Source organism: Gracilinanus agilis, chromosome 1 (genome assembly GCF_016433145.1).
Source record: "Gracilinanus agilis isolate LMUSP501 chromosome 1, AgileGrace, whole genome shotgun sequence".
Lineage (NCBI taxonomy): Eukaryota > Metazoa > Chordata > Mammalia > Didelphimorphia > Didelphidae > Gracilinanus > Gracilinanus agilis.
The window spans coordinates 184,199,030-184,343,208 of NC_058130.1; the positions used below are offsets into that span (position 1 = coordinate 184,199,030).

At 37.0% G+C, this 144,179-nt stretch overlaps 3 protein-coding genes across 5 annotated transcripts in view; 2 read left to right on the plus strand and 1 right to left on the minus strand.

The window, feature by feature from the left end:
• The first annotated feature begins 9,460 nt into the window (after positions 1-9,460).
• RRN3 (RRN3 homolog, RNA polymerase I transcription factor) lies at positions 9,461-45,935 on the plus strand. Of its 2 annotated transcripts, XM_044659210.1 has the most exons (18): positions 9,461-9,564; positions 10,743-10,848; positions 12,586-12,642; positions 15,835-15,924; positions 16,030-16,159; positions 20,736-20,795; positions 21,446-21,509; positions 24,190-24,259; positions 25,082-25,180; positions 29,692-29,790; positions 30,820-30,958; positions 32,579-32,709; positions 32,834-32,964; positions 34,184-34,368; positions 38,827-38,935; positions 40,213-40,365; positions 43,911-43,998; positions 45,624-45,935. In XM_044659210.1, exons 1-18 carry the CDS (start codon positions 9,461-9,463, stop codon positions 45,783-45,785), a joined length of 1,977 nt encoding a protein of 658 aa, XP_044515145.1. In that variant the 3' UTR covers positions 45,786-45,935. The 2 variants fall into 2 exon arrangements, with proteins under 2 accessions (XP_044515145.1, XP_044515153.1); XM_044659218.1 differs by lacking the exon at positions 15,835-15,924.
• A 4,873-nt stretch (positions 45,936-50,808) lies between these two features.
• Positions 50,809-71,462, plus strand: NTAN1 (N-terminal asparagine amidase). 2 transcript variants are annotated; one of them, XM_044659229.1, is made up of 10 exons: positions 50,809-51,062; positions 56,513-56,615; positions 56,692-56,757; positions 57,116-57,224; positions 59,437-59,510; positions 64,040-64,093; positions 65,421-65,474; positions 68,349-68,446; positions 70,497-70,610; positions 71,116-71,462. In XM_044659229.1, the coding sequence occupies exons 1-10, from the start codon at positions 50,982-50,984 to the stop codon at positions 71,293-71,295; spliced, it is 933 nt and encodes a 310-aa protein (XP_044515164.1). In that variant the 5' UTR covers positions 50,809-50,981; the 3' UTR covers positions 71,296-71,462. The 2 variants fall into 2 exon arrangements, with proteins under 2 accessions (XP_044515164.1, XP_044515173.1); XM_044659238.1 differs by having other exon boundaries at positions 50,809-51,038.
• Positions 71,463-74,431: 2,969 nt separating this feature from the next.
• Positions 74,432-144,179, minus strand: part of PDXDC1 (pyridoxal dependent decarboxylase domain containing 1) — a 78,618-nt gene continuing 8,870 nt past the window's right edge. The window contains exons 2-23 of the mRNA XM_044659249.1: positions 120,511-120,584; positions 120,116-120,181; positions 113,711-113,791; positions 112,748-112,894; positions 111,072-111,261; positions 107,933-108,001; positions 106,065-106,143; positions 101,687-101,771; positions 101,104-101,152; positions 100,827-100,928; positions 99,959-100,084; positions 87,106-87,156; positions 84,689-84,752; positions 84,094-84,188; positions 83,032-83,137; positions 80,364-80,535; positions 79,699-79,817; positions 79,226-79,347; positions 78,353-78,445; positions 78,178-78,274; positions 77,179-77,283; positions 74,432-76,434 (exon numbers count right to left, since the gene is read on the minus strand). Coding sequence (XP_044515184.1) covers positions 76,160-76,434; positions 77,179-77,283; positions 78,178-78,274; positions 78,353-78,445; positions 79,226-79,347; positions 79,699-79,817; positions 80,364-80,535; positions 83,032-83,137; positions 84,094-84,188; positions 84,689-84,752; positions 87,106-87,156; positions 99,959-100,084; positions 100,827-100,928; positions 101,104-101,152; positions 101,687-101,771; positions 106,065-106,143; positions 107,933-108,001; positions 111,072-111,261; positions 112,748-112,894; positions 113,711-113,791; positions 120,116-120,181; positions 120,511-120,584 — 2,367 coding nt within the window. The 3' untranslated portion in view covers positions 74,432-76,159. The remainder of the gene's footprint in view (positions 76,435-77,178; positions 77,284-78,177; positions 78,275-78,352; positions 78,446-79,225; positions 79,348-79,698; positions 79,818-80,363; positions 80,536-83,031; positions 83,138-84,093; positions 84,189-84,688; positions 84,753-87,105; positions 87,157-99,958; positions 100,085-100,826; positions 100,929-101,103; positions 101,153-101,686; positions 101,772-106,064; positions 106,144-107,932; positions 108,002-111,071; positions 111,262-112,747; positions 112,895-113,710; positions 113,792-120,115; positions 120,182-120,510; positions 120,585-144,179) is intronic.

Genomic DNA, 144,179 nt, shown 5'->3' on the forward strand with positions numbered 1-144,179 from the left:
TGATGACTATGTTATGACATTTCTTTCTGAGTTCAAATCTGGCCTCAGATATTAGCTGTGTGATCCTGGGCAAGTCACTTAACCCTGTTTGTCTCTGTTTCCTCATCTATAAAATGAGTTGGAGAAGGAAATGACAAACCATTCTATTATCTTTGCCAAGAAAACCCAAAATGAGATCATGAAGAGTTGGATACATCTAAAAAATGACTGACTGAACCTATTCCTATTCCTTTTATCTAGTGTGGTATTTCTGTCTTCATAAACTTTGTTCACAGGGGCAGCTGAATGGCTCAGTGGATTGAGAGCAGTCCCAGATATGGGAGGTCCTGGGTTCAAATCTGGCCTCAGACACTAACTGTGTGACCCTGGACAAGTCACTTAACCCATATTGCCTAGCCCTTACTACTCTTCTGACTTGGAACCAAAACACAATATTGATTCCAAGATGGAAGGTAAGGGTTATAATAAAAAATAAAAATAAATCTTATTCACTCTTTACATAGTCAGTCAATGAGCACGTATTAAGCACCTACTATGTGCTACTGTGTTAAGCACTGATGCTATAAAGGCAAAATATTCTCCCTGTATTGAAGAAACTAGTCTAATAGGAGAGTCAACATATAAACATCCATGTACCAACAAGCTCTGTTCAAAAGAAATTGGAAATTCTTCTTTTTTTCTCTGCTTGTTTGTGGTTGAAGAGATTTACAGAAAACAATTACTCCACCATTTTGCTGATCATGTTTCCCTACAATATCCACTCCCCCCATATCCACTTAATCCTATTGTTTTATTTCTCTTCCATTTCTAGGTTTACAGGGGCAGCATGGTACAGTAGAAACTGCTTGGATTTTAGAATCCCATGTTTCAGAGACCTTGGATTCAAATTTGTGTTTTACTACTTACTGCCAGGAACCTGGATTCAAATTTGTGTTTTACTACTTACTGCCAGGAACCTGGAACAGTATAATTTATTTGGACCTCAGTTTCCTCATCTTCCTTCCTTCCTTGCTTGCTTGCTTGCTTCCTTCCTTCCTTCCTCCCTCCCTCCCTTCCTTTTATTTCTTTCTCTTTATAATACTAACCTTCTGTCTTAGAATCAATACTAAGTATTGGCTCCAAGGCAGAAGAACAGAAAAGACAAGGCAATTGGTGTTAAGTGACTTGCCCAAGGCCACACAGCTAGGAAATGTCCGAGGCCAGATTTGAACCCAGGACTTCCTGTCTCCAAGCCTGGTACTTCATCTATTGAACCACTGAACTTCTAAAATGTTTGGCTGGAAAAATCCACTAATTTAGGGCATCACATTTTCAATTTGGACTCTAGAATGCAATCTTGGAAAATTGGAGACAAAGAAGTTCATATGTTTTCTGTGTTGCCTAGGAAATAATTTAGAAAATTAGATTTTTTTTTTAAATGTAAAGGGCAGCGAAGCATAGAATCTAACTACATTATAAAAATATAAGAAATTCCTTCATGGATCCTTGGTCAATCCAGGTAAGGCTCTGACTAGGACGAAAAGAGTTTGTGAAATGCTTATGAAGTTCATATTTGTCCTATCGTGTATCTTCATACTCAGGTCAGATTTTTGTCTTGTAGGTTTTTAAGAAACCTTGCTTGGATGTAAAATAGCTTTCATATTTTGATTCTAAAATGAAGGCCATAAAAGGATGTTTAGGTTTGGAAAGTTACAGAGATGTTGAGTAGGCACTCTCATTTTGGGTCCCTTTTCCAGAACCAGTAGTAGTATTGATTTGATTAAGTGACTTGATTAAGTGACTCCTAGAGCAAGAGCTAGAAAGTAGAGTGGAGGGAGGGTGTTACTCAGATGATGAATTTGAGCAAATTAATTGTAGATAATTATAAAAAACCAGTTTGAAATTTAGTATAAATATTACTATGAAAGGAATAAATATTTCTGCTCAAACGATAATGTTCTAATTTCCTATATATCCTTTTTCTTTCTCTCCAGTCCTTTCTTTTCTGAGATTTGTTTTTCTATTTCTTAATTTTTTTTTCTTTAGTGTGCTCATTCCTGGACCATACAATCTTTTTGAAATTTTTCATTCTTTTCCTACCAGAAGAGCTAGTTCTTTTCCTCATATTAATAATACTTTATATCTATCTCTATGGCACTTTTAAAAGTGAATTCATATGAATGACCATTTAATTATTTTTTTTTAAATTAAGTTTTCCTAGAAAAAACCCACACGGTACACAGTCAAAGTTCACAGATTTCCACAATTCTCTTTCCTGCTCCCCTCTGTACACCAAAATGTCCATATGTATTGACCAAGTCTATAATAAAAAAATAATAATGTTCTTTACATTTTATCTTGAAAACTCACTTTATAATGATGATTAAAAACTTCTGGGGGCAGCTGGGTGGCCCAATGGTTTGAGAGCCAGGCCTAGAGACAGGAGGTCCTATGTTCAAAACTGGCCTCAAACACTTCCTAGTTGTGTGACCCTGGGCAAGTCACTTAGCCCCCCATTGCCTGGCCCTTACCACTATTCTGCCTTGGAATCAATATTGATTCTAAGACGTAAGGTATGGGTTTTAAAAAAAATTCTAAGCGTAAGCCCCTATGGATCTCATCTAATTCTCTTTTTTCCTACTTACATTTCTTTTATGGGGTATTAATGTTCACCATAAATACCTAGCAGCTATAAGTTCCATTGTTCTTTGGCAATCTTTGACATACATTTCGTCCACTAGGGTAATTAGATAAACTCTTTTTGGTGCTATGGGATGCTAGAGAGGTAATAAGGAGAACAGTTGTAATAATTTAAATGGGTTTGACAAATAAACATTTTTAAAAATTGTGGCTGCAATATATAATTAAATATTAAGTCATGAGACTGTTAGCTTTAGTAGCTTTATTACAGCAAAATAGTGATAGTAAGAGAGGGAAATGTAGGAAGGAGATAAGGAATTTTCTAGCCTACCACTCCAAGTCTGCTCTGAAGAAATCTAGCTCACTCCCCTAACAAAGTTCCAAGCTCAGTCAGAAGAGCAGGAGAGTTTTTGCTGTCATGTTAGCTAATCTGCTAGGTGTGAGGTGGTACCTCAGGGACTCCAGGATCTTGATTGATTAACTTAAAATAGACAAAGAGATTTTAAATTCTCTTTCACACAATAAACATTGAAATTTAGGATTGAGACTTTAGTTTTAATTTTGCTTTCATATATAAGCTATGTATATGTATATGTATATAAGGCATTGTCTAACTCTAGAAAGATGTAGCTCAAGACATGGCCAGATGTGATCTGTGATCTGATCTACCTTTGCAGAGAGTAGGAGAATTGTGCTGGCACTGCCCAGTAACTTAGTTGTGGGGAGAGGCAAACAATAGCCAGGATTTTAGCAGCTGGCTGATTTCCTCCATTCTCCAAGAGGAGTATTGGACTAGAATTATAGCTCTCTGCCATCTCTCAAATACTGCTTGGCTAGAGGTACAAGGAAACCTGTTTCCCTAATTGCTGGGGGATGGAGGGGAGAGTTGCCCATGGCCTTTAGTTTATACTCACCAGCTTAGTCCTTTTCCATAAAACAATGAATTCACAGAAGACCATTCCAAATAACCAATAATGAGTAAGTCCATTTATCTAAAGCAAAACATCAAACAGAAATTGGAGAGGTTTTACTGATTAGAATATACCAAAAAACCCAAATGCATAATTGAGCTCTTCAGCTGGTTGTGAGATCAGATGTCAGCTAACCAGAAAGAGAACATCTCATCCAGGGAAGGTCCTCTCTCAGAAGTCTCTAGAATTGCAAGCTCAGGAGGTCAAAGACATGGTGGGACCAACCTTCCATGTGTGTCTGCAACTTTGACAGCTTCAGTTCACTATTCAAATGCTTTTCTTGACTGCCTCCCTGGAATTCTTTTCTCTAAATATCTCTCCTTCCAAGTCTCAGCAACTAACTCAAATAAGTTCCTTACTGCAGATAGCCTCTCGTTCAGCATTTTCTCAGCCAATCAGGTATTGTATCTCCCTCCACATACACAGCATGAGGTTGTCTTTTAGAGTATTTCCTAATTCTGCTATTCATAATTAGCCAGTTCCATGGAATCTTAGAGTTAGAAATGTCCTCAAGAAGTTATAATATCTCACATTAACATATCAGAGAAGCAGTGTGATATAATTGGAAGAATTGGAGTCAGGTTATCTGTATTTATTGAATGTTCCTGTGGTGATGATTCTTCTTGGTGAGGTTCCCAAGGGCATCAGAAGTTTCCAATTTATCAGACACTGGAAAGTTGTATGACCCTATGTAAAACCTTGAGTGAAACTCTGCAAAAAGGATGAAGGGAAATAAGAGATCTGTATGTGTATGCACAAGTCTGGTGTCCCCTTCTTTCTCTTGACTTTGAGAATTAAACATCCTGCCATCCATGTAGCACATGATATGAGGAATAGGATTGTTGGGTGATTGCATCTTGAGGCCAAAAATTAGTCTGTTTGTGACTAGGACCAAAAGAGAAAGAATTCCCCTGAAAGAAAAAGGTTCCCCTGAAGGCAAAATTTTGAGATCAGTGCTGCTTAGGAGAATCATACCGCTGGAATGAAGTCTAGACTGTCTTGACTGAAATTGGCAGCTATTTAGGATTCTGGAGGTGATTGAAGAAGGGAGATCTGTTTTTCACTCTATTCTCCACCCCTTTCCCCTGATTCTCTGATCTTGAAAAGGGATCCTAGACATGCGATCTATTCCTTTGGTCATTACATGACTGAGTATGGGTGTTTAGGGATTGTTCCCCTGAACTCTGAAAGAGCTAGGAGTCTAAATAGGAGTATTTAGAAGATAGTTAGAATTGGATGGCTTCATGTAGAAACCCAACATTCCCCCCCACCTTTTATTTTTGCTAGGTTGAATAAACTTTATAGCCCTTATGTGGTGAGAACCTATGTCCTGTGGATATGTGGGAGTGTTGACTGAGAGGAGATTCCACATTCAGGAAGGGAGAACACTTCTAGCCCTAAATATCAAATTTATGATATTTTGAGCTCTATTTTTTTTTTATCATTCCCTAGCTAAAGTATGAACTAACCTACCTGCAGCTTACCTGCAGGCTGTGGAAGTGGGGGAATGGCCTAGGACTAGGTTTTGGTAGATCCAGGGCAGCTAGGTGGTGTGATAGTCTAAGTCTGAATCAGGAAGACATCTTTCCGAGTTTGAATCTGGCTTAAGATACTAGCTGTGTGACCCTGGGCAAGTTACTTAACCCTGTTTGCCTCAGTTACCTCATCTGTAAAGTGAGCTGTGTAATGTAGAAGATGGCAGGATGTGTGGAGATCTCTTTATCATCTCTGATAATCTGATGACAGTTTAGTTGATAAGGAAATAAGGACAGGACAAGGGAAATGTCTTTTACTTCATGCTTCCAGCTCTGGCTCCAGGAGCATGGAGTTTATTATATATGTTTCAAGACTCATTTCACACAAAAGAACCTCCCCCCCGAAACTTTGCAGATGCGCAGAAGTTAAAACACAAAACATTGGCTTCAGAATAGACCAAGGCCAAGGCTGAATTTTGACTAGGTTCTTATCAGAAAGCCAAGTTGGGGAGTATCTTGGCCTTGGCTATAACAGGCAGCAGCATTCCTTACTGTGTTAAAAGTGTTAACCCTTTAAATTCAGGTTTGATAGGAACATAAAGCTTTTCAATAAGGTCACAATACATTTCAACAAGAAATCACAAGGACCACAAAAGGGGTCAAAAGAGGAGTCTCAGATGTTCATCTGTTTAAGACTCTGTTTCTCTTATTGGCCTCCCACAAGGATGGAATTCCTGCAAAATACAGGGTCATCTTCTACATTACAGCTGGAGAAGGAAAGGGCAAAACCAGTCCAATAGCTCTGCCAAGAAAGCCCCAAATGGGGTCTCAAAAGTCAGACATGACTGAAAAATGACCAAACAACAAATAGCAGACTGAGCTCCCTCTTATAGCAAAAGAAGATACTATATTGTTTATCCATTTCCAAGAGGACTAATGACATAATGGGATAATGTCTTGACTTGTGTGTGAATTGGATTTAAATAAGGCAGAGTTGCACAAAACCATCAGCCTCACTCTCTTTTCCACAGGCATCAAAGTCAAGTGGCAAGACAAAAGTCAGGACTACAGATGAGGCTCCAGGATGCAATGGATAACCTTGGTATCTTCAATGTCTGACCAAGCCATAGGTACTCCACAGTGTCTGCTTCATTACTGAAGTGTGCCAATGGTCGGTGTTATATCTATAAACTATTACATATGTTTGAATCCAAGCTAACTATATGACCGTTGGCAAGTCACACCTCTCTCTGAGCCTTTTTCTTCATTTGGAAAATGGGGACAATATTTACACAGACATTCTAGATTAGTGTCTAGAGAATTAGACTTGAAGTTAGTAGGACTTTGAGTCTTGATTCCAACACACATAGGTAGCCAGGACAAATTATTTAACATCTCTCCTAGTGCTTCCAGAAAACTGCCCAAGATTATAAATTGCAAAACAGTTGCTGATGTGCATTAGCAGAGAGATTACTCACTGGAAAGCTCCCAGGATTTCTTCAAGTCCTAGCTAAAAGCCCAACCTTTTTGAGCAGAACCAGGTGAACAATTTATATAATAAAAACAATGTTATTGTTGTTTGTCCTTCATTTTCCAAGAGGATCAATGACATCATAGGGGTGATGTCTTGACTTGTGCATAAATTAGATTTAAGTGAGATAGGATTTCATACTCACCTCACTCTCTCTTTCAGAATTGTCAAAGACCAGTAGCAAGACAAAAGTCAGAATGACTGGTGATGGCCCAGGATGAAGTGGAAGAATATAGGATCTTTGATGTCTGAAGGCCAATAACAATACTATAAAGATAAACAACTTTGAAAGTCCTAATAACTAATCAACACAAAATTCCAAAGTTCCAAAGTCCTCATAATAAAACATACTGCCTACTTCGTTAGAGAGGTGATGGATTCAAGAATAAAGATTGAAGCATATACGCATACATATTTGTAATGATTTGGGTTTTTTTTGTGTTTGCTTTCTCATTGAGTGGGAGAGAGGACTTTTGAGGAAAAAAATTGGGATCTGAAAAGAAAATTCATATTAAAAAATCCATCTTGTAAAGGAAGTCTTTCCCGATTCCACTTAATTCTAGTGTTTCCCCTCTGGTGATTATCTTCAGTTTATCCTCTATATTTTGTTTGTACATAGTTGTTTGCCTGTTGTCTCCATCATTAAACTGTGAGATGCCTGGGAGATTCCCTCCCCCCCCCACCACTTGTCTCTTTTTTGGTATCCTCAGTGCTTAGCACAGTTTGGCACATATTAGGTATTTCATAAATGTTTATTGACTGTCAAAAAATCATGCATGAGAGCATTTTAAACCTGTACATTAATGTGGATTGTAATCTACTAATTACTTCTGCATAAATTATTCCATTCAATCCTAACACACTTGAGAAGCAGATTTGGGCAGTTATTTTTATTTTCACTTTACAAATGAAAAAAACTGAGACTGAGTAAGATTAAGCTCAAAGCTAAACAGCTAAGGAATACAGCTAAGACTGGGTTCTTTTGATACAGAAAGATATAAATGTTTTTGTACACTTTAAAAATCATTTTGAGGTTCAAACCCAGTAGTGGTTTGTCTTTCAGAAATATGTTTTCTTATTGGTCCAGTACCTTTTCTCCAAGTGAGCTTACTATTTTTACTGAGTATGATGCTCATAGTGAAGGGAAGGCTCAGTATATATGGAGTCTAGTCCACTGTGAGCATGCAACCATTGAAAGATAAATTTTATAAATAAGATGCTGGCAGGGTCCATAGACATCACCTGGGCCAATGATTCTAAAGTTGGTCCAGGTTCTCCTAGTGATCCCTCTGACTCAGGGGGTCTGGAAGGTCAAAACACAGCACAATAATGCTAAAGTATTTTATTTCTTGAATAATTAGATATAACAATCATGAACAAAAGCTTTTAGGGGGGTTTTCAATAAAATTTTAAAGGTCTTGATGTGATAAAAATTTGAAAACCACTAATTCCTACCAATATTTTCTCTTACAGATAAGACTCAAAAGGTCTATTTATTCCAAAGGGCAAAGGAGAGATCTCCTGGGTAGGAAAGTACAACTTTGCCAACCTCTTCCTATCTCCTTTCCCTTGAGAGCATTATGCCCAAAGCCCTATCAAGAATTTCACACTCATGGGATCCCAAATTGCTATGGAACAAAAAAAATTGTAAATAATTGAGGTTGAGACCTTTCTAATTGATGCCTGTGTCTCCAAATAATGTAATTCTCCCTCAAATGTCCCAGCTCAGGACAACCCTGATGGTGCCTTAGTTTCTACATCAGAATATCCGCAGTGACATTTAGGATTAATGTTTTTCAACATTTATTGATTTGTGTTTACATCACCTTTATTTCCAAACGTGTCCCTCCTTTTCCTTTACCCTCTTTCCTGCCCCTGTAGCTCAGATTTATTTATTTATTTTTTAAACCCTTACCTTTTGTGGTTTTAAAAGACTACTTTATTACAAATACGAATAATAAGGAAATAGGTTTTGAGTAATAAGACATGTATAACCAGTGGAATTGCTTCTCAGCTCCGGGAAGGAGGAGGGAAGAAAGGAGGGAGAGAACATGAATTATGTAACCATGGAAAAATTATTCTAGAAAAATGAATTAAATAATGTGGAAAAATACATAATTGGGAATTATATAACAAAATAAATAAAAACGTAATAGAAAAAAACATAAGATCAAGGCGAGCAGGCAATGTTCTACATCCGTCTACATCGCTGCAAAGATGGGAAGGATGTACATTTTTACCAAGTCATCTCTAAGTCCAAGCTTGGACATTAAAATTACACAATGTTCAATTTCGGGTTGTTTCTTTTTTTTGGGGTGGGGAGGGGAGGGGAGGCGAGGAAGGAGTTTCCAACCATCGTGCATTGGGCAAATCACTTAAGCATTCTGTGCCTAAATTTCCTCATCTGAGAAGAGAGCACTTGCTGACTTGTGAGGTTTCTTCCCGCTTTAGATCTACGTAGTTTTTCTGGTTCTGCGGTCTTGACTGAGTTCACAGAAGTTAATTACTGTGAGTCGCACCTAGGAGTGAAGAGAAGCTTTCATCAAGCCCCCTCCCTCCGCTCCCCCGCATCTCGGAGCAGAGCTCTCGCCCCCGCCTTCGGCCAACCAACCGACCCATTCGGAGAGCCCAACCAGAAAGGGAAGGGTGGGGGGGACGCGCCGCAGGGAACTGGCCCAGCCTAGGCGAACAGGACTCTCTAGGCAAGAAAGATCACGTTGTCTCGGAGGCTCTCCCTCGTGGCTTTTCTGACTGGCTGAGAGCACGTGGAAGGGGAGGGGTTTAACAAGTCAAGTTCCGAGTTCGGCCCATGAAGAACCAAGCACCACTTCCGGGGCAAAGAATCATCGCGCTCAGCTGTTCCCATGGCGGCCCAGCTGCTTCACACGCGGCTTCCTAGGGACGGGACCGCTGCCGCCGCCGCATCTGTCCCGGGCACCGCAGTCAAGGCTGGGGCTCCGCGGACGGGGTAAGGGGCTGGGGGGGCCTTGGTCTCTCCCGCCTAGAGGGCTGACTCGTTAGCCGTGGGCCGGGGGCGTCGGGGATGGGGGTTGGGAGCTGGGAGGGTTCCGTGTACGGCGCGGGGCCGAGCCTGAAGGGACTTAGGGGTGAAATGGGAGCCCTGACCCGGTGAGGTCTCGGGGTTGGGGAGGGAACCCCGAGCGCTGGGGCTTCGGCCTCTTCGGCACTTCAGGAGAGTTTCCCCAGCCTTCCGCGGCGCGGGGGAGGGAGTCTCAACCGAGTTGTGGCGTCTTTTCTGGCGACTCGGATTTGTTCTTCCTCTAGCATCCGAAAAGGCCAGTGATCCCTCTTGGATTAAAAGGCATTGATAAAGTCCCTCCTGTCTGCCGGTCACTGTGTTGGACACTGGGGATACAAAGATAAAAATGAAATAGACCTTGTTCTGTCTTCGAACTTAAGCGTTTTCCTGGGGAGGTAGCATTGTAAAGGGATTACACAGTCCACGATGTTTTATAAACAATGTTTCAATTTGATCTCCGTGTATGAAAATGCAAAATATTTTAATGTGTAGATTAGTCGTGCCGTGGTATTTAATATGCATAGTGTTGAAGCCAGAAGCGCACCGGTGTTTTGTAATAGAACTTAATGTTTGAACAGTTTCACTGAAGATGTCATAGCTAATCTACAAAATATATGTGTGTGTGTGTTTATATGTTGTCCTCCGAGATATTTCAGAGTCGAGACCTGATCCTGGCTCTTCTGGCTTCAAGGCTCTCTCTTCTTTATCCATTTGGCCATAAGAGTTTCATCGAATCATTTTCCAATGCTTATTATAGTTCTGTTTGTGTCTCAGTCCCTTACAAAATTGTGTAAACTCCTTAATGCCTGGGACTCTGTATCGGTTTGTATCCCTTAAGTCTTTAGCAGTAAGGATGTTGAAGGAATGTTAATAGATGTCTGCACAAAAAATGCAACAGGCTTTTTTTTTCTTTTAAAAGAATGTATTCTTTACTAAAAGAATTCAATTAAAATTTTTTGAATGACTTCCATTTTCCTTTAAGACGATACTTCTAGTTTAATTTTTTTAAATGTTAGGTTTTATTTATTGAGGATGCTTTGGCTTTTTAATGGGCTGCATTGTTCTCTAATTCAATGCTTTAATGTCTCTTGGACTTTGCTTTGTAGAATTTCAGATATGCTTACCTTAGAGAAGGAATTCCTCAGTTCTCCACCAAGAAAGACTGTCCGGTTTGGTGGGACTTTGACAGACATCTTACTAAAATACAAAAAGGTAAAAGAGGTAGTAGTTGTATTTTAATTTGGGTTGCTTTCAAGTTATTTTGGCTACAAATCAGCAACTTTCTTGGTAGTTTCATCTTTAGTTTTCATTCTGTCTAATGTAATATTTATGTTACAGATAAATTATGACATCAATTTTTTATTTCCTTGGAAATTTTTTTAATATCAAGATAATACATAGTAAGAGGGAATGTGGCAAAATTGGAACACCAATGCATTGCTGGTGGAGTTGTCAACTGATCGAACCATTCTGGAGGGCGATTTGGAATTATGCCCAAAGGTCTATAAAAGAATGCATGCCCTTCGATCCAGTAATGTCACTACTAGGTCTGTGTCCCAAAGAGATTTTTAAAAAATGGGAAAGGACCTGTTTGCACGAAATATTTATAGCTGCTCTTTTTGTGGTATCAAAGAACTGGAAACTAAAGGGATGTCCTTCAATTGGGGAATGGCTGACAAAATTGTGGTATATGATTGTGATGGACTACTATGGTGCTATGAGGAATGATGAACAAGATGATTTCAGAAAGAGCTAGAAAGATCTATGTGAAGAGTGAGTGAAATAAATAAAACCAGGAAAACATTGTACATAGTAACAGCAATATTGGGAAACTATCAAATATGATAGACTTTGCTACTAATAGCAATACAATGATCCAGATCAAGTTCTGAGTGACTTATGACAAAGAATGTTATTTACCTCCAGAGAAAGAACTGTTGGAATAGGAATACAGATGAAAACATGATTTATCTCTTCTTTATTTGGGTTTATGTTTTGGGGTTAAGATTATTCACTTACAAGAATGAATAATATGGAAACATGGTCTTGCAGGATAATACATATATAACTCAGATTGAATTGCTTTGTCAGGCCCAGGAGCGGGGAGGAAAAAAGAGAGGGAGATAATTTGGATCATATAACTTTGGAAAACTTGTGTGGAAATTTGTTATTAAAAGAAAGATAATACATAGTAACTATTAAGTTAGGGAACAGACCAATTCTTTGCCTGAATTAAGTTCCTTATTAATTAATGCAAACAAAGTCTTCATTGATTTTATCAGAGGTTTTGTAAATCTAGATTTCAGGGCATCTGTAAACTTGATTGGGGGAAAAAATTAAATATTTATTTTCATTAACCTTCAGGTTCTGTTGTAATCATATGTATTTTATTTTATCCACTTAAAAACATTTTGAGAATAGGTCCATAGTCTATTCTAAGATGTTTATGACACAAAAATGCTAAGAATCCAAACTTTAGCAAATCTTTAGATGAAAACAAATTCTGTGAATCACCTTTGTTTTGGCTAAGTTTAAAAAAAAGTTACTTGAAAGCGATCTATTCTTAACAGAAAGGAAAAGCAATGGAAAAGTTCTAGGCAGGAGTATGAGATAGGAAAGTGCAATAATTTTCTGCCTCCTGAATTAGACTATCACATAGTGATTTTCTTGTAAATTTTGGAAACTTTCAGAATTTAAAACAGTCGTTCAAATAAAAGTTTAAAAGTCAAAGATATCGTCTGTGTGTCTAACTTAAATATTGTGTCTGCCATATTTTGAAAGGGAACAATCAGTTCTCCACTTCAGTCATCATAGGACATTGAATTGACTATAATATTTTTATAAACCAGCCAATTCTGAGAATGGTATGAATGTTGCTGTGTATTAAATCAGATTCTTTGATAAGGAAACTACAAATGTAAACCTTTTCTCCCTTTTTTTCTTTTTAAGGGTGATACAAGTGACTTTGAGTTGTTGAAGCACCAGTTGTCAGATCCAGACATAAAGGTGAAGTATTGTATTTTATGTTTTGAAACCCATACTTTCTGACTTAGAGCTCTGTATCAGAAGAGCTAGGCAGTTGTGCTTAAGTAACTTGCCCAGGAAGTATCAGCGATCACATTTGAACCTATGTCCTCCTGACTTCAGACCTGGCACTCTCTCTGAGCCACCTAGTTGTTCCAAGGTAAAGTATTTTGTAAGAAACCTCATTGAGCCTGGAGTTACTGACCAATAAACCTTTTCTTTGGTCTCTTTCAATTCCATTTGGATCTATAGACTGCTGTGGGAGTAATCTTAATTCACAACTCTAATCATCTTGTTCCCTTGCTAAATAAACATTTTTTATTGCCTTTTGAATAATCCAAATTTATTCAAGTTCTTTAGTGGTCTTGAGTTTGAACCTTTTTTTTAAAAACAATAATCGCTTACATTTACATAGTATGTTAAGGTTTGCAAAACATTTTATTTCCTTCCATCTTCTTCATACATTCAATGCACCAGCCAAATGTGCCTTGTACTTTAGCCAAATCCAAGTGGTTCAGATTCCCCAAACTTGTTTTTCTTTTTCCTGCTTGGATGTCTCCCCCCCCCCCCCGGGCACTTTCTATGTTTGAAATGCATTTATGTCCTATCTCCATATTTTAAACTCTGTCCAATCCTTTAGGATCTAGTTCCAATACAGTTTTCTTCATGAAGTCTTCTCTGACTTTCTGCTGATGGAATTTTAGACTTCTGTTATGAATCTCTTCTAACTTAAAAAAAATTATGACATTTAATATTTAGGTCTGATAGATATTTTGAGATTATTGTGGTACATAGTATAAGTTTTTTATTTCAAAAACATTTCTGAGAAGCCACTTTGCAGTTTTCTAGTTCTTGTTAAATTGGGAGTTCTTCCCATTATGTTTTCAAGTTCATTCACTGAGTGTAATTATTACTGATTTTTGTCTACATCTGGGTTATTCCACTGATCTGCTTTTTAGTTTTGAAGACAATGACTTTATTGGGTAATTTTTGGTCTAGAAATTGTTTCTTTTTTGTTACCTTTGAGATTTTCAACCATTTGTTCTCCAAATTAGTTTTGTTATGTTTTTATCTTATGCTATAAATTAGCCCTTTGGTAGTATGATTGCCATGGTATTAAATCTCTAAATTAATTTAATATCATTTTTTATATTGGCCTGGTACAGCCCTAAGCACTAAATAACTCTAGTTAAAATTAAAACGTTTTTGTACAAACAAAGCCAATTGAGTTAAAAAGAGAAGAGAAGCAGGGAAATGGAGAAAAAAAATCTTGTGGCAAGTTTCTCAAATATATCTCATTTCTAGGATTTTTATTGATAATTAAATTTATAAAAGCAAATTCCTCAACTGATAAATGGTCAGAAGGTATGAAAAGGCAGTTTTCAACGGAAAAAATCCAAGATCTCATTAAGCATATGAAAAAATTTCTCCAAATATCTAATAACTAGAGAAATGCAAATTAAAACAACTAGCAATTCTAAAAAACAGTTTTCAGAGAAAATAAACTCTGAGGGCAAAGCCTTGCACAGTACTTTGTGAATGGTAAATAATTAGTTCTTATTAAAATTTTAATATTTTTGATAATTAGGAAAGTTGTGTCCATTTTTTAAAAGTACTAAAATAGTCTTCGGTATGAGGTTAGGGTTTGTTTTGAGGCTTTTGAGTTCTTTTTTTTTTTAATAGAACATTAACTTCAAGTAAATGAAGTAATAATAAAGATGGACTTATGGATACAGTTCACATACAGGACAATTAACCTCACAAAGAATCTTTTTACCAAATAGCCTCCATAATTCCATTTAGCTATGTGCCCAATGTGTAGTCCTAAGGTTACTTTGAACCTTAGAAGGCATGGTCAAATAATGATGCATTATTAAGCTCTATATTTTGACAATACCTAATAACTTTTCAAACCTTCACATACCTATCTCCTCCCTTCCCCTTTCATATGGTGTTAACATTAGAAATAAGAAATATCAAATGGAGGAGGAATATATTAGAGAGATTGATTAATTTGCAATCATAGGACCAGCAATCCTAATTTTCTAATACAAGTATAATCTTAGACATCATAATTAAATCTTTATTTGATTCAACATTCTGAACGTCGGAGATAGCTGGATGGCTCAGTGGATTGAGAGCCAGGCGTAGAGGCGGGTTCAAATCTAGCCTCAGACATTTCCTTGCTCTGTGACCCTGAGCAAATTACTTAACTCCCATTGCCTAGCCCTTACCATTCTTCTGCCTTGGAACCACTACACAGTATTGATTCTAAGATGGAAGGTAAGGGTTTTTAAAAAAAATCCGAACATTACTTAAATCATTAATAATGTATTCATTATATATAAATTTAGAAGGTAAGAAAATTGAACTATATTTGTAGCTACAATATTTTAGTACAGGTTCTTCAAATATATTGTTTTTTTGGGGGAAATTTTATCTATTCTGTTTTCTTAGAATATGCTTCTATTTCTAAAAGTGAACCACAAAAATTTATTTGTAAAACTGGTTCTAATAATGTTTTGTGAACAAATGTGAATTCAGAGAAAAATGTAGGTAGGTTGCTTTTTTGAAATTTTATTTGAGATTGCAGCAACTTTGTGTTACATATTGTAAGCAGTTAAATATTAAATGAGTTAAAATGTGATACTTTTGTCATTTAATTATGGACAAAGTAAATGGAATGAACGACTAATCTACTTTTGTCTTGGAAGTTAAAGCTTGTTCATACTGGTTTTTTTGTTGAAAAACATACTTTCTGTTTCTCTTTTCCCTCATTTGGCTATGTTGCTCATTATTGAAATAAATTAAAGATCTGTACAGTTCCTAAATGGCTGATTTCTTTGCTGTTGAATTTTCTGATTTCAGTTTTTTAAAGAATCAGTGACTGAGAGGACTGTTAAAAATTATGTAAATTCAAATTTAGGAAAAATAGCTGTAAAGAGATGCTTACTTGAGAATCTTCCTTACCCTTTTTATAATTAAATTGAAAATATGTCATTTCTCTTTGTCATTCTCTAAATTTAGTCAAAGTTTGTTTCTAACTTTTGAATATGTAACTATGCTTTTACTTGACTCTTCATTGTTATGCTATTTTGTACTTATTTAAGAATTTAAGGTTTTGGAAATATTTTTCTTAATTATAGAGAGAGATTTTTATTTGTTGAATTTCAGGATGCCCAGATCATTAACTGGCTGTTAGAGTTTCGAAATTCAGTCACATACTTGACAAAGGACTTTGAACAGCTTATCAGCATTTTATTAGTAAGTACTATCTAGATACTGACTTCAGCAACTAGAAATTTGATTTTTAAAAGAGATGTGAATCTTGAATGAAATAAATGCCATGTTCCTTCTTTCTCTAACTAGAAATTGCCATGGCTAAAAAGGAGCCAAGAAGTGTTGGAGGAATATTTGGCTTTTCTTGGCAATCTTGTTTCAGCACAGACTGTCTTTCTAAGACCTTGCCTCAGCATGATTGTTTCTCATTTTATACCTTGTAAGTATATACTCTCTCCTTACCCCAATTTTCCTTTATACCTTGTTATTTCTTATAAAACTGTCTTAGGATAAACTTTTAAAATATTACGCACATCTTTAAAACAAATAGCCACTGAATATTCAGTTTTTGTGGAGATTGCTTCCTTAAAGGTCAAGAATATCTGTCTTAAATAATTTCTCAAATATGTTTTAGATGTGAGTCATTGGACAAGTCATCCTCTTATCTGCTCTGTGTGTATATATATATGTATATATATACACACACACACACACACATATATGTTGTATGCTCCTAATTATTTTCATTATTTGTCTTCCCCCATTGCAACATTGAGTTTGAGGACAAGGATTTGTATCCTATATTTTCTTTGTATCTCCACCTCTTAGTTCAGTACCGATCACATAGTTAGCACTTAATAAATACTTATTGATTAACTTCTCAGTGCCCCAGGCAGCTTTCTAAGACTATCAGTTACAGTTACTGTATTAATGGAGGACATTTTTACATTAAGAATTCTTTACACTGATGAAATCACAAAATAACATCCTCTTCCTTCACCATCACTTTGTTTCTCCCTCCCCCCAAAAAAACATGTTGGATCCATTACAGTGAAATGTTGTAAGTTGTTAATTTTTTTTAATAGTAAAACCCTCATCTTCTGTTTTAGATTTAGTACTGTGTATTGGTTCCAAGGCAGAGAGGAGTGCTGAGGACTAAGCAGTGCGGGGTTGAGTGACTTGCTCAGGGTTCACAGCTAGGAAATGTCTGAGGCTAGATTTAAAGTAGAACTTCCCTCCTCTAGGCCTAGTTTCTCAATCTACTGAGCCACATAGCTGTCCTCAAGCTGTCTAAATTTGTTATATTCACATACCGTAACTTGTTTTGTTCTTTTAGTCAGTAGCATTTACTTTATTTCAAATTCTTTACCTCAAAAAAAGGCTGAAATGAATTAATATTTTGGAATATTTGAGACCTTTAGTCATTGACCTTTTTAGTGGTATATGCCTGGCAGTAGGAGCTCTAATTGTGGGAATATGGGCCTGTAGTCACTTTTTAAAATTAGTTCCAGAATGCTTTTCAGAATATCAATTTTCCCTTTTTGGCTGGAGAAATATCAACATCATCGATAGTATACAAATATTGGATATTTGCTAAAGTTTTTGGAGTAGCTCAGAGGTTATTGAAATCCAAATGACTGAGAACTTCTATTTGCTATAAGAAAATTTATCAAGGAAATAAAGGTGTCAGGTTAAAGTTTCTTGGATATCTTTTTAAAGATACTTGAACCTTTCAAATTATTACTAAAAAGTCCTAAATTTTAACTATAATAATAAAGTATAGTCAAATTCATGGTACTATAAAATTGTATATCTTATATATACATATACTCTGTAGAGGACTTTTTATAATTAGAGAGAGAGAATGTTTATGCCCATTTTTAAGACAACATAATTTTAGTTAAATTATTTTAAAGGTATATAGATATATGTTTTTGCTTTCATGGTGTGATTTCTGATGATTAAATTTTTCATATCGGAAAATGTGATTTGTTTTTTGATGAAAATTTCCCAAAATGAATTTCAGTGAAAGGAAACTAATTGATCTTTTCACAACTAGTAATTAAAATATGGTGGAAATAATTTTAGTAAAATAATAAGAGTATGAGAAGGAAATATTTGAAATCAAAGAAGTTTAAACTAGATATTAGTAAATTTATGACTTTCTTTACATTTTGAATTAGCATTTTTTTACCTAATGAAGTATAATGTATTATTAATTATATAATATATGTAAATAATGCATATTCTTATACATAATTTTTGCAAGGCTTTGTCAGTAGTAACTGTAAGGTAAATTTGAATTATTAGAAATGTGTTATGTCTGTAACTGCAAATATTTGGTATTTTATATAATGTGTAACTTGCATTTTGCAAGATGTTTTTTCTTCTCTCTCTCTTTCTCTCTCTCTTGCCCCTCCCTCCTCCCTCCCTCTCTTTATCTCTCCCTGTTTCAATTATAGAGTAGAGAATAGTTTAGTTTGAGAGACTATTTGGAGAGACTTTTTCTCCCAGAAGGATCTCGGGGTGGTGGTGGAATGTTGTTATAAGGAGTTTTATTGGGTTCATTCTGTCTCATTAAGAGCAGAAGTTTTATCTATATCACACTGTGTCTCCTTTAAGGGACAGAGCAGACAGATTTTGCTGCCAGCTCTTTAAGAGACCTATGATAAGAGAGGATTCTGTGAGTTCTGGAGCTGGATCATTTCTCTCAGACCAAGAAGATCTGTTGGTTATTTGAGAAAGTTACTTTCAGAGCTGAGATACACCTGAGAAAGAGTGTTATACTGAGAGCATTTCTCCCGAAGGGAGAATCAGCTGCCAGAGGGTGCTCTGTCCACTCTCTCTGCTAAGATGTTCTGACAGCCAAGAGATTCTAATGGCTATATCTGACAGTTGGCTTCAGGCAATTTTTTTTTTCATAGATTATTTTGAGGAGTTTATTATAAATTTAAGGTTCATTATTTTAGCACAGGTTAGTAAGACAGAATTTAAATTTTAGATAATGAGTGTAGTTTAAGGAGACCTATTTAGGTAAGAAGAGCCTGCAAAGAAAGTAGGTAGATTTGGGTGTTTTGTTTTGTTTTTTTCAGAAATTTTAGAAGAAGGTTTAAGAGATTTCCTATCCTATTCCTAATTCCTGTCTCCTGTCCCTGCCTCTCCTCATAGAGATGAATAAGGATTGTATTCAATTGTTTCCAGCTTTCCATCCGCCATCTACAAATTAGTTTAACCCTGATAGCTTTAGTTTACTATAACAGCTTTTGCATTACCAACCATTTATCAATACCTATTATCAATATATTATCAGTTTAATTATAGTCATAACAGCTTGAGTTTCAACATACCAGCTATTAGTTGGCTATAACAGTATGCAATAAAGGTAGTTTCCAGTTTGTGAAAAAGTTTGCTTCTAATTTACTTATTTGAACAACCTAATTTTTCCCATGGAAATAGTGCCTTATGTCTTGGTTAGATTTATGCTTATGCTTTATGTTTATGATCATAAGACTATGATGAGTAACAAATGTCATAATGTAGCCATAATAAAGGATTAATCTGCATTCTCTGTCCTGGGGCTCAGGAGTTGTAGCAAGAATAAGAAGAAACATTCCCTCCCCCATTTATTGAGTCCAGGGCTGACCCTAGTTACATTTTTGAATTTAAGTAAATTTTGCTATTTCCCACTTTTTTCTGTAACTTTCTCCATGTAGCATTATCTTAATTTCCCTAAGCATTCTTTCTTTGGGAAGGTCATATAGGGTAGGTGCTGCCCCTTAAAGATTTCACGTTCCAGAATTATTTAACTCTTTTTCTCAATTATAATTCCTATTCTCAGTTTAGATGAGGTTGACTAGACATTAAGAAATTAGTTTTATTAAACTAATTCACATTGAAGTGTGGATTGTCAGCCAACATATCTCTAATTAGCTGTCAGTCTAACTGAGATAAATATTTAAGTAGTATAGGAGAAAAGATTTTTGATTAAGTTTCCTACTGGTAGCCCTTTATAAGTGTCTGACATTTGCAATTCATAGGAGGATTTGCAAAGAGCAAAAAAAAATTCAGGTTATGGTTATTAAGCATCTACTATGAGCAAAACACTGTGCTTAATCACTTAAAGATATGGAAATAAATAATGATAGACCCTCCAAAGATTTTACAGTCTTATAGTCTTTATTTGGAATTAGATGATGGATAGGGTGGCCACCAGTGAGGTATTTGGGGTTAATTTGGGGCTTGACTCACCTTTCACATGTTCTCCCTTCTTTTAAACCAAAAAGATTCATTTACAACCTCATTTTGGGGGCAGGTGAATGGCACAATGTATAGAACTTCAGGTCTGGAGTCAGGTGGACCTGGATTCAAATGTAGCCTTTGTGATCCTGGGCTAGTCAAATAACTGTTTGCCTACCTCTGGCCCTTTTAAGAGTTGTGATTAAGACAGAAAGTAAGGATTAAAAACAAACAAAAAAACTAACCCTTTTTTTTGTGTGGTAATAACTCATGTTAGTAATGACATGTAATGATATGTAGTAGACAGATATAGATAAGCAGCTCTTTGTAAATGGAGATGTCTTACATATTAGGATCTACTATTATTTGTGTATTGTTGTTAATTATGCTTTATAATAAACTACAAAGTAGTTTACTTAAGAAAAAAAACCCCTACCTTCTGTCTTAAAATCAATACTGTATATTGGTTGTAAGGCAGAAGAATGGGCCTAGGCAGTGGAGGTTAAATGACTTGTCCAGGGTCACACAGCTAGAAAATGTCTGAGGCCAGAGTAGCTTACTCTTTAAAGGGTTCTTAATCTACTATTCTAAGAAAATATCCATATCTATATCCAAGTGCTAGATTTTTAAAAAATCCTATTTTAAAAATAGAAATAAAATATTTAAAAAAAATAATTTTAGATTTTCTCCTTATTTTGCATCATAAAATTTTGTCTAAGCAGCAATGCCAAGGCAATAGGAAAAATAACAGACCAATTCTTAATTTTTTTTCTTAACAGCTCGGGTAATCATTAAGGAGGGTGATGCTACTATTTCAGATTCAGATGACGAAGATGATAGTAAGTCCTAAAATAACAACTAAAGCAAAAAAATCCAAAAAGTCTTATAGACTGAGTCATGTGAGGGTAAATGGTATTAGAAATTCAAAGGTTTGATTTATTCCTGGAAGTAAAGTATAGACTTTGATGTTCTCTCTGATAGGATCTTATGTTCTTTTTAACTTATGCTTTGAATTAGCGGTCCTAAATGCATTATTAGTAAGGTAACTGGGATTTATTTGCAGTATTGCTCATGGAAAATTGGTTGTATTTATGTACATATAATTTCCCTGTTGAAATAGTTTATAGAATACCTGTTTGACTTGATTCTATAGTAGCTTGGAACTCATAATTTTAGTTTCTTGCTACATAGATCATTTCTTACCCATTTTATCTGGGACTGGGATAATAAAAAATGATTCTTGACTTTTCCAGGCCTCATTTTTCTCATTTGTAAAAAATCAGGGAGTTGGACTGGGACCTTTGAAGACCATTCCAGTTCTAGTATTTTAATGTTGTGATTCTGTAGTTCTGGCAAGACCTTGTAATGTATATATTTTCCTCATATTTAATTTCTGTCCGTATACATCAGATTGTAAATTCCTTGAGGGAAGCAACTGTCTTTTGTCCTTTTTTGAACTGAGCTACTATTTTCTTCTCACTCTTTGTAGATCTTCCTGCAAATTTTGACACATGTCATAGAGCCTTACAATTAATAGCAAGATATGTCCCCTCGTGAGTATATTTTCTTTTTTCATTGAAAAAAACTATAGTATTTTATTCTTTTATTCTTTCAGTAAAAAATTGTAATATCTAGTAATTGAGACAAAGCTTGCTTTAAGACTTTGTATATTTCATTGAAAATAGTTTTATATAAAGTCAATTGGCGTATGTTCTAATTTTGCTTTCTTTTTTTTTGTTTCACTTAATATAAAAAATGTAGTGTTTCATGTTCCTCAATCTAAACTAGTTTACTTTAGTAATGTGAAATTTGAAAGAGTATGTAGCATAAGGATGCAATTTGACCATTTAAGAAAAAAATCTTTTTAGTATTTTTTAGAAATTGCATAAATTTCCATCTGAAAATTTCATAATATTCATCTATTTCTATTTATTTTCAGCAAACAATATCAGATTAAATATTTATATTTTTACTCTGATAAATAAGTTAGTGTTGGTGAACTTTTAGAGATTGCATGCCCAAGTTGCACCTTTAGGCCATCTGTGAGCCCCCTACATTACTCCAGAGGGCAAAGGGAAGAAATGCTCATGTTGGGCTATTGGGCAGAGCGGGAAAGGCATGCAAAAAATGTCCTCAGATGTGGGGGACAAGGGGAATGGAGCAGTCTCCTCCAGCATGCTGGGGGAAGCATGCCACATCTTCTCCAACATGGATATAAGTAATGGGCTAAAATAGTTTTATACTTTTCTATAGTATTTCATGTTTATTAATTCTATTATTATTATTTAACTTTATTTTGACTTGAAGCATTAATTAAATTTATTGAGGAAAATGAAGTAAGTCTCTTAAGACCTAGAGGATTCTCCTCTTAATTTAGTTGACTCTAGTTATCATGCTTTCTATTTTTAAGGCAAGGCGGCACACATTTATTAAGTAGTAGATACTGTGCTAATTACTGGGGATACAAATAGAAATAAAAAGAAAGTTAGACCCTGCCTTTAAGGAGCCTACATTTTAATGGAGAAAGAAAATATTCAAAAGAGAGAAGAAAAGCTTGTATGTGGGGTAGGGGAGGTTGATGGTTGGCTGGTGTGGGTCCCTACCCCAAATGAAGGCTCCACCCCTACCCCCCAGTAGGAACTTTTATGATGGGAAAAAGGGACCAACCAACCAGAGAGATATTCCAGAGTTAGAATATTGCTATCTAGTGGGATGTGCCAGACTGAAGAGACTCCAGCACTGGGAAATGTTCCAGTATGAGGGATAGCTGAGTCTTAGTAGCAAAGGCTAAGAGAGTAATAATCAGGGCTCTTTTTCATTATGAACCTCTTAAGAAAGGTAAAATAGATTAAAACCCTAAATAAAACTATACAATATGAATTGAGTGCATTTTAGATAAAAGAATATAAATTACTCCATCCTATTCTGTTTTTCCATCAGTATATAAAGCATTATTCTTATAGTTGCAGTCAGTGTATATGCTAATTTTATCTTGGTTTAATTCCTCTAAGACCAGAAAGTTTTTTTCTACAAAGTTGTAAAACCTATTTCCTTCTTATTTTTATTTTTAATTTTTGTATTTTTTTTGAATATTTTCCCTTAGTTACATGTTTCATATTCTTTCCCTCTCCCCCAAACTCCCCAACCCCTTTTAGCCGACGCACAATTCCACTGGGTTGTTACATGTATCATTGATTAAGACCTAATTCCATATTATTGATAGTTGGACTAGAGTTATCGTTTAGTATCTGCATCCCCAATAATATCCCCATCAGCCCATCTGTTCAAGCAATTGTTTTTCTTCTGTGTTTCTACTCCCATGGTTCTTCCTCTGAATGTGGCTAGTTTTCTTTCTTATATAAGCCCCTCAGCATTGCTCTGGATCCTTGCATTGCTGCTAGTAGAGAAGTCCCTTATGTTTGATTGTACCACAGTATATCAGTCTCTGTGTACAATGTTCTCCTGGATCTGCTCCTTTCACTTTGCACCAATTCCTGGACGTCATTCCATTTCACATGGAATTCCTCCAGTTCTTTATTCCTTTGAGCACGATAGTATTCCATCACCAACAGATACCATAATTTGTTCAGCCATTTCCCAATCGAAGGACATTCCCTCATTTTCCAATTTTTTAGCTACTACAAAGAGCGTGGCTATAAATATTTTTGAACAAGTCTTTTTCCTTATTATCTCTTTGGAGTATAAACCAAGCAGTACTATGGCTGGATCAAAAGGCAGATAGTCTTTTAAAGCCCTTTGGGCATAGTTCCCATATGTTGGATCAATTCACAACTCTACCAGCAATGCTTTAATGTCCCAACTTTGCCACATCCCCTCCAACATTCACCACTTTCCTTTGCTTTCATATTAGCTAATCTGCTATGTTTGAGGTGGTACTTCAGAGTTGTTTTGATTTGCATTTCTCTAATTACAAGAGATTTAGAACACTTTCATGTGTTCGTTGATAGTTTTTACTTCTTTATCTGAAAATTGCTTATTCATGTCCGTTGCCCATTTATCAATTAGGGAGTGGCTTGATTTTTTTACAATTGATTCCTTCTTATTTTTATAAAGCAATTATATAGTTGGGGGCAAAATTTTATATTTGAAGGGGCAATTATATACTCATCTCTGTATTCTCTGGAATTAAGACTAGAAATTCTAGCTTATGGAGGTTGAAATTTATGATCATTTGAAAAATTTTACTAATCCTAACTGATTATTTTCTTACAGTACACCATGGTTTCTCATGCCAATTCTTGTGGAAAAATTTCCTTTTATTCGAAAATCAGAAAGAATTTTGGTAAGAATCTTTTGGATGGCAATATGGTGGGGAAACTCAACATCTTGTGAAATTTTTAGGTCTTCATGTTTTGTTTGCATAAAACTAGTTATGCTATAGTATTAATCTTAGCCTAAAGCTCCTACATTCTTTTCCTAGCATCTTCTTGACTAAAGATAAAACTTCTAATCCTCATATTCCTTATTTATTCATAAATCAGGGTCAATATCTTTCAGATATTTTTAGAGGGCTAAAGTTTATACAGATAGGAATTATTAAAAGCTATTGTATATGAGCAACAAGAAGAATATTTACTAATTACTTCTTTGATAGCATTGTATTAAGGGTCTAAGGGAGATGATAGATATGGGTAAGATAGCCTCAGTCCTCAAGGAACTTAAAGTATACTAGGGGGATGAAACCAGAGATCAAAGTTTAGTGAAAACTAGAGAATTATAGGCTAAAATGATAGAGCATGGTATATTGTAAAAGACCTTGACTGCCAGGTAGCAAAATTTGAACATAATTTGATAGACAATAGATAATAGAGATTTTTTATATGAAAGTGACACAACTTTGTTATCTGGTGTAGGAAAATCCTAATAAGACTGCAAATATTTTTCTCTGAAATAAGGGGATTAGTAAGGCATTTATATTTTGCCTTTAGTGGTCTTTTATAAGCTTCTTCATGTGTCCTCCTACTGTATTTACAAGAATGTTAACTACATTTTCATAATTCTACTTCTTAAATCTTGGAAATACATGGGAACATTGTTTCTTTTATTAGATTGTTGTGAAATGGAGATTTACTCATTTAGCCTTCTTAATGCTTCTATTTTTTAGGAGTGCTATATCCATAATCTACTAAGGATTAGTGTATATTTTCCAACCTTGCGACCTGAAATTTTGGAACTTGTCATTGAAAAGTTACTCAAGATAGATGTGAGTATTTGGATGATCTGTTGTTAGGGAAAAAGAAACTGTCAGAGTCTGATTGCAGATCAAAGCATGCTGCCTTCCACTTTATTTCCTTCATAGGGTTTAGTCTTCTGTCAAGGCATGAGCAATATGGAAATATGTATTGCATGAAAGCACTGGTGTAACCTATGTCAGACAATTTTATCTGGAGTAGGGAGTGAGGCGGGGCACTCTGAGTTGTAAAACATCAGAGAACAATTGTCAAAAATTGTTTCTACATGTAATTGAGAAAAAAAATTAGGAGCAGCCAAGTGGCTCAGTGAATAGAGAGCCAGGGCTAGAAACAGGAAATCTTGGGTTGAAATCTGGTCTCAAACACTTCCTATAGTTGTGTGATCTTGGGCAAGTCACTTATCCCTAATTATCACTCTTCTACGTTGAAACTTGGGCTTAGTATCAATTCTAAGGTGTAAGGAAAGGTCTTAAAAATACATAAAATTTAGTTGGTAGCAATCTTAACATTTCTCAGATGGTGGTGTAGTAATTCTACTCATTGGAAACAAAGGGTTGATTACTAACTATTTGCCCAACCAAGAACATTTTAGTGCCATGTGCCACAGATGTTGTACTCTCCTTCAGGATGAAAGAGACTTTAGTTTCTTGATGATTGAGCAATAATTGCAGTGTTTGGCAGGTCCTGCCAAGTCACAAAAGCTTCAGATAAGGGCCTGGTGACAGGCTAGGTGTTTTTTGTCCAAAAAGCATCCTAGCAAAGCTGAAGACACAACACCAGGTGTGTCCTTCAGTTTCATCACCTTTGTGTCAAGTAGATGGCTCAGAGGATAGAGAAGTAGGCATGGAGTCAGGGGGTCTTGGGTTCATATTTGTCTTTAGATACTTAATAGTTGTGTGACCCTGGGCAAGTCACTTAACCTCATTTGCCTAGCCTTGCCCTTTTGTCTTAGAGTTGTTAGAAAATAAGGGTTTAAGAAAAAATTTCATCACCTTGTAGCTAATCAAGAGAACAGCTGTTTTCAGAGGAAGAATGCTTGTTCTGTAAGAATTGGAAAACAAGAGCTAATAAGGTTTAATGGTTAGATGACTGGGTGCAGTTTTGGAAGCCACTTAATTCTCAGTGCTTCAGGCAGTTTTCTAAAAATGTTAAAAAATCTGCATTGGTAGAGGACATGTTATGAAGGGTTCTTTCTGTGTATGAAGTCATGGTTCTGAAAAAAAAAGTGGCAACAACTAAAGAATTCAGAGAAATGTAGAAAGACTAGTATTAACTCTTGTAGGGTGAGGAATGCAACCAAAGGAAGATTACGCTAAAGAATGTATTCAAATGAAAACAATGTAAATGAAACCCACAACAAATCAGGTCATAGACAATGTCTTTTTTTTTTTTTAAACCTTTACCTTCTGTTTTAGAATCAATACCATGTATTGGTTCCAAGGCAGAAGAGAGGTAAGGGCTAGGCAATGGGGGTTAAGTGACTTGCCCAGCATCTCATAACTAGGAATTGTCTGAGGTCAGATATTTGAACGTAGGAACTCCTGTCTCTAGGACTGGCTTTCAATCCACTGAGCTACCCAGCTGCCCCTACAATGTGTCTTTTTAAACAGCTAAGCTACAAAAATGAAAATTGTCACTGCTGTACATTATAGCTCCTCTATTAGACACTCTGGGAAGAAGGGAGAGAGATTGCTAAGAAGTGACTAATAGGCCATAGCAAAATGTAATAGTGACCCAAAATACCATCTACTGAGACTGTGTACATTGATGAAAGCAGATCCTTCAGATATCTAGGTGGCACAGTATAGACTAGGAGTGTTAGACCAAGAGTTAAGAACCTGAGTTCAAATCCAACCTCAGTAATTAATTCTTGTGACCCTAAGCTAGAAATTTAACCTGTTTGCTGCTGATTCCTCATCTATAAAATAGGGATAACAATAGCACTTATCTCCTAGGGATTTCTACTACTATGATTTATTTTATGGGAACTCAGTTACTGCTAATTAAATTAAACTGAACTAAATTTGAACCGAATTTATTCATTAGAAATTTAAAATTTCAAGCTGAAATTCAAATACAAAATGAGGTAACTTCTAGAAATGCTGTTAATATGAAAGTGGGATTTTAGGTAGAACTTAAAGGAATCCATGGAAGCCGAGAGGCAGAAATGAAGAGGGTGAAATTTTCAGTTATGAGGGATAGTCAGTACAAATGCCTATGTTTGGGAGATGTCATGTTGTAGCAACAGCAGGGAGGTTTGTGTCATGGATTGAAGAGTACTTGGAGTATAAGGTATAGGAAGACTGGTGGAATGGGGGGTGGAGATGTTATAAGAATGACTGGATGCTAGAGGATTTTATGTTTGATCTTGGAGGTGATGGGTAGCAACTAGAATTTCTTGAGTAGGGAAAAGGCTTGACATAAGATCACTTTTATAGTTGAGTAGAGGATAGATTGGGGTGAAGAGAGATTTGTGACTGGCAGGCCAAGCCTTTAGAAGGCTATTGCATAAGTACAAGCTTGAAGTGTTGAGGGCTTGGGCCAGACTGGTAGCACTTTCAGATGTGATTTGAAAGTGGAATTGACAGGCAGGCCTTGTCAGTAGTTTGGGTATGGGAGATAGAAGAATGAATAGTTGAAGATGACCCCTAGATTTCTAACCCAGGTAAATGGGATTATGGTGGTACTCTTGACAGTAATAGGGAAATTCAGAAGAGGAAAGGGTTTGGGAGGAAAGATAATGAGTTCACTTTTAGACATTTTGCATTTTAGATGCTTGTGGCACATCCATTTTAAGGTATCTTTTAGGCAGTTGGAGATAGGAGACTAGAGATTGAGAGAGGTTTGAGCTGGACAAATAGATCAAGTGGTAGTTGAATCCATGGGAACTGATGAGATGACCAAGTGAAATCATATAGAGCTGGGGTCGGCAACGTATGGCTCTTGAGCCATATCTGGCTCTTTTGAGGGCCAGATATGGCTCTTTCTCTAGGAGCCATAAAGTCAATTTTTTTTTTTTCAGGCACTGTTACAGGAGCGCACTGTGAGCACTGTACGGCTCTCACGAAATTACATTTTAAAAAATGTGGCATTTATGGCTCTCATGGCCAAAAAGGTTGCCAACCCCTGATATAGAGGAAGAAGAGAAGAAAAGAGGGCCCAGGACAGAGCCCTGTGGGAGGGGAATACTCATGGTTAGCAGTCATGATTTGGATGAAGATCTAGCAAAGGAGGCAAAAAAGGTGGTCAGATAGGAGAACCTGGAGGGGAGTAGTGTCTTAAATACCTAGAAAAAAGAATATCAGGGAGAAGAGGATGATCAGAATGTCAAAAAACTGCAGAAAGATCAAGAGGGATGAGGATTAAAAAATTTGTTTAAAATTTGGCACTTAAAAGATTATCACTTACTTTAAAGAGAGAAGTTTTGACCGAAGGAGGTCAGAAACCAGACTGTAGAGAATTAAGAATTACTAAGGAAAAGTAAATGGAGGCACCTGCTGTAGATGACTTTCTCAAGGAGCTTAGCTCCAAAGGAGAAAAGATAGGATCCAGTAGCCAAGTAACTTTTGGAGATGGATGGATCACAGTTGGGTTTTTTGAGGATAGACAGTTGGGAAGCAGCCAGTAGACAAAATGAAATTAAAGGTAAATGAGAGGATCAGGATGAATGAGGATGCTGTCTGCTAGAGAAGACAGGATGGTGTTGGGAATTTACTTCTGAGCTACTTATTGATTAGCTGTTATTTTCTGTGCTACTTATATACCTTTAACAAAATTAGTATTCAAGATTAATTTTTTGGGTATATTTTAAAAGGTAGTTTTTAAATGTATTTGGGAAGGAAGAAATTATATAGATAGTAGGATATACATTCATTGAAAGGATATTTGGAAGGAATATGTAAATAGTTTTCTAAGTATAAATAACAGTATCAGGGATCTTTTCAGTAACTTAAAATTCATATAAGTTTCAGCATTTGACTTAATTATTTCACAATCCTATTTGAATTAGGATCTAACTTTGTTAGCTTTATCATAATTGGGTAACAGTAAATATAAAATATTTATAGAAATATTTGTGATAGAGTGTGATATTCAGCTGATAGCAGAAATGATTATTTATATTATAAATTTCCTACTGGAGGTAACTAGGTGCCTTAATATAGAGAACCAGGCTTGGAGACAGGAAGACTTGGGTTCAAATCTGACCTCCTAGCTGTGACCTTGGGCAAGTCACTTAATCCTCATTGCCTAGCCCTTACCCACTCTTCTGCCTTGGAACTGATACTGATATTGATTTTAAGACAGAGGGTAAAGTTTTAAAAAATAAATTTCCTGTTGACCCAGATCACTATATAGATTTGGACTCTTAAGTGTATGTAATGTGAATGCCATAAAGTGTATAAATATATACATATGTATTACCCTAAGTACTTCAATATGTCTTAGAAATAGCTCTTGTGTTGAAATATAGCAATATTTTAGAACACCTATGTATTTTGTTTTTCTTTCATTTGTAATATAGGTGAGTGCATCACGACAAGATATTGAAGATGCAGAGGATGCGAGGGAAACGGCTATTCAAAGTGATGAGACAGATACAGTAGAAAGACTATTTAATATGGTCAGTCTGTATTACCAAAATGAAAGTTAAATACAAACTGCCAGATGAGAATATTTCTATAGATTCTCAAAGTGTTGGTAGAAGAAACAGCTAGTTAATCTGCTGACTTAAAACAGTATAGTGTCTTTTATGAGCATGTGATTTTTCATTATGTATAAATATAGCTTTGGCTAGGTTACTGCTTTTGCTAGCCATACTTGTCTGTTAACAGAACAGCAGTTTTTTCTTTTAATTTGAATATATTTGTTTTGAAACCAGTAACAGTTTATGGTAGACCAGGTTGCAAAGCACATAAAAATTACTTTTATTATTTCATGTTATTTAGAGGTAATTTATTTGGTTTGAAAACTCTTATCCATTGCTGACTACAACTTCTTCCATATCTTAGTTTTCATGAATTAGTATGTCTAAAATATTTTTTACTGGGTGGTCTATTTTCTATTGACAAGCCTCTCAGAACCTAATTAATCTGACCCTCAAATGCTATACCTTGCATGAGTGTGTGTTCAATTTTTTTCACCTTGAACTGTTAGAGCTCACATCCTACTGGCATAACTTTTGAGAACCTGTTACAATTAAATTAATAACTCCAGGTTCTTAGTTTCCATAGAGTTTGTTAATATTTGAATAAAGGAAGCAGATAAGAGATTAAAGCCTATTTTCTAATCTAAATCTGACTACCTGTTGCTCCTCCCGCATACCTTTCAGTCAGCCTCCAGTACCTATTGTCCAGGAAATTGAGAGACCACGCCCCCTCGCATCCCTTCCTTTATCCTCTCTTAGTGCCTGCATGCATCATCTGTGCGTTTGTGTGATGTCCAGTCATGCAGCATAAGCATACAGATGGGATGAACTGGGAAGTCCACAACCCTGGGGGAGTGGGGATTCCCTTTACATTCCCAAGATCATCTCTCTACCATCATAAGGCAGTGGAGTAGGACTACTTCTACTTTATACATTATTTAACTTAGCATTGGGTTTTTTCATTTTTGATTTTTGTGGAAAACTTAATTGCTTTCCATTTTACAGGATGAAGATGAAGAACCTAAAAATGAAACAAAAGATATTTCTGGAAAGAATGATCAAATGGCGCATCCAGTAGCTGAGCGTTTAGATATTCTTTTATCCTTGCTCTTTTCCTACATAAAAGATGTCTGCTATAAAAACGGTAATAAGAAAAAACTAACCTAGTGTAAAGGGGGGCAGTAATGTAAGGGTTTAAAATTAAAGAGTTGGACTAAATTATTTAAGAGTATGGTTGCCAGGAATTAATTACTTAATTCCAAAATGATTTTTTTATGGTAATTTATTTACAAAAGGAGAGAATGAAAATAAGAAAATCAGAGAGAAGATAGGGTAAGATATCTAACCCAATACACTATTTTGCTCCAGCCCCTGGTTCAAACCAGGCAGGACTAATTAGTCCTCAGCCTGAGGGGCCTCATCCTTGAGCCGAGGGCCTGGTGATGAATAAAGCAAGGGCTTCGGCCACAAACCCGCTCTGAATGGGGGAGGCCTCTCCTGAGGCCAGTACCTTCAGAAAATCTAGGAAGGAGTCAGTCTTTTTCACTCACCCACATGATAGTTCAAAAGGAGAGATTTAAGAACAGTCTCACCAAGTCCAGGATCTCAGATCTATGAAGCAGATTCTTCATCAGACTCCAACTCGAACTCGGAACTCTGAAGCACGAAGAGGACCCCATAGGAAGTTGTAACTCCTTTTTAAAGATGCTTCTTTGCAGCACTTCCTGTGCCTTCTTCCACTTTTACGTGGATCAATTATAGTCTATAGTTTTGCTTAGGACTGCCCAGGGGGCAGTCAGTAGTTTCTGATTTGTCACCCACTTTTGCACATGTGGGTCACAGACCTCCCCCATTCAAATGTAAGTGGGGTGTATACGCTTCTGGTGATGAAATCTGAAAATGGGCAGGGGAGAGTTAATCCCATCTTCACACTAGTAACATGTATGAATTGAAGTTGGACATTTTTATCTAGAGATCTGGATTATTTTAAAAGCTGCTTGATTTTTCATGACAGTATTACTAGCCAGCTGTGATGAATTTATCATGGAAAACCCTAAACTGTAAATGTTACTTAGTTCTGTCATTGTTTACTAAAATTTTAAATCAGAGTAAACCTTCATATGGATAAAATAGCTGTTAATACTGTATTTTAGTCAAAGGTCCTTTTCTTCATTTCTTCATATAATCATAATTTGGGTTGGTGGTTTTTAGTGTGATTAATGTTGGTAATTTTTTCCTAATTTGTACTCATATAGATCCAACATAATCATAGTGATTAAAAAAAAAAACCTTTACTTTCTGTCTTATCAACTCTAAGGTAAAAGGGCAAGAGGTTAAAATGACTTGTCCAGGATCACACAACTAGTAAGTATCTGAGGCTAGATTTGAACCCATGCCCTTCTGAATCCAGGCCTGGCTCTCTATACACTGAGCCACCTACCCATTCCCATAATATTTTTTCATATACATTTTTCTAGAGTTTTAAAAATACATTGTTTCAGTATTCATTAGTAATATTGATACATAGTTCTGAATATTATTTTTTAGATAGAATAAATACTGATAGGTGAAAATAAACCCGCATTATTAGACATGATTGTTGTGAGTTACAGGTAATCCATCTTCTTGTTGGTTGTAGTCTAATGGATAAGGATGTGTTTTTTTAATATTAAAAATTTATGTATTTTCCTTTTTCAAATTTTTTATTCTCAGTTTTTCTTTTTAATTCTCTTTGGAAGGCTGAAAAATTATTTTTACTTTATAGGTGAGATTGATATTAACAAAACAAAGGATTTGTATCGAGACTTATTAGGGATCTTTGACAAGCTGGTGTTACCAACCCATGCCTCCTGTCATATACAGTTTTTTATGTTTTACCTCTGTAGCTTTAAATTGGTAAGTAGAAACACCATTTTAAAATATAACTTTTTTCTTCTAACAAAAGAATTTACTGAAAATGAAGAAATAATTTAAAATTTTCCTCTTGATGATAGTAACTAGATAAACCATTTCTTCATAGGGATTTGCAGAAGCGTTTTTGGAACATCTTTGGAAAAAATTGCAGAATCCAAATAATCCTGCCATTCTCAGGCAAGCTGCTGGCAATTATATTGGTAGCCTCTTGGCAAGAGCTAAATTTATTCCCATCATGTAAGTAATTCTATGCATACATTTTAATATTATGCTTTTTAAACACCAAGATCACTGATTCAGAGATTTGGGAATAGTCTGTATATAACTAATAATTCAACTCATGAACTCTAATGAATTCACTAAGAGAGAGGATTTAGAGAAAGAAGAGCCAAGTGCCAAGGAGAAAGCCTTGGAATTCTTCTGATTTGGGGTCGGACATGAATGATGATCTACAAAGGAGACCTGAGAAAGTGTAGGTCAACCAGTAGGACAGAGAGTGGTGTCCTAAATGCTAAGAAAGGAGTAAGTGCCCAAAGAAGGACCATGTCAGAAGCTGTGGAGAAGTCAGATTGGATAAGAATGGAGAAAAGATCATTGTTAAACGGGACCTTGAAAGATGGTCTTTTTACTTTAGTTGAGTCAAAAGCCAGCTTGGCATTCAGAATTATGGTCCAAGTAAGGAAGGGGAGTCAGATAATAAAAGTACATGACTGAATCTCAATGGGAAGAGAGGTGTAAAGGAGGAGGGGTTTGAAAGCACAGGATAGAGAAGTGCACCATATGATTGGAGTCCCCCCCAGGGGTCTTATGAAGATAGAATGGGGTTAGTTATCTATCGAATACTAAAGATATGACCAATGTCCCCGTATGTAAATTTTGGGGAATTGAGACCCCAGAGGACTTACTGAACTCATATCTGGATCAGTTTCTTTACTTTATCCCAGAATGATGCTTAGTTCTTAGTTGGACTTAGTGTCTGATGTTCTGGCCTTGAAGGCAAGAGAATTGTGGTATGAGTCCAGCGATTGAGGGCTAAGCCATTGTTGCTTTTTTTCTCACATGGGTTGTTGAAGTTGTGCTCTTAAACATGACAGGAAGTTTAGACTCTAGTAATAGAGGGCTAAAACATAGTTTCAGTGCTCACAATAGAGGAGTAGTGGACTCTAGGAGGAGGGAGACTTAGTCCCTAGTCCGAGGGAGAGACTGAGACAAGGCCAGCTACTCTCAGGGAAGAATAGTCAGCTCATTTCCTTGGGTGGCAGTACTTAGACCTCTGCCTCCTGCTTTTCTGGCTCTTTGGTGTCCATGGATAGGACTTGAAAGCTGCCAACTTTATCATATTTCATGTTAATAGGTGGTTATGAAGTGCCTGGTATTGGGAGTGCCTGGTATTGGGCTTATTTAGAATTCTTTTATAAAGTAAAATTTGTTAAATTGAAATTTTTCTTTTCTCTAGTACTGTAAAAGCCTGCCTAGACCTTTTGGTTAACTGGTTGCATATCTACCTTGATAACCAGGACACAGGAACAAAAGCTTTCTGTGATGTTGCTCTTCATGGACCATTTTATTCAGCATGTCAGGCCGTGTTTTACACTTTTATTTTTCGACATAAGCAGCTTTTAGATGGAAACTTAAGGAAAGGTAAGTATATTTGGAAACACGGAATTTACTTTGCATTTACTGTGTCCTTTTTGTTATTGTTTTCATTTGAAATTTGCTGTTATTTTCAGAAGTCTAGTCCAATTTTGTCTTCAAGTATAATGAAAATTTAATGTTATTTTTGATATTGTTTTAGTTTTAGTGACTTCTATAATTGTTTCTAATTTAAATAACCTAAAGGAAGTACTAGCTGTTAGGTGTAATTTAGTGATTCCCAAAGTGGGCGCTACTGGCCCCAGGTGGGTGCTGCAGTGATCCAGGGTGGGCGGTGATGGCCACACTTTTTTTGTATTACATTCTATTCTGAGTTCAATAAATAGTTTCATAATTTCCAAGGGGCGCTAAGTAATATTTTTTTCTGGAAAGGGGGCGGTAGGCCAAAAAAATTTGGGAACCACTGATGTAATTGAAGACAACTTCTAGTATAATTACATTTTGTAATGATAATTTAATAGATATAGTCTGATTATGTTTATCCATGTGTCTGTGACTTTAGTGATTTTAAAGCATGTTTTCCTGTAATCAGGAGAAAAAAGAATTTTATATGTGTGGAGGGCAAAACATATAGATGATGACTAGCAATAAGAGTATTTGTCTATTTTCCTGAGTATTTGAACATTCTTTACTTAAAAAAAGTACTTTTTCTGCCCTGAGATGTTCCCTAATTTACCTGTTATCACATCAGATTCTGTGTAACATTGCAACATAATTGGACAAATGTTTGAAGGGAATCTGCTTTTTTTTTTTTTTTTTTTACTTTGAACCCTTAACTTCTGTGCATTGACCCATTGGTAAGGGTAGGCAATGGGGGTCAAGTGACTTGCCCAGGGTCACACAGCTGGGAAGTGTCTGAGGCCGGATTTGAACCTAGGACCTCCCGTCTCTAGGCCTGGTTCTCAATCCACTGAGCTACCCAGCTGCCCCCTAAAGGGAATCTGCTTTTTAAAAGAGGTGTGTAGCATAGCAGCCAGTTTAGAAAGGGTTCCAAAACCTTTGGTTTGTTTAAAAAATTTTTTTAATTAAACACATTTTATTGATGTAAATGCTGATGATGAATAGCTAGAATTTATAAAGTGCCTACTATGTGCCAGGCACTGTGCTAAGTGCTTTATAAATATCTCTTTAATCCTCACAACAACACAAGAAGGGTAGGTGCTATTATTCCAATTTTACAGTTGAGGATACCAAGGCAAACAGATTAAGTGAGTTGCCCAAGGTCACACTTTTTATATCTCTAATATTTCCCAATGTGTGTCTTCCTTTCCAGAGTTCATTCTCTTGTAATAACGAATAAAACTTGTTAACAACACACACAGACACACACACACACACTTCATCCTTTTTTTTGTTGTTTTTGTATTAAAAATTATTTTCCTAATTACATGTAATAATTTTCAACATACATTTTCTAAAATTGTAAGATCCAAACTATCTCCCTCTTGCCCCCCTCCCCCCCCCATGTAATTTGATCTGGGCCTCACATGTTTTTTCTTTTCTTTTTTTTTAACCCATACCTTCCGTCTTAGAATCAATAATGAGTATTAATTCTAAAGAAGAAGAGTTGTAGGGGCTAGGCAGAGGGGGTTAAATGACTTGCCCAGGGTCATATAGCTAGGAAGTGTCTGAGGTCATATTTGAACCCAGGACCTCCCCTCTGAGCCTGACTCTCAATCCACTGAGGCAGCTGCCTCCCTCATATGTATTTTCATGCAAAACACACTTCCATGTTGGTCATTGTTATAAAAGCACACTCATACAAAACCAAAACCCCAAATTAAAAGTGAATGTAATAGGGGCAGCTGGGTCAGTGGATTGAGAGCCAGGCCTAGGGACGGGAGGTCCTAGGTTCAAATCTGGCCTCAGACACTTCCCAGCCGTGTGACCCTGGGCAAGTCACTTGACCCCCATTGCCTACCCTTACCACTCTTCTGCCTTGGAGCCAATACACAGTATTGACTCCAAGACAGAAGGTAAGGGTTTAAAAAAAAAAAAAGTGAATGCAGTGATGTGAAAGATAGTATGCTTTGATCTGCATCCTATTCTTAACAGTTCTTTCTCTGGGGGGGGGAATAGCATTCCCTGTCATGTCATTCAGTATTTAGTATAAGTATTCAGTGTAAGTATTGCTGAGCCAATTCTTTCACAGGTGATCATTGTACAATGTTCTCCTGGTTCTGCTTATTTCTCTCTTCATCAGTTCATGTAGATTTTTCCAGCTTTTTCTGAAATTTTGCTTATCATTTCTTATAGCACAATAGTATTACATCATCAGCATATGCCAAAATTTCTTTAGCCATTCCCCAACTAATGGACATTCCCCCCAAATTCCAATTTTGCTCCCACAAAAAGAGCTGTTTAAATATTTTTGTACAAGTGGGTCTTTTCTCCTTTTTTATGACCTCTTTGGGGTACAGACCAGTAGTGTTATTATAGGGTCAAAAGGTATGGACAATTTTATGGTCTTTTTGGCATAATTCCAAATTGCCCTCCAGAATGGTTGGATCAGTTCATAACTCCACCAAACAATACATTAGTGTCCAGTTTTGCCACATCCCTTCCTATCACTTTACTGTCGTATTGGCCAATTTGATAGGTGTGAGGTAGTACCTCAGCCTTGTTTTAATTTGCATTTCTCTAATCAAAAGTGATTTAGAACATTTTTCCATACGATTATTAATAGCTTTGATTTCTTCACTAGGATTGCATTTTTAATGATTCAATAAATCACTTGAATAGAGAATGACTTTTTTTGCAGTTCAGGTAATTTTCAGCATGTTGTTGGTTCTCATAATCTCTTATATTTTTCATTTTGTACCATTTAAATTCTGTGACACAAAATTATGGTTTATAAAACTGTGTCAACCTTACCTTGAGGCATTGTGGTATAATGAATAGAGAAGAGTTAACAAAATAGTCAAGCCTCAACTTTGACACATTCTTGGCTGTGTGACTCTGGGCAAGTCATTTAATGTCCTCATATAACTAATACTTATATGTTGCAAAGCAGGTGCCAGTCTGCATTGGCGAGGGAGTTTTCTCATTGCCAATTAGGTGTACCAGTGAAATCAGAGGTGCAATTAAGAAAAAAAATAACGCCTTACATTTGTATAGCACTTTACAATTTCCAGGGTACTTTCACATACAGTATCTTCATTTGATAATGAGACTGTAATTATATCTAATAGGACAAGCACAAAAAAGAGGCTATTATTTTGTGGTTAGCCAAGTGGTGCAGTGGATAGAATACCAGGCCTGGAGTCAGAAAGGCTTATATCTTCCTGAGTTCAGATTTGGCCCCAGACACTAGCGATGTGATCCTGGGTGAATCACTTAACCCCGTTTGCCTCAGTTTCTTTTTCTGACAAATGAGCTGGAGAAGAAAATGGCAAGCCACTTCAACATCTTTGCCAAGAAAACCCTAAATAGGTTTACAAAGGGTCAGATGCAATTGAAAAACAACTGAGGAAATTATTTTATGGTCTTTCTAAAGCAATGATGATGATGAACCTTTTAGAGAGCAAGTACCCAAACTGCAAACCCCACCCCTTTACATGTAAGCCCCCCACCTTTCCCCAGATAGGCTTATGGAGCTCTCATGGAGAGGGGGAGGGGAGCAGCCCCCTCTGGCATGCTCTGGTATGCATGTCATAGGTTGACCAATGTGACTCTAAATTATAAATGAAAATTTAAAAATAGAAATAGACTTTTCTTTTTTCTTTTTTACCCTTACTGTTTTAGTAACAGCTAAGACAGAAGAGCAAGGACTAGGCAAACATGGTTGAATGAGACTTGCCTAGGGTTACATGGCTAGGATGAGTCTAAGACTATATTTGAATCCAGGTCCTTCAGGACCTCTATATCCACTGTCCTACCTGTTTGCTCCTCAGAAACAGACTTTCAAAATATCTTTATGAGTAAGAAAATTAAACATTTTGCTTATGTATAATCCATCTATGTAAAAATGAATTAAAAACAGTTAAAATTCTCATATAAGAAAGAAAAACATTATCAGTGGCTTTGGTCTTTTTTTAAAAAGCCCAAACTTGTCCATTTTACTTAAGTGTGAAAAATTATTTTGACAATTTGACAAAAATCTTGGAAGTTTTTTTAAGCTATTATATCAATTTGAGGGTTTTCTAGACTTTTAATGTCAGTTAAGCAGATGCATATTTATAGATCTGGAACTATCCTTAGAAGTCATCTAGTTCAAATTTCATTTTATAGCTGAGGTAAATGAGGCCCATGGAGTTTTAATCATCCAGGAGCCAAAACTTAGGTCTTCGTACTCTAGATCTATCTCTTCTTATAACTTTTTTTTTGTGCCAGTACCTGACATTTAATCCTTAGTCTTCAGAAATAAAATGAACATTTATTTCTAGCTTTGAATTTTGTATCTGTTCTTACAACTGTTAATTGAGCTTTTTTTTTTTTTAAACAAAGGATTGGCATATCTACAGAGTTTAAATTTTGAGCGCATAGTTATGTCTCAGCTGAATCCCTTAAAGATTTGCCTCCCTTCTGTTGTTAACTTATTTGCTGCCATTACAAGGTAAGTTGTTTGGACATTATTTTAAAAATTGGGGGTATTTAGATTTAATTTTTTGTTATTTGAGATCTTATTTTTAAGGTTTAAATTTTTTTTCCTGATTATATATAAAAACAATTTTTAACATTCATTAAAAAATTTTTTTTGAGTTTGAAATTCTCTCCCTTCCCCTCCTCATCCTTGAGAAGGCAAGCAATTTTATATTGGTTATATATGTGTACTCATGTAAAACATTTCTACATTAGTCACATTGTGAAAGAAATTACAAACCTTCTCACGCCCACCAAAAACAAAAAACCCCAAAGTTTTAAAAAAAGTAAGCTTCAATCTGCATTCTAGTTCTTTTCTCTGGAACATTTTCCATCATAACTCCTTTGGCTTGGATCATCGTATTGTGAGAATAACTTAAGTCATTCACAGTTGATCATTTTACAGTATTGCTATTATTATAGTATATACAGTTTTCTTCTGGTTCTTCTCACTTTACTTTTCATCAGTTCATGTAAGTTTTTCCAGGCTTTCTCTGAAAGCATCTTGCGTGCCATTTTTTATATAGTACAATAGTATTCTATCACAATCATATATAATTTTCATTTTAGATCAGCTCGCCAGTCATTTGATATCTACCATATTCTAGACACAGAGGGAACAAAATTCCATATACTAAAATAGTTACTTTCCACTGAGAGGATACAATGTGCACAAATAAATAAGACTAATAACTTGGATGAATTAAGAAAGACTTCTGTCCTAGGGTTGTTGGGAAGATGAGATAATTTGAAAATGTTTGACATAGGACTTGGCACATACTAAGTGCTATATAAATGTTAGATTTTATAATCAAAGGTTTCAGGAAGTGGAAAGGGAACAAATACTGTTATGTGCCATGTACGTAACATTATCTCATGTAATCTTCACTGTAATCCTGGGATGTGGTTACTAACCTATCTCTGTATATATTATAGAAACTCAAGGAATTAAGATTTTGTTACTAGTTTTACATTCCAAACCAATTAAACCTTATAATAGTTCAGATTATATGAAAAATACATTTAACTTTTCTTCTTTTTTTAACTTACATATATGAAGTGAGCACTTAAGTATAAAGGAAAATTTAAATTTATACATGTTTTCAAATGAATTTTTCTCGTTGTACTATATTTTAGTATACTATAGCATTATGCGGTAAATAAAACTCAATTTTCTACTATCCTTTGAACTCTAAAGGACAGATAGAATAATTCTCTTATGCTAACAAATATATTTGTAACTTTCTGAAGGAAATACCAGTTAGTGTTTTGTTACACTATTATTGAGAGGAACAACCGACAAATGCTTCCAGTTCTTAGAAATACTACAGGAGGTGGCTCAGTACAGACTTGTACCAATCCACTTGACACATTCTTTCCTTTTGATCCTTGTGTTCTCAAGAGGTAAGCTCTTGTTTTAAAATTTGAAGTTTAAGTGGAATAAATGCTTGTAATTTTTGGGACAAAATTCATCTTTTAAAGTTTATATTTTTAAAAAATGTTTAATGCTTTTCTATTTTAAACCTTGAATGCAGAGGCTGTGAGTATTGATGTGAATATGAATTTATTTATATGAAGCTTTCACTGTTTATAAAGTGCTTTCTTAATAACCCTCCTGATAAAAACTATTCTCCTTTTACAATTAAGGAAACTGAAGTTTAAAGAGATTATTTTTCTGCAGGGCTATAACTAGTGCACAACTAGTTAATGTCAAAAGTTCAAACTTAAATTTAAGTAAGCTGCCTGGTGCCTAAATCAAATTCTTACTCTTCTTTTTTCATTCTTCTTGTTTTGTGCCACTGGTACCTCACCAAGAATTTTTGCACATAGTAGACACTTCAGAGATATCTGTTTAATCTTAATTTCTTAGGCTTTGTTTCTTCTAATAAGTAAATTTGAAATAAATTCCTCAAAACTATTAACTGACTTTTTTTTTTTAAACCCTTGTACTTCAGTGTATTGTCTCATAGGTGGAAGATTGGTAAGGGTGGGCAATGGGGGTCAAGTGACTTGCCCAGGGTCACATAGCTGGGAAATGGCTGAGGCCGGGTTTGAACCCAAGACCTCCTGTCTCTAGGCCTGACTCTCACTCCACTGAGCTACCCAGCTGCCCCTATTAACTGACTTTTAAAGAAATTATTGCATCCTTGTTTCAGAGTACTTTTAGAATTCATTTACTTACTTTGGCCAGATCTAGTCATTTAAAAATTCTTACCTTTGGGCTTTAGGGAATCACTTGCCTTCAGATTTGTTTATTCTCTTTAATGCTCACTCGAGGAGATTGGGATATGTGGGTTCCTGCTGCCACTGTTGAAAATATCTCCTGAACCAGATGGTTATTGAATTTTATATGACCCGAGATAATTTTCTGTGAGCCTCCCTATGGTAGAAAAGGATGAGTCTTATGTAGTAAATGTTCCACAGTAAGTTCTTATGTTGGTCATTAACCATACCATATGTGGGTACATATCCTTTTTTTTTTTTTAATTTAGTAGTAAGTGCCCTGGATTTGGATGTAAACAACCTGTCTTTTAACATTTTGAATCCTTTCGCTTGTTGAGTTACATGACCTCCCTTAACTTCAGTTTCCTCATTAAAAAGAGACTATGCCTTCAGTTTTGAAGGTCAAATGACATGATGCATTTGAAAGCACTTTGGAAATTGTAATAAGTTCTGATTAAATTTTCTTAAGTTAGTTTATTTTTCCTTTTCCTATTTGTAAGTACTCTAGGAAAATTTACATTTTACTTTAAGAATGATGTTATTTAGGGGCAGCTGGGTAGCTCATTGTATAGATAGCCAGGCCTAGAGACAGGAGATCCTAGGTTCAAATCTGGCCCTCAGACACTTAACTGTGTGACCCTGGGCAAGTCACTTGACTTCCATTCCCAGCCCTTACTGCTCCTCTGCCTTGGAGCCAGTACACAATATTGATTCTAAGATGGAAGGTAGGGATTTAAAAAAAAAAAAAAAAGATGTTATTTTTAGTACCTTCCTATGAAGCACTTGATAGCTATATAGAAAAAATAACCAAGGTTTTTCTACCTTAAGTGTATTTTTCATCTTAATCAGAGCCTTTAAAAAAAAAAAAAACCTTTACTTTTTGTTTTACAGTTGACTCTAAGACAGAGGAAGGACAGGGCTAGGCAACTGGGGCTAAGTGACTTGCCTGGGGTCACATAAATACAAAGTGTCTGAGATCAAATTCGAATCCAGGTCCTACTGACTCCAGGCTTGAAGCTCTATCCACTATACTATCTACCTGCCCCTAGAACCTAGTGTAGTTAAAAAAAAAAATCCTTAGAAAAACAGTTGTCTTCCTTTAAATACTATTCATTTTACTGAATACCTCTTTTGCTTGTTCATTTCTGTATAGGACAAATAGGGTTCAGATATTCTGATTCTAATAAACCATTGCTAGCTGTAACGTCTTTTTTATATATGAAAAACAGCATATACTTTCTATGAGCTCCTTATTATTATCTAACTTATATCTTGGAATCCTTTCTTGGGTTCTGGGACTCCAAACCTTAGATGAATGAATTCTTCTTAATTTCATTTTTTTTTTTTTAATTTTAAACCCTTAACTTCTGTGTATTGACTTATAGGTGGAAGAGTGGTAAGGGTGGGCAATGGGGGTCAAGTGACTTGCCCAGGCTCACACAGCTGGGAAATGTCTGAGGCCGGGTTTGAACCTAGGACCTCCCGTCTCTAGGCCTGGCTCTCAATCCACTGAACTACCCAGCTGCCCCTCTTAATTTCATTTTCTATCTAATAAGAGGCTCTATTATGTAAAACACATACACATTACTTAATAATTTTCCTAACAGAACCTAAAGAAGTAATAGCAGCACAAAAAAAGCTGTAACAACATTCAGCTTTTTTCCTCTTTGTATCTAAACTCAAAAGTATTGAGACAATTTAACTTGAAAACGAGAAGCATTTTTTGAATGATAGGAGTACATTGTTCTTTTCCATTGCTAGAAAATGTTAAATGTAATCTTGAAAGTTTGAAATCTCATTCATTATGTTTATTAATTTTTATGGATATATTTTGTTTTTATGTCGCCTAAATTAGTCCCAGCATTCCTTCTGTTTCCCAGAGAGCCTATTTAAGATAATAAATGAGGGGGGGAAATGGCAAAATTCATCAATACATCAGTGGCTAAAAAATATGTGTAATTGTTTCACACCTGTAGATTTCCTACCTCTGAAGATGAGTGGGGTTAATGTGTCTACTCTTACCTCTTTTTTTGGGCTGTGCGACTTTTTCTGTGTAATTTTGCAATATTTACTCTTGGTTGTTTGTGGGGGGTTGTTCTATTTATAATTGTATATATTGTTTTCTTGTCTCTGCTTATCACATTCATTAACATTTTTTTTTAGCCATTCCCCAATTGATAGGCATCTACTTTGCTTTCCAGTTCTTTGCTGTCACTAAAAATACTAATATTTTACAATATATGAAACTTTTCTTTCTGTCTATGACCTCTTTGGCATATATTCCTAAACGTGGAAACTCCTGGACAAAGGGCATAGGTATTTTAGTCAATTTCTTAGCATAATTCCAAATCACTTTTCTAGCAAGGTTGGATCAATTCAATAATGTCTATCAATAGTAAGTTAAATATTTTTGTTTTTTCATAGCCCTTTCAACATTGACTGTTCCTATCTTTAACAACTTGTTGAGAATGAGGTGAAATCTCAAAATTGTTTGTTTTCATTTCTCATTATTAGTGGTTTGGAGCGGTTTTTCTTATGATTGTGGTTTGCAGTTCTTTTGAGAAGTGTTTTTTCATGTTCATGACCATTTTTCCTTTGAGAGTATGGTTCTTGGTCTTACATATTTGTGCTTCTCCTTCATACATCCTGGATAACAGACCCTGTATCAGAGATACTTGACACAAATATTTTGAAATATTTAAATCACTAATAATTTTTGTTAATAGGTCCAAAAAAATCATTGATCCTATTTATCAGTCATGGGAAGATTTGAGTGCTGAAGAGCTGCAGGAGTTTAAGAAACCTGTTGAAAAGGTAATATTCTGATTTACCATTTACTTGTAATTATCAATATTTATAGTCTTAAGTATATGATAAACTAGCAATTATTAACAAATTATTTTATTGGGCATTTTGCATTTTAAGTTTATTGCTGTTTTTACAAAATCCTTTGATGGAAATTTGTTATCAGAATTTGATGTATTGAACCTGTTTTTATCCACTGATTGTGAGGAAATGGAAGGTTATAAATAAGATGTGAACACAAATACATTTCTTATAGTTTTTATTATTGTAAAAATCGCCTAACTTCCCTTTGTAGTCCAGTTATGCTAATGTTGACATTTGTGCCAGCAGTTAGGTAAATTAATCCTTTGGTCATTTAGAAATAATCTAATGAAGGGATAAATCAATAGGCAGTCCTAAAACGTATTATCACAGAAGTTGATCATCCTATAAAGTCATTCTTCTGTATTTTCATAGCTTTAACTTTCCTGCCTTTTCTTAGAGCCTTCATTTACATTAGGAACCTGAGTCAATATACTTCAAAGAATCTGAGATCTTGTTAATATAAATATTTCTTCCATTGGTGCTAATTAAAATCTGACCCTGTTGTCCAGTTTCTCTTTCTCTTCCCATTCCTCTTCTAGACTTTTTAAATTTCCCATTTATTAGAGCAGCAGTCAGGTTTTCCATTTGTTATTCCTTGATCCTCTCCATACATTTGACCCACCTTCTTTTCTCATCATATGCTTCCTTGATGACATGCCTTATGCCACTGCTACTGCATAAGTTATCCTTGGAAATATGCTACAGCCTACTTGTTCCTACCATATGTCTTTTTCTATCGAGTCATTTACAACTTTGATTCAAAACCATATGTTCTCTTCTGGAGAATGTTTTCAAAAGAAGAGGTTTTTTACACTTGGGATTGTTAAAAGCATTATGCAGTCTCCCAGACACAATCCAATCTTGTTTTCTTCCTCCTGTTAAATACTAGACTCTTAACTTCAGCGCTTGTCTCAGACATATGTACTTATGTAGAATATAATAGGGCCATCTACCTGTATGTCATGATCTGGACAATAGGCATTTTTCATTCATTTAGTTTTTCCTATAAAGCATTAAATCCATGTCTTCTGACCAATATATTTGTAGTATTGTGAGCTTGAAAGAACCCATGAAACAAAATATATTATTATCTCTCTTTATGCATCTTCTTGTTGTAAAAGACTATATTTTGGGAAATTTGAATTTTGACTTTGGTTTCTTTTAGGGTCTTTTTGACTTGGTCATTTAATTAGCTTTAAAAAAAAAGGTTAAAACTTCTTTTCTGTCTTCAAATCAATACCAATATTGGTTCTAAGGCAGAACAGCAGTAAGGGATTGGTGATTGGGGTTAATTGACTTGCTCAGGGTCACACAGCTAGGAAATGTTTGAGGCCAGAGTTGAACTGAAGACCTATCTCCAGGTCTGAGTCTATCCACCAAGCCATTTAATTACCTTTTAATGAGAGAAATTTCTAAATTACTTGTATGTTTTCTCCTTTTTCTATAGTGATTGCTTAGTATTAAATTCCTTAGGTTGCTTTTAAAAAAATTATAACTTTTTTTGGAGAGATATTTAAAGTTTTATTTGTGTTTTCTCCTTTTTTATACAGGGAACAATAGAAGATGAAGATGATGACTTTTTAAAGGGTGAAGTGCCACAGAATGACAGTTTGGTTGGAATTACACCAAGTTCTTTTGAGTCAAGTTTTCGGAGCCCATCAAGCAGTGTAGGGTCCCCACAGGTCACATATATATTGGACCAGCCTCTCTGACAAGAATGAATGAATGACTGAAGAGACTTTTCCCCCTAAAAAACCAAACAAAACACAAACTTGAATACCAAGTTTCATAGGTTATGGAAATTGAACTTAATTCAAACCACTGACATACCTCAGGTATCCTGGTTTCAAGTTAAATTTTAAATGTTTTCCAGACTGATGAATTTTTTTAGTATAAGTTATAGAAAAAGTTAAATGAATATCATGTGCAATATTTTATAATATAGTTTATTATTGTAATTTTGCAGACACTTTTCATTTGATGTATAAAACTTTTATATGTTACATATTTTATAATGTAATTATTACGAAAGTTCTACTGCAGATATAATCCCATTTTATTTAATAGCATTTTAACATAGACTTCTGCTTTTGATGCCATTTTCATATCTCGGTGATGGCCTCACAGTTCCAGTGTTTTGTTGATGTGGTTTCAACAAAACATTCTATGTAACGGATTCTTTCATAAGTCATTATTCATATGTCAGGTCAGTCTGTGTAAAAAGAACATTTTTGCTTTGGTCCAGTATTTATTTACTGAGATCCATTATGCTTGGGTCTTAGTTTAGTGGAAATAATAGGGAAAGAGGGAGGTTGTTGAAAATATTCTGGGATAGTAAAAGCAGGAGAAGGGGTCAGAGGATACCGCTGGATTTAGTCTTGTGGGTTGAGGAGAGAATGGTAGAGCTAGCAGAATTTTCTTGCTTTATTTAAAGCAAACAATCAGGTTAAAAAAATTCACTCTACAGAAATGGTATTAGTAGGTCTCCATTTGGATGAAATTAAGATTTACAAAACTAGTTTTGATATCTTTTCAAATCTGTTAACATGGAGGTTTACCTGTATGTTTTTCAGGACTGTTATTTTTGAAACAGTACTGCTGATTTAGAATAGTGTTAGAACTAACTAGTTTTGGATAAACATATGGCAGTGATATATGTACACATAGTGATATTCAGTATCTAAAATTGAAAGAAAAATATTTCCATGTCGCTAATTTAACCTCTTAAGTTATGAAGATTTGTTAGAACAAAAATGAGATGATTATTTGAATTGTTATAGATCATATTTTTAGAGGTTATTATCAACTGACCATACCATGTCTTCCTTGTAATGCTGTCTTTGGAGTTGGTGCTGATGGAACAATTTAGAGATGAAAGCATTTTACAAAAAAGAACCTTTTGGGCTATACCTAAATTCCCACTGATATGAGACAGTTCAGCCTTCCTGTGAATTCTGTAGGGTAATAATTAGTGTCTTTCTAATACTTATGTATTTTATCTTAGTTTCTTTTGAGATATTTTTTTCCTTGTGAGGATATAAAAATATTACATCTGTTTTTCTGTTGTTTAATTTGTCAATGAAACAAATGATTTCTTTGCTCATAAAATTTTACAGTTTACTAGTTTTTTTTAATACCTTTTCAAATATATTAATATGGCATTTAGCCTAAAGGAAGAAATCCAGTGCTTTGGTGACATGTGCATATGAAAAGGAGAATTTCATATCTTGAATTGTGGATGGCCACTGTTCTCTTCAAAGAAGGGGTGCCCGAATAGAATTATATCTGCCTCTCTAAATATTGCTAGTCTAGGTGAAAATATTTTTTGTTCAAGCTGGATTCTTAGTCACTATCTCTTAACAGAGAGTACTTGAAGCTATAGCTGAAGGCTTGACTTCCTTTCTACTAAATGTCAGTTATATAAACACCATCACAGCTAGTAAATAAAAAATAAAGCCATTTATCCAAGCCAATAGCAAATAAAAATCCAAAATTAGTTTAGAATGCGCTGGATGCGGGGAGATGGGGAGGGGGCCAAGAAACAGAAGGGGAAAGGGAGAAAGTGACATTTCTTGTTTTTTTTTCCTGAAAGTCTCAAACTTTTTTTCTCTAAACAACCAGGACCTCTGTTCTAGGTTCTCACCACCTTTACCTCTCTCTCTGGTGTATGGATCATAGAGTAATTATCCTTTCCTTCTCTTCCAATGAGATGAGCCTTTTGCAAAAAGGCTTGAGCCCCAGGTTACACTGGAAAAAGGGGGTTTAGTGTGTGCAGAGGCAGAAAGGATAAGGTAAGTTTATAGGACTATAGCTTTACTGCTGGAAAGGAACCTTGGAACATCTAGTCCAACTCATTATACAGACAAATTGATGCACATTTTGACTTGCCCAAGTTTGCAGATATGAAGTGACAGGTAGAATTTGACCCCAAATCCTCTGACCTGAGCCAGTATTCTACAGTATCTTGCTGATTTATTCTCTTAAATAGAGATTGATAAGTATTTGAAGGAGGAATAAAGTATAATAAAGCTGGTAAATGAGATCGAGGTCAAACTGTGGAGGGTAGAATCCATCAGCCTGTAAACAAAGTTTTAACAGCTCATCCCCTGCCACCCAAGATCCCATTGGAAGAAGCAGACAACTAAAGGAAGCTCCTCATCAATCCAAGGCTGTAGCATGCCCAGATCCTTCTAGGCTCTTCCCTTCCCAACATTGAAAGACTCCCTTTCCAGGCTTGTGGTATCAAAGTAGGCATGGCCACTCAGGGCTTCAAAGAATTGGGAGTTGTGAACTACAAACCTCCTGGTGATATGGCAGACTACCACAAGGCCTGACATCTGTCTTGCTGCTAACCCTCCAGTTAAAAATGTGAACTCCTTCGAAGGAGGTTTGTTGGAATAAAAATGGAAAAAAAATTCAAGCACTATACCGTGGTTGACAAATGATGGCTTCTTAATAAATGCCCATTTTACTCTGTTCACTGAATGTCAGGCTGAGTAGCCTTATGTTGGGTAAGCTTCTGAAAAATTTTGAGGAAAAGAATGACAGGTTAGAGGAGCTGTGTAGTATTAGGGGAAGGACTGAGTTCAAATCTTGGCTCTACTTACTAATGTGACCAGGGCAAACCACTAACACTGTCAGTTTTAATATCTCCCCGAGATACAGATGAACTCTGAGGTCCCTTCCAATTTTAAATCTAACAAGAAGGTTATTCTCTATTCTGTCACTGTTTTGGTCAAAGAAGGGACCAGTTTATGTTAATGCAACAAGGGTGATGGCAATGGCAGTAAGAAAAAGAAGGAATTGAATGAGAGGGTTGTTTCAAAGATATAATTATCAGGACTTGGCAATCTGATATTGGGATTGGCAAAGTTTATAACCCAGAAGGTAGGGGGTGGGGTGGGGAGGGAGCATGGAAAAAAGCAGTGGGTAGGCAGGCAGCAAACAAAAAGACAGCACCAGCCCACTAGAGCTTACCTTCTAACAGGAACACTACAAAAGGGAGCTGAAAAGGGAGGAGGGGAGGAGAAAGTGCCTCTTCCTGGAGGCATAGTGGAGATGTTCTCAAAGAAGCACAGCCAGAAACAGGAACTGGATGGGCCCCAGAAAGAAATAAGAATGGGCCAGGAAAAGGCATTTAATTTGGACCTGGAGAACCCTAGTTCAAACCCTGGCTTTGTTGCTTAATACTTTTTATTATGTCCCCTTGGGCAAGCCACTTAGCCTCAGTTTTCTTATTTGTAAAATAAGGGTGCTATGCAATGTACTATATAAATATCAGGTGTATTATCCATCTCAGCTAAAGTGCATGTGTATGTGTCTCAGGACAGTTATAGGGTTGTGTGTATGTGACCCAAGCTATTGCTATTCGAGCACATAATACCTCACAGCTATATGTGTTCTTCTTAGGACATTGCTAGACAAATGGGTAGGGATGTGCTTTTGTGAAATGCAGGAGAGTACCACACAGGAAGTGTGTATGATCCAAAGCATTGAGCTACTGATTTATTTGACTTAGAGGAAATACCACCACCCAGGAAACCACCTTAAGTATGTATGTGTAAGACCAAAGATGCCACCACAGGAGTGTGGTGGGGTAGGAAGGAATGGGAGAGTTATTGGTACTGGAAAATTAGAGAAGTGACACAGTGAAGCAGTATGATATATTTAAAAGGTGGATTTTGAGTCAATAGGACCTAAAGTTGAAACAACTCTGCCACTCCCATACCTCAGTTTCCTCAACAGCAAAATGAAAGGATTGTCCTTTCAGGCCCTTTCCTTCTCTAAACCTATAATCTTAGGATACTGAGCTCACAGGGCCTCTCAAAGCAAGTCTCAAAAGTGCAAATGTTTCTGTGCCTATAATCTAAAATTTCTTCTAGCCTAAAATTTCATCCACTACTGTTGGTCATCCATAGAAAGGAAGAAGGGGCAAAAACATTTTTTTTTCAGGGGAGGGAAATATTTCAATTCCAGGTGTGTTTGAGGGAACAGCAGGCCCTCTGGGTGGAGTCATCCCAGTAGACAGGGTTGGGTTTAGGTTGGCATTAGGATCAGCCTGGAAGATCCATTTTAATGGAATGACTGGGGAGAGGCAGAGATTGTGTGTGGGTCCTTTCTATCTTACCCATCACCACAATCATAGCGTTTGTACAGCACTTCAAAGCACTCTACAAATCTCACTTGATCCTTACTACTGCTCTAGGAGAGAGGTACTATTATTACACCCATGTTACAGAAGAAGAAACAGGTTAGAAAGGCAACACTGTTCCAGGGTCCCAGCTAAAAGTGACTGTGAAGAGGCTGAATTTGAACTTGTCTTCTCGACTCCCTCCAAGTCCATGTCTCACCACCTACCTGTCCCTATACACAGTATTAAAAAATGATTGGATTGCATTCTATACACAGACTGTGGGGAGAGAGGGAAGCTGCCTTTAAGTAACGGGGGCGGGAAGCCAGATTACAGATTCCTTGGGTGGGCGATCCAGACGCGTGTTGGGGTGTGGGAAGAGAGGCTCGGCAAATCAGGAAGTATCTGGGCTGCCCGTGGACCCGCCCCTTCTCCCTTCTCTTTCTTCCACCTCTACTACTTCAGGTGGGAGATCCAGGCACGTGCTAAGGAGACAGGGGCGGAGAACAAGGGAAATAGAGACTCGGCGAATCAGGAGGCACCAAGAGCGGTCCTTGGGCCCTGGTCGACCCCCCCTCCTCCCTCATACCCTCTCCCACCTTGACTACATTTCCCGGCGACCTGTGGGGCGAAGAGCGGCCATCCGTCCGGGGCCTAGAACGCGACGGGGGCGGAGCCAGAATCGAGGCCTGGGCCCCCCCCTGCTTCCCCATTCTGGGGCGGGGCCGGAGAGAAGGCACCTCCTACCGCCTCCGCCTCCCCGGCGGCCGCCGCCGCGATGCCGCTCTTCGTCGAGGGGCGGCGAGTCCGGCTGCCGCAGTCCGTCAGGGAAATCGTACGGGCCCATCCGCCCCTGGAGGTGAGCGGGGCCGGGGCCCAGGAGAGTGGGGCCGGGATCCGGGGCGAGACACGGCACAATGTGACGGGCAAGGGAACCCTGGCGGCCTCCCTGCTCGAGCCACCGCCCTCTCGGTCCGGCTGGACGAAACTGCGGGCGAGGGTCGCGAGGCGCTTCTCTGACTTCCGGGGCCGCCCAAAGTCTCGTCTCGGAATGTCCGAGACGGAGGCTCCCCTCAGTGCCCGTAGCGATGGGAGCGTCCGCAGCCCGGTCCAGTCCCGCCCCACCCTCCCCCCCACCGGCCCCGCTTTGACTGATTGGTTCATTTCATTAAACTATAAATCTGGGGCGGATTCGGTACTGGGACTGGTCAGCGCCTATGAAGGGACCCTGTGATGACTTCCTAGGGCGTAGTGGTGATAACAATAATAATGATTACGTTTATAGAGTTTGAAGGTTTTCAAAGCGTATTAAAGACGCGATTTTCATAGAACCTCGAAAGGTAGGTACTATTATTAACCTCATTTTACAGATGAGGAAACAGAGGCACAGAAGTTAAGTAACTTGTCCAGGATAATACAACTTGTAAGTATCTGTATCAAGATTGAAACTTCCTGAGTCTATCTCCAGAACTCTATGCACTGCCCCACTCAGTCTCTTCTATCAGTATTGTTATAATTTTTATTATTGTTATGGCTTACATTCATATAGTAGTTTTAAGGTTTGCAAAATAACCTTACAGATATTGTTTCATTGGATACTCCCCAACATCTTTGTGAACTATGTGCTGTTTTCACTCCATTTTGCAGCTGAGGGAACTGAGGCCTGAGGTCACACCATTCATCAGTGTCTAAAATGGGATTAGAACTTTGGTGTCCCAGATTCCAGAGTCCAGTGCTCATTATCAGATGTGGGTTGAACTGATGATTATTGCTTTGACCTAAAAAAAATTCCACAGTTGTAGGCAAAGTGCCAAGCATTAAGATCAAAGTTCAGATTCACCCTCAGACACTTACTAATTGGGCAAGACACTTAACCTCTATTTGCTTCAGTTTCCTCATCTGAAAATGGGGATTATGAAAGCACCTAACCCCAACTCTCCCCTGGGGTTGTTAAGATCAAATGAGATAATAATTATAAAACACTTAGCACAGTGCTTGGCACATAATAAATGTTAGCTATTATTATTAGCTATTCTCAAGGCAACAGAGAATGCCCAAATTAAGGGAATTGTAGAATAGGAATTCTAGATAATTGGCACAGTAGTTTGCCCATAGTAAGTGCTATATCTCCAGAGAATAAAGGATTATTACCAAGAGTCTGGCTTCCTAGTAGCAAGTCTCTGATGTCAAGGCCTTTGGGGATCTAGGAATGTTAAAGGTAGGAAGGACCTTAGAAAACATCAGATCTATACTCCTTACTTTATTGAGGAGAGACCTTCAATCCAGGAGATGAAAAGTGCCTAAAGTCAGCCAGTAAGTGATAAAGGTAGAATTAGAAATGAGAATTACCCTGACTCCAAGATCTCGTATCCCTTCACCATGCTGCTTCCTTTTTTTTGAAGGTATTATTGAGCATGACATTGCAGCCCAGATCTGTGTTAGAATCCTTTGTTTAGAATTCTTAAAAAACAAACAAACAAACCCTTATCTTCTGTCTTAGTAACAGTTCTAAGACCAGGAGCAGCCAGGGCTAGGGGTTAAGTAGTTTGCTTAGGGTCACATAGCTTAGAAGTGTCTAAGGTTGGATTTGAACCCAGATCCTCACATCTCCAGTCCTGCTATTCTATTTAATGTGCCACCTACCTCCTTACCTCTAAGTTTGGAACCAGGTTTTCTACAAGAGTCTTGAATTCTAGGCTGAGTTTAGATTTTATTTCCTAGGTCAGTGATGGTGAACCTTCTAGAGACCTCGTGCCATACCCTCACCACCTTACCCCACACAGAGGAGGGAGATAGTGCTCCCATTGGGCTGCTGAATGGAGGGGTGGGTAAAGTGAGGAATGTCCTCAGCAAGTGGAGAGAGGGGGAGGGGTAGTGGCCCGAGTGCTCTGCTCCCCTCCAGCTCTACTGCCTGTGAGCTGCCTACCTTACTCTCCTGTGTACTCCCATTGGGCTGCTGGGCAGAGGGGTGGGGGATGGGAAAAATGTCATCAGGCACAGTGGAGAAGGGGAGGGGAGCAGCTCTGCCCAAGTCCTTCTGCCTTTTTAGTAATGATAATGAACTCTTGGAGGCAGGGGAGAAGATGGTACATGCACCCACAGAGAGTTCTCTGTGTGTCATCCTTGGCACCTGTGCCATAGGTTCATCATCACTGTCCTAGGGCAATGGGGAGCCATGTAAAGTTATTTTTTTTCAATTAATTAATTAATTGATTGATTTTTTTTAAACCCTTGTACTTCGGTGTATTGTCTCATAGGTGGAAGAGTGGTAAGGGTGGGCAATGGGGGTCAAGTTACTTGCCCAGGGTCACACAGCTGGGAAGTGGCTGAGGCCGGGTTTGAACCTAGGACCTCCTGTCTCTAGGCCTGACTCTCACTCCACTGAGCTACCCAGCTGCCCCAATTGATTTGTTTTTAACTTCTGTGTATTGGCTCATAGGTGGAAGAGTGGTAAGGGTGGGCAATGGGGGTCAAGTGACTTGCCCAGGGTCACACAGTTGGGAAGTGTCTGAGCCCGGCTTTGAACCTCCTGTCTCTAGGCCTGACTCTCAATCCACAGAGCTATCCAGCTGCCTCTCCCACCCCTCATGTAAAGTTTTTGAGGAGAAAGTTGAACACTAAAGTGGTGTTTCAGGTGAATAACATTGTAGCAAAGTGCAGAACAGATTACAGTGAATAGAGAGTGGGGAACTGGTTGGAAAACTATTACAGTAAACGGGTATAAAATGATAAAGGCCTGAAACCTGGAGTGGAATAACCAAAATCCATAGGACAGATCTAAGAGGCATGAGGGAATAGTTGACTGAAGAAAGAATTAACCCAACTTGGTGACTAATTGAATACAGAGCTAGGATGGGAAGTGAGAGTTTTAAGGATGGATACTTGAGATGGGGAATGCTAAGAAAGAATGGCAAAATGGAGAAATGAATAGAAACCAATTTGGGGATGAAGGGAAAAAAATCAACAAGTATAAATTTGTGTGTCTATATATATATTGTTGAGTATCAGTTACAGTTAAAAGAATAGTATTGATGTTATTTAGAAAGTGAGAAAGTACAATATACTCATTTCAGATGTAAAATGTTCTGAATGCTTTACAGTACAGTTCTGCATGATTGTTGCAAAGGTAATGGAAAGGTAATATAGAATTTTTTCACTACTGGTTTGTTTGAAAGTCTGATATTTGCTTTCATCTTTTTTCTTTCTTTTGGGAATCAGCGAAAGGTTTGTTAGAAGAGTTTAAAAGGGTTATCTCCCCTTAGGGATAGAGGTGAGAGGGAAGGCGAATTTTGTAGGTTTAACTATGCCTCCACTTCTCCCATCCTTTTCTCTGGTCATATAGAAGAGTCGTAAAAAGTAAGTTCTTCAGTTTGTATTTAGAAAATCTCTGCTTTGGATATTAAAAGATTGTTTGGTAAATTTTAGTAACCAGAATAAGTGGGGAAAGAATCTAGTGATAGACTGGGAAAAATAGGCAGCAGCAGTAATATTTCAGTGACTTTTTATAAAAACTATTCTCTTACTGATGTAGTTTTCTTGAGAAATTGACTTTAGAATCAATTTACTAAATTGAGGGTTTGGAGAATTTTAATTACTGCTTGGATTATAAAGAATGGAGGCTTATTATAAGATAACACTGTAGAGTTAATCAAAGTGGTCTTTATATTGATTGCATTTCCTTTTATTTTATTGTTTATATAAAACCATCAAGGAAGACCCGTCAAGGCAAAAAGTACATAAGTCTTTTGTTTGTTTGTTTAAACTTTACCTTCTCTCTTACAATTGATTCTGAGTATTGGTTCCAAGGCAGAAGAATAGTAAGTTTAGGCAATTAGGGTTAAGTGACTTCTGTCTCCAGGGCTAGTTCTCTATCCACTGGGCTACCTAAGCTGCCTAGTGCTTGTCTGAAGTAAAAAAAAAAAATGTTCTAAATGGCATTTTATTGTATCCTTCTTTGAAATCTTGTTTTTGCTATGGAAAGTGTGATCAATGGGAAAGAAAAATTTGATAACTTTTGCTTCTAATAATTTTGTTTAAATTTGTCACTTTTGATAGGGGAGTGATTCATTTGGCTTCAATACATAATTTCAAGGGAATAATAAAATCTTAAAAATTATAAGGAGGCAGCTAGGTGACTCAGTGGATAGAGAGGCAGGCCCAGAGACTTGGGGTGGGGTAGGGATGGGGGTTCCTGGGTTCAAATTTAGCCTCAGACACTTCTTAGCTGTGTGACTCTGGGTAAGCCACTTAACACATTCATTGCCTAGCTTTTATTGCTCTTCTGCCTTAAGAACCTATACATAATATTGATTCTAAGACAGACAGTAATGGTTTAAAAAAAATTATAGTATATTTTGCTAAATTTAGTTACCCAATATTAACAAAGCCTCTTAAATACACCATTCTAACCTCCTTAAAAATATATCAAAGTGGGGGTGCTGCTTGATCGCTCTGTGGATAGAGAGCCAGACCTGAAAACAAGATCCTGGGTTCAAATCTAGATTCAGACACTTCCTAGCTGTGTGACCCTGGATAAGTTACTTAGCCCCCATTGCCTAACCCTTACCAGTCTGTTGCCTTAGAACCAATACATAGTATTGATTAGGATCAGGAGTAAGTGTTTACAAAAAAAAAACAAAACCCAAATTATTCATGGGAATCTCTACCCACCTATTCCTCTACCTCATATAATCCAATTTCTTTGTAATAATTCCACTAAAATAAAATCTCTCATGAAGTGCTACTGTACTCAGCACTGGAGGAAATACAGAATTTGGAATCCCTTTCCTTATGGAATTTAGCTTGAGTTTTGAAATTATAAAGTCTTATGAAAAAATTCATACTGTAATAAGGAAGAATGATAGCACTGGGTTTTCACTGCATATTTTTCTAAGAAATATTTAGTTTTATTTAAATGAGATAATTTTTAAATTGTTCTAACCTTATAGCTCTAATACCTTTTTATTGCATATATTCCTCCAAACATTTATCCATTTACTACAGATAGGTTTGTGTCTATTTCCATTTAGAGCAGTGATTCCCAAAGTGGGCACTACCACCTCCTGGTGGGTGCTGCAGCGATCCAGGGAAGCGGTGATGGCCACAGGTGCATTTATCTTTCCTAATAATTGCTATTAAAATTAAAAAAAATTAATTTCCGGGGGTGCTAAGTAATATTTTTTCTGGAAAGGGGGTGGTAGGCCAAAAAAGTTTGGGAACCATTGATTTTGAGTGTACTGTGGCTCTCATCATCTCTCTTACCATTTAACCCCCTCTACTTTACATAACTTTTCTTTTTCATTTAAACAGGAAAGAGCCAAGCTTCTCAGAGGTCAGTCTGTTCAACTCGTGGGACCCCAGGGCCTTCTCTATGTCCAGCAAAGAGAGCTTGCAGTGACTTCCCCACAGGATGGTATGTTAGGAAGCAGTGAATTGGACAATGGTGTAAAATGCTGCTGGATATTTGATTTTATTTCTTGTTTAAACAGGCTCTATTTCCATTCTGGGTTCTGATGATGCAACTACTTGTCACATTGTAGTCCTGAGACACACAGGTATGAAAGAGATAAAGGAAACAGTTACTTGTATGCCAGGCTTTTTTTTGAGGAGGAAGGAGTATTGTTTTTAAATTGACTTTCTTCATTTCCTACTCAGAACTTGTTCTTAGTTATATACTTCCCTTGTTCTAGTCTACAGATTAAGCCTGATCTCAGCAAGTGCTAGAATCGGTTTCCCAGGACCATACATTTTTTGGATAGGTTTTTGCATGTCTTTTGGCAACATGATAAAAAATGACGTACAAAAGAATTGAGCTAGAGTAGGCTTGTTAATTCTTGCTTTCTTACCTCATGCACTTGTGTGAGTTCACTGATTTCTTCTCAGAATACCATGAATTAGTTCTTGTATTTTCAGGTAATGGTGCTACCTGCCTGACACATTGTGATGGGTCAGACACCAAAACTGAAGTCCCTCTGATCATGAATTCTTTAAAATCTTTATCCAACCATACCCAGAATGGAAGGTGAGTTTCTCTAGAATAATTTTTGCACATTTTAGAGGGCTGTTGCTATCTGCAAAATAGGATCTTTGGTGACATTAGAGAAAGTTATTTCCTTGGTAAAAAACAAAAAACAGGTAGCTGCATAGTAAATGGTTGCTGGTCCCAAAGAGCTCTCATACACACAGACATATATCTACCTGCTTGGGGCGTTCAGGGGAGACTAGTATCTTGGTATGAGGGCTTGTGGGCCCTATTTTCAGGCCTGCTTTCCTCCTTTTGTGTCCATCTTCCCCCTCCTCTCACCTGTGGCTCCAAGCAGCCCCCGTGAACCTTCTTGGCAGATGGGTTAAACCAGATGGAGGGCCTCAGACCCACTGCTGAGTTTGGGGGAGTGTCTGCCCTACACATCTGAAGACGTCCCCAGCTCATAGGAAGAGTTTTCCCAAAGCGGCGAAAAGGCAGTGGAAGCAGACACGGGGGGATGCTTAGAGTGTGGTTAGGCACTGAAGATGCCAAGGCCATCCACTGCTTCCCAGCCATCACCAGGCTTGACTTTTGCTACTGGACTTTGATGTCCCTGAAGGAATGAGGCTGATGACTTTGTGCAGCTCTGCCTCACTTAAATACAATTTATGCATGTGTCAAAAGACATCCCTGATGATGTAATTTTATTTCTCTTCAAGTATAAAGGTCAGCAACCAACCAACATAGCCAATTATCAGTATATCAAAGGGTCACAGGATCCTAGACATGAAACTGAAAAGAAGACCTTGGAGATCATTTAGTCCAGTGCCCACATTTACAGATGTGGAATCTGAGACCAAGAAAAGCGAGTGACTTTCCCAAGGTTATTGAGGGAGGACATGGAACAGCTGGGATTTGAACCCGGCTCCCATTTTGACACAAAGACTTGTGTCAAAATGTTATATGATGCACAGGTCAAGACAGTTTGACTTTGTAATTATCCTTTGTGACTTTGTAACTGGCTTCTGATGATTGTCACGTCATAGTCCTGAGATACACAGGTATGAAAGAGAGAAAGGAAACAGCTGCTTATGTGCCAGGCTTTATTTTGGAGGGTGACGGCAGTATTATTTCTAAATGGATTTTCTTCATTTCCTGCTCAGAACTTGCCCTTAGTAACACAAATACATGCACATATACAGTTCAGACTGCCCACGAAGAGGCCCACAAGGGATACTTTGCATTAACTATTTCAGCCTGATGTGACCAACTGAATTGTTTACCCTTGTTATGTTCAAATTACATTTTGCTGGAGTTCTCCTGGACGTCATGCGGGTTTGATTTCCTTAGGTGGTTCTAATTTTTTATTCTGCTACTCACTACATACCATAAATGAACCTTTTTGATAGTCTTCTCTGAAGATATATAGTTAACTGAGGTCACTTAAAAAATTGAGTCAGACAGGGATTGTTTAATTTTTTTCCTTCATAATCACTCAGCATAGTGCCTGGCACATAGTAGGTACTTACTAAATGTATATTGATTTTAAAAGAAAGAACCACAATTATGATATCCACAGAAATGATTTAACATTAAATGACCATGGAATGCCAATTCCTTAATAGAACTTATAAAAGAGAGAGGTCTCTAGGGGGCAGCTGTGTGACATTGGGCAAGTCACTTGACCCCCATTGCCCCCCCTTACCACTCTTCCACCTAGGAGCCAATACACAGAAGTTAAGGGTTTAAAAAAAAAAAAGAGAGAGAGGTCTGGGGGCAACCAGGTGCCTCAGTGGATAGAGAGCCAGACCAGAGGGGGAGGTCCTGGGTTCAGATGTGGCCTCAGACACTTCCTAGCTGTGTGACCCTGGGCAAGTCACTTAACCTGCATTGGCTAGCCCTTACCACTCTTCTGCCTTAGAACCAGTACACAGTATTAATTCTACGATAGATATAAATGTTAAAAAAAAAAGATAGAGGTGTGACCAAGATCTGAAATCATTAATGATTTTATACCAAGGTGTTTTAAAAAATCCTTGAGTATTATACTACTTTGGATGGCCAATATGGCATTACATAATTTTTAATTTTGTGTAGTGCTCTAAGTTTGTAGGCTGTAATTGTTTTGTTGGAAACTCAAAATGTCAATCCAGTTTAATATTAAAATGTTAAAAGAACAGAGTATAGAGTGGGTTTTGGATGACACAGAAAAACTGCTACCTTGTGGATGTATTTTAACTGTTCTTTATCATTGTTCCATTTTTGTTAGGTTAGAAGTACATCTAGTTGGCGGTTTCAATGACGATAGGCAGTTGTCACAAAAACTTACAAATCAGCTTCTTAGTAAGTGCATATTTTTTCTTTTCTTTTCTTTTTTTTTTCTTCTTGGGCAAGAGGGTAGGAATGGAGGAGGGGAAGCATTTTTTTTTTCTTATGATCTGTGCCAGAGCTCTGAATTTTGTCTGCGGGAGGGGGGGGATGTCTAAACATCTCACCAAGAATGACCCCATGGTTGGTATTGCCAAATTGCTATTTTAAAGTTGTAGTTTGCCTGTCTATGAATAGGACAGAGAGAGTTATCTTAGGAGAAAATTTTGAACCAGTATTATCTAAAACAGTCTGTTTTTGAATGAATTAAAACAGAATCACCTTCCAGACCTTAAAATTAAATGCTAGTTAAAAGTAGGATTGCTTGATATTGAATTGGAAGAAATAATCATTTATCTTTAGTTAGGTGGCCCAGTGGCTAGCACACTGGGCCTGGATCCAGGAGACCTGAGTTTAAATATAGCCTGAGACACTTACTAGATGTGTGACCTTGGGCAAGTCACTTAACCTTTGTTAAGGTCTAAAATGGGGCAAGAACAGGGTTGTTGTGTGACAATATTTGTAAAGCACATAGTAGGTACTGCTTAAATCCTTACTTCCTTCCTCTCTCCCTCTTTCTCTTTTTCCTTTCCTTCTTTCCTTTTTTTCTATCCTTCCCTCCCTTTCTTCCTTTCTTTCCATTTTCTCCTCATTTTCCCCTTCTTTCCCTCCTTTCTCCATACTGAATGAAAAGATTTAGTTTCAAGTATCCTAGATGTCTTTTTACTCATTATCTTCTATGAGAGGAGTAGCTTCCCATCTAGCACTAAGAGTTCTATCTCTGCCTGAGGAAAGGGAGGGAGGGAGACAATTTGAATCATATAACTTCAGAAAACTTTTGTGGAAAATTGTTACTACATGCAATTGGTAAAATAAAGTATCTTTCCTCCCCCTTCTTAGAGTTGGTAAGCAATTCGATCTGGGTACATGTATTATTATGCAAAATTTATTTACATATTGTTCATTTTTGTAAGAGACTAAAAGCCCAAATTAAACTAAAGTGAAAAATCATAGCTTTCATTTGCTTTCTGATTCTAACAGTTCTTTCTCTGGAGGTGAATAGCATTCTTTGTCATAAGTACCTCAGAATAGTCCTAGATCATTGTATTGCTGGGAGTAGCTAAATCTATCACTGTTGATCATTCCACACTAGTGCTGTTTTTGTGTACAATGTTCTCCTGGTTCTGATTATTTCACTCTGCATCAGTTCATGTAGGTTTTTCCAGCCTTTTCTGAAATCTTTCTGTTCATCATTTCTTACAACACAATAGGATTCCATCTCCATCATACACCACAATTTGTTCAGCCATTCCCCAATTGATGGGCATCCCCATAATTTCCAATTCTTTTCCATCACAAAAAGAGCTACTATAAATATTTTTGTACGAGTAGGTTCCCCCCACCTTTTAAAAAATCTCTTTGGTCTACAGAACTAGTTGTGGTATTACAGGATCAAATGGTATGCACAATTTTATGACTCTTTGGGCATAATTCCAGATTGCCCTCCAGAATGGTTCACTTTATAACTCCACCAATAATGCATCAGTGTCCCAATCTTGGCACATTGTCTCCAACATTTATAATTTTCTGTCATATTGGCCAATCTGATATGTATGAGATGGTACCTCAGAATTGTTTTAATTTGCATTTCTCCAATCAAGGGTGATTTGGAGCATTGTTTCATATGATTATTGATAGCTTTGATTTCTTCATCTGAAAACTGCTTATTTGTATCCTTTGACCATTTGTCAATTGGGGAATGGCTTTTATTCTTATATATTTTCTTAATTCTCTATATATTTGAGAAATAAAACCTTTCTGAGACATTTTTTATTTTAATTTTTTGTCTTAAAATTTTTATTAAATTAATTAATTTAAATTATCTTTCCATGGTTATATAATTCATGTTCTTTCTCTGCCCACTTCCCATCCCCCTCCTGTAGCCAATGCACAATTCCACAGGGTTTTACATGTATCATTGGTCAAGACCTATTACCATATTATTGATAATTACATTAGGATGATCGTTTAGAATCTACATCCCCAATCATATCCCCATCGACCCATGTGATCAAGCAGTTGTTTTTCTTCTGCATTTATGGCTCCCACAGTTCTTTCTATGGATGCGGATAGCATTATTTCTCATAAATCCCTCAGAATTGTCCTGGGTCGTTGCATTGATGCTAGTAGAGAAGTCCATTACATTTGAGTTTACCACAGTGTATCTCTCTCTGTTTACAATGTTCTCCTGGTTCTGCTCCTTTCACTCTGCATCAATTCCTGGAGGTCTTTCCAGTTCACATGGAATTCCTCCAGTTCTTTATTCCTTTGAGCACAATAGTATTCTATCACCAACAGATACCACCATTTGTTTAACCATTCCCCAATTGAAGGACATTCCCTCATTTTCCAATTTTTTGCCGCCATAGAGCGCAGCTATAAATATTTTTGTACAACTCTTTTTCTTTATTATTTCTTTGGGGTATAAACCAAGCAGTGATATGGCTGGATCAAAAGGCAGATAGTCTTTTAGCGCCCTTTGAGCATAGTTCCAAATTGCCATCCAGAATGGTTGGATTAATTCACAACTCCACCAGCAATACATTAATGTCCCAGTTTTGCCACAATCCCCTCCAACATTCACCACTTTCCTTTGCTGTCATTTTAGCTAATCTGCTAGGTTTGAGGCGAATAACCTCAGAGTAGTTTTGATGTGCATTTCCTCTAATTATTAGAGATTTAGAACACTTTTTCACGTTTTTGTTGATGGTTTTGATTTCTTTATCTGAAAATTGCCTATTCATGTCCTTTGACCATTTATCAATTGGGGAATGGCTTGATTTTTTGTACAATTGATTTAGCTCCTTGTATATTTGAGTAATTAGACCTTTGCCAGAGTGTTTTGTCATAAAAATTTTTTCCCCAGTTTGTTGCTTCCCTTCTAATTTTTGGTAACATTGATTTTGTCTGTACGAAAACTTTTTAATTTAATGTAATCAAAATTATTTATTTTACATTTTGTAATTTTTTTCTAACTCTTGCTTGGTTTTAAAGTCTTTCCTTTCCCAAAGATCTGACAAGTATACTATTCTGTATTCGCCTAATTTACTTATAGTTTCCTTCTTTATAGTCATTCACCCATTCTGAATTTATCTTGGTGTAGGGTGTGAGATGTTGATCTAAACCTAATCTCTCCCATACTGTTTTCCAATTTTCCCAGCAGTTTTTATCAAATAGTGGATTTTTGTCTCAAAAGTTGGGCTCTTTGGGTTTATCGAAGACTGTCTTGCTGATGTCACTTATCTATTCCACTGATCCTCCCTTCTGTCTCTTAGCCAATACCATACCGTTTTTTTTTTGTTTTGTTTTTTTTAATCCCTACCTTCCATGTTGGAGTCAATACTGTGTATTGGCTCTAGGGCAGAAGAATGGTAAGAACTAGGCAATGGGGGTCAAGTGACTTGCCCAGGGTCACCCAGCTGGGAAGTATCTGAGGCCGGATTTGAACCTAGGACCTCCTGTCTCTAGACTTGGCTCTTAATCCACTGAGCTACCCAGCTGCCCCTACCATACCGTTTTGATGACTGCAGCTTTATAGTACAGTTTAATATCTGGTACTGCTAGGTCACCTTCCTTCACATTTTTTTTTCATTATTTCCCTTGATATTCTTGATTTTTTGTTCTTCCACATGAACTTTGTTATAGTTTTTTCTAATTCAGTAAAAAAGTTTCTTGGTAGTTTGATAGGTATGGCACTGAATAAGTAAAATAGTTTGGATAGGATTGTCATTTTTATTATGTTAGCTCGTCCTACCCATGAGCACTCAATGTTTTTCCAATTGTTTAGATCTAGTTTTATTTGTGTGGAAAGTGTTTTGTAGTTGTGTTTGTATAATTCCTGTGTTTGTTTTGGTAGATAGATACTGCTTATTATTTTTAGGAAGGCATTTTTTATAAAAAACTTTTTTCCTGATTTTTGTTTCCTTTCTAATCTTGGTTACAATGGTCTTTGTACAAACTTTTTTTAGTATTGTCAAAATTATTCATCTTACATTTACATTTTATAATGTTTTTGATCTCATATTTGGTCATACATTTTTCCCTTCTCCATAGGTCTGCCAGGTATACTAATCTGTGTTGCCCTTATTTACTTATGGTATCACCCTTTATGTCTAAATCATATACCCATTTTGACCTTATAAGTATAGGATGTGAGATAATTGGTCTGTACCTCGTTTCTGCCATACAGTTTTCTAGTTTTTCAAGCAGTTTTTGTCAAATGGGGTTTATTTTTTACACACTGAATAATTGCTGTGATTTTGTGGCTGGGAATAGGCTGTTTTCTCACTGGTGACAACAGTCTGCTTGAGTAATGGTCTCAGACAGACAGTAGGATAATTCATAAAAGAAAAGGAGTAGAAGTAATTCAGTGGCCCCAGTCAGGCTGCTCTTTTGCTCAATGCTGGTCTGAGTCTTTTTAATTTCTTTCAAAATTTCAATTTTAGGTGAATTTGACAGACAGGAAGATGACATTCACTTAGTGACTCTCTGTGTGACCGGTAAGTCCATGGGTGCCCCCAGTACAATGTATTGGTGCCTAGTAAAGTGGCTTCCAGTAAATGTTGGTTGAGGGTGATGATGCTGATGAAGACACAGTTTTCTTATGGTGTTTCTCAAAGAAAGATCTGGAGATTGGCTTATCCCCAGAATGCTGTGATAGCTCTGCTTGCTGTTCTATCTGTGCAGCTGGTCTTGATAGCAGCCATACTGGTATTTCTAAAATTCTGACCTAACTTTATCACCCCCTCCTCATAAATTCAGAGATTCCTATTGCTTCTAGAATGAAAAACCAAATTGTCAGTCTGAAATTGAAAGCTGTTCACAGTATGACTCCCTTTTCTGTCTTATTTAATTTCCCACACTCTCCATTCCAGTGTAACTGGCCTGCTAGCCATTCCTTGTGCTTGACATTCCATCTCTGTTTTCTGATGAGTGCACCTCCCTCATGTCTGGAATGAATCCTTATTTTCCTCTTGCCAAGTAGAATCCCTTGCTTTTTTTCTTTTTTTTAAACCCTTAACCTTCTGTCTTGGAGTCAATACACAGTCAATACACAATACAAGGCAGAAGAGTGGTAAGGGTAGGCAATGGGGGTCAAGTGACTTGCCCAGGGTCACACAGCTGGGAAGTGTCCGAGGCCAGATTTGAACCCAGGACCTCCCATCTCTGGGCCTGGTTCTCAATCCACTGAGCTACCCAGCTGCCCCCCACTTGCTTTTCTTTTAGAGCACAGTTCAGAGGCCTCCTTCTCTAGGACACTTTTCCTAATGCCCCAGTAATTAGTACTCTCCTTCACTTGTAATTACTTTGTGTGGAATTTTTATTTTCTTGCCTGTGTACAAGTTGTATCCTTCAAGTAGAAAGCAAGCTGCTTGAGGCAGAAAGTTCATGATTTTTGTCTTTGTATACCAATACCTCACTGTGCCAGAAGTCATCATTTATTCTGTCATATATCAAATATCCTGACTAAGCAGGGAACCATGAAAGCACAAATTCTAAGTATGTTCTTCCAGTTTTCACCTTTGAAAGATGGGGTGGGAGGTAGCTAGGTGACTTTGGATTGAGAGCCAGGCCTAGAGATGGGTGGTCCTGGGTTCAAATCTGGTCTCAGATACTTTCTAGCTGTGTGACCCTGGGCAAGTCACTTAATCCCAGTTGTCTAGCCTTTACCACTCTTCTGCCTTGGAACTGATATTTTGTATCAATTCTAAGACAAAAGATGAGGGCTTAATTAAAAAAAGAAAGATGGGATGCCCTTTTTATCATATGATGTTATATTTTTCAAAGTTATAATTTACTTTGGTTGCTGTTTCTTTTTTCAAACAGAATTAAATGATCGAGAGGAAAATGAAAATCACTTTCCAGTAATCTGTGGGATTGGTAAGTATACTAGTATGTACCTAAGCAACTAAGAAGAGATACTCAAAAACACTTTGTAAACTCTCTACAAATAGAGGGTGATGTCGTGCCAGACTTTTCAAGATAGAGGTCGGGGTTAGGCACGGGAGGCCAAGAGTAAAACCTGCCTAGCCAATAGGTGCGGCTGAACTCGGGTTTGCTGCCTGCTGTGTTCTCTATTCTGCTCTGGGCCCCAGAGATTATTTCCTCACCATGATGGAGGTCTTGCTCTTGTTTCTTAAAAGTCTGGGGGGTTATTGATGCAGAATTCACATTATTTGGCTCCTATATTCTTGCTATGTGAATAGCCTTACCTTGTTTTCTGGGCATATGTGTTGTTAATGATGTTTTAAATCACACCTTACATGCAAATTATTGTTGGTCACGTTATAACCTACTTAAATCATTATATCATTCTTTTGCCTTTTGAGTTACTTAAAACATTTTTTCTGCTATTTTTCATGATTCTCAGACAAATAACATCCCTGGGAGAATTAGGAAGACAAAAACTTTTTTTTTTTAACCCTTACCTTCCATCTTGGAGTCAATACTGTATATTGGTTCCAAGGCAGAAGAGTGGTAAGGGTAGGCAATGGGGGTTAAATGACTTGTCCAGGGTCACATAGCTAGGAAGTATCTGAGTTCAGATTTGAACCCAGAACTTCTTGTCTAGGCCTGGCTCACCACCCACTGAGCCACCTAGCCATGCCCCCCCCCCTTTTTTTTTTTTACTAAAACTTTATTAATGGAATGTTTGTATAAAAGTTGGAAGCTTCAAAGGTATCTTTTATTTTTTCCTCATCCTCAGCAGTTGTCAGGTTAGTACTGATATTATCTCCACGTGGCTAATCTGTCCCCTCCGTGCAGGCCCTCATAACTGCCTGACTCGTCGCCCGGCTGCGCTCTCTACTTTCCCCAAGCGAGCCTTCCTGCAGCCACCAAAATAATCTCCCTGGCCGGCTCCCGCCAGGCCACTTTCCCCGCTGTCTCTGGGAGATCGCGGTTACCCCGCAAGCTGGCCCTGCAGGGCCTTCCCAGGCCGGCTCCACCTTCCCGGTCTAGCTCTGTCCACGGGCTCCTCCTCCTCCTCCTCCTCTTCCTCGCCACGTGTCCTTTTTCTTTCTTGTCACAAAGCATTATTTGAGAAAGAGAAAGAGGAAGAAGACATCATGGAGAAAAACTGATCAATGCATCGAAAAGAAATGAGAGCCTGGCATGATGGCAGTGTTCCACCCCCAGGAGCCCCGACCTCTGCAGGGAGAGCCGGGCAGGGCGGGGGAGCAGAGGAAAGCGAGCTCTTCTGCCTCTTCTTGGAAGCCGAGGGTGCCCGCCATTTTGGAACATCCTGTTTGGATTATCTTGTGCTTTATAGCTATCTATTTTGATCTATTTGTCTGTCTGTCTCTACGTACCCTCACCTTCTATCTTAGAATCAATACTGGGCGTTGGTTCCAACAAGGGTGATGAGGGCTAGGCAATGGGGGTCAAGTGACTTGCCCAGGGTCACACAGCTGGGAAGTGGCTGAGGCTGGGTTTGAACCTAGGACCTCCTGTCTCTAGGCCTGGCTCTCCATCCACTGAGCTACCCAGCTGCCCTAATGTCTTCATTTATCAGTGAGGAAATTGAGGCCCAAGGAGGCTAGTTAAGTGATTTGTTTTGTCATATCAGTCATGGAGATCAGAAGTGAGATTTCAACCCAGGTTCTCCGCCATGGGAGGCAGCGAGGTGGCATGGATAGAGCGCTGGGCTTAGAGTCAGGAAGACTCGCCTTCCTAAGTTCTAATCCAGCTTCAGACACTTACCGGCTGGGTGACCCTGGGCAAGTCACTTCACTCTGTTTGCCTCTGTTTCCTCCTCTGTACAATGAACTGGAGAAGGACGTGGCAAACCACTGATTGTCTCTGCCAAGAAAACCCCAGATGGGGTCACAAAGAGTCGGGCACCTCAGAGCGAGCGCCCCCTCCTGGGCTGCTTCCTGGCCCGGGAACCTGGGACAAAGCGCACAAAGCGCCTGCCCTTTCTTGTCCCGGCTTCCTCCAGTGTAAAACGAGAATCCCGATGGCAGCCGCCTCCCTCCGAGGGCCCTTCCCTCGAGCGCCCTCTCGCTCCTGTGGTGCCCCCACGCACGGCGCCCAGCCCTTGCCTGGTCCTACAATGGAGGGGGCAAGAGCCAGGCCGGCGCTGGAGCGACAGGCCCAGCGGCACGGCTAGGCTAGGACGTGGCCCGACGTCAGGCCTGGCCCTCCTCGGCTCGGGCTTCCTTTGGCTCCTCAGCAGGGTCTCGGCGTCCTCTGCCTGCGGGCGAGGGCAGGGACGCGTTTCTGTGCTCTTCTGAGGCTCCCAGCCCGCAGCCTGTAACCCAGAGAGGGTCCGGCGGTGCCCGTGATCGCCCAGCCGGGCCGAGAACCGAAGAGGGGCGCCGGCGTGGGCCGGGCTCGCATTCCCCAGCATGGCCGTGGAGACCACGAGTGGGCCGCGCCTGGGAGGACAGGGATGGAGGCTCGCAACCGTCACCCTGTTGGAGCGGAGGAGGGAGGCCGCCTGAGGGAGGCCGCGGGCAGGCAGCGCACAGACGACGAGTGGGGAGCTTCGGTGTGCCTTGTCAGAGGACCCCCCAGGCCCGCGAGGCCGGCGTCTGACTCGGGCCGATCCTTTCAGAAATGTTAGAGGATCACGATGGCCGCCTTATATTTCCCTGCAAAACGGCAGTTCTTAGTCTTCCCCGTGAGGCAGATTGTCAGTTCTTTGCTTTATTTTCTAAGTCCTGGATTTTCTTTGTGGAGGTAGATATTAAAATATTAAAACGCCCCTTGTCGTTCGTTTCCTTTTAATCCCCAAATGTCTTCTTGTCGCAGCTATCAATATTAAAACTGCGGAGATTTTCAGAGCCTCATTTCCAGAGAGAGGCCCCGAGGAAGAACTGCGCTCTGCTCGCTCTCTGACTGGAGGACCAGTGAGTGGGAAAAGTGTGATTTTTTTTTTTATATTAAGGATTTACATTTTAAAAATACATTTTGGTTTCATGTGTTACCCTGGAGCCCAGGACTCCGAGATGTATTGAGCCACAGGTATTTGGAGACATTTAAAACCCTGGAAATGAGAACATGCTGACGTGTTTTCTAGCCTCGTAAAGTGGTGAAGTGTATCAGGACACAGAAGAAAGGAGATGCCGAGGGCCGCACACTGAGCACTTCCACCCAACATGAGTTTCTCTCTCTGTGACCCCAAAAGGATAAATAGAGGGTATAAACGTGGTGCAAAGCCCACAGAGCTCTGAACATGAGCTTTCTCTCTCTCTAAGCACAACTTCCTCACCTCCTGCATCCTCGGGGGAGCAGAGGGGGACGCAGGAAGCTTTTTGCCCTTTTACATCTAGGGACTGGGCTTCCCCAGAGGGAAGGTGAATTACCATTAAGTGCCTTTAAGAGACCTAATAAGTGCTCTGAGGGAGGGCCGTGGCGAGGCGCAGGGTTCCATATTCAATTAGAACTAGTACTTACTCTTCTGGACTTTGCGTTTCAATCTAACAGCTAAGAAATCGGATATATACTGGATGCAAGTTAGAGCACTAGTGAGCCTGAGCAGGTTCAATCTTCCTGGAGGCCAGTTACTTCTCCTTGATTCTGTGGTTGCTGCTAGCCAGCCATTGCATTTTTGTTTTTCAAACCCTTATTCACTGTCCCAGTAACAACTCCTGGACGAAAGGCAAGGGCCAAGCAATTAGGGTTAAGTGATCTGCCCAGAGTCACATAACTAGGAAGTGTCTAAAAACAGATTTGAACCCAGGATCTCCAATCTCTAGGCCTGGCTCTCTATCAATCTACTGTGCTATCAGGCTGCTCTCCCCACTCCCCTTCCCCGGCCCCCTTGTATCTTCAAGGTTTATCAATGAGGTTGAAACTGCATTAATAGCAAGTCCTAAAATATATTTCAGGTTCTTTTTGGGTTTTGTTCTTAATTTTTTTAATCCTGAATTTAACAACAAAATAAAAGGAATGTTTCCATACACATAGAACAGAAAAAGGATTGTACACAAAACTAATTGTGTTCATCTTGCTTTTCTTTTTATGTATAGTTATAATAAATTCAACAAAGAACTTTCAAAGCTGTCATGATTGTCTCTGCTTCTGTTATCTTTTGTACATTTAAAAACTGCCTCAATGACTCACTTTTCTTTTTTCTCTCTTTTTTTGGGAGGAGGGGCAAATACTCACCTCATGCTCCCTTCTCTCAATTGCTCCCCCCTCCACTGAAAACTCAGGTACTTGGGGGGGGATGATATTAATATTGCTGATGCATCCAACATAGTGCAAATCAATCCAAAAGCAACAATTTGCTGCTACAAACCGTTCAGAGATGATGGCAGTTAGAACTTCTCACCTTCCTTTCCCCAATTCATTATTTGGTAAAAGCTTTTTTAGTTCCTTTTGGGCCAACTGCTGTTAATAGTTAAGCAAAGCATTTCTCTAGACAAAATCACAAATGTTGTCCCATTCTTAGTAAATCTTTAGAGCCTTCTCTCCCCTCCCCTCCTCCCCACTCCACAAGCATTTACGATTGTGTCTTCTCACTGTGCTTTTTCCTGGGAATTCAAAAACAGAAAAGGCGAACATTCTCCGCCCTCAAGTTGTGTACATCTAACCGAGATCTTATGTCCAACTCTGGGAGTAGTGGGTAGAAATTTGGGCTTGATGTCAGGAAGGTCATAATTAAAGCTTTGCAAAAGTAAAATTAGACGGGCAGTGAAAAAAATACCCCTTTCCAGGTAACTCGCCATTTCCTGGTTTTCCTTTCATTAGAGGTTCTCAAACGCTGCCTGACTGCTTGCGGGGGGGGGGGGGTGTCGTTTTGTTCTAGGAAGGATTCCATTTCTGGTATATATTGTACTAAGAGGGCTTCTCAAAGCCCCATCCAAATACTAGGATTCTGTCATTTCACTTATGAGCGGTGTGTTGTGTCTTAAAAGATGAAATTTTATGCTTCTCTCTTGACATTTTTATTAGATGATTAATATTTATGATGCAAAGACAGAACAACTTCATATTGGACCTTATTTCTGGATGCCCTTCCCTCATGTGGATTTTTGGCTTCAGCAAGATGATAAACAGCTATTAGAGGTGAGATATGCTACAGTAGAGAGAACCCTAACTTAGTGAGAGCTGCATCTCGGTCTTGGTTTTTCTTCTGGCCAGTTGTGTGGTCTTGGTCAATTCTCTTCACCTCTTTGCACTTGTTTCTCATCTGGAAAATGAGGGGATTGAACTGGGTGCTCTCCAAATCCCTCCCCCTTCACTCCTGACATTTTGCCTAAATACTTTTTCCTTAAGAATTATAATTAAGTTTTCAGGTGGGCCTGGAATAGACCCTACGTAGTTTCCTTCTTTAGTAACAAATGATGTTTGGTACCAGAAGTGAAATCCTCTTTTGAGAATGATTGCACGAGAAGTCTGTGTTTATGCTGTGCCTATCACTGTGGACCCCATGCTTCAAGTTTCTCTGTTATCACAAAAATTTGGTTTTCTATTGTTTGGAGGACACCTGCCTATTTTAACTTATATTGCTGTCAGAATAAGGAAATATAGCAAGGCTTATCTTTCCTCTCATAATTATCTTATTTTTCAGAATCTTTCCACTTCGCCTCTTGCCGAGCCACCCCACTTTGTTCCGAACATCAGATCTACCTTGATGTTTTTAAAAAAATATCCATTTCCAGGTAACTCGCTGTTTCCTGGAAATAGGGCTCTACTCTACAAAAAAAATGAAGGAGGATTATGGGAAAAGATTTCTTCACCAGGAAGCTAAATGTAGGCATTAACAACTAAACTAAAGGCCTAATAACTGTAACCCTGGCAAAGGCAACTGGCTCTGAGTGGAGAGAATGTGCATTTTGAAATCTGCCGATGTGAAGTCTGATGTCTCATTCCTCAATGTCCTTTAAGCGATTTCCAAATAAACCTTATTTTGGCAGAGTTATTTGTTCATATTATTGCTTTATGAAAAAACTGTAAATGGTCCAGTTTTTTAGAATTTTTTTTTAAAAAGTAACCATTTTTCTTTTACCAGGTCTATATTTGTGTCTCCTCTTGTTTCTTTCCTATTCTAGAAAAACTGCTTTTCAGAATTTTTTATTCTATTTCCATAGCAGACAAGATAAAAAATTGAACTTGGCAGAAATATCTCAAATACCATGATATCTCAAATACTATTGTATTAATTAGCCCTATTGTATTATGCTAATCTTAAATACAATTGTATAACGTGGTGCTACTTAAAATGAGAGAAAAATGTCTAAGTAATGGAGGGAGATGAGAGGCCCAGGATTTATGCTCTTTCCAGATTTTCTCCATTCCATCCTATAGGCCAGTGGTTTCCCAAACTTTTTTGGCCTATCGCCCCCTTTCCAGAAAAAATATTACTTAGCGCCTCTGGAAATTAATTTTTAAGAAATTTTAATAGCAATTAATAGGAAAGATAAATGTACCTGTGGCCATCACTGCCATCCTGGATCGGTGCAGCACCCACTTTGGGAATCACTTCTATAGGCCAAAGGCATGCATAGAGCATTTTAAAGCTTTGTTAAAATGAACTTAATGTCACAACTAGCCATCATACAAGTTAAGAGTTTTAGAATCTTTTTGCTCTACTGAAGTTAGAATTCATTTTTAAAAAAAGTATTAAGTACCTACTATATGTCAGACACTAGCATTACACACACGAGAAGTAGTGCTTACCTTTAAAGAACTTACATTCTATGGTTGTTGTGCAACACCGACATTCTGATTTTGGAGGCAGTGCCGGGCTAGCACGGTGTTGGCAAACCCTTTAGAGACGGCACGCCCAAAGGGCACCTTTAAGCCACCCATGAGCTCCCTCTGCCCCCCCACCCCCAAACAGTGGTGGAAATGCTCGCCTTGGGCAGCTGGACAGAGGGCGGGGCATGTGGACATGGCCCTTGGGCTCGGTGGAGAGGGGGAGGGGAGCGGCCCCCTCGGTGCGGCTGGGGTACGTGTGCCACACCCTGGCCAGTGCAGGCTGCTAACTAGACAGCTGGTCATTGTTCAAGCCGTACCTCTGACACATATGTGCCAGGCTCCCTGGCCGGTGACTTAGGCAGCTAATGCTCTTAAGGTGCAGAGGAGATGCTGACTTGCATTAGGAGGTTCCTATCTGCATGTAAACAGGAAGCATGCCAGGGAAGTGGAAGGAGAAAGCTCTGGCTAGAGAGCTGAGAAGGGGCATCCTCACATAGGGAAGGGTTCAGAGAGAACCACAAAGAATGCCACTTGGTTGGAAGGAATGGGCCACTCAAAAATGGCCTCAGACGCTTACTAGTTGTGACCCTGGGTAAGTCACTTAACCCTGTTTGCCTCGGTTGTCTTATCTGTAAAATGAGTTGAAAACGGAAATGGCAAACTACTCTAGTATCTGTGCCAAAAAAACCCCAAATGGGTTCACTGAAGAACAACATTCAATCAATCAACATTTATTTAAAAAACAACAACAAAGAAATAGGCCAGTGGAGAGCGTTTAAAGGGGAATAATGTGAACTAAGGGGAGTAAAGGGTAGGTCGGAATCAAATGACAGACTTCCTTAAATAGTGTTTGTCAGAATTCATCCTTTAGGCAGAGGGAGTTACTTAAGATTCTGAAGTCAGGGAATGACTAGATCCAGTCTGTGCTGAGGAAATCCCTTTGGTGTTATCTGAAGAATGGACGGATCCAGAAGGGAAGAGACTAGCAGTTAGCAGACAGTAATCTAGGTAAGAGGATGAAAACATGAAGGCTAAACAGGAGTCGGCCATTGACTGGATGTTGGGGGTGGGCAGAGAAAGAGCAGACGCTGATGGGGTCCTCAACAAAAACAGGTAAATTGGGAGGAACCGAGGTTTTAAGGGGAACGATGATGAAATCAATATTGGACAGTTGAGTTCCTGGAAATCTAGGAGAGCTCCCGAGATCACTACCGAGATTACAAACAGAAAAAGAGCCCAACACAGTCTGAGGGGGCAGGAAACAGACGGATTTGGAAGCGGAAGTCAGAAAAACCAGAAGTTTCCAAGATGGGAAAAGAGAATAGTTGATGGTGTCAAGCTGAAGAAGGAATCTTTTGTGCCCGCTGAGATCCAAGATGATAGGGATGGAGCAGGTTTCCCAGGGCCACCTTCCACACTTCCTTGGGTGTCCCAGGAGGCATCGTCGCCAACTGTGGTGATAGTGCCGGTGCTAGGAACCTAGATGCCCGTCTCTGCCTGAGCAGGCTTCCTCCAGCTGGGCTGGGTGACCCAGTGATGGTCCGTTTAGAAGGGGAAGGCAGAGCTCCAAGGGAAGGTGCATCCATCCAGCAGCAGGAGTCACACCAGAGTCAAAATGGCACGTGCACCCCTGTATTTTGAAGATAAGGCCCGAGTCACAGAAAACCAGAAAGGTGGGATGAAAGCTTTAGCTATCACAGGGCCCATTTCCAAGGAGGATGCTGACTCGCTTAGGATTGCATCTGCATCGCCCAAGTCTGCTACAGCTTGTTGGTAAAAATGCCTGATTAAAGTATCACCTGTGGGGAAAAAAAAAGCTAATGAAGGCTGAAGGATGAAATAAGGGAAATGAGAATCTCTATTTGTTATAGCATCAGGTTTTTTTCCCCAGGAAGAGTAGGGCTGCCATCTATTGGATTTCAGGGTCCCTTCCAGTTTCCTTTGAGCCTGTGATGGAAGAATTACCGAAAGAGATTTGAGAAGGTGGCTTCGTAGTAGACCCAGCTGTGACTTTCTCTGGCATTCAGCACTGAGTAGGAATGGAGAAGGTGAATGGATGGTGGGGGGAACCAACTGGCAGAGTATAATGGAAGGAAGGGGACAAGAGATTAAAAATGAAGTGCAAATTTAGTCAACTAGAGTCAAGACTGAGGAAACACATAAAGGAGGAATAGAAGTAGTCATGCTTATTTACTTCATAGTAAGGTTTATTGTATATGAATTGAACTCATTTGTAACAATTTCAAGAACCTTTATTGAATCCAACATTCAAATAGTATCTAAAGGGTGAAGTTCTATTTCAGCAAAAACAAACCATTTTAACAACTCCAAATATAAAAACATTAAAAATTAATTTATTTAAAGATAATTTTATCCCTCAATTCTTGTGAGTTTAATTGCACCAACTAAACTGATAAGGAGGACCATTTGCCTTTTAATCATCTGCTCAAGTGAAAAATTGTACTTAAGACAAGTGCCAAATGTCAGGAATCACAGTTAAATCAGAAAGTAATTATAGGTTGAATGTGATGTCATGAAGACCCCCCAAACTAGATCAACAAAGCCTAATGTGAAGCAAGTGTAAATATATACATTGTAAGAATAGTCCAGGTTGCCTGATCCAATAGGCAAAAAGGCAAAAGGGCCACCAGCTATGTTAATGAAGTATTCAGTAGTTTTAAAAAGTTAGGATGAGTAGTATATAGAGGCCATTTTCATTTTCAACTCAACAGTAGTCCGGCTCTTGTTTGGGGAAGATCATACTTATGTTCCTTTAAAAAAGGTTTTTGTCTTTTATTGATAGATTGGGTCCAATGAGGAAATGTAACTGTAAAAAGCCTCTGAGTCAACTTCTGGGAAAGGATAAAGTTACGCTTAAATTAAAATTGTGGGTTTATGTGTGACTTAGGTGACAATAAGATTTGGTTTTATACGTATCTACCAGGCTTTAATGTATTAAGTTAATCAAAGGAAAACAAAAGCTAGCACAGTCTGTATTTCAGTTTGCGAATTTATAACTTCCACCTGTAAAAATATACATGGGAAATAGACTTCAGTTATGGTTGCTCTATACATTTAATAATCTGTTTACAAATAGTGCATAGGGGAGAAAATGGATTTATGGCAGAGAAAAAAGTCTCAGACTGAATTCAGTACTGCCCATTCTAAGGTGCCTGACAGTCTTGTCAGGACACAGCTTGGTAGAACGGACGCAGTCCCTACTTAAGTCTCCAGGACACGCAGCAGTGGGGCATGACAGATGGGGGCTCAGGCATTCATATTTACAAGAGCGTTTAAAACCCATTTTCCTTCAAACAAAAGACATGTGTCACAAGACCAATTTGGTATGACAACGTTACTATTCCATAAACAAAACCACCAACTAACCAGAGGCAGCCAAGAAGTCCAAGTGAGTTCCTAGCAAGTGATGTGCTGTCTCCTTGCCTGCAGGATGGAAGTCCAGTAAAGCAGCAGCCTGGAGTAGTTACAAACAAGAAGTGTTTATCAAGAAGTGACCGTGTGCAACCCAATCACTTAAGCTTGTGTTAGAAGGATGAGGACAATTATTTCAAGTGGCAGATCCACCTAAAATTAGAACTGTTGCTTGCAAATAAATAGCAAGGATTTAAATCAACTTAAAAAGCCCCACCAAAAACATTCTTTTCAGCTTCTTAGTGTTGCTAAAGATGTGTAGGGTTGAAGCAATAGCCACGAACGGGCCTATAAACAAATGAGGTGACCACCACTGAGAGAAGGCCTGGCTTTCAGTCACACTTCTGTGCAAGAATCCCAGTTAATTCCGAATTGCAGTTCTTAATGTACTTCACGTGGCACTGTTCACATTTTATATGCATCCTTACCATTCCTGGAACGTAGGGAATAGTTATACAGTCTTACTCTACAAAGTCTGAATTTTATCTTAAGCTTTCTTGTTCTTCTACTTCAGTGCAGTCATTGTCCAGGTACTGAGATCCATCCCTGGGAATTGCCTCCGTCTGCTCTGCTGCTGGGGGGACGGCCTCCCCAGGCTGCGGCTCAGTGCTGGTTAGATTTGGAGTCTCCTGTTGTTCTGCACCAGAGCGAGCCGGGGCCTGCTGTTCCACCTTTTCTAAATCTTCAATATGACTCACTGAGCTCGTCTCACTAAAGGCATCTGAACTTCTTAAAGATCTTTTAAAAAGCTTCTGACCTGGAGTAAATTTGAATAAACACACTATTAAAAGAGAGAAAACATGAAAATAAAGTCTTTGCATTAAAAAATAAGGAAGGGGCAGCTAGATGGCTCAGTGACTAGAGAGCCAGGCCTGGAGTTGGGAGGACCTGGGTTTAAACCTGGCTTCTACTGATTCCTAGCAGTGTGACTGTGGGCAAATCACTTAACCCCATTTGCCCTGCCCTTGCCTTTCTGTCTTAGGGCTATTACTAAGACAGAAAGTAAGGATTTAAAATAAAAATAAAATTTTAAATGGCTTCATTTAGTAACGAGTGTAATTAAGCTACAATCCTGCAAAGGTAATGGAGTCAGGCTGTGTGGGAGAATTTGGAGCACAAGAGTGTTAATACTAACAAGGTACAAATACAGAAGAGCTAATTAAACTAGTCTTAATTAGTGAAAAAGTATAGGATAGCAATAATTAGCATTATTCAATATTTTAAAAGACTTTTTAAAAAAGGGAAGTACTGTAAGAGTCGGCAGCTTTTGCTACTAAAGTAGTCTTTATTGAAGTGAAGCAATGACTGGCATCAAATGATGCGAGGCAGAACTTTTGGTTCTAGAAAAGAACCAGAAATGGAGCTAACCACAAGAAACGACTTTTAACGAGTAATAGAATTTTTAGGGAGACAATCTCTATGTGAATCAGATGACAAAGTACCTCTCCAACGTAGTAAAAGAGGTTTTCCTTTGTCCAATTCTGATAAGGAGGAGACATACCTGGAAGTCTTTGTTTGGTGCGGTTGGCCAAAGGGGTTGGAGGTGGAGTGGCTCCTGTACCTTGTACCTTAGAAGCATACGTGAGCTCTGTGGATTCCAAAGAACCTGCCAAATGGAAACAGCAGGGGCTGGGTGAGGGGGTCAAAGTAGATCACGAGTGCCTGGCAAAGGCTATCCTTTGGGAAACCTCTCCTCCTCCTCCTCAGCTCTGAGATGAGCTTTTGCAAACATGTAATAATTCTGTTCTTCTACAGGCTGGTCAGGTATCAGTCATAACAGAATTTGCCCACTTAATTCTTAGCCTCCTTGTGGTGGTCCATTCTTTTCATCTCAACCATAAAAGAAACAACATCACTGGGCGCCTCGAGATCCCACAGTACATGACACTCTGAATTCAGATACACCAGCAGGGTGGCCCTAGCCATCCCTGAGAAAACTAGGCTGTGAGAGAGGAACTGTCTAATTAAGAGAAATCATAGGATTTCCGACTCTCTTCTGAGGGATGAATCTTAAAATGATTTAAAACCAAACCATAATTTTCTGTTAATTGTCCACTGTCATGAGGATTTATTGGGGGTAAATGGGTAGTCCACATTTCAGAAATCAGAACTCCCAAAGAGAGATATATTGGTAGTTAGCAACTTTCCTAAATTCAAATGAGTGGCATTATTGCAAGTTTCCCAGGTAGAAATCAAGTTAACTCAGGAATTATCACAACCACAATCTCTTCCTAATATATACTTGTGTGAAAGAGCAACCCAATCAACCTTTTTTATTTAATAATATATAAGCCTACTCTGTTCTTCACAGGAAATTCTGCTTTCCAACTCTTTCAGCATTCACAGGACAGTAGAGACAGTCATCTTACAAGATTGGCATATCATAGTGTAAAATGGGAAATAAAGAATATTGCACTAAATTTAATGTACTTTGGGAGTTAAGAGCATTTGACTAAATATCTCAACGAAACAGATTTTGGTAGAAGTAATTTAATCCTACCTGCTGTTAAGTTAAAAGTTCTTCCTTTTTGTGAAGCTTGAACTGGAGAAAACCAATTGAGCACCGATCCAACAACTGGGATCTGTCGTAATACTCCCTGCAATTCATAACCAAAACCTCAAGGTTAGTCTGATGACTTTTAGGCCAAGATGGAAAATTCCTTTTGTGGGCTCACCTCTTCTAAAAGTCGTTCCTCATTTGCTTTCTGTAGTTGAACCTGTGCTTCCAGGATTCCTTTCCGAACAACTTCAGTCATATTTTCTAGTAACTAATTAAAACCAGAAAAGGCCTTGTTTGGGTATGGCTATTAACAGAATACTGGGGACATTTCAAAAAAAAACAAAACAGATCAATGAAAAACTAATTCTTGCTTTAACTATAACTATATAAGGGACAAAAGTGTTATAAGGACCTACGTTCCTGCTACTTGATATATTTACTATGGAATAAAGGAGAGGGGAGATCAGTCTACTACCTAAAATTTTACCCTGGAACTTAAAATATCAAGTCAAGGAAAATGATCTTTCCCACCCTCTCTCCATACCTATAAATGCATCCAAAATGCTAGAAGTAACCTTAAGCAACTAAATCAGCACTTTCAAATTTAGTAGGTTTTTGCTGCTGCTGCTGCTGTTTTTGCAAAGGGTTATAAGTCATATCATGAATGGCTTCCATTACTTTTTCTAAATTAGTTGAAAAATATTGACTATGCTTCTGTTTTTCACCACCTGAATATTTCTTCTAACTCAAATGTTTGGTTTGAAGGATGGGCCCCTGACCATCTAGATTGTCTCCACATTACCCTTTAGAGAAGCCAGTATTCTTGGTTGCTGAAAGACCAAGTATAGCTTAGGGAGGAAGCTTCTTCCCTTATGGTTTCAGCAAGCTGGTCTAAAAGGGCACAATTCCCTCCTTCTCTTTCCTCCTGTTGTCCCAACCCTAGATTAAAAACTTTAATCCTACAGGATTGCCAAGAGGCTACAAAGAGCCAGTGTCTCAGGAGAGGGGGGTAGGGTGGGGAAAAAAGAGGTCTGTTTGTCTTACGAACCCTTGAATTTTCCTCTATTTCTCGGCCTGTAGCTGCAATCGTCTCTACTAGCTCAGAAACATCAAGGTCCTCAGTTGCCATACCAATATAAATACAGTTCTTTTGTCTTCCAAACTCAGGGCCTGTAGAAAATTTAACCAAATTCCTTAGTTCCACATCATTAGCAAATTTTAGCTCTGCTTTCTTCTGTATTCCCTTCTGTATTTGGCACCCATCTTGTGCTTAGCCACAAACAAAAACCTAAGATTGGGCAAGGTTTGGGAATCAAGTTTGCACATCTCAGTGATAATTTGGGGCATTCAGGTGTGGCTTTCATCTGGGAGAGGGAAAGCCCACAACAAGCTGTACACAGGGAAGGCTGGGCAATGAGCTATACTTCCAACTGGAAGCAAATCAAAGTTTCTCCTGGCACTATCCACATCAGCTCACGACTTTAATGGTCAGGAGTGTTGACTTAAAAAAGTAGCAGTTACCCAATGAAAATGAAAGGTCAGATTCCAGCTCATTTAATTTTTTCAGGATTTCAGTATTGATTTTCTCTATTTCTGCTTCTGATTTCTCATTAATCTTCTCTTCAATTATGTGTTCATACCTATAAAATCATATCAAATAACAATATTGCAACTACATGATGTGAACTATATCTTCATATTCCACAGTATTATAAAATGAATTAACATATAAATGAAGCTAGACAACATGGATGGAAAAATCATTGGATAGATCCTCAAAATCTAAACACTTTGGGGAATGTAGAAAAGGAAGCACGAGTCTATAAAGCCATGCAATTTAAGGAAATTTTAGTTTCCCCTGATACCAGAAGTTTAAATGTAGTGCATTATAAGAAACTTTGAACTTAAGCTCCTTGAAAGGAAGGATTGTTTCATTCTTTGTTTTTCTATTCCCCAGCACCCAGCACAATGCCTGGCACATAGCAGATACTTAATAAATGCCTGCTGATTGGTTAAATAGAATGTAGATAGAATTAAATTAAATAGAATAGTAAGTAGAATAGAATGTCTAGCAAATATAGTCAAAGGTGACAGAAGCAACAGAATAATTCATCATTAGGTCATCTTTCAACTTGGGTCTCTAGATTACCAATCAAACACCAGCTGATGGAGAGCTGAGCCTGTACCTGACTACACCTAACCCAGGCCAGCTCAAGTCCTCAATGTGTGAGAGGCCCGCTGTTCTTCCCACTTCTTCCTTGAACTCTTCTCGGAGTTGTATTGTACATATCAGGATCGGAATCTGGGTTTTTAAGCATGCCACCAGCTGATCAACATCATCTGCTTGAGTTCCTAGAACTGAAAAAGGCCCATCAGTTTATCATCAGAAATGTCACCAGAGTAGAAGAAATTAGATCAAAATGTAGAGGAACAACAATCTTCTTTCACTGTCAAAAATGACCTTCACAGAAGTTCCCTGCATTTTCAAATAGCCAGAGCTGGGAATTTTTAAATGCCTAAGGTTCACTGAAGCCAGGGTAGGAATAGTCTAAAGCTGTTTTAAAAAGGAAGCATTGGGAAACTGCCCTCGAACCCAAGATAGAACTCATTAACACGGTTTAGATATAGCCCAAGAAAGGATGATCAGAATTAAATGATTATTTTCCCTTTAAACCTATAACTTTTTCTTAATTCCAGCAAAATATAGTAAAGGGAACAAAAGCTTTGGAATTAGAGTCACTAGGTTCAAATTTCACCTGTGTGACCTTGGATACCTGATTTCCCTGATCCTCAGTTATCTCATCTTGGACTGGATTAGATGCCCCCTAAGGTCCCTTCAAGGTCTAAATCTAGTATCCCTAATTCTGGCAGTGGTCCTACCATTCTCCCATAGATCCAAGCTTGTCTTTTGCTTTTTCCATGGCCAATCACCAACATTTTTGTCCATTCTGCCTCCACAATACTTCTCATTCTCTCATCAGTGGGGCCACTACCCTAGTTTAGGCCCTCATTTCTTCTACTGTATTATCTAAGCAGTCTCCCAGTTTCCAGTCACCTTCTTGTCTAATCCATCTTACACATCGATAACCTCCGAACTCCTCAGCTGCTGGTCTGCCTCTCCCTTACCTTCCCAAACTTATTTCACACTATTGGCATGAACTCTACACTCCAGCTCAACTGGGCTCCCCATACGCAGAGCTAGAAGAGGCCTCTGACACTATCTGTTTAGAACAATCTAACCAATGAAACTTTCTGTGAAATCCCCAACAAAGGGCTGTCCTACATCTTCTGCAATGCTTCCAACAAAGGAGTATCCACTATCTCCCAATGCAGCTCATTCTAACTCTGAATAGTTCTAATTTTTAGGAAGCTTTCTTTTACAATGGACCCAAATCTGTCCATCTATAGTTTCCACTTATTGCTCTGTTTCTGGGACCACGATGAACAAGTCTAATCCTTCCACTAGAGTGGTATCAAATGCAAATAAAAATGGGGGCCATTAATCTGTATATAAAGATCCTTGCAGACATCAAACTGACTTATCTATGTTTCACTATTTGTATTTATTTTGTTAAGATCATTTCCCAATTACATTTAATCTGCTTCCAGTCACACTCCAGAGTGTTGTGGGCCACACATTCAAAACCTCGATTCTACATTGTTGAGTTATCTTCTTAAAATTTTCTGTCCTCCAGGTTAAAAATTCCCAGTTCCTTTAACCAAATCTTGTATAACTTGTTTTCCAGTCCTCTCACCATCCTGGTCACTCTCTTCTGGACATGCTCCAGCTTTCCCCCTCCCCCAAATGTTATTGCTCACAATTGCACACACTAGCACTAAAGGAGTCTGATAGTAGAACTATAACCTCACTTGTTTGGGGCATGATGCCTTTTAACGTAGTTGTAATAATATTAGCTTTCTTTGGCTGCCATGTCAAAGTTGACTAATAACATTAAAACTAAAATATTACAAATTTCTTTATAAGAAATATTCTCTGGGTAAGATGAACTCATCCTACAGTTTTCAGATGTGTGACCTTTGTTTACACTATCTCCTACATTTGGAATGTGCTCCTAAATTCTACTGGTTGAAATCCTACCCCTTCAAAGCCTGGTTCAAATGCCACTTTCTACAGAAAGCCCTCTCTAATTTTTCTTTCCCTTCAACCAGTTGGAAGTGATTTCTTCCTCCTTTGTCCTTTTCAATACTTTCTTTAGGCTGTGCAAATTAAAATTCCATTTCGTGTGAGTTACTTGTATACATTGTTGTTCTGAGTTACATAAGATAATCAATAAAAACAAAGAAAAGACCCAGTGAAACCAAATGTATCTGATGACCTGCTCTTGTTCTTTTTGGGGTAAATGGAAAATGACTTTTCTTATTCTCAAGAACCTATGTTTGAATTATTCTTCCCCACTAAAAAGTGTTCAAATCTCAAGATGAAGACCCAGAACAATTATGTCAACTCAATATTTTTTATTGCTTCCTGATTTGTTTGTCAGAAAACAAAACATTTAAATCATAAGCATCTAAGTGTTTGACAGATGGAAAAGTAACTTAAGAGGTTAGATCTGAAGACAGAAAAATCCAACAATTCAACCCAACAAACACTGATTAAGTGCCTACTCTGAGAAGAAGCCTGTGTTAGACCCTGAGGGTGAGAGAAAGCAAGGCCTTGCTCAAGAAGGAAGGTTAATAAGCAAAGGAAAAAAGGGAAAAAAAGAAACTCATTCCTAGTGAAGGGCAAAGGAATGTTTATCAAACCCTGGCAGCCTATACATTAACCATAAACTCTATTATTTCTTTAACAGGACAAAAGCTCCTATACGACCAGAATTCAGTGACAGCAATTACCTGCTGATGTCATGAGTGGGCTGAACCGTACACACGTGCCCTCATCTTCCAGTTCCACAACATCGACCCCACCAGCAGGAACCAGCTGTGCCAGCTGCTCACCAAGCTGATGGAAATAAACAGGTGAAAGGGCTGCGGGAAGCTCTCAAGCCCTTTCCTCCCAGCTCATCCCAGAGGCAGAGCTCTCCAATCCCCGTTAGTGCATAAGAGGTCACTAAGTCATGCGATGGGAAGGCTATTTGTTGTTTTGGAGCACCTCCATCCTTTCCAGGGAACCAACCACCACTTTGCAATTGGTTATCAGACTCAAGACGACCCCTCCTCCCTGCAACTTCATCTATGAAGTTTGATTCCTACAGCTAAGCAGATGAGACTACTGTTATTATTACCATCATTCTCATCTATTTATCGAGGAACTGCTTATCTTTTTAAAAAACCAGACAATATTATTACTAGTCTAACACTCATCTTTGTGTGTAAGAGCTTATTTAAGTAGACCTCAGCTGAAAAAGAAAACTGAGGCAGAAGATGGAGAAGTGATCTAATTTGATACCACGTCTGAGTTAATGGTTAAAAACAGCTTTAACCCAAGGATAATACATCAATATTGTTGTGGTAAGTAGTTTATGGCTACATATGCAAATTCCTGACATGGGAAGGGGGAAGAAAGGGAAGAAGCATTTCTTTGCATACTGCCCACCACATTCCAGGAACTGTGCTAAGTGCTTTTATAAAATATCTCTTTGGATCCTCACAACACCCTCAAGGAGGAAGGTACTGTTATTATCCCCATTTTACAGATGAGGATACTGAGGGTAAGTAGCTTACAGAGGGTCACAATGTCTAGGCTGGATTTAAACTCACATGCTCCTAGCTCTAGGTCCAATGTTCTACCTGGTGCACCACTAAACTGCCTCAAGCTGCCCAATGGACAGCGATAAGCAAAATAGACAATGTCCCTCCAATGGAATGTGAGTTCCTCAAGAGCAGGGACTTACATTTTTCTAGCACAATGTTTTGCACATAGTAAGCACTTAATAAATGTTTCATTCATTCTCTTACCCACTGATTAAAAGTATCACAGATGTCTCTTTCCTGGCTAGATGTCTTGGGCTGCATGGTGGGCCCTATTGCTCCATGCACTGCTTTATCTGATCCTGAAATGTAGAAAGAATAGTCACTCCCAGTAATATTACCATTTTTCCAACAAACTGAAAGATGGAGCTGAAGTAAAAGTAACTTAAGATCCAACAACTGTAGTTAGTTCCCATAACTGAAGTTTGAATACATATTTATATATTTTAAACCCTTACTTTCTGTCTTAGTAACAACTCTAAGACAGATGGGCAAGGGCTAAACATTACGCTATAGAAGCATATTCTTCCAAGAAATTACAGAAGGAAGTCTTACAGTGTAAGTAATTTTATCAGAGTTAAATATCAAGCATTTCCTGGGTGTCTGCTGGTACCTAGCAGCACTCTGGGCAAATCATGATAGCTAGATCAATGAAGAACTGCAGAACACTAGGGTTGCTGGGATGGAGTCATCATGAAGATGAGATTTTCACATAAATTATGACTAATGATTTAAGTGGGTTAGTTAATATACTTTGGTGATTCAAAGTTGCTCACACTAACTTATTCTCCAAGCTACTTACCCAAGCTTGAAAGGTCCTTGGAAAATTTGAAAACCACCACTGGAGAGGTGAGTTCATCTTCCACCTTCAAAACCAAATGTAACACTATCAAGCAAGATATGAAAACTATACATAATTAAAGATTGAAATATTTTGCTTTATACAACAGACTCAAGAAGCAACCATTTATTTCACTTAACAAAAGGTTCTAAGGGAAAAAAAGTTTCTCTTTGATCTACCTTATTATCTAATGAATGGAAAATAAAAATGGTGGTTTTGCTATATTCTTCAAAGTTACTATAAAATATTCTAGACATTTTCCTCTGAATTTTCACACACAATCTGCTTAATTTCAATCTCAAATGTTAATTTTTCACTCAAGTGTAATGAAAACCAGGAGGAAATTTGAAAAAGACAAAATAAAATACACATATTCACCCATACAATTCAAGATAATCCTGAAACAAAGGAGCAAGCAGAGGGCCACAAAAGACATAAAAAACAAAGAAGTGGCAATGCTTAAAGGAGATTGTGGTTTTAGTATTTAGAACTTATGGAGATCCAGGCTTGTCTGATTTAGACTCCTTTAAAAAGAAGGCTCATTCTAAAATTAAATGAATCTTCCTCTCCTACAAGTTCACCTTCCAAAAGGATTTGGCCCTTAATGATGGTACTGAGGAAAAAAAAAATTGCTATGTGTATCCAAAGTCTAACATTTGCATTTTCTAAAACCTGAACATGAAAATGTACCATTACTCAAGCATTTTTATGTGGACCAGCTACTTACACTATTAACTAATGGTAGTTGCAACAAAATGGAAATTTTTATTAAAGTTACCCTAAGACAATATCGAAATAACCTATCTTGTAAATCACAAGTTATTTTAGGTCTATGAGACTAGTTTGAAGGATGATTCATCAATAGTAATTAATTCCCATATTATGGTACTGAAATATAGGAGCAACCACTTGTAAAGCAGAGGAAGTTATAAATATAAAACTACTACAATGCTGGAAGCATTTCAGAAAGGCTACAAGGGGATAAAAGTGATGGAAGACATCTTAGAACTGGCCTTTGCAAATTTTAAAATAAGGGCTACGAAATGGCCTATGAAGCCCACGTGTTTGCTGGTCTGATATGGAAAGTCTCTTGGAACTTTTTTGAAAGGCTTTCTAGGATGGAAAGGGAAAAGTAAAGGAAATAAGAAACAAAGAAAAAAGGTTTTGTAGGAAAAGTGGAGAGAGATTCAAGCTCCTGTCGACTCAGCTAGTTCTTTGATCCCAATTCTGAGGGTAGTGGGGGGCTAAATCATGAAGTTACTTACTATGACTTCAATTTCAGTGTGAACTAAAAACTGGAATGAACTGCCCTCATTTACTAAACTAAAAAAAAAAACCATTGAATAAACTTAAGACAGAAATCTAAAAAAAAAAAGGTCAAATTAGAGCAAAGCCTCTTATAAAATTACTTGCAGAGAAGTTTTTGCTACTTTAGGAAAGCTATCACAGGAATTAAATGCTTACTTTTATCCTTCTTCCTCTATTGTAAAAGGAAATGATAAAAGAAGGAAAAATAGTCCAAAGTTGAGATTTTGAAGTTTTGTTTTTTTTAAACTGTTATTTTCTATCTTAGTAACAATTCTAGCAAGGGTTAGGCAATTGGGGTGACTTGCCCAGGATCACACAACTAAGGTTGGATTTGAACCCAAGTCTTCTACTGAGCCACCTAGCTGACCCAAGAAAATGAAGAGTTCTGATAGAAAAAACTGCTTTTTCTCTTAGAGAAATTTTCTTTGAATATGTTTCCTTCCTTCCTTCCTTCCTTCCTTCCTTCCTTCCTTCCTTCCTTCCTTCCTTCCTTCCTTCCTTCCTTCCTTCCTTCCTTCCTTCCTTCCTTCCCTTCTAGTCTTAGAATTAATACTATTAGTTAATAGGCAGAAGAGTAGTAGGGGCTAGGCGATGGGGATTAAATGACTTGCCCAGGGTCACACAGCTAGTAAGTATCTGAGGCCAGAATAGAACCCAGGACCTTCCCTCTCTGGGCCTGCCTCTCAATCCACTGGGCCACCTAGCTGCCCCCTTGAATATGTCTTCTAAACTATAGGTATAGTATTTATAAGTTCCTCATGTGGCTGAATTTTAAAAACTATTCAACTATAATATTAAATAGAATTAAACCATAATAGGATTTTTAAAAGAGCATTTAACTGTACAATTAGAACTGCTAGGCTTCAATAAAACAACCTTATTATGTCATAAATTGCATGCATGATCCTAACATAAGAAACAAGATTTGTAAAAAAAAAAAAAAAAAAAAAAAAAAAAAAGAAACAAGATTTGTAAGTATCAGCAGAGCCTCTTTAAAATACATTAAAATAGGGATAAAAGTAATCAATGTTACTGAAACTTAATACACTGACATAAAAATATTTTAATACCGAAGTTTTGATGAAGTCCAATTTCTTCAAGCTTTCCAGCAACCTTTGACTCTGCAAAGAAGATGATTGTATGAATTCAGCAATATGAAATAACATGTAAGAAATCATTTTTATAAGAGTTTGTTACAAACTGATGAATTTATCTAGATCTCCATCTTGAGGCATTCATGTAACCAAAGTAAAACAAGACTTTGAATCTAATAGTCACCCAATACTTGGTAATTCTTGGTAATTTGTAAACATTGCCTATCAGTCCCAAAGGCTCAACTTCCTTCCTTCCTTCCTTCCATCCATCCATGTATCTATTTTAATTTTGACACTTGGTTTAAGAAAAAATAAGCAAGACATTTCAGAAAAAGCTAGAAAGATCTGCATGAACTGATGCAGAGTGAAATAAGCACAAATGGGAGAACACTGTACAGAGTAACAGCAATATTGTTGGTCAATTGTAAAAACTTGGCTACTCTAAGCAAAGCAATGATCTGGAACAATTCTGAAGGACTTATGACAGGGAATGCTATCCACTTCCAAAGAAAGAACTGTTGGAGTCTGATGGATACAGATGAAAGCATATTATTTTTCACATCAGTGTATTTACCATTTTATTTTGGGGTTTTGATTTACACAAGTGTGATCTTACAACAATGACCAAATAGGAGTGTGTCTTGCATGATTACAAAACTGACATTGATTCACTCAAGCTAAAAAGATCATTCTAAGGAGAGAGATAAGAGTCAGAAGTCATATCTAACACTATAAAAATCAATATGCAAGGCATTGTATTAGACCTGACAAGGAACAAAGATTAAGGTGTGTGTGCACGTGCATGTATGTGTATTCTTCATCTAATAAAAATTAGTATGTACATAATAAATATCATGTAAGATTTCTAATGAAAGCTCTATAGATATCTTTGATAGACTTCCAATGGCAAAGTATTTGCTCAATGCAGTTACCTTTTTAAAAGTGTTAAATGGCTAGTTTTTTCCATCATTTCTCAAGGTCAGTACAAGTGTCTTTGGATACAAATAACTATTCAGAATTTGAGAGCTGGAAGAGAATTTAAAATATTCAGTCCAACCTACACTTGAAAAGAATCCTGTAACATGCTCAACAAATATCTAGTTTCTGCTTGAAGACATCCAACAAGGGAAGCTCACCACCCCTCAAGGCAATCCATTTCAAGGGATTCTTTAAAGAGAAGTGGTGAAGTCACAGAGCAAGAGAATTGGAAGGGCTCATGTAATTCAACCTCTATTATTTTACTGAAAAGAAAATTGACTCTGAGAGGGAAAATATGTCCAAAGTTACAGAGCAAGTCAGTAACCAGGACTAGAAACTGGCTCTCCAAATTTTCAGGACAATGTTCTTTCCATCACACCAGTGTCTGCATGCTTATCCCATCTGATAATAATCAAAAGCAGTGTGGTGGTCTTATATGCAATAAGTGCTCAATACATGTTTGCTTGGCTTACTGAAAGAATTAAAGAAAACTCTGAGCTCAAATTGTTTTCTGAAAAAGAGAAGAGTGCATTTGTATGAACATCCACATACTCTCTCTCTTACAATAAAAAGTATGAATGGTATCCCCAATCTGTCCAGTCCTCCATACTTCCTATTTTGAATCTAATATCTCTTATTTTGGACTATTTTTCTTGTCATTTTATTATTTAAATGTCTCATGTGTAAATTTCATCTCTTCAATTAGATTATGAACTCACTGCAAGAAGGTATTATGTCTAATTTGTCTCTGCAAGCTCCTACAATAAGTACCTGGTGGTGCTACGAATACCCTAAGCAGTAAGCCTAGTTACAACTCTGTGAAAAGGGGCCATGCAAATATCGTCTTTGGTTTACAAATAAGTTGAAAGCTTTGCTAATAGACACATGAGGTAGAAGTGATCTGCCTAGGGATCTGAATCAGGATCCTTTGCTACAGGATAAGGGTACTGGCAATTCCTGGCTTGAGACTCTTGATTCTAAACCCAGTGCTTTTGCTATACCATTATGCTGTTTTATTGTTTTGAATTTTATTTTTTTTTTGTTCTGAATTTGACAAAGGCCAAATGAGCACTAAATATAAAGAGTAAAGACAAAAAAAATAGAATTATTCATGGAATTGTAGAGTTCTATTATGTAGAACTTTATTTCATATTTCTTACATCATCATAGTTATCTCAAGTACTTTTCCCTCTTCCCCTTCCAGAAAGCAATCCAATATAGAAAAACCCTGCACAACTGATACATTGAAAAAGTCTTGAAAACATGTGTAATGTGTAACATCTGTGGACATCCCAGCTCTATGAGGTGGTGGGTTAGAGGATGTCATCATAATCTCTCTCCAATTCAAAGACTGTTTGAGCTTTATAATTTTGTTATGCTCCCTTTTGATTTTTTGTTGTGTAATTGTTTCCATTTATTTTGTTATATTCACTCTGTATATTGGGGTGGTTTTTTAAAATTGTTTACTTTGCATCAGAAAGGCTATACCAACTGAAAACTCTACCAACAGTTTAACTCATCAATGCACCTGTTTTTCCTATAGTCTCTCCAACAACTGTCATTTCCTTTTTTTGTTATCTTTGATAATATGATTGGTATGAGATAGAATCTAAGAGCTTTTTGTTTGGTTTTAAATAAAAAATCCTTTACCTTCTGTCTTAGAAGCAATACTAAGTATTGGTTCTATGGCAGAAGAGTGGTACTGGCACTCTATCCATTGAGCCTCCTAGCTGCCCCTTCAGCATTGTTTTATTCTTATTTTTGGAAATTTTTATTTAATTGATTAATTTTATTTTAGAAAAAATTTTCCATGGTTACATGATTCATGTTCTTACTTCCCCTACCTCCAATAGCCAACGTACATTTCCACTGGCTTCTTCATGTGTCATTGATCAAGACCTATTTCCATATTATTGATAGTTGTACTAGGGTGGTCGTTTAAAGTTTACTTCCCAAATCATGTCCGCGTCAACCCATATGTTCAAGCAGTTGCTTTTTTTCCCCGTTTCCATTCCTGTGGTTCTTCCTCTGAATGTGGGTAGCGTTCTTTTCCATAAATCCCTCAGAATTGTTCTGGATTTAATTGATTAATTTAGAATATTTTTCCATGGTCACAAGATTCATGTTCTTTCCCTCCCCTCCTCCCATAACCCTCCTGTAGCCGAAGTGCAATTCCACTGGTTTTTACATGTGTCATTGATCAAGACCTATTTCCATATCATTGATATTTGCACTGGGGTGATCGTTTACAGACAATATGCCCAATCATATCCCCATCAAACCATGCTCAAGCAGTTATTTTTCTTCTGTGTTTCTACTCGCAGAGTTCTTCCTCTGGATGTGGATAGCATTCTTTCTCATAGGTCCCTCAGAATTGTCCTACTATACTATACAATACTATATAGCCTTACTGCTAGTAGAGAAGTCCGTTACATTCGATTGTGCCACAGTGTAACCATCTCTGTGTATATGGTTCTCCTGGATCTGCTCCTTTCATTCTGCATCAATTCCTGGAGGTCTTTCCAGTTCACATGGAATTCCTCCAGTTTATTATTCCTTTGATCACAGTAGTATTCCACCACCAACAGACACCACAATTTATTTAGCCATTCCCCAACTGAAGGGCATGCCCTCATTTTCCAATTTTTTGCCACCACAAAGAGCGTGGCTATAAATATTTTTGTACAAGTTTTTTTCCCTATTATCTCTTTGGGTACAAACCCAACAATGGTTTGGCTGGATCAAAGGGCAGGTAGTCTTTTAAAACCTTTTCGGCATAGTTCCAAATTGCCATCCAGAATGGTTGTACCAATTCACAACTCCACAAGCAACTCAGCATTGTTTTAATATGCATTCTCTATCAGTGATTTGGGACATTTTCATATTGTTGCTGACAGCTTAGATTTCTTCTTTTGAAAATTACACATTCATAATCTTTAACCATTTACTTATTGGGGCACTCTGCCTTTTAAAGGATTTTATTTTCTCATATTTACGTTTAAATAGCCTTAAGAAGATTGGAATCTCTATATCCAGTTTAGGCTAAGCCTATAGTTACTCAACAAATGTTTATTGAGCACGTGTTGAACACAAATGTAATGTGGCCTGCATTTAACAATACTTACTAAATTAGCAATTAGGGCATTGGCTCTCATAAATATTTTAGCCTCTGTTTTAGTTTTTGCTTTCGAGGATGTGCTTTAGTTGTGGGTGACCTTAGGGGTTTGGTGGCTAAAAATATCATCATCATTTTATCATTTCCTCCAGTCTAATGGGAATTGGAAAACTCCCTACTGAATGCCTGCACATTCCCCAAATGCACAAACTACTATGACAACATGCTAACCAACAACTGTAAATGATCTCCATAAAAAAGTCCTCTAATTTATAACTGTTTTAGTTCTATATGCAAAAAGAGGGTAAACTTTATTTTAAGTATTGGGATTAAAAAGTAAATAAACTGTTAAATCTAACAATTATTTCTCTAACGTATGAAGAAACTATCACATCACAAAATGAAGGACTACTGTCACAACAATATGAAAACACTGAGAGACATAGTTTTTCTATATTAATCAGCTTTTTTCTGGGTTATACATGTATTATCATGCAAAACATTTCCTTATTATTCATTTTTTAAAGTGCCAAAACCCCCAAGTCATATACTCAAATAAACAAGTGATAAATCATATGTTGTCATCTGCATTTCTATTCCAACATTCTATTTAGCAGCATCCACTGATATCTGCCTGCCTCTGAGTTCCTTGTAACAAGAGGTAAAGGTTCATTTGGTAGCTGAAGTGATTATTATATATCCTCTACCCTGGCATTTTAAAAAATGTAATGGATGAGATATCTAACCATAGTCTCATACCAGAGGAGCTGGGAAGATGTTCCTAGGGTGTGGCACCCCTGGATGGCTCCCAAAAGGTAGCATCTTGCAGGAAGCCTAAATAGCTTTCTGCATTTTTTTTAACTCTTCAGCTTATTTTACTCTTATTTCTCCACCAGAATGATCTTAATTCTTGGTAATATTTTAAACCTTTCCTACCCCCAACCCCCCCAAAAAAGGGTTTTCATCAACAGTACAGAGGTTTGTGTTTTTTCTGGGCTCCTCTGCCACAATTTAGAATAATGGCAGTAATAGACTGTTAAAAATGACTTAAGAATTTAAATTGATTTTAAAAGGCCTTCTGAAGTAAAGTGCCTATTACATTACCCACATCTGCAATTATAAAAATATGAAGTCATTTTCACTATTGTAGTCCTCACCTCCAAAATACAATGGATGGGACACATAAAAGACATGCCTTTAGAGCTGTTACAGTCTCATGCCAAAGGAGGGAGAAAATCCAAGGGGTTTGATTACCCCGTGATGGGTTATAGTTTTATATGAGAGGTGGGAAAGTTAAGGGGATGGTATCCCTAAATGGCCCCCAAGAGGGAGCATCTCAGTCAAAGTCGAAAGATTTGCTACATCTGTAGAACTTGTGACAAGTATTCATGAGTTCATAGGCTTTTTAAAATTAATTTTCCTCTTTCTTATTTCTTGTACTTAAAAGTACATATAATCAATATTAATCTTTTTTCTACAGGAATATAAGTTTAAAATATATCTTCTATAATATTAATTTATACCCAAAAGCCTTAGACTATGGAAACCTGCCATTTATTGGTAAATGTTATGGGACTGTGATTAATGTTTCTGCCTGATTCTAGGAGGAGAACAAAAGAGCCATTACACAGTAAAATGAAGCACAAGGTCAAGAAGAGCAACCAAACCCGATGGGATTGATGAGAATCTGCACAGTGCCTAGGAGCACAAGGTCAAAAAAGACCAAACCAATCCAGGAAGGATTAACTTCTATACCAATATGAAAAGACTTGAGCCTAGTGTGAGACTCATGGTTGCAGCGCTTGACATATGTTAAGACGCAGGACACCTTGAACTATACTTCATGTGAAATACTTTCTATCAAGTACCTAAAATTGGCTGTTCTGGCTCCCCTATCCCTGGGAATGAAAGTAAATCAGACAAGGAATGTCACTTCCCTTTTACATGAAAATCTAGTCCTTTTTTTCCTCTCTTATAATATGGCAACTTCCTGTAGTCCTGGCTACAAATGGATAAGTGTAATATTACTGCATTTTGTCCAGGTTTTTGGGACATAAATTACTTTAACTGTACCCTAATACAAGGGCCTGTTATAAATTTATTAAATTGCACCCTAATAGAAGGACGTGTTATGAATTTATTTTTGCTTATTCAGAAATTTTTATATACATAGGTTTTTGATATTTTGGTTCTGATTTTAAGTTTTTTATTTTCCCAAAGTTTAATTTTTCTTCTATTTGTTTTTCTTTTTATGTTTTGGGTTGTTCTTTTGATAATTGACTCATACACCCCATAATTCAACAACATATTCTGAGCTGAACTGGGTGTTGGACAATACCCTCTTCAGGGGGGATTGTATTTCCATAAAATTCCAAGATTTAAAATTTTGTTCAAGAAAATTTTCAGGAAAATAAACATGCTAACTCCTTGAATCAAGAAAATGAACTGTTTGGAGAAAGATGCCTGGAGAAACCTACTCTGAATCAAGATGATCCAGGAATGAACTTTGGGGTACAATTGATTGAACTTAAGGAGACTGAACACAATTATTTTGAATGTAAACTTTTATGCCTAAGGGGACTGCCCCTTAATTGGCTTTTTGTCATTGCATCTAGCAAAACATTGGTTTTGCTTTCTTTCTATCTCTTCTACTTCCTTCTTATCTCTAACTATTGTAGTTAGATTTTTAGGGGTACAAGATGATTACATCAAATGATCAATTGGGGAGATGAGTCTCCCAAATGATCATGGGGGGGGTTGTGAAGATAGGATTAATCCTATCCTGCTTATTTTAAGATTTAATCGCCAAAGATGTAAACACCACCAGTTAATTCTCAAGTGAGGGAGGTCTGTGACCCATGTGTGCAAGAGTGGGTGTTGAATCAGGGGCAGTCCTAAGAAAAGTCTTTGCTATAATTGGTACACATGAAATGAGAGGAAGGCACAGGAAGTGACGAAAGAAATGGCCTGGATAAAAAGAAAGAACTTCTGGGGCTCGTGCTCTTCAGCCTGGAATTGGACCTGGAGGAGCTCTGACTGGGACCTTGGACTTGGTGAGATTGTTCTGAAATCTCTCCCTTAGAACTACACATAGTGAGTGAAAAAGGCTGATTCAGCTTCCCTGGAGGTACTAACTTCCAGAGGGGCTCTTGATTAGGAGGAAACCTCGTGGAGCCCTGTCAGAGTAAAGCCAAGACTTGGACACATAATCTAGTTTGTTAAGCTAGATATCTTACTCTACCCTCCCTCTTCTCATTTCTCTACTTTTACTCTCTCCTATATTTTATAAATAAATTGCTAAAAATCATTTTAGAATTGATATTTATTCAATTCCTGGCAACTAACCCTTTTAATATTCACTCCAACCAAAACCATAATTTTTCCCCTTTACAAAAGTCAGTTTTATTTATTTTATTTTAAAATCGGTGACCATAATAGTATTTTATAACTCTCATATTTAGTCATAAAAACCTAAATTTAAATCTTACATTGGTTTATTCTTGATCTTGTTAGGAAGGCTTCTAACATCCCCATTGCAGATGATATACTTGCTGATGGTTTTAAATAAATACTACTTATTATTTTAAGGAAAGGTCCTTTTATTCCTATGCTTTCTAGTGTTTTCAATAGGAATGGGTGTTGTATTTTGTCAAATTCTTTTTCTGTGTCTATTGAGATAATCATGTGATTTCTGTTAGTTTGATTACTGACATGGTCAGTTATGCTGATGGTTTTCCTAATATTAAACCAGTCTTGCATTCCTGGTATAAATCCAACCTGGTCATAGTGAATAATCCTTGTGATATTGCTATAGTCTCTTTGCTAGTACTTTATTTAAGATTTTTGCATCAATACTCATTAAGAAAATTGGTGTATAATTTTCTTTCCCCCCTTTTTTTTTCTTCCTGGTTTAGGTATAGCACCATATTTGTGTTACAAAAAGAATTTGGTAGGACTCCTTTGCTTATTTTGCCAAATAGTTAATAGAGTATTGGGATTAATTGTTCCTTAAATGTTTGATAGAATTCACTTGTGAATCCATCTGGCCCTGGGGATTTTTTCTTGGAGAGTTAATTGATGGTTTGTTCAATTTCTTTTTCTGAGATGGGATTATTTAAGTGTTCTATTTCTTCTTTAGTTAAGCTAGGCAATTTATATTTTTGAAAATATTCATCCATTTCACTCAGACCAGTGATGCCCATTTCTAATTTTTAAAGACTGAACCTCTTCCATGACCTTTTGATCCTATCTACTTTTCAAGACACTCTTTTTTAAATTGGATCCCCCCCCCCCTTTTTTCTAGTAGGTCATAATTCTGTTTTAAAGAAACTCTTTTCCTCATTAGATTTTCATGCCTCTTTTCCCAGTTGACCAATTTTGCTTTTTAGGCTGTTATTTTCTTTTTGCATTACTTTCATTTCTTTTTCCCATTTTTCTTTGATCTGTCTCATTTGATTTTTAAATTCCTTTTTGAGTTCTTCCAGAGCTTGAGATGAATTCCTAGGTTTGTTTGTTTTTTTGAAGTTTTGTTTGTGGTTGCTTGGCTCTCACCATTCCCTGTTGGTTCTGTGCTTTTTTCTTTCTCCCCATAGAAATTTTTCAGTATTAAATGTTTCTTTTGCCCTTTGCTCATTTTCCCAGCCTTTTTTTGTCTGTGGCCTGGGAATTCTGAAAAGTGCTTGCTGTTTTTGTCTCCTCTGATGCTGGCTTGCAGGGTTTGGCAGTGTGAAATATTTTCCCCTGGTGTTAGGTCTTCACCTTAGTGGAGGCTTGAAAGGGCCCAGTGCTATGGACTTCTGGGTCTCACTGCAAGGTGGTGCCAGGGCCTGATACTGAGGTTAGTCTGTGCCCAGTCATAGAGCCTGGCACAGGGGCAGAGGGGATTGGTCAGCACTCCTGTGTACAGTTTTGCTTCAAGTTCCCTCTTGTCCCATGAAAATCAACTCTCTCTGACTACCTTTCAAGTTGTGTTCAGTGGATCAGAGAGCTCCTTAACTCTTTCTTGCTGTGGGTTTTTGACTCCTGTCATTTTGAAGCACTTTTTAAAGATTGGTTTGGAAGGATTGTCACGAGTGGTTTCAGCTTTTGCTGCTAAGCCACCATCTTGACTTCTCCCCCAACACTAATAAGTTTTGACAAAGACAACTTCCTTAATAATCTAAACTGCCAAATAATGATCCACATAAAAGTCACTCCTCTAGAGGGAAGAAGGAAAAATGCTTATGTTAGGGCTGAGAACTCAAGATTTTTCTTAGATTTTCATCTAAGGAAAAAGAATTAAGTATTTTCCTCAAAGTACTTCCTACATTTAAAAACAATTATTATTAATGACTAAATAAATCATTATTAATGATATAAATCATCTTTTATATCTATTTAATTCACCCAGTGTACAACTGAAAACATTTCTTTTTTTTTTTTTTTAACCTTCCCTTCCATCTTAGAATCAATACTGTGTATTGGTTCTAAGGCAGAAGAGTGGTAAGGGCTAGGCAATGGGGGTCAAGTGACTTGCCCAGGGTCACACAGCTAGGAAGTATCTGAGACCAGATTTTAACCCAGGACCTCCTGTCTCTGGGCCTGGCTCTCAATTCTCTGAGCCACCCAGCTACCCCCTGAAAACATTTCTTAGAGGGACCCACAATTCATTAAGTTCAACCTAGATGAACAGGAATTCTCTAACATCTCAAGTGGTCATGCAACCTCTGCTCAAAGACTACCAGTCACACAGAATTTACTATTTCCCAAAACAGCCCATAACAACATCCCTGGTCTTCTCTGTTTGCTAGATAATTCTGTTTTACCCTGAGCTGAAATCAGCCTCTTAACTGCCATCTACCACTCCTACTTTCCTCTGGGTCAAACAAAACAAATCTATTGCCTCTTCCATGTGACAATGCATCAATTACCAGAAGACAAGATTATACAGTTCATCTTAGTCTAAACTTCACATTGAACACTTCCTTTATATACCTATCCTCCTAAGACACAGTTTCAAACCCATCTGGGCCCTACATTTTAGGAAGGACAGAAATAAAAGGTAATTTATATAATTATGATTTATTTAATCATTAATAATAAACTATTTTAAATGTAGGAGATACTTTGAGGAAAATACTTATCCTTTTTTCTTAGATGAAAAATCTCCTAAATGTAGGGTCAGGACTAAAATGTTGATTCCCTTTGTCCCCAAGAGATTCCACTGCTGGGTGTATACTCTCAAGGACATTTAGAACAGAAATGTCTCACCAATTCTAAAAAACTAAAATAGCAAAAAAATTAGAAAGAAAGTGGATGTCCATCTGTTGGGATTGGACTAAATAAATTGTGGAAAGTTAAAGAATTTCTTGCTCCACACTGTAACTTCCAGACATTCCTTTTGCTGCTATCACTTAGCAGCCTTTTCTGTATGGAAGTTAATTCTACTAACATTGATCCTTCAACTCAACTCAGATTGTGGTCTATTTTGTCTAGTGACCCCCACATATCACTTTCTAGAAAGCTCAAAACCTGGCTCACTGTCTTCTGCCCTTATTCTAAGGGACTTTAACATGTATGTGGATGTTCCCTTAAAGGCTTTCCTCTCTCAGTTCCCTCAATATCTCCTGGTTCTTCATTCCACTTCAACCAAACTAAAGCTTGGTCACACCCTAGATTCACACCATGATCTATGATGGAAAGTTGGGGGGTGGGGGTGGGGGAAGTAAATAAAGCTATCCCTATCACTGAAAAACTGCTGCCAGAGGCGTATTGCTGTTCAGTCATTTCAGTTGTGTCAGACTTTTTGTGACCCCATTTGGGTTGTTCTTGGCAAGGATACTGGATGGTTTGCCATTTCCTTCTTTAGGTCATTTTACAGATGAGGAAATGAGGCAAACAGGGCTAAGTGACTTCCCATAGCTAGTAAATGTCTGAGGCCACATTTCAACTCGAGTCTTCCTGATTCCAGGCCTGGCACTTTATCCACTGGGCCACCTAGCTGCCTGTTACAAGCATAATGCTGTGGGAAGTCTTGTCTCATAAACAAGGCAGTTAAGCAATAATCCAGAAAGCCAATGAAGAAGTAGCTCTTTTACCTGGAGCTAAGAAAATCCTGTAGCTCATAAATACATAGTCAAGCCTCCCTTGACTCTTTATTTTTTTTTCCCCTTGAGATATCTTCCATTCCAAAGATGTCAGTTCTCACTTCTTTAGAGATGGCTCTCAAATCTAGATATTTAGCCCTCAGTTCACCCTTGGCCTCCAGTCCCACATTTCTGAATGGGTTTTAGTTATCCCTTACCTAGATAACTAGCCAGCAACTCAAACATTTAAAACTGAGCTCATGATCCTTCTTCCCAATCTGCCTGTCTTCCAAATTTTCTAATTTCCATTGATGGCACACCACTATTCTGGTCATCAAAGCACCTTGGAATTACTTGTGACTTTTTTTTGTCCATTTTGTTTGACCAATTGCCAATCTCTGTCTGTTTTATCATCATAGTGTCACTCATAACTGTTCTTCCTCTCTCCTCACACTACCACTACTCAAGTTTAGCCTCTCATTACTCTTATGATTATTAGATTTTGTTAACAATCTTCTTTTTCTCCCTTCAGTCTTAACCTTCCCTTCTTCAAGTCATCCTTCATAAAGTTGACAGTTACTTCCTATTATGATTGCTCAACTATATGATTCTGCTCAAAAAAACATTTAGTGGACCCCAATGCCCACAAAATAAGTATCAACTCCTTAGCTTGGCATTTAAGAAGCTCCATAATTTGGCTCCATTTTATCTTTCCAGTCTTTTTTTTTACACTGCTCTCCTTTATGCATGCTTTATTTTGGTCCAATTAAACTTATCAATTGTCCCTTGATCTTGTCTTGCTTCCTCACACAGGTCATCCCATAAGAAATTTGCTTGACTGCTTTAGTAGGTTATAAGTTTTCCAAGGGCAGGAACTGTGTTAGTTTTCCTTTCTGTCTTCCTAGTGACCAGCAAGATGCATTGTAGATAGTAGGCACTAAATACATGTTTGTTTGGTTTTTTAAAAACCCTTATTTTCTGACTTTAGTATCAATTCTAAAAGAAGAGTGGCAAGGGCTAGGCAATTGGGATTAAGTGACTTGCTCAGGGTCACACAGCTAGGAAGTGTCTGAGGTCAGATTTGAACCTAGGTCCTCCTTACTCCAGGCCTGGTGCTCTGTCAACCATGCTACTTAGCTGCAACTTACATGTTTGTTAAATTAAATCTTTTTATCTTCTACCTAACAATAAATCAGAGGAAATAGGACTCCCTTTGATATTCATATCTTTCAAGCTAAATGTTGCATTTTTGGCCCTTTCCCCCTGCTTTAAAATGAACACCCAGAGCATCCTTAATCTGTTCTCATCTATTAAAATGCTCATATGCTTACAAAAGGGAACTGTCTTCTTATTGGTTATACTGTAAATCTATATACAAATTAAGTTACTGAAAGGAAGGCATTTGACTGAAATACAATGTTCTCAGTTTAAGTAGCATGGAAAATAATCCTTGGACTTGGAAGTAAGAGAAGTAAGGCTTCATTCCCAAGTCCTACAACTCCTCCTCCTTCATTTCCCACTTATAAAACAGAGATACTACTACCTGCCCTCCTTACTTCACAGGCTTGTTGGGATGATTGCACTTTATAAAAACTTAGTTGCATCATAAATAGGAAAAGTTATTAAGTTCCAGAACTGGGAAACTTAATTAACTCTAAGAACATCTACTTACCAACTGAGAGGCATGTTTGATTCTTTCCACAATCCCATCAAGTCCCAAGTACTGTAAAGATAACCACAATGGTAAGGCACGAAGTTTCTCCACTGGTTGACTTGAAGTAAGTCCTGCAACTAGTGACTATAGGAAAAAAAAATAAAACCAACTATTAGTGAGAATCACTAACAATAATGAACCTATTGAAAAATATAAAATTGTGTCGTCAGGTGATAAATAAAATTAGAAACATCGTTATAGAAAAAGTCTTTCAAATTATTTTTCTTGCCTAGAGAAATGAAAGAATACCTTTGCATATTTTATTTTGCACCTAAATGGAGCTTGCTTTACAAGTTCTTGTTTCTAAACAAACCAAAACAAGAATTCTCTTGATTTTAATTTTTAAAAAATCAATATTAAGTATTTTTTGCAAAGCAGAAGAGTGGTAAGAACTAGGCAATAGGGGTTAAGTGACTTGCCTAGGGTCACAACAACCAGATTTGAACTCAGGATCTCCCATCTCCAGGTTTGGCTTTCTATACACTAAGCCAGTGATGGGCAAACTTTTTAGAGAGGGGGCCAAAGGAAAGGAAATGCTCATCTGTCAGTCTATTTCTAAGGCAACTCTTTTGAAGTTTCATCATATTGTATCCTACTCATTGTATTCGTCAGATTAGGAATAATGTCTAGCAGCCAGATAGAACATTTCAGGGGGCTGCATCAGGCCCACGGGCTGTAGTTTGCCCATCACTGCACTAAGCCATCTAACTGCCCCCTTGATTTTAATTTTTATAAGTTCCTAGCGCTTAGTAATTAAAAAATTTTAATTTTAAATTTACTTTAATTTAATTTCAATTTAAAAAATTGGCCATATAAGCAAGCTTACCAAAGAAGGATCTTCATGCCTATAGAGTGTTACTGCAGGAACAGCTGGCAAGCCTAGCCATGGGCCCAGGGTTAGGGTCATACTGTCACATTTGGTTGCAGCCTACAAGAAGAGGAAAATTCATTACTATTTTTCCAAGAGCCAGAGATTAAACTGTAAATGTCCCCATTCAAAAGGGCCAAGAGACAAGGCTATGGCAATTTTTAAAGGGATGACGGAGTTCTGTTAAAGGGGGCTGATTTTTGTTCTTTTGTCATTTAATAAAAAAATAACATACCAGCACAGAAGAGGAGATGTAGCCTAATGCCAAAGTTGCTAAATTTATTCTGGAAAAGAAAAGAGGAATTTTAACAACTAATTATGTATTTACTTATTAAAGTACAAATGTACAGTTGTTTGGCTTAAATAATGTTGTCAAAGTTTATTTCTTTTAACTGGATAAGAAACAGAAGAAATACTATAAGCTTTAGACCAAGAGTTCTTCACCTGGTGTCTATGAACTTACTTTACTTTTGCTTTTAATATTTTGATACCTGTATTTCAATAAAACTATTTTACACCCCTATGTATTTTATTTTGTGCATATATAAACATTATTTTGATGAGTCCAAAGGCTCCATCACATTGCCGTGACAAAAAAAAAAAAGGTTAATAACTCATCCTTTAGACAAAACTTTGAAAATGAATTTTAGTCAAAACTTTTCTCAGGTGATGGATAAAATTAGAACTTATATCATTGCCCAGGGGAATGAAAGAATACTTTTGCATATTTTATTTTGTATAATTACAAATTAAGAGATAGGATATCTTTCCTCAGAATAAACTATTAAGCTAGGCTTGACAAAGTTTATTATGCTTACCCTTCCACATGGAGCCACATATTATGTTGCTCACAAAGTTCTTTCAAACGTCCCAGCTTGTCAGTGTGTCCTGCTCCTGGAGTACCTATAATGAAGGAAAGAAAAAAGACACTTAAGATTTTGATTCTTTATCTTTAATAAATAATCACCAAGAATAATAACTACATCCCAATAACTAATCCCATCCTTATTTCTTCAAATTACTTAATAATTAAGGATCGGTAGCTTAAGTTTAACAGAAAACAGTTAATAGTTCAAGTTATACAAAACATCTATTTTAAATATAATGCAAATGTCAATTTTTTTCTAGAAAGATGAATCTTTCACTAACGGAAGTCACATAAACACAACATTATGTAAGAGCTACCATTAGTACTCATTGAGGAAGGAATAGCAAATCAATTTTATGCAATTTGTGAAAAGTATGAATTCTAAAACACTTAAAAGAAATATATGCTTTCTCATGAATCGAGGGTTGGATTCGGAGTCAATAATACCTTTGTTTGAATCCTATTTCTGACACTTCTAGTGTACACCTGCCTATGAACAAATCATTTAACTATTCGGAACCCGTTTCCATATCAGCAAAATAGGAATTTCTGGGTTTTTTTTGTATCTCATAGGGCTACTGTGAGGCTCAAATGAGAGAATGTATGTAAAGTGTGTTGTAAATGTTAAAATGCTATATAAATACTGCCTATTGTTATATATAGTTTTTAGAATGAGATTGAGAGAATATTACCTAATAAAAGTTCTTAAGAGAGGTCTACTTGGATAAATAGATAAGAAACCATTTATAATGAACAATGCAATGGTTTGTCTAAGCAATTTGTTCTCTTAGATACTTTTGACATTCCCTCTATAACTTTTCTTACACATTTGTCAATCTCTTTTTTCACAAATAATACAAAAACCTCCAGTGCCTCTGTCTCTCTTTTATTGTCTCCACTCTCTCCCATGATAATCTTCCCCATTCCTCCCAGAGCTTCTACCATCACCTCTATCCAGGGCTAGGGTTAAGACAAATGAGTAATCCAGAGGTGAGAATTCAGGCTCTGGAAGCAAATGAGATCATCAATGAAGAGACTATATAGAAGAGAATCAAAGTTAATAGAGAAGATTTTTGAACTATGTCTCTATTTAGATAACTTAAGTTGAAATTGAGGTCATAATCTTTCTCCCAAAACCTGTATCTCTTCTCTAAATGTTTCTATTTCTGTTAATCAGACCATTTCCTCAGTCATTTAGATTCAGAATAGAATTATATTTGACTTTTTCCCTTCAATCCAAGCATTCAACAAGTCTGTTTCCACAATCACCTTTAGATTCATTTCTTCCTTTAAATGTATGCCACTATCACCATATTTCAAATCCTACTAGTATGAGAGAAAGAGCAGTAGTTTTAGAATAAGAGGACCTTCCAACTCCTCTCTGGGCCTCAAAACTTTCTCATCTGCAAAATGAGGGGGTTCTATACCAAGATAAACTCAGAATGGGTGAATGACTTGAATATAAAGAAGGAAACTATAGTTGGTTGAGCACAGAATAGTATACCTGTCAGATCTATGCGAAGGGAAAGATTTTAAAATCAAGCAAGAGTTAGAAAAAAACCACAAAATGTAAAATAAATAATTTTGACTACATTAAACTAAAAAGTTTTTGTACAGATAAAACCAATGCTACCAAAATTAGAAGGGAAACAACAAATTGGGAAAAAATTCTTTATAACAAAAAACTCGGATAAAGGTCTAATTACTCAAATATACAAGGAGCTAAATCAATTGTACAAAAAATCAAGCCATCTCCCAATCAATAAATGGGGAAGGGCCATGAATAGGCAATTTTCAGATAAAGAAATCAAAACTATCAATAAGCACATGAGAAATCTCTAGTAATTAAAGAAATGCAAATCAAAACAACTCTGAGGTATCATCTCACCTAGCAGATTGGCTAAAATGACAACAAGGGAGAGTAATGAATGTTGGAGGGGATGTGGCAAAATTGGGACATTAATGCATTGCTGGCGGAGTTGTGAACTGATCCAACCATTCTGGATGGCAATTTGGAACTATGTTCAAAGGGTTTTAAAAGACTATCTGGGGGCAGCTGGGTAGCTCAGTAGATTGAGAGTCAGGCCTAGAGGCAGGAGGTCCTAGGTTCAAATCCGGCCTCAGACACTTCCCAGCTGTGTGACCCTGGGCAAGTCACTTAACCCCCATTGCCCACCCTTACCACTCTTCCACCTAGGAGCCAATACACAGAAGTTAAGGGTTTAAAAAAAAAAAGAATGCTCTAAAGACTATCTGCCTTTTGATCCAGCCATAGCACTGCTTGGATTATACCCCAAAGAGATAATAAGGTAAAAGACTTGTACAAAAATATTTATAGCCATGCTCTTGTGGTGGCAAAAAAATGAAAAATGAGAAAATGTCCTTCGATTGGGGAATGGCTGAACAAATTGTGGTATCTATTGGTGATGGAATACTATTGTGCTCAAAGGAATAAAGAACTGGAGGAATTCCATGTGAACTGGAATGACCTCTAGGAATTGATGCAGAGTGAAAGGAGCAGATCCAGGAGAACATTGTAGACAGAGATTGATACACTGTGGTACAATCGAACATAACAGACTTCTTTACTAGCAGCAATGCAAGGATCCAGAGCAAGGCTGAGGGACTTATGAGAAAGAAAACTAGCCACATTCAGAAGAACTGTGGGAGGAGAAACACAGAAGAAAAACAACTGCTTGAACACATGGGCTGATGGGGATATTATTGGGGATGTAGACATTAAACGATAACTCTAGTCCAACTATCAATAATATGGATTTAGGTCTTGATCAATGATACATGTAAAACCCAGTGGAATTGTGTGTTGGCTAAGGGGGTTAGGGGGGTTTGGGGAAGAGGGAAAGAACATGAAACATGTAACTAGGGGAAAATATTCAAAATAAAAACAAAAACAAAAAACAAAACAAAATGAGGAGGTTGGACTAGATGATCTCTAAGGCCCATTCCAGTTCTAAAATTATGATCCTAACATTCTCACTACACTATTGTAATTAACTTCTTATCCAGTGTATCTATCCCTCCGGGTTATCCTACTATACGTTACTTTAGATTTAATTTTCCTAATGTATAGTTGATTGTGACTTATTTAACTGTTTAGTGGCTTCCCAATACCACTTAGACTCAACTCAAATATTTAATAAGTACCTATTACTTATAAAAATGCTGTGATTAGTACCAGGGATACAAAGTGAATCAGTACCTATCCTCATAGAGCTTATATTTTACTGAATAAAGTCCCAATTTCTTAGCATGGCACATTGAGGTTCTCTAAAACTGGGCTTTAGTTTGTTACTGTGGCTTTTTTCTTATACTGCATTTCTACATGTACTACATGTTAAACCGGACTATTTGTGGATTCTCAAATATACCTCACCTTTGCACCTTCTCTCAAATTTCCTTTTAATACAGTTCTTGCTTGGGGGAGGAGAAGGGGAGTTTGGGAGGCAGAACCCCAACACTGGATTCAGCTTCCAGGAGGTATACTGTGGTTGGGAGGGGAACCTCAGTGCAGACCCATGTGCTCAGGCATTGAAACCAGGCACTGAAGCAACTTCACAGAGCCCTTAGATGAGAGTAGGAACTCTGCAGAGCAGACTACTTACATTAAACAAGAACTCACTGTATATGGAATAAACTCCTTGTCTTCATCAAATCAACTCCTGCCTGCTGAATACCCATCCTTCGGTGTCAAACTTCAAATGCCACTTATACACAAATTCTTTATTGATATCCCCATACGCAGTAATCTCTCCTTCCTCTGAACTTTATAAGTATTTTGTACCTCTAGTGCACTTATATTCTAATTTGCACACATTACTAAAAGAAGTCTAAATCCTTGTGAGCATAATCTATTTCTTATTTTTCTGTGAATCTCTAAATTTATAATTCTAATATAGGGAAATTTATGTTATCCCCAAATGCTTTTAACAAATATGACCAAAGGGGTTACAGTAATCTAATTTGAACATTGTTTCTCATTGAAATTCAAATGTGGACCTATCACATACACTTACCATATCACGATTTTCAAGGCAGCTAGGTCATACAGTAGATAGAATATTATATTTGGGGTCAGGAAAACCTGGATTTAAATCTAGTCTTAGACACTTAATTTGCTGTATGATCCTGGGCAAGCCACTTAATCTCTATCTGCCTCAGTTTCTTTCTCTCTAACATGAGGATAATGATAGCACCTATATTTCGGTCATTATAAGGATAAAATGAAATAATATTTGTCAAGTACTTTGTTAATTAACATTTACTTAACCATATATTCAAAATGGAAGCTTTGAGTTTAAAATACCTACCAGCATTTGCAACAAGCAACAGTGGCAGCTTTTTACTCTCCAAATCATCTTTAATCAATCTGTCCAATAAAGCAACATCCTGTCATATACAAGACACAAAAAAAACACCCAAATTAAAAATGAGGCAGAGAACAGAGAAGTTGTAGAATTAGAAAACTGTAGGATCTAAAAATGGCAGATGGTATTCTCTTTTTTTAAATAGGGTTGTACTTTTTTTCTGGGTTATACATGTATTATCATGCAAAATATATTTCCATACTGTTAATTTTATAAGGGAATAATCATATAAAAACAAAACTCTGAAACATATACCCAAATTAACAAGTGAAAAATCGTATGCTTTCATCTGCATTCTGACTCCTATAGTTCTTTCTTCGGAGGTGGATAGCATCTTCTGTCCCTCAGAATTGTCCTGGCTCATTGTACTTATGAGAGTAGCTGATAGTAGCTATGTCTATCACAACTGATCATTCCACCATATTGCCTTTATTGTATACAATGTTTCCTGGTTTGTTTTTTGGATAGACAGCATTCTTAAAGTTGATACCATATCTAAATTCTCAATGTTTCTTCCATAAGAATGCTATTTTTTTTCAAATCAGAGAGTTAAACATAGAAATAAGTTGGGGAGTTTTCCCCCATTGGAGTCATTGAATAAAAAAAGAAATAAAAAAATGCTATATAAATACAAAATAAAGCTAAAAGGATAATTTCCCAAGTATAGTCAAAGTAATTTCTTTGAGACTACTCATTCATGCATGTAAGATAAACAGTAAAATTACCTTAAAAGAGCTTTACAAAGTCTATTCTAACAAGTTTTTAGATAATTTCTAGAGTTTTAGAATTCACTTTTAACGAATATATTCCCAAGATAAGAACTAAGAACACTGACCTTAAAAGTCATTCATTCCTAGCCCTCTCAATATTGATAATTTTATTATTTAAAAAATTATTTCAAATAGTTAATGTATTTCAGTCCCTTCTCCTCCCCTTCTCCCATGGAAAAAAAACAAAACAAAACTATTGTAACAAATGAGACTAGTCAAGTAAAATACATTTCCAAACTGACCATGCTAAAAACATATGCCTCATACTATATCATGTATCCATCACTTCTCTGTTAGAAAATAGGTAGCATGGATCATCATCAGGCCTTTCAAATAGTACTTGGTCATTGTTCTTAAATTAAGAGTTCTTAAATCTCTCAAAGCTGACAATACTTTCTTTTTAAAAAGCACAATTTTTTTTAAACCCTTACTTTCTGTTTTAGAATCAATGATAAATATTGATTCCAAGGCAGAAGAGTGGTAAGAGCTACATAGGTGGAGTTAAGTGACTTGCCCAAGGTCAGAGAGCTATAAAGTGTCAGAGGTCAGATTTGAACACTCAGGACTTTCTTTCTTCAGGCCTGGTTTTCTATCCACTAAGCCACCCAGCTGTCCAGCACAAACTTTTGAAGGAAATGTGTATATCAATTTGGTCTCCCATATTTTGGTAAAATAGAAATCTAATCTTAAGAGTTAAAAAGAAAAATCCAAGATTCTTTAGAAATCACACCTTTCTAAGCTAACTCACAGTACATTTATGAACATCACACGCAGAGAAAGAAGCTGTAGCAATTTAAATGCTGTTTTTCAGATATACATAGAAATTAATATACTAAGGAAATTATAGTCAATAGACCAAAACAGTATGGAAACCTAGTGAAAAAAAACAAACTACTTATGTACCAATAGTTTCAAAACAAGATTCACTATTATTTTACAAAATTAACTGGCTATTTAAACTTATTTTAAATTTTTATTTATTGAAATTTTTAATTAATTAAATTAACTAATTTAATATTTAAATAGACTATTTAAACTTACCATCTGATGTTGGGATCCAAACATAGTATTACAAGGAACAGGACACAAACAGGATAAAGGTAAGCCAAGCTGCAGGGATAAAACTTTTATTTAAGCAACTTTAAATCAGAAATGCCCTATTATTACTCTCTTCTTCAAGAGACTATCAAATAAAAGAGCACGCAGTGATTAGAGTTCTGAGAAAGTCACAATTCCCATTTTTAAAATTCCTTACTCTTGGGAAACACTAAATAATCCTCCCCCATTTCCTTTTGCCCCAAGGAAAAAACAGAAAAACCTCTAAGAGAGATTAAGAAGGAATATGCTCTCAGTTCAGGAACTTAAAGAACAAAGAACTTTTAAGGTTTGCCTGATTTTTTAGGGAATATAAAGAAAGATTTCACCAACAAAGAAAATAATTATCCCTGAGCAATTTTTCTTGGGATAATTTTTTATTCTTCCCACTTTCCCTAAGCTTTGCTTATGAATTAATGCTAAGTAAATAGTCTCCTATGTATCATCGCATTCAAAGAAGCAGCAATAAATATAGTTTAGAATAAACAAGATATACTTGTTGCAGACATCTACCAGTCTCCGGGTTACTATCAATTTCCTTACTGCTGATGGGGCATCTGGCTTTCCTTTCTATCAAATATCCTGTCATTGTTCTCAAAAGTTTCAATATTCACTTTGATTATCTCTTTTAATATCCTGACTAACTTCATATCTAAGATACTCCCTTCTGAAAAATTCACTTTAGTCACTAATACGGTTACACTTTAGACGTGGCCATCTTTTGGAAATGGTCTGCCAAAAAATAGCAAATTCTAAAACTTTTTATTCTCTTATCACAACCTCCTAAGCGCCCACTTCTCTCACTAAACTTGCTCTTTGTTCTCCTCAGCACCTCTCTGATGGATTGTCTGCTTTATATTCTCTGGCTAAAAAATACATCTCCACTCCCAGCTTTCTGCTGTTCCCTGCCTAGTAATCTTCAGTCATATTGTAACTCGTCAATCTTCACTGGAGAAAGTCACAAAAATCAAACTGATTTTATTTAGAATCAAGTTAAGACCTTAACCTCACTTCAGCCTTCAATGATGTTGGGCAATTCTTCTATTCTACTCTTGTTGACTACCTTATTCATTGCTGACAGTGACTGTTTTCAAGCATTAGCCACCTTCCTTCACACTGATAATCTGGCCTCTTCACCAAGAAGAGTGAGAACATCTAACAGGATCTCCCTCCACTGCTCACAACTTTTCAGTGTCATCATCATTCAGTCTTCCATTCCTCATGTCTCAGAGGAAGAAATATCTCTATATTATATTAAAGTTAATTCTTTTACTGATGCCCTTCCTCCTACCTCTTCCTGGATCATTTAAAACACTGCTCCAGCTTTTATCCCTTCTCAGTCATAAATTGTTCCTCCATCATTCTCTGATAGTTCATCCCCATTTGCTTATAAATATGGTCACTCTTCTATAATCCTAAAGTCTTCCTTTGACCCTTCTGCCTCATTCAGTTACCATCCTATTTCTCTCCTCTCCAAAGTCAAACTTCTTAGAAAAACATGCCACACAAATGGCAAGGAAAATGATAAACAGAAACAGTTAATATTGGAATTTAGAGGGAAGGGAGACCTATATCCAGAAAAGACTGTGATATAAAAAGAAAAGGCACTAATAAAAATCATGTTAAAAAAAGAAAAAAGAAAGCAGCATATCTATAAAAAAATTATCAGCAACTTTATTTGCTAATTTCATTGACTTTTTTTTGTCTGCAGTCCTCAACTTTCCTTGACCATTCCCAAACCAGTTTTTCTTCTACCTTTACTAACCTCCTTCTCTGGTGCTTCTTCCTAACTCCATAAATTGGATTTTCCAAGGCTTCTTCCTTGGACCCTTTTCTTTTTTCTCTACGTGCCCTTTCTACACAATCTTATTTCCTTTCACTGCTTCAACTATCACTTCTATATAAGTAATGCTCACAAATACCTCCAGATTTAGCATTTCTTTGGATCTTCATTCCTACATTTCCAACAGTTTACAAAAACACCTTGATGATCCATTAGCACCTCACACTCAACATGTCATTAAATGAATTTATCTTTCCTTTAATACCTTCTTCCGACTTTCTTATGTCTATCAGTGGTACCACTACCACCTACCATGTTGATTTTCTCTCTTTTTTCTCTTCCCACCCTCTAATATTGAATCAGTTACCAAGTTCTATTGATTCTACCTCCACAATATTTCTCACAGCTGTCATCTCTTCAAAAACACTGACACCAGGCCTTCATTATCACTGGTTTTCAAATAGGTCTTTCCTCTAGTCCCTTCACTTCTGATCCATTCTCTATACCAGTGCCAGACATATTATTTACAGAGATCTAAGCACTGTATTCCTCTGCTCAAGATCCTGAAATATCACCTATCAGAAAAGTTCAAAATTACTTAACCTGGCCTTCAAGGTCTTCTATAAACTGGCGCTACCCTACTTTTCGCTATGTATTTCTTTAATATTTTTTCCTTTCACATAGTCTCTGATCAAACCAATTTGATGACTTTACTTTACACACCTTAAAAGTTCCATAACCTTGTCCAGTATTCCCTATACTTAGAATGTCTTGCTTCCACCCTCACCTGTTAAATCATCCTTTAAAGCCTAATTCAAATACTACCTCTTTGATGAAGCCTTAAGCTCCTTATCTGAAAGACTTTTCTCACCTTACTTCACATGACACTTTGTTAGCATAGCATATGCATTAACTATAACATGAAGTAATACAAAATAGCTTATATTTGTGTCAGATTCCTTTACTATGAAAAGTCATGGGTCACTGCTTATATGAACCCCAGTATCTCTTATAAAGTAGCAGGAGTAGTAGTAGTAGCAGCAGCAGTCATCATCAAAATAATAACAACATCTCATATTTATTTAGCATTATTTTAAGGTTTATTATTTTTCCACACTTTATCTACCACACAACTCTATGAGGTTTATTTATTGAAGTTAATTTTCTCTATAAAGCCTGAAACTAAGTCAGTCTCTCCCAAATGGATCAGAAGAGCCCTATACTTATCTGCAAATTTATCAAGCTACAGCACAAAAGATAATATTTATATCTTCCTAGAATTTCAGTCTTTATCCATCTTACCTGATTACAAAGGAATTGGCCCAGGCCAGGCCTACATGCAGCACTAATATATATAACAGGCTGTCTGTTATATAATACATTGAATCCTTCCATTGTGTAGTCTTCATAACGTGTGTGAATAACAAGCCTACAGATCTTTAAGAGGCCCTCACGGTCATCTTCATGGTAATAGGCAGAGCCATTTTCATACCTGTAGGAAAAATGATTCCAGATAGTTCTCATTTTTTGCCTTAGTTAAGGAATTTCCCTCTAAGGTTCAATCACAGAAATAATTTCTGCACCTAATAGGCACATACAAATTTGATGAGAATGATCTCTCTACTCCCACCCCTTGTTCTACTATTAGTAGGGTGAGGTCCAGATAACTGACCCGTATCTCTTCTATACACAAACCAGATAGTTTCACTAATAGGGCATCTCAAGAAGTATTAAATTGCCAAACAGACTAGCTACTTTATGCCAATTTTGATCTTTCTTAAGCCTTCCCTTGCACTGCCCCCCAACTTTCCCAAGGAAGGAAGAAGTATTTCAAATAGAGATAAGTGATGCTATTTAATACGAAAAGGGATTATTCATATATAAATTTGGTAATCCCTCGAAGTGATGTTTTTCCAGGACAAATCACAAATTAAAATATAAAACTACTCTTTCAATTGGCTGTGTAACTAATTTTTTTGGGGGGGTGCCAAATGATGCCTTTTCTAGTTTAGGGAGGGGAGAAAGAAAGAGAGATATCTGCAAATTTTAATATAACAAAAAACATATTAATTAAATTATTAAAAAACCCTTCCCTTCTATCTTAGAATCAATATAGTACATTGATTTCAAGGCAGAAAAGTGATAAGGGCTAGGCAATGTGGGGTTAAGTAACTTACCCAGGGTCACACAGTTAAGAGTGTTTGAGGCCAAATTTAAACCCACGATCTCTTATTCTAGGCCTGGCTCTCAATCCATGCACTACCTAGCTGTACCCAAATAAATTCATTTTTTTAAAAAGAAATTTTAAAAAAAATTAAGTATAAAAAATCATCACCTCTTGGTAAAACAAGTTTTGATTTCATAAAACATTCTATGCTTACTTGTAAAGTACAACCTATGAGTAAATTTAAGTCAAGTTCAAGTAAGATAAAATAATTTGATGAAGAACATATTAGAAACTAGATTATTGTTACTTCTTCTTTTTAAATGCACCAATTTACTCAGGAGGATCTGAATTCAAATCTAGCCTCAGACATCCTGAGCAATTCACTTAGCCTCTCTCTGCCTCATTTCCTTCACCTGTAAAATGAAGATAATAATAGCACCTAACTCACAGGACTGCTGTGAAAATAAAATGTGATAAAACCCCCCCAAAATAAATAAATAAACAAATGCATCAATGTTCAGGATAGTTTAATAGATAGGTAGAAATGCTCTCTTCATGGCTTCTTATTATGATTCTCCCCCCCCCCCCTTTCTAAAACCCTTTCCTTCTGCCTTAGAATCAATATTGTGTATTGGGTCCAAGGCAGAAGAGCAGTAAGAGCTAGGCAATGGGGGTTAAGTGACTTGCCCAGGGTCACACAGCTAGGAAGTATCTGAGGCCACATTTGAACCCAGGATCACCTAACTCTGGGCCTGGCTCTCAAACCACTGAGCTACCCAGCTGCTCCATGATTAATTCTTAAAATTCTTACCTGAAAAGTCTGCAAAGCCATAATGTAGTATCTGAAAGTATTCTAGTTGTGAGTTTTCTCAGCTTCTCTCTATCCAGTACTGAAATATATGCAGCCAGACTGTGTCCCAACAAAGCCATATGGCCTTGTTCACCAACATTTTGGAGTCTATTAAATAAGAAAGATGGAATTGAAACACATTTATTAGAAACCCAACTTTGCTACAAAATTCCCCATGACTGCTTCTGGATCAGAGTTTAAATCCATCCTAATGCAAGAGAGTACAAAAAAGTCAGATACATACAAAAAAGTGTACAAGAAATATAAATGAATTGTAAAGAAGAGCTACTACTCACAAATGATGTTATCCAATCAATACAGCATTTTGTGTCTTTTTTCACCCAATCACATTATTAAGATAACATTATAATCAATTAAACATTTTATTCATTAATTGAACGCTTATTAAGTGCCTATTATGAACAATATATTGCACTGTTCTGGAACAACAGAGTTTTTGTTTTGTTTTCCAGTTTTAAAACTGTGCAATGTTTGATGATATAATTTTTTTTAAATGAAAAAAAAAAAATAAAAATAGAATGAGTGGGTCAGGAAGAATTTCCTATTACAAGTAGCTACCACAACTTACAACAATTCCTAAAGGAAATAAAAATTGTTCCTCTACATTAAAAACAAAAATGGATGATGGACAATGCAGATGGACACTTGGCTAATTTACCTACAGCAATTAATAGCAAACACAAAGTCAGTCAAAACTTAATGCTGTTTTGTGATCCAATTCACCAGTCTAACAAATCAAATTATGAAAATTACTAAATTTAACATTTAGCTTTTATAATCAAAAGTCTCAACTAAAATAAGATGTATTGCTAGTAATGAAATACAACTTATAATTTTTACAACACTTATGAATTCAACAATTGCTGAAGTTAAGATTAAAATAGTAAATGTACTAGTTATTACCGGGAACACTGGGGCTCCTCATCTTCATCTCCATGCATGAGGTTCTGAACCAGCTGGAGAATGCTTACCATATCTTGTCCACTAAAGAAAAAGAAACAGGAAATAGATGGGGAAAAACATATATCTCTTCCCTCCCCACTCCTGCCACTAGCCTTCAAAAATTAGTGTACTATAATAACATTTTTAATAGTATAGCTACAAAAGAAAGAATATATTTTCTTTAGACATAGCACACACCTTAAAAAAAATAAAATAGTAAAGTTAGTTGACTCTGAAAGTTAGCTAACTAAAATAAATTAATCTCCTGTCCAAGTACTATTCAGAATTTTTTTTAAAAGAAAGTATACCAGCATTATTGAATCAAGTGTTTTTACAGATATACTGTTTATCTGCAAATTGTAGTAAAGACGGGAAATATTTTAGATAACTTTTTAGACTTACATGACACATGAACTAATGAACAAAGTTTTGCTGAAAAGACACAGTAGCATTAAATGACCCTTCTATAAAAGTCTCATTCATATTTGGATTACAGCCATCTTTTACCTCCCAGAAAGGAACTGTCTGTTCTTTTTATTTTAGCTGTGGAACTTGAAGATCTGCCTGGAATACTGGTAAATGGCTTTTGCTCCCATTAAACATGCATTATTAAAGTCATCACAAAGCAAACAAAAAAAAAATGAAAGCAGCATTAGCAATATTATACACTTGAAAATATTATATTATAATGCCATAATATTATAATGCCATAATAAATAATAGTATAATAAACATGATTTCTCAATGATAATATGGGCAATTAAAAGTTCCTTCCAAAAATTTTCCCAAACACTTTCCTCTAGGGGCCCTGAAAGCTAATGGCTGACTAGGTACAAACACTTGCTGACAAGTGCTTTTGTACATGTCATCCTGCCTCACTCAGAGCATCCGCTTCTTTTTAAAACTCTTGGTAATATCTTCTCCAAGCATTGCTGGTGGAGTTGTGAATTAATCCAGCCATTCTGGAAGGCAATTTGGAATTATGCACAAAGGGCTTTAAAAGAATGCATACCCTTTGATCCAGCAATACTACTACTAGGTTTGTACCCCAACAAGATAATAAGGAAAAATACTTGTACAAAAATACTCATGGCTGCACTCTTTGTGGTGGCAAAAAAATTGGAAAATGAAGGCTTGTTCCTCGATCAGGGAATAGCTGAACAAATTGTGGTATATGATGTTGATGGAATACTATTGTGTTGTAAGGAATGATGAACTGGAAGATTTCTATATGAACTGGGAGAGCAATGCAATAATCCAGGACACTCCTGAAGGACTTATGAGAAACAATGCTAACCACATTGAGAGAAAGAACTATGGGAGTAGAAATGCAAAAGAAAAACATATGATATCACTTATTACATGTATATATGGGTATGTGATTTAGAGTTTAGGTTTTAAAAGAGCACTCTAGAGCAAAAATGAATAATATGGAAATAGGTATCAAGTGATAACAATTGTACAACCCAGTGAAATTGCTTGTAGACTCTGGGTCGAGGGAAGAGAGGAGGGAAAGAAAATGAGCCATGTAAACATGAAAAATATCTAAAAATAAAAAAATTTATTTTAAAAAAGTATCTTCTCCAAGAGTCAGATCCACATGAACTTGAAACTCTTTCCTCCCCTTTAGTTATAAGCCTGGAGTACAGGAAGCCTTTAAAGTTTTTCTTCATTGAGTTGCTTTCAATAACCACCTTGAATAGTAGCAAGTTTGATACCAGAAAGAAAACATCAAAGTTACTATTACTGGGTTTGTTTCACAGATGATTAAGTTTGTTAATTTGACTTATTCATCTTGTTTTTATATATATATATGTTTCATCCCCTTCTTCTTATCTTATACGCATATATATTTGGGTCAAAGAACTCTTTAAAGGAGTTGTACTATTAGCCTAAATAATGTCAAGTTCCTAGTTATAAAGAAAAATAAAGTTAAGTTTTGCACAAGGCTATAACAGTCTTGGGGCAATAGGGATTTGATTTAAAATAGATTTTTAAACTACCTGTGGAAAGGTAGCTTTTCTCACAAGAAAACTAAGTAGCTAATTTTAAATATTTGCTTTTTGACAAATGTTTTTAGGGGCACCTAGGTGGCATAGTGGATAAAGTGTGGGCCTCGAGTCAGGAAGACCCAAATTCAAATCCAGCTTCAGATGCATACTAATTTTGACTCTAGGCAAGTAATGACTTCTGTTTAGCTCCATTTCCTTATCTATAAAATGGGAACCATAACAAAACCTAACCCCACCAAGGTAGTCATAAGGATCAAATGTGATAAAAATTACAAAGCGCTTAGCGCAATGCCTGGCACTAGTAAGCACTCTATAAATGTTAGTTATTATTATTATTAATGTTGGTAAAAAGCTTGGATAACTGAAGCAGTTATGGTATGTTGGTCATTAAACTGTTTTTTCTTTTATTAGTGCAAACATTAAAATGCAATGTGCTTATTATTCTTCCAATAAAATGATTGTGGAAATTTATTTTCATTAGCTATAATTTAGTAAAAAATCATATTCTCCAATATATCTTTAAAAATAATTTTCCTTCCAGACAAGCAAGTAAAAGTACACATTTCAATCAAAAGTAAATAAATAGCCATCTCATTTTTTTTTTATCTGTTACTCAGAATCAATAACTGTGTATTAGTTCCAAAGTAGAAGAATGGTAAGGGTTTAGGTAATTGGGATTAAGTGACTTTCCCAGTCATACAGCTAGGAAATATCTAAGGCCAGATTTCAATCCAGGTTCTCTAATCTGTAGGCCTGGTTCCCATTCTACTGAGCCACCTAGCTGGCCCCCTTGGCCCTTTCATTTTAAATTAATTTAATACACTTGATTTTTGAGGTTGTATTATCTTTTCCATTCAATTCAATAAAAATAATTACACACTGATTGTGTGAAAGGTACTGTTTTGGTGTTGGGGAAATAGAAAGTAAAAATAAAAACAGAAAATGGTCCCTGATCTTGATGAACTTACATTCCGGGGAAAGGGGAAAGAGAATGCAATTATGTATATAGAGGAGCAATTAGGTAATTTGAGGAGGGAATGAAGACTAACATCTTTGAGGGATGTCAAGTAGATCAAAAGACCTACAAGTTAAGTCTTGAAGGAAGCCAGTGATTTTAAAAAGTGGACATGAGAAGGGGACAGACTGAACCAAGATAGAGCTATGAAGGACATGATATGGTAACCAATTTCTAATATGGCTAGAAGCAAGTAAGTGATGGATGAGGAGTGAAATGAATTAATCCTAGAAGAACAGAAGAGCTAAAGAGATTGTGATAGTTTGTAAAAATAAGGTCAAGAAATTTGACTTTGTCATATGGATAATAAGAAACCACTGAATAACACAATATGACCTATCTCTTATAAAGATTATTTTGGCTATATATCAGAAAAAGGAGAGATTGCAAAATGAAAGACTAATTAGGGAAACTATTATAGTAATCAGGGTCAGAGATGACTATTCTCAAATAGGATAGTGGGAATGTGAGTGGAGAAAAGGTGATTATCACAACAGGCAAGATATGATACAGAGGAGAGAACAGAGTCAACAATGACTTTGAAGCTGCCAGCTCAAGGAATGGTAATGTCCTCCAGATAAAGAGGAAATCTGGAGGAAAGGAATGGAAAAGACAATTAGTTCTATTTGAGATATGCTGAGTTTGAGTTGCCACTGAACTGGTAGAGAAATCCATTAAGCAGTTGATATGGTGGGAAGGAAGTTCATGAAGGAGATTAGGGCTGAAACAGATTTGTTTAACTGATTGGTTCAATAACTGAACCAATGGGAATGGAAAAGCTCAACTCAGGAAGAGGGAAAAGTAAAGCACTTAAGGCAGAGAATTGGGGGACAACTAAATTTAAGGAATAAGAGACTAATGATGATCCAGCAAAGGAAAATAAGATGTGATTGGACTAGTAGGAGATAAGAATGGTACAATCAAAAGAGTATAATGGGCTCTGGAGTCCTGTCTGTGACTCCTACTCCCTATATGATACTGCATAAATCACAAAACTTTCCTCATCTTAAAATGAAAGGATTGCATTAGTTGGTCCAAGGGCCCCTCCAGTTCCCAATCAAGGATCCTATGAAGTCAACAAGTCAACAAATATTTATTGATCATTTATTATGTGCCAGGCAGTGCATTAAGCACTGGGGATTATCAAGAAAGCAATACAATCCTTGCTTTCAAGGAGCTCACAGTCTAATGGAGGCAACATGCAAACAACTATAACAAGCAAGATTTAGACAAGATAATCTGGAGGCTATTTCAGAAGGAAGGCCCTTGTATTAAGGAAGTCTGGGAAAGACTTCTTGCAGAAGGTAAGGCTGAGGCTGAGGCCTGAAGGAAGTCAGAAGGAGGAGTTGAGAAGAGAGAATATTTCAGGAATGGGAGATAGTGAGTAAAAACACGTAGAATCAAGAGATGAAATGCCATGTGCAAGAACAGCAAGGATGCCAAAGACATTTGACAGCAGAGCATGTAGAGGTAGGAGAGGGACAGGTTGTGAAGGACTTTAAAAGTCAAATAGAAGATTTTGTAGTTGATATTGAAAGTAATAGGAAGCCAATGGAGGATGGGGAAGGGAGAGGGGAGACCTGATCACACTTGAGTCTTTAGAAGACCACTATGATGGCTGAGTAGAGGATGAACTAGAGTAGGGACACATATATAAAGAAGGCTAACACAAAAGTCCATGTATGAGGTGATGAGAACTTGAACTAGAGTGTCTGAGAAAAGGAGACATATATATGTTTGAGATGTCTTAAAAGTAGAATCAATAGGACTTGATAAAAGATTAGATATAAAGAAGAGGGATGAGAAGAAGGAATCAAAGATGACATCTATGGTGTAAGCCTGAGTAAGAATATGGTAGAACCCTTGACAGTACTAAGAAGTTAGGAAGAAGGAAGGGTTTGAGGGGAAAGAAAATAAATTCAGTTTTGGACATGTTGGACATGTCTATGGGACATCTAGTTTAAGATGTCAATTAAGCAGTTGCAGTTATAAGACTGAAGGTCAAGAGAGAGGTTAAGACTAGATAAACCAATCTGAGATTCATTAGCATAGAGACGATAATTCAATTCATGGAATCTGATGAGATCACCAAGCAAGAGTACAGAGGGATCAGAGAAGAAGATATAGAACAGAGGTTTAGGGCATAACCACTATTAGTGTGGAATATGGATGAAGAGGAGAAAGAGAAGAAGAGGTTAGAAATGTAGGAAGAGAACTAAAATAGAGTACATGTATCTTAGAAACCTGAGAAGAAAGTATTAACAAAAAGAGGGTGATTTACAATGTCAAAGGTTGCACAAACGTCATGGATGGAGTCTAAGAAGAGACTATTAGAGTCAGCAATTAAGAGATCATTGATAACTACAGAAAGAGCATTTTCAGTTGAATAATGAGGTTGAAAAGTCAGTCAACAGAGTTAAGGAGAGAAGGAGGGTAAATAAGTGGAGTCATCTATTATAGATATAGATGGCCTTTCCAAGGAGTTTAGCCACAAAAAAAGACATAGAACGATAGATAGCTCGCAGGAAGATCAAGCCAGAGGATTTTGATGAAGTAAAGATGGGAATGATGGGAATCAGCCAGGAGACAGAGAGAGATTGAAAATTAGTGAGAAAGTGGGGATGATAAAGGGCAGCGATCTGCTGGAGAAAATGGGATGGAACTGGACAGCACGTACAGGTAGAGGGGCTTGCCTTGGCAGGGAGAAGGGCTGCTTCTTTATGTGAGATAGAAGTAAAGGAGCAGAGAATGCTGATGGCATTTGAGTGAAGTGAACTGAGGAGGAGGGTGAGGCTAAGAAGAAGTAGAACTCAAATTATTTGGATAATGAAAGCCAAGGGAAGAAAAAGTGTTCCAGAAGAGAATGGTTGATAGTATCAAAAATTGCAGAGAAGCAAAATAGAATGAAAAGTCAAAGCCCACAGTGGGTAGCAGTTAAAAATTTATTGGTAACCTTTAAGAGAGCCAACTTTACTCAATTGCAGTTGGAAGACAAATTTTTAAGAGTTGGGATATCAGGAGAAGCTACAGGAATGGAATTTCTAAGAGGTTGCTTTGAAAAGAGAGAAGAGCTATAGGATGAGTACTTGAGGGGATGGTAGAGTTCAGGTGAAGTGTTTTTTTATTTTTTATTTTAAAGGATGAATATAATTCATTATAAGGAAGAAGGGATCCAGGATATTCCAGGATCCAGAATACTACTTCATTGTCAAGATAATAGCATAACTTGACTCAAACTTGCTTTAGACTGTTGTTAAGTGCAAAGTTTTACATCAGTAATCTAAACTTTTTTTTTTTAACTTATAAAACGAAATGGAGACTTCCTACATTGCTACCTACCTGCCTTGGAGTGGTCCTGGAATATCTCTTGGTGCATACTTCTTTTCATTTTCTTCTTCTGTTTTTCTAATTAAAAGAAAAAAATTTAAATTTTACTTTCTGTTAATATTTAATCATACAAACAAGTGACACATATATTATGAGAATTCTATTCATGTTATTAAGAAAACCTAACTGAAAAAATTAAACATTTTTCCCTACCCCTTTTTGAGAAGTTTGCTTTTCTAAAGAAAGCACATAAGATAATTTGCTTAGTTAAAAGAATGGTGGCTTTTGCTGGTTTCACACAGAAACTGAATGTAGGGGAAGAAGAGTTGCTGATAGATTTAAATAAGGATGCTAAGAAAACTTTTGCCATCAGATTTTCAAGGTTCAGCATTATTTTAGGTACCTACCTCTGATTGTCCTCCAGCATCTTCATTGCTTCATTAAGATTTTTTCCCATTTCAGCCAGTGTAGGGTCAACCATCTAGTATATAAAAGATAAATTGCATATTAAGAATTCACCACCCTTTTGCAATGTTTCAATCAGTAAATTACTTTATGAAATAGCTGTAGATTAAGTATTTAATTTGCAAATCATAAAAAGTATGTTTTTTTTTATCTAAGACAAGAGCTATTTTTAAAACACTTCTAAGGCAACTATTCTGTGAATACTTTTAAAATTATCACACAAAACACAAATGATATTTTTTTAACCCTGCAACTGATATCCTTTTAATATACTAACAAACATTTTTTAAAAACTGGTGCCTGGGGGGGGTCAATGATAGGGCTATAATCATTGATAAACAATATAATATTTGCCAATAGACTCTTAATTGGTATCCCTGAATCCAATACTATCCTCTAATATAACCTCCACAAAGCTAATGCTGACTTAACAGTAAGGTAGTAATCTTTATTCTGGAGGCCTCAAAAAACAAAACAAAACAAAATAAAACAAAAACAAAAAAACAGGGGCAGCTGGGTGGCTTAGTGGATTGAGAGAGCCAGGTCTAGAGATGGAGGTCTTAGGTTCAAATCTGGTCACATACATTTCCTAGCTGTATGATCCCAGGCAAGTCACTTAACCCCCCATTGCCTAGCCCTTACCACTCTTCTGCCTTGGAACCAAAACACAGTACTGATTCTAAGATGGAAGTTTAAGATGGGTTTAAAAAAACAATAATAATACTAAAATTAAAAAAACCCACTTCACTGGGCTCTACCATGCCCTCAAATACATATACTATAGTTCGTTCACAGCAAACTCTTACAAATTCGTACTTCTGTACCTTGTTCTGATTTCTTAATCCTCAATAATCTGCCTTCTAATTCTACCTGCTGAGTAATATTGTTCTTCCAACAATGATCTCTTAACTGCTAACACTAATAGCCTTGGTTTTTATACTATTTTATCTTCTCTGTCAATCATTTTCTCCTTCTGAATATTTTTGCCCCTGGATGTTTTGTGGGGCACGGGTGACATTTTCATTTTTCTGCTTGGAGGAAAGGTTGGGATAGAGACTTGAAGTAAGGAGATCAAGGAGGAGGTTATTTCAGTAATCCAGAAAGGTGATGAAGGAGAAGAAAAGAGAATAATATATAGCACCTATTATGTTCTAGGCACTTTTAAAAGTACTTTAGCATTATCTCATTTGATTCTTACAATTGTGGGCAGTAGGAGCTATTATTACTCTCATTTTACATTTGAGGAAATTGACATCAATACAGGATCAGAAAGCTGTTGTGTCTGGGGTCATATTTGAACTCAGGTCTTCCTGGCTAGGCCCAGCATACTATCCTCTGCATCACCAGCTACAACAATGGTTGTAAGAATGGAAAGATATGAAGATTAAAATGACATGATTTGGCAAATGATTTGATATTTGGGATGAGTGAGGAATAGAAGATAACATCAAAGTTTTAAACATTGGTTAGGTAGAAGAACAGTAAGTAGCACCCTACAATAACTGATAAGTTCAGGAGAAGGTTAGGATTGTGCTGAATGACCATGAGTTCTGTCAAAGACATGCTGAGCTTGATATGCATCCAGTCTGAAATGTCTAACAGGGAGTTTATGATTTGGGAATGGAGCTCAGGAGAAATCGGAGTTTGGTTCTGTGAGATCTATATACAGAGATAATAGTTGAACCCATAAGAGAATAAATGAGAAAAATATAGATAAAAAAAGGACCAGGACAGGTATTGAGGTATAGCCATAGTTACTAGGAATAACATAAAGATCAAGCAAAAGGAGGCTGAGAAAAAAGTCAAATAGAAGCAAGAATGAGTGGAATTATGAAAACTCAGGAAAAAAAAAAAGAAGTTGGAAGAGGTTTTCAACATTGTCAAATGCTGCAGACACCAAGAGAGATGGAAAATGATAAAAGTGCATTAGATTTAACAATTAAGAGACCAGTGGTACTTTGAAAGAAATTGTTACAGTTCCAGAAGGTTTAAAAGAGAGTGAGAAGAGAAGAAATAAAAGTACCAAGTATAGACAACTTTTTCAAGTCAAGAAAAGGAAAAATAGAGGGTATCCTCTAATGGGGGGAATGTAAAGCTCTAATAAGGGTTTTTTTGTTTGTTTTAAAGGAAGGAGGCTTAGGACAAGTTTTTATGCAGTTTGGAGTGGGGGTGGGGAAATAAGACAGGAAGAGACCTGGGAAAAAAGAGGGAGATAACTGGAATGAAATGTTAATGAATATATAGAAGAGGATGGGATAAAGGATAAATAGAGAGGTGCTGGCCTTGGCAAGAACTGCCATTTTTCCATTACAGATTGGAGTAAAAGAAGAAATGGAGAAGGAGAAAACAGAGAACACAAGGCAAATGCCTTTATTTGTCAGTGAAGTACAAATCAAGGTCCTTAGGTAAGAAGGAAGAGGAAGTGCTATGGGAGGTTTGAGGTAGCCTATGTAGTGGAATAGGGATTCAATTAGGGAAAAATAGATGGGACTGCTTTGCTGCAATGAAGGAATGAATCCCAACCAATTGGGAGCAGATAACATAAATCATGGACCAAGGCATCATACCTCACGACTTCCTATAGTTCTGTTCAGTTGCACATGAGTATTAGTGAAGGAAGCAGATGGGAATAACCCAAGTTTGGGACTCGGCAAGGTGACAGCAAAAATGGGACAAGGGAGCAAGAGATTCTAGGGTAGAAAATAGTATAGTGTTGAACTGGTTGACTACAGGTCATTTTTAGGAAGAGAGGACAGTTGTAACCAAGAGCAGGGCTAATGGTCCTGGGAAAGTACTCAGTGGCAGAGAGACTAGAGATGTAGACAAAGAATAAGTTTAGGAGGAGTAAGGCACAGGTGTTATAAGGGAGAGATGGAACAATATAAGTTAACTAGATATATTTTCAGGGCAACATCTACCCTTGTTAGAATGGTCTGCTAAAAATCTCAGGAATATGGTAAAACACATGCTGTAATATAAAGAAATACAAGATACAAGAGGTTCTGTACACCAGAAATGAAGAATCAAGCACCAAGCACCAAATGAGTGTGAATAATACTCTAAATTTATCACATTATATGTCTCTCTGATAGATCTATTATCTTCTTGATCTGGGTTCTCCTTCCATTAATGCAGACTGTCACTTCCCCATGCTTTCTCAACCTAAGCAGTATCCAACACACTTGATTCCCATCTCCTACAATTTTACTATTTGTGTATACTAGTGCAGTATTTGATCTGTTCTCCAATTATACTTCATTCTTGCTACATGACCATTCCATCTCCTTTTCTGTACATATATGTCCTTGATGAGGTCTCTTATGCCAAGTTCTATAGACAAGTTATTGTTGATAATATGATACATCCTACTTCTAGAATCATTAAAGCTCAAGGGTTGGAAAGTTTATCTGTTTCATCCTATACCTGAACAGGAATCAATTCTATGACATTCCTGATGAATGACCATTCAGCCTCTGCTTGAAGACCTTTAGCAATGGAGAACCAAACCTTTCAAAGCAACATACTTCACTTTTGTATAATTATAATTTTCAGGAAACATTCCTTATATTGAGCTAAATCGGTTATTTCTTAGTTTTGTTCTCTGCAGTTAAGCAAAATAAGATTCTAGGGCCTCCCAAATACTCTAAAGATACCAATTGTATCCTCTATCACACCTTCCCCAAGTTCTCTTCTCTTGGCTAAAACATCACTGGTTCGTTCATCTTCTCACCATCCTGGTCATCTTTTCTGGATACTTGCCAGTTTGTCAATATTATTCTTAAAATGTGGCACTGGAACTATCACTTTCCTCATTCTGGACACCTATTCTCTATTAATAGAGTCTAAGATCACATCAGTTTTTTGTGCTCTTATGTGTTCTACTACTGACACGCATTAAGCCTGCAGTCCACTAAAATCCCCAAATCTTCTTCCAGGATCTGTTGACTATGCATATCTACCCTTATCCTATAATGGAAAAGTTGATTTTTGGAATGCGAGTGTAAGATTCTGCATTTACTCTTATTAAATCTTCTCATTAGATCTGAATTATTACCCTAGCTTGTTGAGATGTTTTTGTTATCTGAAAATTTGAGAAGCACATCATCCATAGCTATATCTACCTCTTTATGTATTCATTAAAAAAAAAAGTACTAAAGTGCCAAGGACAGATGCCTAACACATACTATCACAGACTGTCATTCCCCAATGCCAATGATATATAATGACTACTCTTAAGAGTCCAATTATTCAACCAAATACATTAATGCAGATTTCTTACTCCTCCATACTAGTATCCAGCCTGCATCATCCATCCTGTCTTGACCATGCAAAGAAAGTAAGTCAAGTGCAAAGTACACAGAAAAATCTATGTATATATTTCCTTGACCTATCAGTCTAGTAATGCTTAAAAAAAATGGTTAGTCTTGTATGACTTGTTCTTGATGAAGCCTTTACTCCTTCCTACTGAACTAGTTCTTACTTCCCTTTCTAGTCAAAAATCATCCCTTTAATAACGTCTGAGAATTTTGCAAGCCTATAGTGTGAGAACTCCACCACCTTCCTTTTTTACATTTAAAAAAATTACAACACATTTTATCATCTCCACTCTTGATAGTGGCTCTTCTGAGATAATACTGTCCTGTGTATGCATCCTATGATGTGCATAACCACATATCACCAAGGGAATACAAATGTTAAAAAGATGACTTTTGCAGCATTAGATAACTGGAGAACTATACAAACCAATCCAATTTCATGCCATCCAATTCTAGGTCCAGCTCACTACTCTCTGCAGCACTAGTCCAAAGACTGTCCATTCAATTTCATGTCAGTATGTGGGCAATATGCAACATTCATTGTTTTACAAACAAAAATGAGATAATTTTTATAGTTGTTTCTATGTTGACTTTTAAAAGTTGACACCTTTTGTTTTACATTCACTTCTGAATATATTCTTCTTCCTTATTCAGTGAACTATTTCTTTTAACAAAGACCTAAAAGGCAAAAGGAAATGTTTGGCAAGAGCAACACATTAGCTATGTTTGATAGCATATGCAATATTCTACATCAGTCAGCTACTCCTAAAATGAAGGAAGAGAAGTACATTTTTTCAACTTTTCCCTGGGGTCAAACTGAGTCATTATAATTAGACAGCACCCATCTTTAAATTTATGTTCACATATGCTGTCATTGTGCACATTGTTTTCCTGGTTCTATTTCTTTTGCTCTGAAAATTTCATATAAAGTTTTCCCATGCTTGTCTTAAATTCTTCATATTTGTTGTTTCTGCATTACATTCAAGTACAACAATTTGTTTAAACACTTGCCAATCAATGGCCATCTACTATTTCCAGTTCTTGATTTCACAGTAAGTGCTGCTATCAATAAATATCCAGGTATATTTGAGGCCTTTCTATCTTTGATCTATTTATATGAGAGCATATATGCTTAGCCCTGGGAATCTCTGGGTCAAAGGACATAAATAATTTAGTCACTTTCTTAGCATAATTTCAAAAAGCTTTCCAAAACAGCTAGACTAATTTACAGTCACACCAACAATGTATTAGCTTGCCTGTTTTTCCAGTGCCTACAAAATTGACTACTTCCATCTTTTGTCATCTTAGTCCATTTGCTGGATATGTGGTGAAACATTAGTGGTTTTTAACCTTTCTCTTGACTATTGATTTAAATCATCTTTCCATTAGATGTTAATAGTCTACAACTCTTTCTTGAAAACTATTTATATTTTTTGCCCACTTACTTAACAGTGAATAGTTCTTCATATGTTTATCTTAATTCTTAGATATTTGACCCTTAGCAGAATTTCAATCATTTGATAAAAAGATTTTTCTGTGTTCAATTTAACTGCTCAGGGAATGGGAATCTTTTCCTCCTTGTTAAAAAGCTTTTTTTTTTTTTGCATCTTTCACACATTATTCCTGCTTCCTCCCCATGGGGTCAACTATCCTTCTTCCATACAAGTCCTTCATATGCTTGAAGGCAGCTACAATGTCCCACCCTAATCTCCCCTTTTTTCTGGATAAATAGGCTTAATACTTTCAAATGACAAATCACAAATGACCTCAAGATCTTCTATCATTCTGATTGCCCTTTTCTAGATACTCTCTGGCTAACCATGGCCCCCAAGCTGAACATAGTACTCCAAACGAGGTATGATGAAGGCAGGACTAGTACCTTCCTATTTCTAAAAAAAAAAAATGTGGCGGCTGCATTAGATATTTTGGGGGTCACTCAGACTGCTGACTCATACTTGATTCTGCTTATTTCACTAATGTCAGTTTTATTGACTTGTAAAAAAATCTATAATAGGTTTTGGAGGCATAAAATATGTCAGAGAAGACGAATTCAAGTTGCAGTTCTTTCTACTGACTAGTTGTGAGACCTTGGACAAGTTGCTTAAACTCTCTCTTGTCTCTGATTCTTCTTCCATAAAATAAAAGGGAGAGAAGGTAGGACTAGAGGACCCCTTCAGGTCCCTTTCAGCTCCAAGTCTAAGATTCCTTATTCCCACTATTTCAGTTCTTTTGTTTTCCCTTTTATTTCTGTCTTATTCTTAATAATCTTCCTTTTCTATTCTTTTCTGGTATGTTACTTTATTCCCATGTATAAGAATTATTCATAATATTAAAATGAATCAAAATTTTTAGAAATAAAATGCTTTCACTGTGAAGAACTATACTATTATTAGCAAAGTCAAGTCTCCAAGATACCACAAGGGACTCATGATGAACCTGCTATCTACTGCCAAAGAAGAAACTGTTGGAATCTGATTGCAGATCAAAGTATACCATCTTCCACCATATTTCCTTCATGAGATTTCTATTGTATGTATGATATGTCTTCTATTATGACATGAGTAATACGGAAATATGTATTACATGAAAGTACTGGTATAACCTAGATCAGACTATTTACCACCTGGGAGAGGTGGGGAGAGAGAAAAATCTGAATTTTAAAATCTCAAAACAATTGTCAAAAAGTGTTTCTACATGTTTCTACATTCTAAATTAAATGTTTCCTCCTATCCTTAAAATCTGGATAACAATTCTAATAGTATAGCAGCTACTACAAATGGCTACTATTGTGAGGATGAATTAAAGATAATGTATTTAAAGTTCTTTACGAGCCTTAAAGTATCATATAAATACCAGCCAACATTATTATTACAAACCTAAAAAAGAATATGACAATATTGCAAAGCAGTATCATAAATACTTGAATGTTCAAGTATTAATGGAGGTGTAATCATAATGTGTGTATTAACTCTAAAGATGAAGATGGAACCCATGTAAACCAACCCAACTTGTGTACCTTTCATCTATTTTCTGTCAGCAGTTTGTCATATAGAGCATACTCAACTAGCTTGTGGGGTGAGGAGGGAGGAAATTCTTCAATTCTCAGGACATCATTATTCATCCACTTTGCATTCCCTCTGTGGATAGTTGGCAGAACTCAAGTAATTGGGGGGGGGGTCTTGGTTTTGGATAATTTATACTGTTCTGGGGCTTGATATAAAGTAGCATGATGCCATCTGAAAACTGGAGCATCTGAAAGACCATACCACCAATGGGAAACCCTCTTCAACTTAAGACTGTGTTGTTGAAAGTCATCTTAAGCAAGTATTTAATTCTCCCTATTTTATTCCTCCATTAATATTAGTGACTGGAGGACTGGAAAAGATTATTCTCTCTCTTTGCTCTTATTATAACCCTTACCTTCTATCTTGGAATCAATACTGTGTGTTGGTTCCGAGGCAAAAGAGCAATAAGAACTAGGCAATGGGGGTTGAGTGACTTACTCAGAATCACACAGCTAAGAAGTGATTATCTTAAGAAATAGTTCATGATTTTGAAACATGCACAACAAATACCATGTTGAAGGTTGAGAATTTAAGGTGTCATTTTTGTCTACAAGTCAAATGTTTTTTCATAATAAAGAAATACTAACCACAATGGAATTCTATATTTTCTATGTTTTTTCAATTATGTGATGGTCATGATTTGGTCTATTGTGGAAGTTTGTGAAAGCCTATAAATTCAGTTCCTATCATATTCATAAAAAATGCTCTCAAATGATTATAGATTATTTTAATAATTTTACATAGATAGAAAAGTAGGTAATATGGTTTGATAATAATATTCTATCACTTTTGTGTAATAATCAAGTTCAAGTTCTATCTCCCCCCCCCCAATAACTTTATGGTCTTCTCCCTCTTCAAATACTTTTTTTTTTTTTTTACTCTTAACTTCTGTGTATTGGCTCCTAGGTGGAAGAGTGGTAAGTAAGGGTGGGCAATGGGGGTCAAATGACTTGCCCAGGGTCACAACAGCTGGGAAGTGTCTCAGGCCAGATTTGATCTTCAAATACTCTTGAGACTCAATCCTTCAGTGTCTTCATATCTATCACTTCCAGCATGGGCTTCCTCTGAATATGTGGTTCAGTCCAGCTGTTTTCTTTACTTCAGAGTCATTTTTACTTCTTCTATAAGCACAACTGGAATCATTATATTAAAGTCCATGTATAGTCATTCTACTGACTGTGACATTACAAAGAATGTTACAAAAACCTGCATAGAACTTTTCTATTTTTCATCTTTGTTATCCTCTCATTTTCATCCTTGAATGTCCTCTGGTTGACTTTGCTTATTAAGTCTCTCACCAAGCTTTCTTTTTTTTTTTTTTTTTTGGTGGGGGGAGGGAATTTTTTTTTCCAATCAGGAAAAATCTTCTTTCATATATTCTCCCCCTCCCCATTGGAACAAAAGAAAAAAATCTGTTACAAACACATGCAGAAAAGTAAAACAAATTTCGCGTTGGCCTTGTTAAAAAAAGTATTTGTCTTATTCTGCACTCTGGGTCTTCTATCAAGACATAGGTATCATATTTCATCATTAGTCCTATAGAATCACGGACGGTCATAATATTGATTAGAGTCTTTACCAAATAGTTGTCACTGAATAAATTGTTCTCTTGGTACTGTTAGCTTCAATTTGTATCATTTTATACAAGTCTTCCCAGGTTTCTCTGAAACTACCTCCTTTACCATATCTTAATATACCATAACTTGTTCATCCATTCCCTAATTTATCATCACTCTCTGATTCCCATTCTTTGCCACATCAAAAGGAGCTATATTTTGTGAATATTTAAGTTTGTTTTGCTTAGGACTAATTCCTACATTAATCTATCCTCTTTCTGACTCCTACTCCCCACTATTTCCCCTTTCCCTATTATTCTGTTGAGTGAATTGTACTTCTATACTTAATGTGTGTGTGTGTGTACATTCTTTCCTTGCCATCATTTTAGAAAAGTGAGATTCAAGTGTTAGCTTCTCCCACCATCCCCATCTGTTTGTTTAGATGTTTATTTGTGTACCTTGATTATGTAAGATAATTTTGCTAACCTTCCTTCCTTCCCACCCCCACCATTTTATTCCTCTTCTCTTAAAATCAAGACATAACTGAACTACTCCCAGGGTCTATGGACTCTATCCATGACCTCTGATTATGACAGGGTTCAGAAAGGACACATGTATTATCTCCCCATACTCGAAAACAAGCAGTTTATCTTTGTTTAAAATCCATTACTATTGTTCATTAATGTTTACATTTTTATGTTTCTCTTCATCCCTGTATTTGAACTTCAAAGTTTCTATGCAGATCTGGTCTTTTTATTAGAAGTGTTTTGCTAAATCATATGTATAATCCTGATTGTAACTCCTCAGTACTTAATTTTTCTTTTTCTGGATGATTGAAGTGATTTTTTTTTAAATATTTTTTTTTTATTTTAAACCCTTAATTTCTGTGTATTGACTTATAGGTGGAAGAGTGGTAAGGGTAGGCAATGGGGATCAAGTGACTTGCCCAGGGTCACATAGCTGGGAAGTGTCTGAGCCCAGATTTGAACCTAGGACCTCCAGTCTCTAGGCCTGGCTCTCAATCCACTGAGCTACCCAGCTGCCCCTGATTGAAGTGATTTTTTAGGAGCTCTGGATTTTGGCTGTGATGTTCCTTGGAATTCTTTCAGGACCATTGGATCTTTTCTATTTCTCTGTTGCTCTCTGGTTCTAAGAGATCTGGGTAGTTTTAATATTTCTCTGAAATAGAATGTTAGGCTCTTTTTTGATCATGGCATTTTGATAGTCTAATAATTCTTAAATTTTTTTCTTCTTGATATTTTATCTAGGCATGTAGTTTTTTGCTGATACCTTATATTTTCTTTTAATTATTCAGCCTCTGACCTTCTTTTAATGTTTCTCATTGCCTTTTAGAATTTTTGGGGAATTTGTTGCTTAAGCAAGGTTTTATACCTTTTGTACTGACAAACTATTAATTTCTGATCTCAAAGAGCTCAGAGTCTAATGGGAGAGACAAAGAGTAAACACACACACACACACACACACACACACACACACAAGACTATATACAGGATAAATAGGACATAATTGATGAGAGGGAAGGTACAAAAATTAAGAGGGATTGAGGAAAGCTTCCTTTAGAAAGTGAGATTTTAGTTGGAATTTTAAAGAAGCCGGGGAGGATAGTAGTCAGAGCAAAGGAGGGAGAGCACTCTAGACATCAGGGACAGTCAGAGAAAAGGCCTAAAACTGAGAGATGGGAGTATCTTGCTTCTAAAATAGCCCAGGAGACCAGTGTTACGAGATCAAAGAGTACAAGTAGGAGCATGAAAACTGGAAAGGTAGGAGCAGGGGGAAAGTTTATGACTCTGAATGCTGAACAGAGCAATTTATATTTAATTCTTAGAGGCAATAGGTAGCCACTGGAGTTTATTAAAAGGGTAAGGGCAGGTAGAATGTGACACGAAAGGATATGCACTTTATGAAAATCACTTTAGAGGCTGAATGGAGGATGTTTTGGAGTATGGAGAGACTTGAGGCAAGTGTCTTACAGACAAGAGTAGTTAAAAACCATCAAGACATCAATGAACCATGAGAAAGCTCCGTTACTCTGTTGACGGAGCTGTAAACTGGTTTGCTTATTTTGGCAGGTAATACAATATACAATAGATAGAGAAGACTTTGGTCAAGTCATGCCACTACTAGAATGCTATCATAAAGATGATAAAAAGGGATGGGGGGAGAAATCTGTATGAAAGTATTCAGTGCTATGTTATAATAGCCCCAAAGAGCAAATGTCTTTTTACAGAATGGCATAGGAATAGGGAAGGATATAGTAAATGATACAAACTGAAGAAAACAGTTAAAAGAACATATATTTTTGATTCCAGTGCTCCAGCATGCCCTCCAACAATGCATATCAGATCATCTACTAATGCCCATTTTGCATAATATCATCCACAAATACCCATAAATTCAGTACAAAATGTCTAAATTAATGAGGGGAGGGGGAAGGGGTGTCAGGTGTCAGAGTTCCTCTAATTCCCTTCATATTGTGGGAATACCAGTGTAGCATGAGAGATGTAGATTTGCTCTCCCTCATTCTTGCTACATGATCAGTACAATATCTTTTCCAGTCATTCATTTCTTTAATGATATCTTTTATATGACTTCCCTTGTATAATTCTTTATTTGTAATGTGCCTGTTCAGCCACTATGTACCTTTCTATTGCTTTTAGGAGATTCGTTAAGTTCAGTTCTTCAAAGCCTGAAGTATTCTATGATTGTAGTCATATAATACCATTGGAAGAACAAAAACGTTAAAAAAAATTTGGGGCTTATTTCAAGGACAAGATTTGTAAGAAACTTATAATTTGCCAAGGAAAATCCATCCTAGCCTAGTCAATTCCTATCTATACATCTGACAATTACGATTAAAAAAGACAACAAACCTTTAAAAGAAAGGGTTGTTATTATTTTAAGGAACAAGAGACTTTAAAAAATGTTTTTAAATTAAAAAATGTGGAAAGGATCAATATTTTACACTAGGTTTTTAAAAATAAGAATATACTGCAAATAGCAAATGACACTTCACATTTAAAAATCATAATTAAAGGGGGCAGCTAGGTAGCTCAGTGGATTGAGAACCAGGCCCAGAGACAAGAGGTCCTGGGTTCAAATCTAGCCTCATATACTTCCTAGCTGTGTGACCCTGGGCAAGTTACTTAATGCTCATTGCCTAGCCCTTATCTATCACTCTTCTACCTTGGAACCAATTCAGAGTATTGATTCCAAGATGGAAGGGAAGGGTTTAAAAAAAATCATAATTAAGTCTATGTTCAAGTTTCAATTATCTCCTTAATAGTATCACAAAGAATAGTAGCCATATCAGAAAATGCTGCCAAAAGAGATGTTTTAAAATTTTTATTAATATCAGCTTTGACTTATAGATGGACTTCAAGCCTGGAATGGACTTATTAGTATGAATTAATGAACAAAGTAATAATAACTAGCTTTTACATAGTACTTCAAGCTTTACAAAGCATTTTACAAATATTATTTCATGATATCTATATGACAGTACTGTGAGGTATATGCTATTATTGTTCCCATTTTACAAATGAGGACATGAAGCAGAAAGAAGACAAGTGACTTGTTCAGGGTCACATATCTTTAAGTGTCAAGAAGCTAGATTTGAACTCAGGTCTTCCCAACTCCAATCCATTCAATGTGCTTAACTGTCTACATAATGAAACTAATTTATTGCCTCATCTATGTCCCTTCACTAGATTCACAGAGCCTAATGAAATTTTTTCAGATGGTCCCTCTGCCTTATCTTGCCCCATTCCAATTCATCCTCCATTCAGTTGTCAAACTGATTTTCCTAAAATGCAAGTCTGCCCATGTAATGTCTCCCCCTGCTCAATAAATTCCAGGGGCTCCCTCTTACCTCCAGATTGAAATATAAATCCCAAATAAAAGTTTGGCTTTTAAAACCTTTTATAATCTAATTCTTTTCTATCTTTCCAATATCCCTATACTTTGCTCCCTTCTATGTACTCTACCATACAATGACACTGATCTCATAGCTGTTCCTCAAATAAGACACTGCTCCATGTCTTTTCTTTCTTTTTTTAATTTAATTTTTTTCTGTTCCAAATTCTTTCTCCTCTCTCCCCCTTCCTCCGCCCATTAAGAAGGCAAGAAAAAGTGGGCCAGCTGGGTAGCTCAGTGGATTGAGAGCCAGGCCTAGAGACAGGAGGTCCTAGGTTCAAATCCGGCCTCAGACACTTGCCAGCTGTGTGACCCTGGGCAAGTCACTTGACCCCCATTGCCTACCCTTACCAATCTTCCACCTATAAGTCAATACACAGAAGTTAAGGGTTTAAAATTAAAAAAAAAAAGGCAAGAAAAATAAAAACCATTACAAATACATATAATAAATACAAAACATTCACACATTAGTCATGTCAAAGAAAAAGAAAAAATAAGCTTCAATATTTTCTGACTCCATCTAGAGGTGGAAGCCATGTTTTATCATGAGGAGTTTTGAACTGTGGTTAGTTACTGTGTTGGTCAATAAGTCTTTCAAAGTTTGCTGTCCTTATGATGTTGTTATATAAATTGTTCTACTGGTTCTGCTCATTTCACTTTGCAATAAACATAGGCCTTCCTAGGTTTTTCTGAAATCATTCCATCACCATTTCCTAGAGCACAAAAGTATTCTATTACAATTGTATAGCACGACTTGTTCAGTCATTCCCCTACTGATGAACATCCTCTCAGTTTCCAATTCTTTGTCACACAAAAAGAGCTGCTATAAATATTTTTTGTACATATTGTACAGACATGAAAAATGGACTGGAGATCGGAAAGACATAAGGCAGTGAAGCCAACAAGGAACCTATCTATTATAATAGTCCAGGCAAGAGGCAATGAGGGCCTCAACTAGGAAAGTGAGAGATGGAGATGGATACGGGAGCTGTTGAGGATGTGGAAGCTTCATGATTTGTCAATCCATTAGTAATAATTTTGAGTTGGTGACACCCATGCTGTAAACCTGAATAAGTGCCATCAATAGGACTAGGCAGGGATGGAAAAGGAATAGCCTGGAGGCAGTGGAGGAAGGAAATTAATTAGTTCTATTTTGGAAATGAAGAGTTTAAGATGCCTTTAAGACATCCAGTATGAAATGACCAATAGGTAATAGGTGATGCAAACTAGAGCTACGGGGATTAGGGCTAGATATATGGAATTGGGAGTCACCTGCCTATTTAAAACCACTTGAGCTAATTAAGACACTGAAAAAGTGTAGAAAGAGAAAAGGTACAGGATAGAGGAATGGGGAATATGTATGGAGGGTAATTTGGATGAGGATTCAGTAAAAGAAAGTAAGATATGGTGGTCAGAAAGGAAGGCAAATGAAGAGAGAACAATGCCATGAAAACCCAGAGAAGAAAGAATAAGTATCAAGTATAGAGAACAATACTAGGTCCAGGTAGAAAGAGTTGTATAATATACAAAGACCAAGAGGGATAAAGATCAGGAAAATAGAGAATTGGATATGGCACTGGTAAGTTTAGAAAGTGTAATTTTATTTGAGTGATAATATCAGAAGCCAGATTGCAAAGGGTTATGAAATGAGAGAAATATTAGTTGCTAGATGCAGGCAATTTATTTGCATTTTTCTTATTCCCTTCATTACCTATTTCCTGGACTACAGTAACATAGTTACTGTAGTCATGGTTCCAAGGCAGAAGAGCAGTAAGGGTTAGGCAATGGGGGTCAAGTGACTTGCCCAGGGTCACATAGTTAAGAAATGTCTGAGACCAGATTTGAACTTAGGACCTCCTATCTTCAGGCCTGGCTCTCAATCCACAGAGCCACCTTCTAGCCCTCCCAGCAACAACCTCTTAACAGGTTTTAATTGTAGTCTTTTCCCTATCTTTCCTTAACACTGCTGCCAAAATCATTTTCCTTACACAAAGGTCTGACCACAGGCAGTATAAGGTAATGGATAGGGCAAATGCATTTGAAGTTCGTAAGGCCTGAGTTCAAATCCCACTCCATATCCTTACTAGCAGTATGATCCACAACAAGTCACTTAACATTTCTGTACCTCAGTTTCTTCTCAATTATCTTTAAGGTCCTTTCAGCTCCAAATCTAATTCTATGTCACTTTTCTCATTAAAAACCTTCATAGGCTCTCCACTGTCTAAAAGACAAAACATAAGCTCCTTGGCTTATACTTAAGGTCCTTCATTATGTAGCTACAAGCTAACTTTCCAGTTTGTATTCAAGCCAAACTGGAGAGTCAAGAGGTTCTCTAATCTCATCCTGCCATCTTTCTTGTCCCCTATGCATATGTTACCTATTCATATCCTTATCTTTCAAGGTCAGGCTCAAATGCCACATCCTCCAAGAAGCCTTCCCTGATTGTTCAGTTGAACCTGAGAGGGCTCTCCTCAAACTTCTTAGCTGCTTTGTCCAGAATTCTTTGCTTATACCACATTCTACAAGGTAGCATACTCATTTGCATTCTTATCTTATGCTATCAATTAGATTGTGCAGGGGTTATGTGGCTTTTTCATCTTCATATCCCTGTTAACTTAATAAAGCACACATTAAAAGGCACACAGTAAAGGTTTGCTGAATTAACAAAACTCAGATAAAAAGGGAAATTTAAGTATTATGCCAATTATTCATAACACTAGAATTTCTTTGGGTAGGGTAGGGTGGAAAGACATTGGGGGGAAAAAAGGGAAAAGAATGAAAACAGTAATTAAAATAAGGGAAGACAAAAGAATTACTATGGAGCAGAACTCAGCTGCTGACAGGAAGTAATGATTCAAGAAAAAATAATAATAGAGAAAGAAAAAAAAACTTTCTGTTTATGTAGCACAATACAGTTTTCAAAGCACTTTCACAATTGACTATCTTATTTCTTCTTTGAAGCAGACAGGTAAGGCAAATATTATTATCTCATTTTATATATGAGGAAACAGACTAAATGAAGTGAAATGACTTTCCCAAGGTCATATAACTAGTAAACACGGGCTTGATCCGTGCTGAAATTTCCAGATCTTATAACTCCTGGCCCAGTGCTATTTCTATTATACTACATCTATTAGGGAAATAAATAACTTGAATCTAAAGTGATAGGAAAAAAACATGAATGAGTTTCAAAAATCTGATTCTTAATTTTGGGGAACCAACTCACTTTTAAGATACTGAGTGCTCAGATTCTAAAAAAGATCCAGACACCTGAACCAATAGTTCTATGTTTGTCATATGCTCATCCCAGTAAATTTTCGGTCCTTTTTAGGTGTCTGAAGTCACTGCAGGACAGGATCTATTTTGTGATTTGGACAGTCCATCACCTATTAAGTTAATCACAACTAAGAGAGCCAAGGGGGTCCCAGTTTCTAGAAATTAGGCAAGATCTAGTTACAATTCCTAAACACTTAGTATTTTAACTTAAAATGTATTTAAAAGGAACTTGGGAATATTGTAATCTAACTTTCTGAAGTAAGCTTCTCAGCTAAAATATTTCAAAAAAACTTGAGAGTCAAAAGTCAAAACTTCAAGTTAGAAGGACATAGACTGTAGAAAGGCTGCTCACCTGTAATAATTATTCTGGTAATGTATACTAAGGTCTTTGCAAGGTAAATGTACATTTAACCTAAAAAATATCCTATCTGGCACAAATATAATCATAACATCAACAGTTCAGAATTATGTAGTGCTGTGGTATATTATTATTGTCCACATTTTAAAGATAAGGAACCTGAGGAAAGGTAGGATTAAGGACTTACCCAAGGCCACAGAACAAGAATCCAAACCCATGTTTTCTGACTCTTAAATTCAGTCTAGCTCTGAGGAAGGAATTTTTTATTAACTTCCTGACATACTCTGGGTTTTTTCAGACTTGGGTATCTTTAGACTATAATTCGATTCTCAATGAATACCATTGCAAGGATTTTTCCAATTCAACAAACATTCATTGAACAAATAAATGAACAAAAAAATATTAAGCACTTACTATGTCATATACTATACGAAGCAGTGGGGATACAAATACAAAAGAGAGACAGTTCTTGACTTCAAACAGCTTTCACTAACAGATGGACACAACATAAAATGGAAAAGAGTGACTAGAGAAAGGAGTTTTGGTTTGGGAGATGAAGGGATTATAAATATAAATGGAAGCAGTGATTGTCAAACCCTTTCAAAGTAGCAGTAGTATTGATTTGATTCTTATTCCCAGAGTAAGAATAAGAAAGAGGTAGGAGAGGGAAGAGACAGGTTCTGAGTAGGTCCTGGTTTGCAGGTGAATGGCTGGATGGAATGTGAAGCATGGTTTAGATATAATAGGTTAGCTCAGTTTTTACTCAATGACCAATCTATCAGAATAGTTCAGCCCCAGGGAAGAGCAAGCAAGGAGAGAAATCAGAAGCCAGAGTAAAAAGAATGAATTCCAAAAATTGAGGATAGTGGAATGGACAAGATTCTCTTCCTAGAGGAGGAGAAATATGGGGTCTAAATTCAGTTTGGAGGCTCACTGTTGAAGATGAGGAACAAGACAGATTAAAGGCTTAATATGAGCAAGTACACTAAAAATGTTGAATGCTGACTTCATAATTTTATTCCACTGTAGTGTCTTCTACTTCTATGGATCTGAGTTTATTAATTAGTGAACATTCTAGTAGGAAACTCCCAGCTTGGAAATTCTCCTTACCAATGTCCATATCTATTCTGAAACTTAATATTACAAAATTGCCTTGAGTGGTGGAGCCAAAATAGCAGAATAGAGAAGTACTTGGCTAAACTCTCCCAAATTCTCCTCCAAACAACTCTAAAATAACAACTCAAATAGATTTCTAGAGTGGCAGAACCAACAAAAGATCAGATGAAACAATTTTCTCACCCAAGACAACTTAGGAAGTTCGCAGAAAAGTTCTGTCTCATCAAGGTAGTGGTCAAGCCTAGAGAGCACAGTGCAAAATGCCAAGCATAGGCCCCACATCAGGCCTCGGAGGTGGCTGTGCTGGTGGCAGTTTAGGAAGCTCTCAGTCCATGAACAGTGGCTGTAGGGTGGAGTTGAACAACTGTTTGGAAGGAGATCTAATGGGACCCTCTGTTGGCACTGGCTTTAGGCCTCTGTAGCATTTCCTAGATGCAATTCTAGGTTGCAGTCCCAGGGCCAAAAGGAACAATAACATTTACTCTATGGGAAAGAGTCCTTTAATCACAGTTCCAGGATGAGAGGAGTATTTCTGGTCCCTCACACGAGTAGGGATACTGCTCCTAATTCCAAGCACTAGTAATTGTGGCTACAAAACATCAGAGGACCTGATCACAGTCCCAGGGCCAAGAGAAGCACCAGCACTGGTGGCTAGAGGGGAACAAAAGTTCTTCCAGGGTAAGAGAACAGATCAGAAAAATTGTAGAGAATCAACTAAAAAACTTTGCAGGACAATATAAAATAAATCCACATAAATCAGCAGCATTTTTACATATCACCAACAAAATCCAGCAGCAGGGACAATTAGGTACCACACTGGGTAGAGCATCAGGCCTGGAATTGGAAAGACTTGGATTCAAATTTAGCTCAGACACTTCCTAGCCGTGTGACCCCAGGCAAGTCACTTAACCCCAACTGCCTAGGCCTTATTCACTCTTCTGCCTTAGAATTGATACTAAGTATTCTAAGACAGAAGGTAAGGGTTTAAAAAAAAAATCCAGCAGCAATACAACTTTATGAACTCAATTACAAAACACTTTTCACATAAAGTCAGATCTAAACTGGAGAAATATTCATTGCTTGTGTGTAGGACATGCTAATATAAAAGTCCAATTCTGCCTAAATTAATTTACTTATTCAGTGTTGTTTCAATCAAATTAACCCCCTCTTAAAAATTTTTCTAGAGCTAAAAAAAAAATAACATTCATCTGTAAGAAAAAAAGGTCAGGAATATCAAGAAATCAATGGAAAAAAAGTGAAAGACTGGCTTTAGCAATACCAGATCTCAAACTGTATTACAAAGTGGTAATCAATATGATACTGGCTAAGAAATAGAGTGGTAGATTAGGTATACGACATGCAATAGTAAATGACCATAGCAATCTAGCATTGATCCAAGATTTGCAGACAAGAAATCACTATTTGATAAAAATTACTGGAAAAACAAGAGAGCAGTTTGGCAGACATCTAGAATATAGACCAGCAATCTCACAATGTATACTGAAATAAGGTCAAAACGGGTACTTAATTTAGATATAAAGAATATCAGCAAATTAGGGGAGGGGAGCATGAAATATTTTACCTGTCAAATATGTATGGATAAGGGAAGTATTTATGACCAAACAAAAGATAGAGAGCATTACAGGATATAAAATAGGTAATTTTGACTAAGTCGAATTGAAAAGATTTTGCACAAACAAAACCAATGCAGCCAAGATTAGAAGGAAAGCAGGAAACTGGGGAGGGGAGGAGATAGAATTATAGCAAGTTTCTCTGATAAACGTCTTACTTCTCAAATACACAGAGAACTGAGTGAAATTTATAAGAATATGAATCATTCCCCAATTGATAAATGGTAAAAGTATATGAAGACAATGGTTTCAGAAGAAATAAAAGTTATCTATAGTCATACAGAAATGCTCTAAATCACTCTTGATTAGAGAAATGCAAATTAAAACAATTCTGAGGTACCACCTCACACCTATCTGACTGGCTAATATGATAGATAATATGGCAAAGGTTGAAGGAAATGGAAAAATAAGAACATTACTGCTGGTAATAGGATATTCTACTGTTGGTAGAGTTGCGAACTGATGTACACCATTCTGGAGAACAATTTGGAACTATGAATAAAGGGCTATAAAACTGTGCTTACCCCTTGACCCAGTGATCCCACTACTAGGTTTGTATCCCAAAGAGATAAAAGAAAAAGGAAAAGGACTTTATGTACAAAAATATTTATAGCAGCACTTTTTGTGGAGGCAAATAATTGGAAATTGAGAGGATACCAATCAATTGGCAAATGACTGAACAAGTTGTGGTACATAATTATGATAGAATGCTATTGTGCTCTAAGAAATGATGAGCAATAGGGTTTCAGAAAAACCTGGGAAGACTTAACATCAATTGATGAAAAGTGAAATGAGCAGAACAAAACTGTTGTACACAGTAATAGCAATATCATATCATATGATCATCAACTATGAATGACTTGGCCATTTTCAGCAATACAATGATCCAAGATGATTCTGAAAGACTTATGATGAAAAATGCTATCTACCTTCACATAAAGAACTGATGGAGTCTGAACGATGTCTGAAGCATACTTTTTCTTTTTCCTTTTCTTCCAGAAGAGTGGTAAGGGCTTGGGAAGTATTTGAGGCCAAATTTGAACCTAGGACTTCCTGTCTTTAGGCTTGGCTCTCAATCCATTGAGCTAACCAACTGCCTCCTGAAGCATACTTTTAAAATTTTTCTTTATTATTCTTGTTTTTTTTTTTTGGTCTGTATTTTCTTTTTCAACATGGCAAATGTTTTACATGACTAAAGTTGTAAAATTTATATCAAATTGTTTTCTTTCTTAAGGAGGGGGAGAAGAGGAATGGAGAAAGATAATATGGAAATAAAAATTTAGAAAAAGAATGTTAAAAAACTTTATGTATAACTAAGAATTATTAAAAGTAATTGAGAAAAAATAATTTTTTTAAAGAAAAAGAAAATTGCCTGGGGGGACCAAGAGATTAATTGACATTTCCAGTCACACATTCAATATATGTCAGAGGTGGGACTTGAACACCTGTATTTTAGCAATCCACAAAGGCAGTAGTATCTCCAAAATCAAACCTTAGGGTCACCTGATCCTAAGGGATAACCAGTTAATTAAATGGAGAATGGGAAAATAGACTGCATTCCATTCATTTCACCAAGGGTTTCTTTCCAACACAACCACACTAATCACTTATGAGTCAATTCTCCTGAAACCATACCCATCTAACTACCAATCTCTCTTGGAAATCTCCCTTGGCTGTCCCTACTGCCTCCCCATATCTTGCCTTGCAATTTACTGGCAGGTTCTATGCTCTCAGACAGTGTCCAGTTAAAACTACTACACTTTTTTCCCCCCTATTAAAAGGAAAGAATTGTATAAGATGGATCAGGATGGGCATCACAGACCTCATTACATTACCTTCCCCTACGCCAAGCCCACCATGCATTTTCCACATTTCTTTATTTCCATAGAAAGTACCATCATCCTTCTAGTCTCCCAATTACTCCTTAACTCCTCACTCAAATGAAAGTTTCAAATCTTAACTGGTAAAATGTATGGCATTTTCTTAATCTTCATCCTTCTTGATCTCTAGATCATGTAGCACTGTTGCCCACTCTCTCTTCCTGATATGTTTTTAGTCCTCTCAAATTTATTAAAAAGGATTTTGTATGCGACCTATAAATACTCATATCTGCATATATAAAAATTAGAAATAAAATTTTCCTATTTTAAAATTTGTTTTCCAATTTCTTTGGATTCTGAATCCATTTGTTAAAAAATAAAAATGTAGTATGTTTTGATTTGTTTGCAAGAACAAATGAGGGAAGGAAAATTACTGGATGTATTTCAGCAAAATTCTCTCAATAATTGTCAGTTGGGACTGAAAAATTAGTATCATAATTTAGTAACTGCTGCCAACAACGCACTTTTCCTATTTGGATCTGTCTTTTGTAAGATATCTTTCTCAGTTTATGTCACCTATTAAGGCCAAGTATCAAAATAAACTGAACTTAGAACTAAACCTTCAAATCACAGTAGCAAAAGGGTTAAACTAAGATTAAAAAAATAATGAAATCACACTGCTCTAACCAAAAATATTGTTAATATTTTAGTGAGCAAAAAGGGTTTTGCATCAGTAATACTTACAAATTTTCATTTATCTTTTTTCTCATATCTATGTTTGTATAAGTCTTATAATGCACATAATTACTAGTAGTTATAGGTAAATAATAAAGAAGAAAATATATATGGAAGAAGGAGAGAGTCTATGCTAAAATTTTTTTCTTTTATCAATAAGGTATATGTATAATCAAAAAACTTAAGAGACCAGTGCACTGTTAAATCACATGGCCCTACCTTCCTTGTTAACATTTATAATTACTTTAAGGCTTGTATATCATTTTACATTTATTATCTTTTATCCTCAGTCAGTTGACTTTTCAATTTTCATTTCAGCACTCTTATCAACTATACCAGTAATGGGCAACCTTTTGAGCCTGGTGTGTCAAAATTCGCCCCAAAAACCGAGCATAACTCAAGTGGTGTGTCACTTCAAGAAAGAAACCATAATTTTGCAATATTTTTAGTTTAAATATCAAAAATGTATACTTGTAATATATTAACTGTATTTAATAAACCAAAAAAGGTAAATTAATATAGGTAGAATTGTCATCTATAGTGCACAGAGTGTTTACGCTATACTGAAGCAAATATTTCATCCTTGGCATGTGGCCCCATACTTCTCTGTATGAAGCCTCATGCAGCTGCATGTTATCGAAAATGGCTATGTGTGTCAGTGCTGACATGCGTGTCATAGGTTTGCCATCACCAAACTATACCAATCTGTCTCTAGTGCAAGAGTTCTACCTGTGTCATGGACTCAAGTTCTGTATTTAAAGAAATTATCTACTGTCTAATATTATAATTCTTTGTCTAATCTCCCCAACAACTAGCTCAAGAGGGGAAGAATCATTTTATCTTCTGCAAGTACCAAAGAATACCTTATAAGTAAGGCTTTCTCCCCGACTCTGCCCCCCAAAATGACTTGTGAAGAATATACACAAAACCTACTTGCAAAATGAAAGTGTAAATTCATAAAATTCCATGCAATTAGAGGAACATAAACAAAAATATTGTATTTAGGGGCTAATTTTAAATTAACTGATGCAAATAATTTTTTCCCTATAGAATGACAAGTAATCTGAAAAGGAGGGGAACTGAATTCTAATGCTGCTTCTAGTACTAACTAGCAGACCTAAAATGGTCATTAAATTCTCTGTGCACATTTCAGCTGTAAAATAAAAAAAGGTTATCTAGATGATCTTTATAGTCTCATTCAGCTCTAAAAAAACTCCCAACACTGAAACAAAACCCTGAGATTCAAAACTGTAATGGGGTTATGATTCTTAGGCAATACAAACATTCAAAGATAAGTCAATAAGCTCTTGTTATTAAGAATTTTATATGATATTTGCAGTCTACTAGTTTTCCACAATGCCCAACATTCAGTTTAATATTATATATCCTTTCACCACCTGCATACAAAAGGCTCATATTATAAAAGGAAGCCTGGGAGAGTCTTTAAAGAAGCAGGAAAATTATACAATCTTTAACCTTGTACAGGAAGTTTCCCACTCTATATCAATAGAGAGTCTTTACAATGCCACGCATGCCATTCCTGGCTGATTTCAAGATTGTTTTGAGATTTTCTTTTTGATCTAAGTGAAGAACAGGAAGATATTTTAAAGGCAGTTTCTATTGGTAGGTAATAGTTAGGAACGTTCCACTCCGGCAGAGGCTAAAGCTCTTTATATAGTGGTAGCACAAGGAAAAAAGTATGTTAAATTCAGGCCCAGGAAAGAAATATTGTAGTACAAAGGAGAATGAGTTCCAACTCCATAATTTCCACCAAAGATAATGGAAATCAGGGTGGTAATAATTAT

Bases quoted from the DNA above. Each gene is read 5' to 3' on its own strand.
- RRN3 (XM_044659210.1), top strand. From the start codon at position 9,461: ATGGCGGCCCAGCTGCTTCACACGCGGCTTCCTAGGGACGGGACCGCT. The intron at 21,510-24,189 runs GTGAGTATATTT...ATTTTCTTACAG, and splicing joins ATAGCAAGATATGTCCCCTC to TACACCATGGTTTCTCATGC. The intron at 34,369-38,826 runs GTAAGTATATTT...TTTTAAACAAAG, and splicing joins AGATGGAAACTTAAGGAAAG to GATTGGCATATCTACAGAGT.
- NTAN1 (XM_044659229.1), top strand. From the start codon at position 50,982: ATGCCGCTCTTCGTCGAGGGGCGGCGAGTCCGGCTGCCGCAGTCCGTC. The intron at 65,475-68,348 runs GTAAGTATACTA...TTCTTGTCGCAG, and splicing joins TCCAGTAATCTGTGGGATTG to CTATCAATATTAAAACTGCG. The intron at 68,447-70,496 runs GTGAGTGGGAAA...CATTTTTATTAG, and splicing joins GCTCTCTGACTGGAGGACCA to ATGATTAATATTTATGATGC.